Genomic DNA, 144179 nt, shown 5'->3' with positions numbered 1-144179 from the left:
AATTTAACAAATCCAACACAAACAAAATTAATAATAAAAAAAAAAAAAAAAAAAAAAAATTTATTTGACCCCAAACGTGTGAATGGTAGTGTATATTGTTAAAAAAGATTTATGTTTTGAATAAATGCTGTTTATTCATCAAAGAATCCTAAAAAAGTATCACAGGCTACAATTTTTTTTAAAGCAGCACAAAACTATTTCTAACATTGATAACAGAGAATAATTTCTGAAGGATCACATGACACTGAAGACTGGAGTAACGGTGCTGAAAATTCAGCTTTGATCACAGGAATAATTTAAATTTTACCATATATTAACATAGAAAACAGCTATTTTAAGTTGTAATAATATGAAACAATATTACTGTTTTTACTGTTTTGATTTTTGATCAAATAAATACAATCTTGGTAGAAGAAACTCCTTTAAAAAACATAAAAAAATCTTCCTGATCCCAAACTTTTCAACGGCAGTGTACATTTTGTGACATATATTTTAATTATACATGAATATATAAATAAATAATCATTTTGTTTTATATTTTGTATATATGTTTCAAATGTCTGAATATAATATCAAAATTTATAGTTTTGTATTTTGTAAATATAAATGCACAACCTGGGATATTATTGCTAGACATTTTATTTTTATTTATTTATAATTTCTGTATTGAATTATATATTAATTTAAATATAGCACATGCTTTATGCAGTAAATTTAGTTCAACACGTTTGTATAAAAAGAGGGTCAGCAGTCCAAATCAAAGAGAGTCTCACTCCTCTGCTTTACAGACACGGGGCAGGCCAGCGAGTGAAACCATTAGCAATGTATCAGCAAGTGATGATTTCAATGAAACATAACAAATTACAATATAACAAGTGCCCACCAAATGACAATAGAAGTAGTATTTCTAATCCTCACACATCAATAGGTTGATGACTTCACCTGTTTTCTCTGCTATTCTGGATTTCATTTCACAACGCTACACACCACAAGCATTAAACATTAAGCACAACCTTTGCCCTTTGGCTTCCATATTTAGCACATGTCTTTTTGCTGTGATGACAGCGGTGCTTGTGCTGACATAGACACAACCTGATGATCATATCACAGCATGATCTGAGAATGTTATAAGAGCATCTTATATTTTTCAGTGGAAGAGAAGAACCTTCTATCTAATCTATTAATCTATCCATCAATAAATTCTCTAATAAATGTATTTTAATATAGTGCACCGTTCATTTAGTCATGACTTTTGGTCTCATTCTCCAAGCCATTTCTTCCCAAGATCATGCACCTTCTCTTTCTTTTTTACTTTCTAGGAATGATGCTAATAAAACCATTGATTTGTTGCTGGCAATCTGAAGTATATTGTGGAAAGCAAAGGTACCGTTAAACTTAGTAATTCATGTTTTGGTCTTTATGATGTTCTTTATTGTTATCTTTTGTAAAAACAAATCATAAATTTTATGCTTTCTAATGACTTGACCAAATTGTAAAATGTTATACTGTTATTTATTTATTTTTGGACTGTATATAATAACAAATAATATTGCTATTACTGCCGGAAATACTTTATTATAACTAGTCAGACTGATTGTCTTTAGCAGTGTTCTCGCCTGATGAAACTACGATCAACACTCATCACAGCCTCTACAGTAACATCTGGAGTTTAATGCTGTTTTTTGTGTGTCCTTTTGTCTTTTTGCAATAACAACTACCTTCTTAGACAAAAAAGGTTCCACTTATATTTTTCCTATAATATTTCAAATGTACTTCATATTAGTTTAGCAAATGTTTCTGATTTATTCATCATTTTCTTCTGCTTGTAGGCTTGTTGTAAATATCTTTAATATTATTATACGTTTATATGGACGATTTCTTCCTAATATATGAGATGAAGTATATAAAATATATTAATTACTAAAAAAATACTTTAAAGGAGGTTCTAATTAAAAGAGAATCTGAAGTTTGTGAATTAAAAAGAAAAGCTTAAATATTTAAAATAGGCCTAGTTAATTTTATACCTCATAAATTATTTTGTGAATTTACACAATGCTATTGTTTCGCAATAACTGCTATAATCTATCCTTTTTTGTATATTTTTGTGCATGTTTCAGCATGAGGCAACACTATGTTGTCATATTGATGATTGTATATAGATTTATACACTGAGGAGAAGAATCAACAATTCATATATGTCCATACAATTCTGGGAAAAAAAGTATGAACTGAACATAATTTTGTCAACATTTAGTGCATGAACTCTGAAGGTCACTTGTGTAAAACGTAAATGTAAGTAGATTTTACTGAAGCTGAGCTCAGGCTGGCTGAGGTGTCTGCTGTTAATTTACTCACATGCTTTGGATTGTCACATGACCCAAATTCATTTGTGTCCTATTCTACAGATGTCCAATTCAAAAGAGTCATTATAACTGTGAAATAATCATTATAAATAATTATGTAACCTATTCTAGTCACTTAAACTTTTTTTTTTCTTTCTAAAGTCATCTGAAATCTCTTATCATCATGTTGCAACAGAATGACATTATTTTGAGCAGGTGATCAAAATGATATCAAAACTTGACCTGAACTGTTTGCAACATTTTATCAAAGGCTTTTTAACAAGAAAGTTCACATATTTTTCCTTTTCTATCAATGACCTTGATTGTTCAAACCCTTTATTGTAAAAAGATTTGGTTATACAGTTTTAGAATTTTTAAGAATTGTGTTTAAAAACTAAAAATGTAAGACTTCTATTTATTATGTTTATGACTGAGCTGATAATCAGATGACATGTGATATCTTACAGACCATTAACATCTCTAAATCAGCAGAAGATTAGCTGAGATTATTAAAGTCTAGCAACAAATGGAATTCTTCTTCTTATTTCTATTCTGTTGTGACAGTGGTACCAAAACCTGTTGTATTTAAATTTGTGAAATTTCTAAAATGATTGTATATTTTGAACAATAATATAGATCAACCATGAGGTTTAATGTACTGAATTGTCAATTAAATGAATTCCACTGTATCCCTACATTTGATAAAGACAAATTGAGTTCCAACTTTCCAAAACATTTGTGGAGGTTTCTTTAAATATGGGCACTTTTTGCCCTGTGGACACACACACACACACACACACACACACACACACACACACACACACACACACACACACACACACACACACACACACACACACAGCCTATATTCTATGCGGTGTAAATAAATTCCTGGGATAGTTTTTTTTGTCATTTTTGTTCTGTGAGTGTGTGCTGATATATGCAGACCTTGCAGCACTTTTTGTACTCTTCCACCTGCACTCCAACTTAAGTCTATTGCCTAGTCTATTGCACAACGGTGCAGGGCTTTTCTCCTCAACTTTCTTTAAATAGCTTTCTTTAAATAGTGAATTAGCTATCATACCCTGAAATAAAAATGACAGTGGTTGAAGAAAAACCTTTATATTGCAATAAGCCTGCAATGTCTCATGGACTCTAAATTGTTTACTAAAAATCTCATTGCTTCATATTCTATATATATAGAAGAATTTCTAAAAACACTTCATTTGGGTATTGTACTTTAAAAGTATATGTGTGCCATACTAAAAAAAATATAAAATGTAACTTTTTATTCATAATGTTATTATATATTTATTATTTATTAATATACATTTATTGGGATATTCTGCTAAATAACACCAGAATTGTTAGAAAATGAGGTATGACATTCATTAATGAAATATGAGTTAGACTTCCTGGATGACACCGCACTCTTCACTACACTGATCTATTAGATTTCAGAGTCGTAAACTGTCATACTGAATTAAAGCCAAGCATTAGTGGTGCCAGGTATGTTGACTCAGGCTCTTCTTTTACACTTCTGCTAGGATCAAGTGGAACATTAAGTCAGGCAGAAGAAGGCTAAACCACCCTAAATCCCTTCAGACCAAAAAAAACCTAAAAAAGTTCATACCACCAAACAGCAATTAAAATCTACTAATACAACAAAGAAAACAAAAAACAAACAAAAAACAAAGAGTCATTTAAGGACAACTACTAATAACTAATAACACACACACAGTTGTTCTTTTCAGAATGCTACTGAAGTCATTAAGTGAACGCTGACAAGGCAGGCTGAACATAATAAGTGAACCTCTCCAAAAAGCTTTTTGAAGTCAATTAAGGACAAATCTTCTTTCTCCTCATGACGGATTGGCTACTGTGACCCATGCCTTGAGGCTAAAAGTTTAAATACACTTTATAATAAAATGCTCAAAGCTGGAAAAGGCAATGATAAAATTGCCAAAGACCTGGGTATTAATCAGTCCTAGACCCTGTCTACAACAACATTCAGTATCGTTAATTCTCTCTCCCGCAAAGATCACTCTAAGAAAACAACAATAGCAAAAGACCTCCAGAAAACGCTACACACTGCAGAATTGTTTGTTCATGTGTCCACTGTCATAAAACACACACACACACACTGACCAAAAATGGTGTTTGTGAAAGGGTTGCTTCCAAAAATAAATATTGATGTCTCATATGTTTGGTAAAGACCACCTGGATGTTCCACAAAGCTACTGGGAAAATGTTCTCTGGACAGTTGAGAAAAAAGAGCCCTGCATTCCAGCAACAGAAGCTCATCCCCACCGTGAAGCATGGTGGAAGGAGCATCGTGGTTTAATGTTGCTTTGCTGCTTAATGTTGCTTTGCTGATCTGGACACTTCAGAATCATTGTATCAAGAGATTTTACAGGAGAATGTGAAGACAGAAGTTCAACAGATTTGTGAGAGTGAGGGTGCAAAAGTGTAATCAGCTACAGGAAATGTTTGGTGGAGCTTTTACTGCTAAAAGAGGACAGAATATTAAATTTAAGGGTTTACTTTGTCCAGCCTGTCTTGTCAGCGATCACTCAGTGTTGTCAATGAAATCAATCAAACAACAAATCCATAATTTGTTCTTGCTGGTCTTCTATCTATTTAGGTTAATTTGCAATCAGTCAGTAAAGCCATAATTGTGCTGAGCCACCTTCAAAAACAAAACCTGGGTCAAGTTTAATCTATTAATCAGGTATCATTGCTGCAAAAGAGGCATGTCTGACTCTGACATGTTTATTTTGCCATTATTATGTAATAAAAAGCAAGAAAATAACTATTGCTTGGTCTTCAATGATAACTGAAAGTCACTTTTAATGACCAGGACATCTCCAAAATTATGGAAGGCAATATTATAAAACACAAACACAAGATCTTGTAGAAAATCGTTTGGTAATGGCTTGACCCAAGCTTAATATTTTAATAGTGAGCTGATATTTAAAATAATAGATATGCACATGTTTTATTGTCTCTTATAAGATATTGTCCATGTAGTCTGGGGTATAAAAAAAGATATTTAATCGCCCACATGAAACGCAGGTTAATCATTTGATGTGTCAGAAAGTCATATACATTCATCTAAAACTGCCAAGCTGAGTCACTTTGTCTGGTCATTGCTCAGCAAAGAGGGGACAGCCCCAAATAAACACTGATGAACACACTCTTTGCCAAACACTATTGCAACTCAAGACATTTATAATCAGAGAACATTCTAGAACATGTCAAAATGAAGCAACGAATATTGACAAGCTCAAAATCTGCTACATGTACGATTTCTAATAAAAATTGATTTCCTTAAAATCCTTGTTGTCACTCATTTTCTCCCAAAAAACAGAGCACTATCACCTGCTCACATTTTACCAAACCACAGAGAAGCGCAAGAGCACATGCCAAGCAGTGACTGGATTAAAACTGGAAAGCGTTTTCTGTCATGACGTGACACATGAAACCAGTCACAGTTTGAACTCTTATGATTTTGCTGGAGCAGAATGATCCCAAGGTGTTTTTAAAAGCACTTAAGTATTTATTAATGGGTACTGATTCTGAACAAGATTTCTGACTGATACTGAGATTTCTGAATTTCACATTTCACAGGTTCATGACCTGTTGTAAGCAGGGCTGGCAATGTCTATATTTCTGAGTTGAATAAAGTAAAAGAAACATGTTTTAAATTTAATCATAATAGTATATAATATCACATATAATAATCCAGTTTGATTTAAAAGTGTGTCATCCACACTGCACAGGCGATGTCAATAAAGTGCTGCGAAATGAGTAAGCACACAATTATTCCAGTGAATCATATTTGTACTACTCAGTATGTATTTAGAAGGAGCTGATTGCAATTACACATATGGTCCTTCATATACTAATCATTTATAATAACATGAAACAGCTTATGTGACATGGAAGCTATAATGTAAAGTGTTGCCCCGGTGTCACACTCTATTTTTGCCGCGACTTTGTCATACAGAGTCGGTGACCGCACAGTTTACAAATGAGAGGACATGCCCACTGACCCCGACAGTCCAGAAATAAGTGCGTGTCCATCGGCCAATCACAGGCTGCCTCAGTCATTCCACCAATCAGATCGATCACAGTTATCCTTCAGAATTAGTAAACCGCTCGTCATACTCCATTATACAGTATGACATCAGTGTGATGTAACCCCCGGGGTCCTGGGTGCATTTAAACCCCCTTCATTCACTCTCTCCTCATTTCAAACAGTCACTCCTGCGAGCTGTGGAGCAGCAAATCTTCATTCTTCAAACAGTGATATTCTTCAAACTCAAAGTGTCCATTAAGAAGTCGCGACTACATTCGGCAGGCAACTGAGAATTAAAACCGGGGACCGGCCGCCTTGTAAACCGTAAATCGGATAATCCATCATCGTCCCGAGAGAAGATCACTTTTCACAAGCATCTGTGAAAGCCTGTCCATTTTTTTTTTTTTCCGAACGCTAAGTTTTGATCTCTTTTACAGTGAACGCGCCTCTGACACTCTCCCGAGAAAGTGACGAGCTGTGAATTTCCAGCATTAGACGTATAAAAGCAAGAGTCCATCATGAGCAATTACACACATTTAGAGGATCTTCCGCCACAATACTACCAGGGCACAGACTTCGGGGAAGAGGAAGAGGAGGAGATGCCAGCGACAGAGAAGGAGCTGGCCGAGGACGCGCCGTGGAAGAAGATCCAGCAGAACACCTTCACCAGATGGTGCAACGAACATCTCAAATGCGTCAATAAGAGCCTCACTGACCTCCAGAGAGACCTGGGCGATGGGCTCAAGCTCATCTCGCTCCTGGAAGTCCTCAGTCAGAAGAAAATGTACAAAAAGCATCATGTCAGACCAAACTTCAGACAAATGAAGCTGGAGAACGTGTCGGTGGCGCTGGAGTTTCTGGAAAGGGAGCGAATCAAACTCGTGTCAATAGGTAAGATCTGCTTTAACTGGTTAAAAGCAGGAATAATATGGACACTAACACTTACATCTAAACAGGTATCTATAATATTGTATAGACCCTATAACATTTTCTTAACATTTTAAAGAGTGAGATGCAAAGAGCATAATAACAGATCTAACAATTAAGAGATCATCAATGTACATTAAAAATATAACAAGAATAAGAATCATCATCATCAAACCTGGACTGTAAAAAAACAGCCTTTATGTTAACTTTTTTTTTTTTTTTTAATTCACAAACATTATAAATATGGCTGAATAAAGGAGCATTGGCCTATACCAGTGAAAGTCGTTTTAAAGGGCTAGGTCAGTTCAGGGTTTTAAGTATAAAAAAATTTCTTAATATAACAACTTAATATTGACCCTTTTCACATTTGAAAGTATATCAACAACCAGTCTATTTAACATTAAAATTAGACGTCTTATGAGTTACACCTGATTTAATAACTATATTGTTAATTAATATTTGACAAATAGAAGTGGAGTTATCACACTCTAATCTGTTTTGTATTTTCAATGGTGTACCTCAGTAAGGGGTGACTGCCAAACCTCTCTCTCTCTCTCTCTCTCTCTCTCTCTCTCACAAACACACAAGCCTGCTCATAAACCTTATGGGCAGTCAAATGCTCACTACTTTACCTCACTTTCTTAAAGCTGAGCTGTCAGAGTCTGGGAGTAGTATTTCAGCACCATGTGCAAGTAGTTCACATTAGACTTCCATGTGTCAGTGAAATGGAAAATAGTTCTGAAGGGCTACAGCTTGTTTGTTGAGTCAAGTCTAGAATAGCTCGTTGGCGTATTAATGAATACTGAGTAAACAGACTGTTGTCATGCAGTGATTTTCACTGATTCATGTTTAGAGCTGCTTATACAGAACAGCACCATGTGTAAACAAGTGATATGAAGGAGTTTAGTGGAGATTTGACTCCTTGACAGCATGGGTCTGGATGTCAGCATTAATACTGAGACGCTAACGTGAACTAAGGCAGAACTAATACAAATATGGAAGAAACAGCAGAAAGTTAGTGGCCCTTTAGTTATAATGCCGTTTTCAAGAATGTCCAATTTTCTTTAGTCTGACAAATAAATAATGCCTTACACTGTGTTTCACAAAACTAAATCTAAATATATATATATTATATATTTTTATATATATTTCATATAAATATATATATATATTTACACAATGCCATGGTAATAGATATTTTAATATAATACTTTGTTGACTGAATATGGTAGTCATTCAATATAATAGTATTGTAAAAGTACCATCACTGTACCATGGAACTGCCACAGTACTCAATTTATATACTGACATCCCATATTTTATATACCGAGTCTTTGGAATCTTCCTTTGTGATGGGAAAGGTAACCCAAACAAGTGATTCGAAGAGTTAATTAAACCCAATGTCAAATTGTTAAGTAACATAAGTTAAAGTCCGTTTGCTAACTCAGTTTCTTTGGATTGTCTTTGACCTGTGCAGATAGCAAAGCCATTGTGGATGGGAACCTGAAGTTGATTCTGGGACTCATCTGGACACTCATTCTCCATTACTCCATCTCCATGCCCATGTGGGATGATGAGGACGATGAAGACGTTAAGAAACTCACTCCCAAACAAAGGCTGCTGGGCTGGATTCAGAACAAGGTACCAGAGCTGCCTATTAACAACTTTAACAAGGACTGGAGGGATGGCAAGGCCCTCGGTGCCCTCGTGGATAACTGTGCCCCTGGTAAGTTCACTTTCTGACATAATCATGGTTTGACTTTGGGCAGTTGTGGATGGGTGAGGAAATGTAACAGTTTTTCAAGATTGTACCGAGATTTTGGTTCTCACTACTTAGTTACCTAGGTAGTTTATATTTGGTATTTGAACATTTAATTGTTTACTTGTTTTGATTTCCTGACATAAGAGCAAAAACAAACAAACAAACAAACAAACAAACAAACAAGATAATTAATTTTAATAAATAGAATTTATAGTGTCAGTGCCAATCTAAAATGAGTAAAGTCTATACATTTTGCAATAAATAGTAAATTAGTATATACAGTCTTAATAAAAGTCTGAATAGTGTATATTCTCCTTTTTTCACTTTCCTTTTAGAGAGCTTAAACCATTGTTTGTAATTATCAAGAGAACTCATAATATGGCTATAATAAAAATATATAAAAAAGAAAAACCTTTATTTAAAATATGGATAAATTGTACAATACAACCGAGAATGAGAGCTTCATATATTCACTGCATCTTAATCATGACATTTTTCCTGAGCAGCACTTGACACACACGTAGGCTTACTGAGGAGAGGGGTAATGAACTGAAGTGTTTACTTCGGTGTAGCTGAAATGAAACAGTCCCTGTGAGACAGTCATGACCATACAGGGTGCTGCTGGCTTTTGATAAATCACAGCATAACCGTTATCATTATATAATTGGTTTACATTTATAAGTCCCTTTAGACCCTTTGTATAAACAGTAACATATCGGGTTTATGAGAGGCCTGATGTCATAATTTTACTTTTTTATTTATATTTTCTGTCCTAAAGTATAAAGAAGGACTTAAATGACCCACTCATATAATTTTAACTCTTTGCACAGGTCTGTGCCCTGACTGGCAAACATGGGACCCCAACAAGCCCGTTGCAAACGCTCGTGAGGCCATGCAGCAGGCCGATGACTGGCTCGGTGTGCCTCAGGTGAACATCCACTCAACATAAACGCCACATGTTCAGTTGTATACTCTACTTCATTCACAAGGAAGGTAGTGTCTAGGCATGGGTTTGTGTAAAATGTTAGTGGTCCAAGCAGTTTGACACACAGTGATGTCTGCTCCATTATCCTCATGGCATAAGTGTGAGATGCCACACATGGTGGAAGGTATGTGCCATAAATTCTTGGGGCCAAATGCCCTGCTGACTGTTGAGGGGATGTGGGAGGGGTCTGGCTCCTGGTAAATCCTGTCCTTGACTTGTTGAAGGCTGCTCTCAAACCTCAGCACTGTGTGGATAAATATAGTATCTGAAGAGATTCCCACTAATTTTAGTATGTAATGTAATTTTAGAACAAACGTGACGGTGAAAAGAAAATGCTGCAACGGTGGCACTTTTTTGTGCAATGTTTATCTCATCATAAACAGGCCTAACAACTACTTCACTAGTTACTTTTCCGATGAAGATGTAGTCTAGTGTTTTTCTGAGCACATACACAACTTGAAAGCAATGATTACTGAATAAGGACCGCTATACATGCAACATCTAATGAATTGTTGATCTATAGGTGATAGCTCCAGAGGAAATCGTGGATCCAGATGTGGATGAGCATTCAGTGATGACGTACCTCTCCCAGTTTCCCAAAGCTAAACTAAAGCCTGGAGCCCCTCTCAAGCCAAAGCAGCTGTACCCCAAAAAGGCCAAGGCCTATGGACCAGGTGAGCAAACTACAGGCTCATAAACCAAGTGCAGTTGTCTTTACAAAACTTTTTTGAGCTGCATATACAAATTAAATCGATTGTATTTTAAAATAAGATCTATTTACGCTTTATTTAGGTACTTTGTTTGCACACAGTCAAGCATAGAATATGTACATCCTGAGTATTGCTTATGTATCACAGTTTTATTTGTATTTTTTCATGAAAACAGGCATTGAGCCTCAGGGGAACATGGTTTTGAAGCCAGCTGTTTTTACTGTGGAAACGTTGGAGGCAGGGCTTGGAGAAGTGATCGTGTATGTTGAGGACCCAGAGGGTCACACTGAGGAGGTGAGAGATGACAGATGTTTTTCTGTAACGTTCTGTAATTATTGCATGTGAAACAAGCTATTAATGACATTTTTAACTACAATCCATATTTTCATTTTGTTAGGCTAAAGTTGTCCCCAACAATGACAAGAAAAGAACATTCTCTGTCACCTATGTGCCCAAAGTTGAGGGACCCCATAAGGTATGCATTAGTACTGTAATGGTTGGCTATACATTGTCCATTTGAGAATAAACCGGTTTGCTTCCAGTGGCATGGTTGTTTATTTATTCTTATATATCACAGGTGAAAGTACTCTTCGCTGGTCAGGACATTGATAAGAGCCCCTTCATGGTGAACGTGGCAAAGGCTCTGGGTGATCCCAAAAAAGTTCAGGCTCGAGGTCCAGGTCTGGAGCCAGTGGGCAATGTGGCCCATAAACCTACTTATTTTGACATCTACACCGCAGGTGAGCAGAACACACAGACTTGTTTTGGAAGAGGCTTTTCTGTATGAAGGTGCACTCAAGATCCTGTCTCACCATTTTCAGGTGCTGGGGCTGGAGATGTTAGTGTGGTCATCGTTGACCCTCAGAATAAAAACAACACTGTGGAAGTTCTTCTGGAAAACAAGGGTAATAACATCTTCCGTTGCACCTACAACCCCGTACAAGAAGGGCCACACACCATCCATGTGAGCTTTGCTGGACAGCCAATACCCAACAGCCCCTTTAAAGTGCACATCTCCGAGGGTAAGCATCTGATATATTTCCTTTCTTACATGTCTTGCATATCTTTCTTCAGATGTCTTTAAATGTGTTGGTCATATTGGAACAGTACATGGGAAGCAAACAAAGAACAATCAAAGAATCTCCACACACCACCAAAAACAATTGTTTATTTTGTAGCACACCCTAAACCTTATGCTGGGGCTCCGATGCAGATCCCTCATAAAAAGAAAGGTGCGCTGCCGCTCGACTTTGGTCCACGTCTCCTTGTTTATACCACTGTGGGCAACAGTATCTAAGCTTTGCTTCTTGCTTGTTCGCAGCAACTTGATTCCTGCCATGCATCATTTTGAAGCATGGTAGGAAAGTGGCAAAAGTTAGTGAGTGTGTTTGTATTGAAGGATGGCAGAGCAGCAAAGACTGACTACATGAACTTACACAACACTACACCAAACTCTGAAGTCGCTGTTATAGCTGTGCTAAGAGGCACAGGATATTTGCATGAGTGTCGTGTAAAAAAAAAGCCGCTTTTTAAAATATTTTTATGCATTTTGTTGTAATAGAGCAAAGTATTTTGGGCTTGGGTGTAACATTGTCAGTATGGGTGTTTATAAAATGACCGTTACAGTAATCAATGACCAATAATCTAGCATTATAATGCTGGTATTGTATTTTATGGATGTCCTGTGTACTGCATATTTCCATTTATCATAAATGACCTGCCCTGTATGGGGATCTATGACAACAAAACAAAGTAGCATTGCAGTTTTTCAGTTCATCATCAAAGCAACTCATCAGAAGCGCAGCACCTCGCTTACTAACAGTGCTTCAGTCTGCGCATTTGAAAATGTTTTGGACATTTCATGATCTGTTTACTTTATTTCTTTTTCCCCATCAGCCAGCAACGCAAATGCCTGCCGTGCCTCTGGCCGGGGACTGCAGCCTAAGGGCGTTCGGGTGAAGGAGGTGGCAGATTTCACTGTTTTTACCAAAGGAGCAGGAACCGGAGAGCTGAAGGTCTCTGTGAAAGGGCCAGGTGAGTCATTTTTAAATTTGCTGTCTTTCAAGGGTGTAATTCTTAGTCTGTTTGCTCATTATTTAACATGCCTGTGTTTAGGAAATGCTGAATGTGTATGTTTTCAGGAGGAGTAGAGGTGCCTGTGAAAGTACGTGATGTCGGTGATGGCGTTTTCAAGTGTGATTATTGTCCTATTAAGCCTGGAAAATACACTGTGAACATCACATGGGGAGGTCAACCTATTCCACGCAGGTGGGAGCTAATAGTACCTAGATAACCATTGCGATACAAATATACATACCTTTCTTTATGTCAAAGTTTGTCCAGTCTCAGCACTGTTTAAAATAGTTTTATTTTAGCCCATTTGAAGTGGAGGTCAGCAAGGAAGCTGGACCACAGAAGGTGCGGGCTTGGGGTCCTGGCTTGAAGACTGGAATGGTTGGCAAGTCAGCTGACTTTGTTGTTGAGGCTATTGGTACAGAAGTAGGATCTCTAGGTAGGTAATTCTAGATGAGGAAGTAATAATTAAGTTTTTTTTATGCATACAACAAATTTCTTATGTGCTATCTCTGTTTTTAAAGGGTTTTCTATTGAGGGCCCCTCTCAAGCAAAGATAGAGTGTGATGATAAAGGTGATGGTTCCTGTGATGTGCGTTACTGGCCCACTGAACCTGGAGATTATGCAGTTCATGTCATCTGTGATGATGAAGATATCAAGGACAGCCCCTTCATGGCCCATATACTTCCAGCAGCTAATGATGTCTTCCCTGAGAAGGTGATTAACATATTGAAATAATAATCTCTTATTTTCTTAACTTTTGCTGTCAGTGTTATTGATTTGAAGGATCTCATGTGCAGGTCAAAGCATTCGGGCCAGGCCTGGAGCCCACTGGAGTTATTGTCAACAAATCAACACAATTCACTGTTGACGCTCGACAAGCTGGCAAAGGCAGTCTGAAGATCTATGCTCAGGTGTGTCCATGTGTAATATTCTCAATGTTTTCAGTGTTTTCCTTTGGTAATGATCGCAGACTAAAGTTAAACATCAATACTGTAAGTAGAATCAGAGGGTAACATAGGACAAAGACTCTAAACGTGTGTACTATTCAAACCAACATATGTGCCAATATGAATTATTTTGTTTCTGCAAACTGGCTAAATGGTCACCTGCTGGGCTTTTCTTCTAGGATGCTGAAGGCTTTGTGATTGACATTCAGATCACTGATAAGGGAGATGGCACTTTTGTTTGTATGTATGTTCCTACCAAGCCAGTGAAGCACACCATCATAATTACCTGGGGGGAGGTCAATGTACCCAAGAGTCCCTTTAGAGTGAGTATTCCTGTGATGGAACAACATCATTAGATAAGTCATTGTTTCAGATTTAACCTTGTTTGCACATAATTGCTGATTGTTGACATCACTTAAAGGTTCTTGTTGGTGAAGGCTGTCACCCGGACAAAGTGAAGGTCTTTGGGCCTGGAGTTGAGAAAACTGGTCTAAAGGCGAATGAGCCCACCTACTTCACTGTTGACTGCAGCGAAGCTGGCCAAGGTTTGCAAAACATTTTATTTTTTCTCTTTGTATGACGCAGTATAAGAGTATTAGTGTTGCTAACCATTATGACTATATTGTAGGTGATATCAGCATTGGGATCAAATGTGCTCCAGGTGTGGTGGGTCCAGCAGAGGCAGATATCGATTTTGACATCATTAAAAATGATAATGACACCTTCACTGTCAAGTACATGCCCCCTGGCCCTGGCCGTTACACCATCATGGTGCTCTTTGCAGATCAGGTAAAGCAGCCTTCTTGCTTCTTGCCAAAACCCAGTTGTACGCTAAAGCTAAGTGAACCTCTCAAACTCTTCTCTACTTAACGCAGGAAATCCCCAATAGCCCATTCAAAGTCAAGGTGGATCCTTCTCACGATGCTGGTAAAGTCAGAGCTGAAGGTCCTGGACTGAACAAGACAGGTTGGTGTATGCCACAACATTAACACCTTTAGCACCTTAACAGTCCCAGAGAAATTAGTTTTAATTGACACAGCTCTGTTTTACAGGCGTTCAAGTCGATATTCCAACCCATTTCACCATTTTCACGAAAGGAGCAGGAAAGGCTAAACCAGAGGTGCAGTTCAAAACTGCTGCCAAAGGAAACGCTGTTAAAGATTTTGAGATCATTGATAATCATGACTACTCCTACACAGTAAAGTACACTGCCCTTCATCAGGTCAGGAGTCATTAACATCTATTCCGTTTTGCTTTTACTTTGAACGTGAATGTTATTAAGATGGTAAATGTTATGTCTCACCAAATGCCTAATCTTCTGCTAATTAGGGTGAGATGGCTATCATGGTCACACACGGTGGAGATCCCATTCCTAAAAGCCCTTTCAAAATCACAGTCGCCCCTCCACTCGATCTTGGCAAAGTCAAAGTTCAAGGTCTCAATGAAAGTAAGCATTTAACTTAACGGTTAAACCACTTTACAACCTGGTCTATCAACTATAAATGCATACTGCTCTAATGCTTACTAAACTTCTGTATGTGTTGCAGAAGTGGAAGTTGGAAAGGACCAGGAGTTTATTGTTAGCACGAAAGGGGCAGGTGGAGAGGGTAAGGTAAATGTGAGCATAACCTCACCTTCTGGTAGACCAATACCTTGTAAATTGGAATCAGACAAGACCAGAGAGGCCACCAATGTGAAATACATCCCACCCGAGGAAGGCAATTACAAGGTGGACATCAGCTATGATGGGAACCCCGTTCCAGGAAGTCCCTTTGCTGTAGAGGGACTCATGCCTGCCGATCCCTCCAAGGTAAGATGACTTTTTGGGAATAATCAGTTTCTTGACACTATTGTGTAAGTTTTATTAATTTCATATTACTTCATTCCCACTAGGTTCATGCCTATGGACCGGGACTTAAGGGTGGTATTGTGGGTCAGCCTGCACGGTTTACTATAGACACAAAGGGGGCAGGCGCTGGTGGTCTGGGTCTAACACTGGAAGGCCCCTGTGAGGCTAAGATTGAGTGCCAAGACAACGGTGATGGAACCTGCTCTGTTGTCTACCTGCCAACAGAGGCTGGAACCTACAACATCAACATCCTATTTGGGGAAGCTCATATCCCTGGTTCTCCTTTTAAAGCGGTTGTCAAGCCAGCTCTGGATGCTGGCAAAGTTATAGTGAGTGGACCTGGACTGGAGGGGGCTAAAGCTGGTGAGGTGGCTACTTTCACAGTGGACTGCAGTAGAGCCGGGGAGGCTGAACTCACCATTGAGATTGTGTCAGATTCAGGGGCTCAAGCTGAAGTTTGCATTCAAAATAACAATGATGGAACATTCTCTGTTACCTACACCCCTCTCTTTCATGGCATACACACCATCACCATTAAATATGGAGGTCAGCAGGTGCCCAAGAGCCCCATACGTGTTCAGGTGGAGCCATCTGTGGACACAAGTGGGATTAAAGTGTACGGACCAGGAGTGGAGCCCAGAGGTAGTATTTGAAAACTTTAACCACAACTTTCTGTGATTACCTTTCCAACCGCAATTTAGTTATACCTTATTTTCTGTTTTTCTATCACTCAAGGGGTCCTTAAGGAGGTGACAACACACTTCATTGTGGATGCCCGATCCCAAACTAAGACCAAAGGAGGAAATCGTGTTAAGATTCGCATCATCAATCCATCAGGAGCAAACACAGACACATATATCACTGATAAGGGTGACGGCACATACAGAGTGGAATACACTGCTTTTGAGGATGGTAGGTCACGTAAACACTGAACAAATGAGTTGAAAGGAACAAAATATGTTGAAAGTGAGGATTTTTTGAAGGTTTGAATTATTTTTTATATAATTAAAAGTGAATTCAAGTTTTACGTTTTCATCTTAGATATGTAGTGGAGGGTGGAGGAAAGAGATAATATATCTTGGATTGGGTATATAAATATAGCCCATGGTATGTTTTCAGAAGCTTTCAGAGCTTAGAAGGGGAACTGAATTAGAACATATGACAGATGCAGGGAGAGTTTATAAATAGGGAATGCACTGTAAAAAGAGATCATTAAATAGTTGTGTGCCTGACTAGCGCCCTCTGCACAGAAAAACAGCTTGTATTAACACCAGCGACAGCTGCAGTTGACAGTTAACACAGAGCAGATAGCAAAAACTATATGCTATCAAACTCTGAATGTTCTTATTTCACAGATGCAATTCTAAACTAAATATTAACTTTATAAAAACATGTGTTAGATAGCTATAGCCTATGAAGTAGGATTGGCATGAACCATAATGCCCCAAATTAAAGCAATTTTTGCTTTGTGTAGGTTTGCACCTGATCGAGGTCTTTTATGAGGATGTTGCTGTTCCCAAGAGCCCCTTTAAGGTGTCAGTTGTGGAAGGTTGTGACCCAACACGTGTTCGAGCTTATGGTCCAGGCCTGGAAGGTGGGCTAGTTAACAAACCCAACTGCTTCACAGTGGAGACAAGGTATGAATCTGTACTGTACGAATATACAATCATTGGTGCCTGAAGGGAAATTCGTATTTGTTTTAAAGCTGGATTCGATTTGGAGTTATTTATATCTCATTGTACATCCATGCTTTTGATTTTAAGGGGCGCTGGGACGGGTGGTTTGGGCTTGACCATTGAAGGAGCATCAGAAGCCAAAATGTTCTGTAAGGACAACAAAGATGGTAGTTGTAGTGTTGAATACATGCCTTTCACTGCTGGAGACTATGATATTAATATCACTTATGGAGGCCATCCTATACCAGGTAAAATATTAACTACCAAAATACTTATAAATATAGTAACTACCTATACAATATTACTCTATTATCTATACATTATCTTTTTTATCTATACATAATCTGTATAGTTCTATAGCTGCTCTAACACTTAGAACTGTGTTCTTCTTCTGCTGTTCTCAGGCAGTCCATTCCGGGTGCAGGTTAAGGATGTGGTGGATGTCAGTAAGGTGAAGTGCTCAGGTCCTGGACTCGCTAACAGAGTTACCGCACATGTTCCACAAACCTTCACTGTGGACAGCAGCAAAGCAGGAGTGGCTCCTCTAGAGGTGCAGTTGTACGGACCAAAAGGTACCTAACATAAACCCCTCCAGTATGCTATGAATATTCTCTGAGCCTAACAAACTAAATAACTTGTTACATCTCACTGGAAATTAATTTTAGAAAGCTCCACACTTGCCACCAGTGATCTTTTCCTTCGAAATCTTGAACATGTTCGTCTTACAGGAACTCTGGAGCCTGTAGTTGTTAAAAACAACCGGGATGGAACGCATACTGTCAACTACACCCCTGCAAAGGAGGGGCCACACACTGTGTCCGTCAAATACGCCAACCAAGAAGTACCTAACAGGTAAGATCATCTGTATTTAACTGTCACTTCATGACAGTAACGAAAACAATCATTTCATATCTCTTTCATTTTGTGTTTGTAAACAGTCCATTCAAAGTCAATTCAGCCCCCGCACATGATGCCAGTAAGGTGCGTGCTAGCGGACCCGGTCTGGACACTAAAGGAGTGGCTGCCAGTCTTCCAGTGGAGTTTACCATTGATGCTCGTGATGCAGGAAAAGGCCTTCTGACTGTTCAAATCCTTGTAAGGCTCTCTTCTTATATTGAAAACCTCAAAACAAGACACATATTACCAAAGCGCATTTAAACATTGTGTTGCATTTAGGATCCAGAGGGAAAGCCGAAAAAAGCCAGCATTCAAGACAACAGAGATGGAACCTACACTGTATCTTATGTGCCTGACATGACTGGCCGCTACACCATAACCATTAAGTACGGTGGAGATAACATCCCATACTCACCTTACAATGTCCAAGCCTTTCCCACTGGTGATGCCAGCAAGTGCCTGCTCACAGGTATTGTTTCCAGTTTGGTGCTTTCAAAGATTTGTGATTTATTTTCCCAACTCTGGTTTTGCTAAATTTTGTTTGCGTTCTTTTTTATTTTCAGTGTCTATTGGAGGACATTGTGTTGGTAAGGAATCAGGCAATTCATTTAATGATTTTATGAATTATTGTATAATGGTGGGATATTCTATAATTTAATTTTCTACCATTATAAATATTCTACCATTACACCAAGTAATAAGTTTCAAGGGTTGAATTCTTTGGTTTGAGCAATGTTGTCATTTGAACAGAAAGCCTTGGGCCCAATATTAAGATGTCAGAAGAGACGGTCATCACTGTGGATGCCAAAGCTGCTGGAAAAGGGAAGGTGACATGTACGGTTCTGACCCCTAATGGCATGGAGCTGGATATGGATGTTACAGAAAATCCAGATGGCACCTTCGACATATATTACACTGCACCCGAGCCGGGGAAATATGTCATCACAATCCGCTTTGGAGGGCAACACATTCCTAAAAGCCCTTTTCAAGTCATGGTGAGTGATATTACAGAACAGGTGTGTTGGACTGTGTATCACTGCCATGATAACGCCATGATAGATAGAGCTACTGATACTGATACCAGGGACATTACAACAGAGTGGGATTTGAATGAGATGCTTAAAATATTAAATGTTGAAGTGGCAGAAAGATAACAGCACACTGTCTGAAACATTGTCTTTCTTATGTTATTTCAGGCTACAGATCAGCCTGTTGTACCGAGAGACGACACAAAGCCCATGTTTCAACCCCTGAACTTAGTTATCCCCTTCACTGTCCAACAAGGAGAACTCAGCGGTAGTATCTTAAATCATATTCATTTAGAGCAGAAATGTTGTTAGTCGTATATACTGTTTTCTGAAGTATACCACGTTTGCTTTGTTTGCAGGGGAGGTGCGTATGCCCTCTGGTAAGAAGGCTCGTCCTTTCATCAGGGACAACAAAGATGGAACAGTCACAGTGCAGTTTCAGCCTACAGAGAGAGGCCTGCATGAAATGGATATAAAGTATGATGGCAACCACATCCCAGGTTGGACTCCATTTTGGCATTATGTGTGAAGTGGCCCAAAAGCATTTGGACACTCAAGCTATGGTTACTATGTGTAACTTTTATTTGATAATGTTTTACTAATTGGCATTCACTTTTCTGCTGTTTTTTTTTTTTATTCATTCAGATAATCTAATGACATGAAATTCACACTTTTTATGTGTCTTAAGATTTCAAATATGCATTGAGACCACTGTAATTGTCATTTAAGATCCATGTAATGATCCACTGCATCAAGCTTGTTACAGAATCATGACTGGAATGTAATTATGTTCACAGGAAGTCCTTTGCAGTTCTATGTAGATGTAATGAACAGTGGGATTGTCACAGCCTATGGACCTGGTCTGTGCCATGGGACAGTCAATAAACCAGCCACTTTTACTGTTGTTACCAAGAATGCTGGACAAGGTACATAAATGTGTTGTTTTGCAGCAAAGTCTATTTTTTAGAAAAAGTGTGCTAAATAACAGTCAATTTTGTTTGCTCTTCACAGGTGGTTTGTCCCTTGCTGTAGAGGGTCCATCTAAAGCAGAAATCAGTTGCAAGGACAATAAAGATGGCACCTGCACTGTGTCCTACTTGCCCACAGCACCTGGCGATTACAAAATCATTGTCAAGTTTGATAACAGCCATATTCCTGGCAGCCCCTTCACAGCAAAGATCACTGGTATGACAAGCAAAAAGAAATGTGTGTTTTTACAAATTTAACCTGGCAAAAGTAGCTTAACTCTTGCCCATCCTCACTGTTAATATGTCTTGTCCATGTAGGCGACGATTCGCTCCGAAGATCTCAGATGAACGTTGGCACAGCTGCAGATGTCTCACTGAAGATCACAGAAACAGACCTGAGCTATCTGACAGCTAGCATTAAAGCTCCATCAGGAAAGGACGAACCGTGCCTGCTGAAGAGACTGCCCAACCGGCACATCGGTAAGCACGCAAAAGGCCATACAGTGCTTTCTGCAGATGCTAGATCGGCAATGAATAATCTCCGCTCTCCTTGCCTCACCAGGTCTCTCGTTCACCCCGAAGGAAGTGGGGGAGCATGAGGTCAGTGTGAGGAAGAGTGGGAAGCATGTGAACAACAGCCCTTTTAAGATTATGGTAGGGCCATCTGAAATCGGGGAGGCCAGCAGGGTCAAGGCTTTTGGTAAAGGTCTCGTTGAAGCACATACCTTTGAAGTGGCCGAGTTCTTTGTGGACACTAGACATGCTGGTATGTTCTTGTAGTTCTTTTACTCTATGGATGTTTTCAAATTAAAATCTGATGTAATACCCCTAATTAAAATAATTTTGGTTTCAAAGGATATGGAGGACTTGGATTGTCAATTGAGGGCCAAAGTAAAGTAGATATTAATTGTGAGGATATGGAAGATGGAACATTTAAAGTGACATATTGCCCCACTGAACCAGGCAACTACATCATCAACATCAAGTTTACAGACAAACACATACCAGGTTACTTTTCAGTGTTTCTTTACAATGATATACTCATATAGACTGGCTGACAACAATGGTAGAGATTTATAACATTTTGTTTTCACATCCCACTCCATAGGAAGCCCTTTTACAGTGAAGGTAACAGGAGAAGGAAGGATGAAGGAGAGTATAATGAGAAAACGGCAAGCTGCCTCTGTTGCCTCAGTCGGCAGTGTGTGTGACCTAAACCTCAAAATCCCAGGTAAAAAACAAATATTAGTATATATGATTCTTAAATGGAATACAATAGTTTTAAACAACGAAAGTTTCTTAAAAATGGTAAATTCCTTTCTACACAGGAAACTGGTTTCAGATGTTGTCAGCACAGGAGCGCTTAACTCGTACCTTCACACGCAGCAGCCACACTTACACACGTACAGAACGCACAGAGATCAGCAAGACCCACGGAGGCGAGACTAAGCGGGAGGTACACGTAGAAGAGAGTACACAGCTTGGCGGTGACCCTTTCAGAGATGTTTTTGATTCCTTCCTGGGAAGAGAACGACTGGGTAGCTTTGGCGCAGTAAGGCAAGAGGGTAAGGATAAACTATTATTAAGCTCCCCTGCTCCCCAAAACACCCCCAGCTTTTGTTTTATTGGTTACCTTCATTGGTTTTCCCATTTCCAGGTGACTCAGGGATTCAGGGAATGACAGCCCAGGTGACCAGCCCTGGTGGAAATGTAGCCGATGCAGAGATTGTTGATAGCGGGAACAGTACCTACAGAGTCCGCTTCGTACCAGCTGAAATGGGTTCTCACACGGTCAACGTCAAATACAGGGGTGAGCATGTCCCTGGAAGCCCCTTCCAGTTCACGGTTGGGCCCCTTGGGGAAGGAGGCTCTCACAAGGTCCGGGCTGGAGGCACAGGCCTAGAAAGAGCTGTTGCAAAAGTTCCTGGTATGTTTCAAACTAACCTTGTTTTCTTCTCGTTTTTGGAATGATTAATATTGTCATGGATTGTTCTCTCATTTTCTGCATCCCTCTTTTCATTACTCTCTAATAGCTGAATTCAGCATTTGGACAAGAGAGGCTGGAGCTGGCGGTCTGTCCATTGCTATAGAGGGTCCAAGTAAAGCTGAAATCTCATTTGAAGACAGAAAAGATGGGTCCTGTGGTGTTATTTACATTGTGCAGGAGCCAGGTGAGGTTTACAGCAGAACTTGCTATGATCTGAGTTACACTTATATAGCAAAACCAGTTGAAATCATTGCACTCTCGTTCTCCATTTCTTCTCTCAGGTGACTATGAAGTTTCCATCAAGTTCAATAATGAGCATATCCCAGACAGCCCCTTCATTGTTCATGTTGCCACAGTGTCTGATGATGCACGTCGACTTACTGTTGAAAGTCTTCAAGTAAGCTCCCAGCTAGTCAACAGCTAGGCACAACCGCTCTATGCCTTACAGAACAAACAGTAATGATTAGATCATATAACATGCGATGGTAGTAACTACAGCAACAGAAAAATACAAGCTTGCCAGAACAACTCTTTTTTGAGTCATGGCTGAGTTATCTTTGTCCATGAGCTGTAATTGGACTCCAGGGCCATGCTTTTATTTTGTTGAGCAGTGTTCTATTTATCTGCCTATCTGTCAATCTCTCTGTCTGTCGGCATGAATGCATTTGTGTCGGAAATCAAACTTTCATTCCTCTTTTCACGTGCAGGAGAAGGATTTGAAGATTAACCAGGAAGCCTCGTTTGCGGTTCAGAGGAATGGGGTGAGAGGTGCCATCGATGCAAAAGTTCATGCCCCCTCTGGTGTAGTAGAGGAGTGTTATTTGACTGAACTGGATAGTGGTAAGTTGTAGACTTCTTGATTTCTGTCATGCATATGACAGATGGTTTTACCAGAAATGTAACTTTCATTGAATAGGCAACTCTTAGTTGTTCTAACGTTATGATTTCCTCCTTTTCATAGACAAGAATGTAATTTGCTTCATTCCACGTGAGAATGGTGTTCATTCCATTGATGTGAAATTCAATGGTAGCCATATACCAGGTAGTCCATTCAAAGTACGTGTCGGAGAAGCAGAAAGTGTTGGGGATCCAGGAATGGTGACTGCCTTTGGTCCAGGACTTGAGGGTGGACACACAGGTACTGGTCCACTGTAATGCAGGATTTAGTATAAAGTTGCTGCAGATTTTCTTATTAGTTATACATCCCTAGCAGATCCAACTGTAATCTTGTGTTCTTATTGTTCTGTAGGGGTCCCCTCTGAGTTTGTCGTAAACACATGCAAGGCTGGTTCAGGTGCCTTATCTGTTACTATTGATGGTCCTTCAAAGGTCAAAATGGACTGCACTGAGTGCTCAGAAGGTTATAAAGTCTCTTATACACCGATGGCGCCAGGAAACTACCTTATATGCATCAAATATGGTGGGCCACAGCATATCGTTGGCAGTCCCTTCAAAGCAAAGATTACAGGTAGGATAAACACTTCCTTCTTTGATGTAAATGAATGTTTCCTGAATTTTGCGTTTTTGTTGCTAATCAATGTTATGCCTCAAATGCTGTAAAATGAGTTTAGGCTGTATTGAACCAGGAAGAATTTTGCCCTAACTAAATCGTGAGACTTCCAGTGTAGATTGTTTTTTTTTCAGGTATAATATTTGTGCAATGGCTTAGAGAGATGTGACTGCGGATGTTAACATGTCTGTCTCTTGCTGCAGGTATGCGTCTGTCTGGAGGCCACAGTCTACATGAAACTTCATCAGTCATTGTGGAGACGGTTACCAAAACCTCAAAGATGGCAGGAGCTTTCAGCTCTCTGTCCAGCTCCAAGTCAACTTCAGATGCCAGTAAGGTTGTATGTCACGGTGCCGGCCTCTCCAAAGCCTTTGTGGGTCAGAAGAACACTTTTTCCGTTGACTGTGGTACAGCAGGTAAAATAAAACTAAAATAAAGTTAATGATGGTTTAGTACTAATAAAGTACAGAATTATACAGGATATTTATTTTGCTTTTTTCTTCAGGTATAAACATGCTAATGGTTGGTGTCCATGGTCCCAGAACCCCATGTGAAGATGTGGCTGTTAAACACATGGGAAACAAGCTTTACAATGTAACCTACACCGTGATGGAGAAAGGAAACTATGTTGTTATTGTTAAATGGGGGGATGAATCTGTACCAGGAAGTCCCTTCCAAGTGAGTGTTCCCTAAACAGCTTATACCTAATATATATAAAAAGTATATATATTAACTTTCTCGCTGAGGAAAACTTTAAGACAGAGGCTGATCTTAGAAGGTGCTGCCTTTTATGTGATGTTAACCTGTTTGACGCAAATGCATTTTAATACTGTTTTGGATGCCACAATGTACCATTTATTGTTAAAAGAGAGAAGAGTTTTAATTCATAATAAAAGGAACAAAGGAATTTTTCAATTAAATAAGTATGTCTACGAATGCCTCTTTTGTATAATCACCAAAAGAGAAACTGTGAGTATTTTAGAGGGAGGTTTATTGTTCTCGAAGGCACTTTTGTTGGTCAGGGGACGTCACAGCAATATGATTTTGTGTTCTGACATTTTCAACAGTGTATAGACATGCTTTTATATGCTTTATAGAATGTAATTTTGTTATCTTAACCAATTATTTAATATGCATTTGAAAACTTAAATAAAGAATAAAACTGTGTGGATTTTTCGATTCACAAAAAAGCTAATATTTGATGTATTCGTGTCATTTAATGTCTTCACTGTTTTGAGTGAGTTTACTATCATGACATCTTTGCACGCTGCTCTGCATTCTGATATTAAATGTGCATTTCTCTCATCATGTATTATTTTTATTGAATGTGATATTGTGTGTGCCCAGTTTATTAAATACAAACATAGATAAAGCATGTCCTTTATCCTCCTGAGACCCAGCTATGGTGTTTTTGTCTCTGTAATGGACATTATATTTTAGTGAATTTCTCTGAGACCTCACATGTTACAGTTTTAAGTCTGGATGTCCTGTACAGAGCACCTTCAGGGCTTTCCAGAGATACCAAATGATTGGATATTTCACCATGACCACTCCCTCTCCTTGGTTTTTAAAAATGACTGACATTAATTTAGTGATAAAATTGTACTAAATTAATACAATTTAATATTATAAATACAATATTTTGTAAAAAATAATTAAAATCTGATTAATTATCTAATAGTTTGTCATAAATCAAAGTCTCAGGAAAATGTTATGAGGTTTCAAATCAAAATATGACTTCCTGTTATGAAACAGGACATCATTTCATACATGTCCACTGTAGAGGACACCAGGACTGAAAGAATGTTTATCATACATTTTGGGAGACAAAAGGATTGAATAGGAAAACAAATTATATATCAATATTCTTATGACATATTGGATATTATTATGAAAATCTGGCCAGTTACTACTCCCATTATTACACTTCTTTTTTCAACATGCAAGATACAGTGTATAGATAACATTGTGCTTAATGGGAAAACCAGTTTATGGATTTTTTACACACATATTGCATAAAGCAAAATGTTATATCAAATCATTTTGTTACATATTTTATAACATAGTTGAGAACCATCCTTAAAGTTTGGTATTAAAAATTCTGAAAACAAAAAATTGATTGGGGATTAAAAAAATCCCATTGTTTTTGTCTTTTCGTGTCTATTCTTGTCATTTTATTTTTACAAAAACTGAGTCGTGGTGTCCTCTACAGAGAACATAGCATAACATGAATAAAATATCATTTTTCAAAAATGTTATTTTACCTTTTTTTTTTCTCTTATGCTCTAAATAAATAATGTAATAACATGAAAAACACTAAATACACAAAGCTTTTTATTTCTGGTTCTGAGTAGAATATGGCTCCCAACCTTTTAAATAGCCTTCTTGGCAACTTTTGGGACTCAGACGTGGTCTAAATCTAGAGATCATGTGCTCCAGACCCACTGATTGACGTTTCATTTTAGCACGATCCGAAAATGATTCAGTCATACCAAAATGTTTCTAGTTTAGTAATGGGTCGTTCGCGAATGAGCCGACTCTAAGAGCCAGCTCTTGTAGGTGAACGACGGGAGCTGGCTCGCATATCTGAAGAGCCGACTCTATTTAAAAAAATATAGCCTATAGAAATTAAATCATTATGTAATAATGAAATAATGGATGCATTTTATTTTATTTAAAATAACTGACTAATTTAAAGAAATATATATATATATATATATATATATATATATATTATATAGGCCTAAAGGCGCACATATTCGTTTCGACTGTCTGATCAGCCTCACACTCTGTTCCTGTCAATCATACACGAGGTGTCAACCAATTATATGGCATGAGGGAGGGGCCGAGCCATCACACACACACAACACACACACAGTGTCAAACTCGGAGAAGAAACCGCATCAGCCCCTCGAATGTAAGGCAGCTTACATTTCTGAATGCAAATCTCTCATAAAATAAAAATATGATCAGCATTGTGTGTGTGTGTGTGTTCATGCTAGTTATACAAAACATAACTAGTGAGATAGTTCATGCTGGTTATATAACATGCCAAAAAGGAGGGACCAGTTTAATCCTTTCAGTTATTTATTTTTCTTTAATATGGGTTCTATTATGTTGTTCAGATTCAGATTGTATTTGTTTTGTAATTTTGTTGTTTCTATACATTAAAAAGTTGTAATTTAAATGCAAATGTTTAATAGTATTCTTTTTTTTTTTCATAACAAATCAATGCATTTTTAAAGAAATTGTGAGACATTGTGAGTATGATTTCATTTAATATTTTAATTAAAATTGTTTTCACACCTATCATAGTCAAAAACATTGTTTTTTTAAAGAGCCGTTTGTGAGCCAAAAGAGCCGCTCTTTTCAGTGAGCTGAGTCAAACGAGCCGGCTCACGAAAACCCGACTAACAGTTACATCTGAATCTAGTTCATGAAGCTTTGACCCCATTGTGGTTTTAACATTTGCTGCAAAATAAAAAAATAAACCTGGTTGTTTTTAAATATTTATGGTATTAATATTTCCCGACTAACAGTTACATCTGAACCTGGTGGCTTCGCAGTTCCTGTAACATTAAAACAATAAAGTATCCATGAAGTCTGCCGTTTTTTTTTTTTTTTTACCCAAAAAACCCCAAATTATCTTAGCTTGGCAAACTTAGTTATAATGAACTAGACACATTTTCAACACTATAGAGACTCTTTGTGTGATAAAATGGGTGGCTCTTAAAAGAGCTTTTGTGGTAGCTGAAAGCTTCATGTTTTGAGCTCTACTTGGAGCTGGTGTACTTGGTGACGGCCTTGGTGCCCTCAGACACGGCGTGTTTGGCCAGCTCTCCGGGCAGCAGCAGACGCACGGCGGTCTGGATCTCTCTCGAGGTGATGGTGGAGCGCTTGTTGTAGTGAGCGAGACGAGACGACTCACCGGCGATGCGCTCGAAGATATCGTTGACGAAAGAGTTCATGATCCCCATCGCCTTTGAGGAGATCCCGGTGGTCAGGATGAACCTGCTTCAGCACTTTGTACACGTAGATAGCGTAGCTCTCCTTCCTGGACTTTCTGCGCTTCTTTCCTCCTTTAGCGGCAGTCTTAGTGACCGCCTTCTTGGAGCCCTTCTTGGGAGCGGATTTCGCTGGTTCAGGCATGGTGCTCTGCGTCGTCTAACACAAAACTGGTTATTCTGTGAGACGGGTACTGGACATTTATATGACTCTCATGCTAATTTAAAAGGGCTGGATAAGCGCGCTCTTATTTGTTCGTTCGTGAACTGAACGTAATAAACGTATTTCATTGGTCATGATAACGACCCGGCTTGCGGCAACATCAGCCAATCGTCTGCCTCGACAGTTTAGTCCCTCCTCTCGCCCCGCCCCCGAGTAACTGCCCCCAGAACTTGCAGTTTCTTTGTCTAACTTTCCCGCGCAAAAATTACATTCTCGGTTAACTTTTGCATTAAAGCGTCATTTTACACACATTAAAGAAATTTATGAAAGAGCTAGACTCGTTAATTGTATGAAGACTAGGTTTACCATCAAATTGAGGCCCTAAAACACATTTCAATTGCTTAACAAAGACCCCCTAAAACCACTTATAATTTTAACGTGTATGAAAGAGTTTGGGACAAAACCGAGTCAATACGCAAATTTAAACGATTCACTCTTTTAAAACGCAACCCCTTGTATCTTGCAGTAACAGAATATATCAAAATCAGAGCATACTGAAAAACACTCTTTCTTGTGAAAAGGTGGGGGGCTCTTAGAAGAGCCGTTGTTTTTATATCGAAGCTGAAATCGTTTAGCCTCCGAAGCCGTACAGAGTGCGTCCCTGTCGTTTCAGCGCGTACACGACGTCCATGGCGGTCACGGTCTTTCTCTTGGCGTGCTCGGTGTAGGTCACAGCATCGCGGATCACGTTCTCCAGGAACACCTTCAGCACACCGCGGGTCTCCTCGTAAATCAGACCGGAAATACGCTTGACTCCGCCGCGGCGAGCGAGACGGCGGATGGCGGGTTTGGTGATGCCCTGGATGTTATCCCGCAGAACCTTACGGTGACGCTTAGCGCCTCCTTTCCCGAGTCCCTTACCGCCTTTACCTCTTCCAGACATTGTTACAAAAGGTGAAGCTTAGTCTCACAAAAAGTTGAAACTGAACCTTCAGCCGCGGGAAGAGCAGCTTTATAGTTGCTCACAGGACCGAGTTGGAACATGTAAGGCGGTGCCATGCAACGTCACAGTGATGGACGTCATCCCGGCCGCCTGGAGTGGAGGCCCGCTGCACCACAGTTCTGCTGAACCTGGACACATTTATTGAGGTTGTTATTAAATGGTAACACATTATTTCTCTTAGCACCACAGTTCACAACTCTATAATAATAGAAGAATAACGGCCCTAGTACTGACCCTTGAGGAACTCCATACTGCACTTGTGATCGATATGACCTCTTCATTCACTGCTACGAATTGATGGCGGTCATATAAGTATGATTTAAACCATGCTAATGCACTTCCATTAATACCAACACAGTTTTCTATGCAAAAGAATGTTGTGATCAATAGTGTCGAATGCAGCACTAAGATCCAATAGCATTAATAGAGAGACAGGTCATTTGTAACTCTAAGGAGAACAGTCTCAGACTATCCCTGCTGAAAAAAACAATAGAAACCGATACGATCTAAATCCTGACTGGAAATCCTCACAGATACCATTTTTCTCTAAGGAATATAATTGTGAGGATACTACCTTTTCTAGTATCTTGGACAGAAACGGGAGATTCCAGATAGGTCTGTAACTAAGTAGTTCTTTGGGGTCAAGTTGTGTTTTGTTTTTTTTTTTTTTTTTTATGAGAGGCTTAATAACAGCCAATTTGAAGGTTTTGGGGACATATCCTAATGACAATGACGAATTAATAATAGTCAGAAGAGGATCTATGACTTCTGGAAGCACCTCTTTTAGTATTTTAGATGGAATAGGGTCCAACATACATGTTGTTGGTTTAGATGATTTAACAAGTTTGTACAGTTCTTCCTCTCCTATAGTAGAGAATGAGTGGAACTGTTCCTCAGGGGATCTATAGTGCACTGTCTGATGTGATACTATAGCTGACGGCTGCATGGTTACAATTTTATCACTAATAGTATCGATTTTAGAAGTAAAGTAGGTCATTACTGCTGTGCTGTTGGGAAATGTCAACACTTGTTGATGTTTTATTTTTCGTTTATTTAGCCACTGTATTGAATAAATACCTGGGGTTATGTTTGTTTTCTTCTAAAAGAGACAAAAAGTAATTAGATCTAGCAGTTTTTAATGCTTTTCTGTAGGATAGGTTACTTTCCCACCAAGCAATACAAAAAACCTCTAGTTTTGTTTTCCTCCAGCTGCGCTCCATTTTCCAGGCTGCTCTCTTTAGGGTGTGTGTGCTCATTATACCACGGTGTCAGACTGTATCCCTTAACCTTCCTTAAGCGTAAAGGAGCAACTGTATTTAAAATGCTAGAAAATAGAGAGTCCATAGTTTCTGTTGCATCATCAAGTTGTTCTGAGGTTTTGGATATGCTAAGGAATTGGGATACATCAGGAAGATTACTTACAAAGCAAGTCTTTTGTGGTAGAAGTGATGGTTCTACATACTTGTAACAAGGAGTAGAATTTACAGTTTTAGCTATATGAAGTTTGCACAAAACTAAATTATGATCTGAGATATCATCGCTTGGCTGCATAATTTCAACACCATCAACATCAATTCCATGTGACAGTATTAAATCTAGAGTATGATTTCGACAATGAGTAGGTCCTGAGACGTGTTGTCTAACCCCAATAGAGTTCAGAAATTTCTTTAACTCTGATTTATTTACATCTATACTTAATTTCTTCCCAAAGAGATCCATCTTTCCTTCTCAAATCTTTAAAAGTAGCAGTACAACACATCGAATCAACAAAATATTAATAATCTCTTAGACAATAGTCTGTCTGCTTTGATTAGCCATTTTCAAATTAAAAGAAAATGTAACATTTTTATTGGAAATTAATTTTAAAGTATTTTTATCTCTGTTTATGTTGTTGTTATATATATATATATATATATATATATATATATATATATATATATATATATATATATATATATATATATATATATATATATATGTTCACATAAACAATGAATTAGAAAGAGGGAGAAAGAGGAGGAGTTTAAAATTTGGAGGGCCGTGCAGTGATTGGTTCTCAACTGTGATCGACTCTAACCAATAGTCGAGGAGCACGCGCTCTTAAAAGCTGATTGTGAAGCTACAGCGACTATTATTTTTGCATTATCCTGTATAAGCATTTACGAAATATTCAATATGAGCGGAAGAGGTAAAACCGGCGGTAAGGCCAGAGCCAAGGCTAAGACTCGCTCCTCCAGAGCAGGGCTTCAGTTCCCCGTCGGTCGTGTTCACAGACTCCTCCGCAAAGGCAACTATGCCGAGCGCGTCGGTGCCGGTGCTCCGGTGTATCTGGCCGCTGTGCTCGAGTACCTGACCGCTGAGATCCTGGAGTTGGCCGGAAACGCCGCTCGGGACAACAAGAAGACCCGTATCATCCCCCGTCACCTGCAGCTGGCGGTGCGCAACGACGAGGAGTGCTCTTAAACACCTGGGCGGAGTGCCCATCGCTCAGGGCGGCGTGCTGCCCAACATCCAGGCCGTGCTGCTGCCCAAGAAGACCGAGAAGCCCGCCAAAACTAAATAAATTAAAACCGTTTTATTATTGAGAACTCCCAAAGGCTCTTTTCAGAGCCACCCACTTTCTCTTGAAAAAGCATGAAATTTCCTGTTTAATTTTTCTGACTGTGCTGCTCTGCATACAGTCTGATGAAATTGGCAAACATTTGAGGTCTTCATTGGGGACAATACAAATTGATTTAAATCATGCAGTAAGTGTTAAAATAAGTATGACGAGCTGTCAGTTGCTATATATATATATATATATATATATATATATATATATAATAATTTTTTTTTTTTTTTTTTCTTTATTTTTAACTTCATGGACCGATTATAGTTACATTAACACTCACACCCATTGTTGCTTTGTCTCCAGCCAATAGCATACTATTACAACATCTACTGCTAAGTAGGCATATTCTTACAACCTCCACAGCTTACTAGTGTGTTTTGTGACGTGTTACTAAGACTACCTCGTTTTTTCTACTATCACGAGATCAGCAAATTCATGTAAGAAAGCCCATCCATTTATTCATCCAGCCTCCAAACCATTGTACTCGAAAGGTTCGCTGTTATATTTACTGTAATATTTGATTAACGCAATGTATCTTTGAATAACTTTGTATCATGTTTGGTCAATGGTTTCCTGAAGTTTAATTGAAAGGTTCATGTGTTTTCACTGCAGTACGACAGATCGAATGCAGCAACATAATCATCTGTGAAGCTAGAAAACGAGCCACGTAACAATTTTCCTAAGAAATGTCCCAACCCAGACATGAAAACAACTGAAAAGCTCCAACTCGGTCCACTGAGATGACGTCCATCACTGTGACGTTGCATGGCACCGCCTTACATGTTCCAACTCGGTCCTGTGAGCAACTGTAAAGCTGCTCTTCCCGCGGCTGAAGGTCCAGTTTCAACTTTTTCGTGAGACTAAGCTTCACCTTTTGTAACAATGTCTGGAAGAGGTAAAGGCGGTAAGGGACTCGGGAAAGGAGGCGCTAAGCGTCACCGTAAGGTTCTGCGGGATAACATCCAGGGCATCACCAAACCCGCCATCCGCCGTCTCGCTCGCCGCGGCGGAGTCAAGCGTATCTCCGGTCTGATTTACGAGGAGACCCGCGGTGTGCTGAAGGTGTTCCTGGAGAACGTGATCCGCGATGCTGTGACCTACACCGAGCACGCCAAGAGAAAGACCGTGACCGCCATGGACGTCGTGTACGCGCTGAAACGACAGGGACGCACTCTGTACGGCTTCGGAGGCTAAACGATTTCAGCTTCGATATAAAAAACAACGGCTCTTCTAAGAGCCCCCCACCTTTTCACAAGAAAGAGTGTTTTTCAGTATGCTCTGATTTTGATATATTCTGTTACTGCAAGATAACAAGGGGTTGCGTTTTAAAAGCGTGAACCGTTTAAATTTGCGTATTGACTCGGTTTTGTCCCAAACTCTTTCATACACGTTAAAATTATAAGTGGTTTTAGGGGATCTTTGTTAAGCAATTGAAATGTGTTTTAGGGCCTCAATTTGATGGTAAACCTAGTCTTCATACAATTAACGAGTCTAGCTCTTTCATAAATTTCTTTAATGTGTGTAAAATGACGCTTTAATGCAAAAGTTAACCGAGAATGTAATTTTTGCGCGGGAAAGTTAGACAAAGAAGCTGCAAGTCTGGGGGCAGTTACTCGGGGGCGGGGCGGGGCGAGAGGAGGGACTAAACTATCGAGGCAGACGATTGGCTGATGTTGCCGCAAGCCGGTCGTTATCATGACCAATGAAATACGTTTATTACGTTCAGTTCACGAACGAACAAATAAGAGCGCGGATATCCATCCCTTTAAAATTAGCATGAGAGTCGTATAAATGTCCAGTACCCGTCTCACAGAATAACCAGTTTCGTGTTAGACGACGCAGAGCACCATGCCTGAACCAGCGAAATCCGCTCCCAAGAAGGGCTCCAAGAAAGCGGTCACTAAGACCGCCGCTAAAGGAGGAAAGAAGCGCAGAAAGTCCAGGAAGGAGAGCTACGCTATCTACGTGTACAAAGTGCTGAAGCAGGTTCATCCTGACACTGGGATCTCCTCAAAGGCGATGGGCATCATGAACTCTTTCGTCAACGATATCTTCGAGCGCATCGCCGGTGAGTCCTCTCGTCTCGCTCACTACAACAAGCGCTCCACCATCACCTCGAGAGAGATCCAGACCGCCGTGCGTCTGCTGCTGCCCGGAGAGCTGGCCAAACACGCCGTGTCTGAGGGCACCAAGGCCGTCACCAAGTACACCAGCTCCAAGTAGAGCTCAAAACATGAAGCTTTCAGCTACCACAAAGGCTCTTTTAAGAGCCACCCATTTCATCACACAAAGAGTCTAATTTCCAAAATAATTAAGTTTATTGTAACTCGCTTTCTTTTTCGAATTTATATTCGTAGGTTCTGTGTCAGAGGAAAGAGAAATTTGGTTGTAATTCTTCATCGTTGTACTTTTTATCTTGTTATAGTGTAATGTAATCATGCTCTTAATACTCCAGTTTTGTCATCCCTACAATAGTATTAAACGCTCAGTAAATCATTACTTTTGTACTCCTTCGAGAACAATGCATAAATTGGTAAATATGAAACGGATTAAGTGATTAGTGGCTGTGCAAACCGTTCATAAATTCTCTTTGAAGCATGGACTCTTTAGTGAAGTCACATGGAGTAAAGCCTATACTCTTTAGCCTTTTTATTAAGATCACTACAATTAACTACTGTACTCGTGTCCAATTGCTAACTATTTCATGCACCTATATGTAACATTTATTACATTACAAACCTTTTAAAGCAGTTGTGAGAGGTGCGTTATAATACTTCCAGTTGCTCCAGTGAGCAACAATACAGTGAAAACACACTTCACACATCCTCAATATCAGCAGCTTTTTCACATCACTGCACATTTTACTTGAAGCTGAATGCACTTTTAACTGTCATGTCTCAACTACCTACAGTAAAGGAGTGTTTAAAGGAGAATTTTCCAAAACTGCCAGAAACAGATTAAAAGCAGATAATTGGGACTTCCACACATGGGGCTGGATGGGTTTGCCCTTAAGGCAAAATCATGTTCAATCTGCACAAGAAATGTATGCACTTTTTATTTCTCATATTTCTGAACAGGAACATTTCAGAGACTAGCGTTTTTGAATAGTTAGGCATAGCATAATATTGGTTGCATTTTATTTAACAGTACATGTACTTACAGTGTACTTAGTGTATTTATCTAAGAAAGTTCTGGTAATACAAGGTAACTACATGGGGTAGGGTTAGTACCTAGTTATTACATAGTTATTGTAACTACTATAATAAGTACATAGTATGGACATGAAAAAAAGTACTACAAAAAAAATTACAACCATAACACCCAAAAATACAACACCCTCAACATACACCCATATATATATATATAACAAATGTCTCCCCATATATATAAATTAAAAAAAAAAAAATCTCCCCAAAAAAGCAGTTACACACTTTTTTTTTTTTAAGATTTGCTTTAATTTGTTTAAAAAAATTACTATTAATAAATTGTACACAAAGAGCTAACATTTAGAACAGAAAGGGATAAAAAAAAATAAAATCAATTTGAAGACACTGTGACAATCAAACACATAAAAATCAACAGACAAGTCCAAAAATTACATCTAAAAAGTGATTGAATCTAATCTCATTTAGTTTTTTAGCTCCAGCATGTTCAGGGTCAGCATATTACTGGCTCGTGTTAGGACTTTCTTCCATATGAAGACACTGCCTGAGTTTGCCATTTTCCTGAAAACACAGAAACAGAGTCATTAGTTTGCCAAATCTTCCCCATCTTGGGAGCATGAACATCTTAAAGGGGTCCTATTATGCTCTTTAACAGTCTTGGTTTTGTTTTGGGCGTGTACTAGAACAGGCTCTCACTAGGTTGTTCGAAAAACATTTTTCACATATTTTACATTATTACATTTTGTCCTGATGCAGCAAAACATCCTCAAACCATCACACTACCACTTATGAAATGAAAGTTTGGGTTTTGACCACGTCTACCAAAAAGTTCTGGGTTTCAGAATTCGAGGATCATTCAGGTGCAAATGTGAGACAAGCCGTTTTGTTTTTCAACAGTTTCTGCCTTGCTACTCTGAAACGAGATCGGCGGGAGTTCAAGCTGGTGCTAGAGTCATGTAGACGGAAACTATTCCAAACTCTGATATGGCTCTGATGCTTGTTCGTCAGAGCCCAAACCTTGGTGCACATCAATGAATGATTAAATATACTGCCTCAGGATCCCTTAATCATAAAAAACAAGCCTTATGTGATCACCATATTTAGAGTTACTATGCCTTTTATGAAAAAGATATTTGGCCTTTTCATCTCTATAGTGAAAACACATCCCAAAATAAAAGTTATATTTTTTCCCACACCAAAAAAGTACGATCTTCTCTGCATGTTCGTTCTGACCTCTTGTAGTCTGGTGATCTCCTTCTTCAGTTTGACCAGGTACTCAATCTTCTGCTTGGGGTTCTGATGGCCCAACAGTTTCCCATTCTCCTCGGTCAGATGGTCCACCTGCTTTCTCAGAACCTCGATTTCCTGCAAGACACCACTAGGGTTCAAATAAAGTTCATTTAAAGTTTACATTGACATGCGCTTAAAAGGCACTGTTCCCTTCAAGTTCCCTCACTGTTGGGAATTGAGCGCTACAGAAGAAGATTTTGATATTCTGATATTCTCGGATCGGTTTCAGGCCTTGTTCATATGTGGAAATAAATCTGTGATTAATCAGATCCATGCATTTGCTCCTGCAGTGTAAGCGGACAGATCGGATGTTCCCCTGTCAATGCGAGCTGGATGTCAAATGCTTTTGACTCTATTCGTTCAGGTGAAATCACTAAATAATATGTACATAAACATGTCTCTGCTCTTACCATCACTGATGAACAGATACTCTATTCGTTCAGGTGAAATCACTAAATAATATGCACATAAACATGTCTCTGCTCTTACCATCACTGATGAACACATTTAGTTTTAATGAGGAAAAACCATCCGAGGGCTGATTAGAACCCAGAACCACTAACATGCTTTGCACACGTTCTACCGCTATACCATTAGTACCCACGGATCTTTACAGCAGATCTGTGTATATAACCACTGTCATGAAGAATCGGTACTAATTAATGATTTTGATCTAAACTATTGCATGAATGTTTCTGTGTGTGCAGAGTTTGGTCTTTTAATATCACTGTGTAATGCACATTAAGCGTTTTTCAAGTTAAGCCTGTGTAGTGTAAATGCAGTCTTTCTCTCGGACCTGCTGCAGTTTCTCCTGCTGATGGTCTTTCTGCCGCAGCTCCCGCAGCTCCAGACAGCGGTTCCTAAGTTCAGTGGTCAGTTCCTGCACACATGTCTGAGACTGGACAAGAGTGACTTCATTACTCTGCAGCCTGTAACACACACACGGGGTGTAAGAAGATTAGTGTGTAACAGACGTTTCATGGCAATTCATACATTTAATGCACAATATGGAATGGAAAAACTGTTGGAATAATGGAATAAAAATTGTTTTGTTTTTGGACGGCGGAAAATAGTGGTTGGAGACACCTTGCAGTATTACAAAACAGGCTGCTCTACAACAGAAAGTGATTTGCCATTTCAAGTGCTTCCAATGCAAACTGTGTAGACCTGCAGCAGGGTCAAGGACGGCCAAAAACAGTTTTTCCAAGAAACAAGCAGGAGAAAACAGAGCAGGTTCGACAGTAAGAACGAACATATTTACACTAGTCACTCCATCAGACAGCTTTTCCATTAGTTAAAACTGTTACATTTACACTTGGCCACATAAATGTATCTCTGTGAAGCAAATATAAATTTGATCTTAAACTGTTGCACTATTTGCAAATTCAGCAGATTCATGTCACTGAAAGCCACTGATATGTGCTGCAATCAAAGATCGAGAGCGTCATCGGCGCTGCTGAAAGAATTGAGCGTTAACACTTTTAATGCAGATGACTGTGTTAAACGTGAAGAGGCGAGACCAACGAGAGATGCTCGCACATGCTTGCTGAAGAGAAATGCTCGTCTCTGATTGGTCATATCTGTGCACATGCGTGTTGCAGTAATGCTGTGATATCTGCTATCCAGTAGTTATAACCTTTTTTTTCTTTTGTGTTGTTCTGGTAGGAGTAACATTTACATGTGGCTTCAACAACCAGACACTTTTACCTTGTCCAGTTGCGTCTGGAATGCGTCTCAAACCTCCTTCAAGTGCAATCAGTCTTGAATACGTTTCAGAGACCATTTACACCTGGTCTTTTTGGAATCGGATCAAAGAAAATGCATCAAGTGGCCAAGTGTAAATAGGCCCAAAAGGAATATTGGGTTTCAACCACAAATAAAACTCCTAAAAATGATTTCATTCAACTTCAGATAATCTAAACGAAACGATTTCAACAAATATCAGCTCACTTACGCTGTCTGTGCTTCAGACAACTGCATCATCAGGGAGTTCTGTGAAAACAAACAAAAACAGATTCACATTAGGGCGTCACATATAAATGTTTGGTTCGAAAGAGCAAATACCATTATTTTTATGCATTTTTTTTTTTTACTTCAGAGAGGTGATGCAAACTAATTTGTAGAGATTTTTTAGGTCTTGCATTGACATACTTTTATTTTCTTCTCTTCTTCCAGTTCTCTCAAAACAGAAATGTGTGTGGCCTCCCTCACATCTCTATAAAGACAAATAAACGGTTTAACTGCAGGGACAGAAAACACACGCATGAACAAGTGTGTGAGTGAACGGTTCTTACTCTTGCGCACAACCGCTCTGATTGCGCTGATTCTGGACGGCGTAAAACTTGTCCAACAGCGTTTGAATCTCCATCCGCACGATCTCTTTTTCATTCAGCTGGGCCTACAGATGCACAGGCAAACGTGTATGCGTGAACCTCACGATAACTTTTACTAAAAACAAAACTCAAAAGTATAATATTTTGGGTGCACTGCAATGAAAATAGAATTTACACAATAAGAGTACAAAAGTATATAATAACAAATGAGTGGATTTATAACATGTATTGACTTGATTATTTAATAAGCTGTAAGATTCCGGCTGTATGTTTGCTGCAGTGGGAACTGCGTGTGCATGAGCATGACCTTCAATCTGTCGATCTCTTGGTTCTTGGCTGTGCGTTCTGCATTGAGCTCTTTCAGCAGAACCTCCATAGTGATCATGGAGGAGCGTCGACTCTCCAGCTCTCTCTCCTGACACTCCAGCACCTGAGACAGACTCGAGCCAAAGCCACAGGGGGTGTGCGGCGTCTGAAAGCACAGGCAGTGAGCACCTTTACATGCACACCGATAAACTGACAACTCACAAATATCAGATTATTAAAACAACCAGTTTTTCCCCCGTTTAAATGCACATCAGTAACATGACAAATGCAAGTAATCCATGTAAACTCACTCTCTTAGATGCGCTTAAATCTGCACTAACGATGCATTCCTGTCACGCATCACATGCACACTTCAATAAGCCCACAGAAAGCCGGTTAATGCATTTAAACGCCGTGCAAAATCAGGGAAAGAGGCAAAAAAACTACCTTGGGTGACCAGTTTATGCTTAAGCAGTTCATGAGTGTACTCTGATGAAAGTAAACGGGTTACCACGTTAACCTAACAATAAACCACAGCCTAAGAGATAACTTTCTGTATATTTACAATTTAAAAACAACAACAACAACAACAACAAACCTTGTTTACTTTACTTCTACAAATGATGACATCCCCAAGAGGAGGTTTTGTGAGATTTTCTCAGGTTCAGCTCACATCTAGATATAAGTTTGTCACACACACACACACACACACACACACACACACCTGTATTTTTCCTTTGGGACATCCAGAATCTGAATGACAAATTACATATCCCCCAGAAGGTTAATCTGATCATTCAGCTGTTCCACTCCAACACAAAAAACAAAAAACTATGATACAATAATAATACACTAAAAAAAAACTACACAAAAGTCAATGCAAAATGCTGAAAGACAAAGCCATTCATAAGACAACTCACACCACACACAAAAACAAACCACACAAAAAAAAAAAAATAACGTTGGCTTTAGAATTATATGAGATTTTTTAGCTTCAGACTATGAATCCAGAAAAAAAACAAACACCAACCAACACAGACAAACGTAACGGACCAAAAAAAACCACAACCAACACCTACAGACTAAAAATACAAGGTAACACAATCAATCTGGACTGCTTGATCAATCAGAATCAAGCAGTCCATGAATTGAGGCAGGACGAGCAGTACCTGTTCTATCAACATTACCTCATATCTGATTCAAAAGCTGTAGCATGAATTGAGGCAGGATGAGAGGTACCTGTTCTTTCAGGGAGTTTATACTGTTCTCCTTCTCTGTGTTCAGGCTCCGGGAACTCTCCAGTAAAGCTGCCTGCTCCTCCACCACTTTACCGAGTCTCTCCACCTCATCTGTAGCGTAGGCCAGATCTTCCTGAAGCAGCTCCTTAGTTTAGGCTTCCAAAAAAAAACAAAAACACAAACACACACACACACACACACACACACACACACACACACACACACACACACTTTAATTTAGGCTTCTGACAAAAACTCAAAACTCAAACCCAGTAGCACACATACCTCTACACGGTCTGAAGCAAGCCGTCTCTCTGAAGCTTCTCGCAGCTCCTGTAGTTCATTCTGCATGTGTGTCATGCTCTCCTTCATCTGCTCTTTCTCAGTGCACACAGTGCTGTACTTCCCCTGTGGGTACAACACACACGATATCAATGCAAACTTCCTAAAGCACTGAGAGCGCTCAGTCAAGTCATCTTCTATGGCACTTTATACAATATAGACTGTGAAAGCAGCTTCACTGTGATGAACAGGAAAATAACAATCAATTATGTAACCGTTCAGATTCTGCCGTAAGGCTGATCTAAAAGACAATATTGTCATTATTTACCTCAAGTCAGTTCATTGTTGGTAAACCATATTTTAATTGTGATTTCTACTAATCGTCTGCGATATCTGCCTGCTGGTTATTTATTAAAATGTTTAATTTAACCTGACAACATTGTGCTTTCTCTACATTACGGAAAGAGCTGAGCTGTAAACCTTGTTAAACATGCAAGTCAGAGTTCAGCAATCCCTTCAGAGATATCTTGTTCAAATATAAGTTATATCACAATCACATGTAGTCTACGGCTAGAGATACTCACAGTGATGTCAGAGATCTCTCCTCGCAGCAAACACACAGTCTGATCTCTTTCAGCCACCTCGCTTCGAAGATCTCTGGTCTCCTGCACCAAATAAATAACAACAACCTACACAAAAACAAACAAAAACAAACAAACAAACACAAACAAACAAAAACACACACACACAGTAAAATGCCAGCCATGACACAGCAGGAAAAATTTACATTTAAATAAGAAATATATATATATAATGTAAAGGCAGTATTCTTAGATGGATGTCAACATAAACCTCAATTTCATCAGAAACCCTAATAAGATCATACTGAGAAATCAGATGATTACATGAATCATATATATGAACCAATAACACTTTGAAAAGGCCTGCAGTGGTTGTCTTATTTCAGACAATGTGTTGACATTAAAATGATATACTGGAACGAATGAATGATGTGTTTCTGTAAATTTGAATCATTATTAATACTACAGCATAATGTATTAGAAGCATAAACCTCACTAAAACTAATTATTTGGACACACTTAACTATGATAAACATGAACTATAATAGCAATAAGTGATCTATTACATTGATGTTAATTTAAACATATACTGATATATTTTTTTACATGTTGTTAAAGTTAACATTAATTCATAATTATAGCGTTTATTAGTTAAAGATAGTGGTAGTGATATGTTAAAGATTCCTGCTGCGTGATCAGTGCACTGTGTTCTCACTTTGTCCTGTTCGATCTTCTGCTCGAGGCTGTTGATTGTCGTGTTGGTTGAACACACACTCTGCTGTAGAGCACTGATCTCATCGCTCTGCACACACACACACAGCAGATACATCAGAAACAAAAAGACTTCTAGAAGTCATGCAACACAGCATTTTCATGCAAATAACAAATCAGGAAAGAACTTTGACCAGACACACATACCTGTTGCTGATTTTTGTTTGTCAGCTCAGTAATGTGTTTCTTCAGTGAGGCATTCTCTTCTACAGACTGCACAAGCTCTCTGAAATACACACTCACCATCAACACGTCTATAGGTGCATATGCTTTTCCTAATGCAAATGACAAGTGTATACAGGTACAGCTGCTACAAAAAGTGTTTGAACACCGAGCTATGGACAAACTCCACTATTATCTGTTCTGGTCAAACAAAAACTGCTTATGAATTTATATTATTACCAAATACTGGATTCAATCTTTTTATCAACTTGTTTTCTGTCAATCAGCACTGATTTTGTATGCACCTCGGTTTTTGAGTGAACACTGCAGGGATTATCCACAAAGAATGCTTTTTTTCACTCAAAAACTGAGGCGCTTAAGCACAGATCAGTGAGGCCTACGATCAATCAGTTTCAAAAAGAAATACAAAACCTGTGCTAACTTACAGAGAACAAGATGATGGACAGATTAAATCCAATACATGGTGATAATATAAAAGGAGATTTACAAGCAATTTTTAAAAAAGGTCATTTGACAACACTTTCACTTGATATCTCACATTATATCTATTGTTCTATTGTCTATTCTATTAAAATATATATATAAATAATATAAATAGATAAAAACTAACTCTTTAAAATAAGCCTAACTCGCTTAAACCTAAACATTTTAGTTAAGCATGACTGAAGCATCTAATTACTTTTAGAACCACTGTAAACAACAACAACACTGTTTAGAGTTAAATCAAGTCCCTTATCCACACACATTTTCTCTGTATTTGATGTAGACACTATCAAGTGTTTGCGCGTCTCTCTCACTCACTTGGACACACTCTCTCTGTGCGCGGTCAGCTGGGATCTCACACTGCTATTCTGCTCTTTCTCTTCCTGAAGAGTGTGCAGCAACTCCTACAAACAAAAGATTTTGCACAGTATGTGAAAACCAAAGCTGCTCAAGAACGAGTGAGAGTGTGAGTGAATACTGACATTAATCTTGGTTTGCATTTCTGAGCACTCTCGGCTCTTGAGCTGCATCTGCTGTGTGTGTTGATCCAACTCGAACTGAAACTCGGCCTGCAGTGTGTCATACATGTCCTGAAGATCCCGCTGCTTCTCCAGCACCTGCTTCCATTCCAGCCTGAGAACGACACACAGCTCATACTAAGCATCGTTCAAAGAAAAATAAATATAAATGTATTCCGTATTGTATCCTAAGACAGACAGTTACAAAATCGTAATAACAATCGTTGTGTATGAATTTTGAGATCGAAGATAAGTCCCATAAAAATATTTAATCCAGAGGTGAGCCCATGGATAAGACACAGACAATCGCAAACTTTGCACAAGAGTTGCTCAAAACTTATTACTACAAAAAGTGAAAGCACAAAAAAAAAAAAAAAAAAAAAAAAAAAAAAAAAAAAAAAAACACACGACCAAGCTTTTGGCATCTCTGCATTAATGGCGCATTAATTGTCTCGCAGAAGAGAGATGAACCTCAACACATGCTGATAACGGCAGGCTATATCAATCATAATTTAATGACTCAATATCTCTCTTGTGGCCCATACATTAATGACAGAGAAAAAAAACAACAACAAAAAAAAAAATTCATCAGTGACCTATTATGATGCAGTGCTTGAACCTATTAAAGACTGTTATTGCAATCTATACTTTTAGTATTATTAGTGTCAATAAAATGTTTTGCTAATATGGTACAGGAACAAAACGCTAATGAACTACGATGCCCTTTAGCCTTGGCTCAAACAGCAACTGTATAAGAACCATTTGTATCTTTTATAACACACTCAGTTGTGAACAGATCACTCAGTTCAGTTTTGATGTGGGTCTAGTTTTGTAGCTCATTCTTATTGAGGCATCCACAATCCTCATACCTGTGTGTCAGTGTCACAAGAGTCGGTTACTAAACGAACACCGGCTGCTTTGAGGAAGCTCACATATACATGATGCTCCTGATTTGCTTACCGTTTTGGTTAATTTTAGGGGTTGCACGACTACTCATTTCTGCTAGTCGATTTCTTATTTAAAAAATACTTGAGTTACTCGACTACTCGTGGTTCATGCTACTGTAAATGAAAAGACATGAAATAGTTATTATCAATAAACGCTTATTAATTCATAGCCTAATGCAACAATTACATATGCAAATTGTCAAAACTTTATAATTATGACATTATATATTAAAATTTTCATGTAACAGCCAGTATTTGTATCTGTATATGTATCTGTAACCATCACAAAATTATTTGTATCTGCATCCGGATAAAAATGGGTGGAACGACGTACAGTTCTTAGATAAGACCATTATGACTATCTTTTTTTTCATAGTTATCACTGAACAAGTATGCCGTGTTAAACTAAAATAATTATTAATTTCTAAAAATATATTTATCAGGCAACGAGAAAGATTTCATGACAAACGTTTAGTGATCATTTGAACTCGACCGAATTAATTCAATGCGCACATTTTCTATTTAAGCGAGTCTTTTTTTGAACTTCACTAAACAAATGTGCACGGGCCTCGCAAACCAGCAAAAGATAAAGATGCAAACATGTAGGCCAAGCAGAAAATGCATGCGTATCTACGCTGATTATTAGCCTACTCTTGAGAGAGAACTGGTTTGGTTTTTAAGAGACTGAGAAGCGCAACGCGGCGGTTTGATTGGTGAGCGCGCTGTGCTTATTACATTTATTCTTTTCATATCGTAGCCTAAGGTTTAAATCATTGCCTTTTAAATATATACAAATAACAGAACGTGTATGATGTATTATTTTATAGGTGATATTACTCTCGCCAAGCTCTGATTTCTGAGAGATGCACGGAGAGGCAACAGCAATGCAGTGTTTGATTTGCACTCTTTTCATTCATAAAGTTTTCAAAACATTCATTCACTTCACACTCTATTGCGTGACTTTAGAGTTCTGTGTATAATATTGCACTGATCCCCTGACTCAACTGTTATCTAGCAAACACCAGACTGTGCCAGCTTCAGCCGAATATTCAGGCAGAATTATTCCTTGTCCCTTATTCGTTTTTCAAGCCATTATCCGTGCCTTTCCAAATAAGGTATTCGGCTTCAGACACACCCCTAATTATTACATTACTTATTTTAATTTTACATGCAACATAAAGTCATAGGAAGTAACAGCTACACAAAATATTGTAATCCTAAAATTCACGTCGCACTTGCAAACTCTGTGCATGCATTATGGTTAATGCATGCTCGAGAAGTCGATTGTGTCCGATAGCGCCGACTTCCATAATTCAAGTATATGTACTATCATTAGAGCATCAGTGGTGTCAGTGCTCCTAGGGGTGTAACGATTCATCGATATGGATCGATACATCGATACGATGTATCGATGCCACACATAAATATCGATATCTGTAGTATAAATAGGCACCTTATTTGGCACCGTCCACATTTTCACAATGTCCGTCTATGCATTACCGCCAACACGTGCATTCTCGCTCAAACTCGCGTATCAGGACTGCCCTTGCCCAAAGGCACAAGGTGAAGCATAAAAGATGCTCGGGATTGTTTGTGGAACAGTCGAGCGCTGTGTGAGGAGTTTTCAGCGCACACATCTGAAGCCCGCACACGCACACAGACAGCCGCGTCTAGACCTCGTGAATACTAAATCGAGCTCTCTTCCGCTTTCTTGTGCATGGATGAATAAATACAGACAAAATTAAATCAAAATGCGCATTTTGACGCATATCCTAGTAAACACAGTCGTTAGGCATATGTCTTAACGTAAACAGTTGAGAAAGAAAAGGCGTGTGTATCAGTATATTAAATCCGTGCTTCGTTCTTAAAGTGAAAGCAAACTAATAATAAATAATGCTGTCAATACAGGTGCTCACTGCTCCTGACTTAATAACCGTTATAACATCAGAAATGATTCATCTATATTTAATTTATACAGTGAAGACTGTGCAGTTATTTTACATTTGATTAGCCTATTACATTTCTGTAGCGTACCTGAAAAACTGAGAGCTGAAAAATCTGAAAATCACGGTTTATTGAACTTGTGTCTTTGTTGTATTGTAGTTATTTTCTGCTATTGCTTGTAATTTGGTTATCTGTAGAAAAGATTATCACTGAGCCCATAGTAGCAGCCAGAATTATTTTTCCAATTGTTTATTTTCTTTATTATTTAAAAAAATGTGTAGGCCTATTTTTTTTTGTTGTGAATGTCTCAACTGAGGTACAGAATGTAAAATTTTCAGGTAAATGTTCTTGTTATATATTTTGGTTGCATTTGTGAGTTAATAAAAATGTAGATGGTTGTTTAAAATAGATATAAAATATCAAAATATCGATATATCGATCGATGTACTCCTGTATCGAATCGAATAATTTTTTGAGGTATCGGAAAATATCGTATCGCTGGGTAAGAGAATCGATATCTAATCGTATCGTGATGAACCATCCGATTTACACCCCTATTAATTTACTCCATAATTCCTCTACTTCAAGTATATGTACTATCATTAGAGCATCAGTGGTGTCAGTGTGTGTGATGTACTTGACAGTGTCCAGCTGCAGCTGTGTGCTGATCAGGCTCTTGGACAGATCTGTGGTCTCGCTCTCGTGCTCTGCTTTCTGCTGCTGCAGCTCTGTCCGTGCGGCCTCCAGCTCCTTATCAGAGGACTGCAAGACGACACGCAGATCTCGCACCTCCACCCGCAGCACTGCAGAGAGGTCACAGCAAACAGCCTTCAACTGCTACTCAATCAACATATTACTCACTTACTGGACTGCACATCAATGCATACTTCTTTCATCAGGGTAGGTACCAGAACGGAATAGTTTAGGTAACATCAGCTCAAGACTCACTGTCCATCTCTCTGTGTTCATCTTCCAGCTGCTGTTCCAGCGTCTTGACTCTCTCCTGCAGACGCAGCTGTTCTTCCAGCAGCGAGTGTCGCTCGGCACCGAACATCTACAGTTAAGAGAGCAACATCACACTCATGCACACAGGAACTAGAACACCAGAAAGATGAAACACTACTGCAAACACACCTCCTCTGTGCGACTGGACCTCTCGGCTGCTACTGTAACCTGTTCTTCCAGCTTGCTGATTTGTTGAAGCAGCTTCCTGTTTTTGGCTTCCTCCTCATCTAACTTGCCCTGAACACGGAGAGCCTGTTCCTAAAACCAAACCAAAAAGTTCCAGTTGAGACAGATTCCCCACAACAACATCTAAAGTAATTCGCAACATGAAATTACTCTACAGAAGAACTACACTACCGTTCAGAAGTTTGGGATCAGTAAGATTTTTAATGTTTTTAATGGAGTCTCTTGTGCTCATCAAGGCTGTATTTATTTGATCAAAAATACAGAAAAAAGAAACAGTAATATTGAGAAAAATATTTGCAGTTTCTAAAATTGGTTTCCAATTTTAATATACTTCAAAATATAATTTATTTCTGTGATGCAGTGCTGAATTTTCAGCATCATTTCTCCAGTCTTCAGTGTCACATGATCATATTCTAATATGCTGATTTATTATCAGTGTTGAAACTGTTGTGTTTTTTGGAACCTGTGATACTTTTTTCTTTGATTCTTCAATGAATAAAAATTTAAAAAGAACAGCATTTATTTAAAACAGAAATCTTTTCTAACAATACAAGTCTTTACTATGACTTATAATCCATTTAACACATCCTAGCTGAATAAAAGTATTAATTTCTTAGAAAAAAAAGGAAACAAAAATTACCGACCCCAAACCTTTTAAATACTAGTGTATGCTGTAACACAAAATTTATATTTTGAATAAACACTGTTCTTTTTAACTTTTTATTCATCAATGAATTCTGGAAAAAGCATCACAGGTCCCCCCCAAAATATTAAGCACAATTGTTTCCAACATTGATAATAAATCAGCACATTAGAATGATTTCTGAAGATCATGTGACACTGAGGACTGGAGTAATGATGCTGAAAATACAGCTTAACATCACAGAAATAAATTACATTTTAAAGTATATTAAAATAGAAACTGTTATTTTAAATATTTCACAAAATAAGTTTTTTTTTTTTTTTTTTTTTTTTCTGTATTTGTCAAATGAATACAGCCTTGATGAGCACAAGAAACTTCAGTAAAAATGTTTAAAAATATTTTACTGCTCCCAAACTTTCGACCAGCAGTGTACATCAGAAAATACTAATTTCGGTAATTAATTTAAACTATAAAAATTGTACGCAATACTATGAAACCATTTTGCGGACCTGCATTTGTTTGAGTTCTTCAGTGAGCGCTTCACAGGCCAGCTCGTTCATCTCAGGAGGCGGCTGCTCGCTCTGGATGTCATCAACCTCGATGTTCTCGTGCTGTCCATTCAGATGCTCCGGGCTAGACAGCGGCACCAGCCGATTACGCAGGTTATACGCTTTAGTGGGTGTAGTCAAAATCTGAGGAGCAGCAGTAGTCATTATAGGTGGTTTCATTTCGAAATCCTTTAAAACAGACCAGCGTAAAGTCTGAGCTCTTTACCTTTATAGTCTCAGCATGAATCTTGTTGAGTTGAGACACTTCCTGTTTGCTGTGGGCTTTAGTGGCCTCTAGGATCTTCTCCAGATGTTTGTTGGACTTCTCGAGGTAGCGCTTCTCAGACTCCAGTTCAGCTAGCTGTTTTCTGAGGAGTATCATTTTCACATTCTGGTCAGAATGATGATATTAATAACAGCCACCAAAGAAACTCAATCTGACAAGCATTAGTTGTGTTACATGGATGCGACATGAACATACTTGTTGACCTCCTTGTGTTCCTCGAAGGCTTGAATTGTCGCTGTGAGCTCTGACTGTTTCTGCAGCAGCTGAACCTTCATCCTCTCCACAGAAACTGATGACAACGTCTCCATAGTGACAGGGGTGGAGTAGATGGGCGGAGCTAAGAATCAAGACAGTAAGAGTAACTTAAGTGATCTGTGCTTCACATTTTAAGATAAAGACAAACATAGCATTGCAGCTTTTGTGCTGACTTTATTGTAGACCTATTTAATGGATACAAATATGTCATTAAAAAAAAAATCAAGAGCTTTTTTCCAGTCAACACATCCAGGTTTTTTTAAAGAAGGAAAACTAAATGGGCCTTTGTGTAATTTGTCAATTTTTGCAGTTGACGCTCATCGCATCAATTCATGCAACAGTGGTCTCCGCCAGTTTGCAAACAGAAACAAATAGTTATAAATGTCACCTCCTCCTTCACCTCCTGTGCCCTCCTCTGGTCTCTGAGCCTCCAGCAGCTGCAGGAAGCTTTTCTCCAGCGCGGTTAATGACTGAGCCTTGGTCTCGACCGCAGATCTGACCGAATCCAGAGCACGCAGGGCTTGAATCTCCTCCCGCAGGGCACAGTTCTCCGCCGCGTACTGCATCATCCGCGGGTGGTGCTCCACCTATTAAAATAACACACACACACACACACACACACACACACACACACACACAGAGAGTGTTAACTAAAACTGTTCAATTTCCCAGAGACTGTAAGAATTTACCATTTATTTTTGAAAAATTGCATCTATAGCAGTGCAGAAGAAATTGTTCTATTACATTAGAAAGTCTATGACTAAAGAAGACACTTAAAAGTTCCTAAAGACACAGCTGGACTTTCCTGCAGGGCAACAACCCCAAAATATTCAAACAAATCTGAAGCTTGGATCAGAAATCGGTCGTAAAATACAGCTTTTTCATATCAGGAATGGGCCAGGATTCCAGTAGAGAGGCGACAGAAGCTGGTAAGCACTTAGAGGCAATGTTTATTGGAGGTCATAAAGAATATGATTCTCTACATTTTGCAAATTTTGGGGAAGAATAATTTTGGGTTAAATAATTGTGTGTTTAGAGCCAAGTGGATTTTTTTTTTCATCAACTTCATGTCCTTATGATCACTCAAATGTGTATTAATAAACTTTCTATAATAGTGTACTGATGCCTTGGTTGGAATGGCAGCAGAATGACTTGCAGGCCAAGGGGGTTAAACGCGTAAGTGTGTGTATATTATACATATATATATATACACACACACACACACACACACACACACACACACACACACACACACGCGCGTTTAAGCTAACTGAGACTTGTTATACCACTTTTTTGTTGATTTTGATTGCTTCCATTGTCCTCATTTGTAAGTCGCTTTGGATAAAAGCGTCTGCTAAATGACTAAATGTAAATTTAAACACCACAGCCTACATGAGTATTGTTGCTGACCATGTCCATCCCTTTATGACCACCATGTACCCATCTTCTGACAAAGCTCAAATCATCTCAGACTGGTTTCTTGAACATGACAATGAGTTCACTTTACTCAAATGGCCTTCACAGTCACCAGATCTCAATCCAACAGAGCATCTTTGGGATGTGGTGGGACGGGAGATTCGCATTATGGATGTGCAGCCGACAAATCTGCAGCAACTGTGTGATGCTATCATGTCAATATGGACAAAAATCTCTGAGGAATGTTTCCAACACCTTGTTAAATCTATGACACGAAGAATTAAGGCAGTTCTGAAGGTACAACCCGGTACTAAAAAGGTGTGCCTAATAAAGTGACCATATATATTTATTTATATATTTATATTAGTGATCGACAGATATTGATTTTTTTTTTTATAACGATACCAATTATTTGCATGTTTATGTGCCCGATAACCGATATGCAGAACCGATATTTATTTACTTTTATGAAGTATATAAATGACTGAGTAATGTAAGAACATACTTCATTGTTTTTTCCTCTTTTCAGTCATCTTTCTTTTTAAAAAAAAAGTGTTGAAAATTTGCAGTCTTTCATGTAAAATTTAATCTTCGTATTACAACAATAAAACGCATTTTATTTATAAAAAGCATCAACAGCAACTACACTATTAACAATAAGCAAAATAAATGTAGAATGTCAAATTTTTCAAATGGAGAAAATAAATGAAAGAAGTCATATCAACTTCATTTTAAACTACAGTTTTAGTAGGTTTATAAGCCATTTAATAGCTACAGAGTCAAGAATAATTCACTGGGATAATGTTAATTCACTTAATATTCTCTGGAATGTTGGAATATAACAAACAAAAAGTATTTTATTGCATTTATCAACTGGAATGTTATATCAAAATTATTAATAATGTTTGTGTCCTTCTAGATTATGAACAAACTGCTATATATAACAGAGGTAAGTGCATTTACACAGAACTATCCTCAAACTGCTATCGCTCACAGAGATAATAAATAGGCTAATTAATTTCCATACAGTTGTATTTATTTAGATGTTTATTAGTGAAATAATGTGAAATATTAGTGGGGGAAGTCGTGGCCTAGTGGTTAGAGAGTTTGACTCCTAACCCTAAGGTTGTGGGTTCGAGTCTCGGGGCGCCAATACCACAACTGAGGTGCCCTTGAGCAAGGCACTGAACCCCCAATTTAGCGCTTTTATTTAGCACTTTCTTTTGGCATAAGCACGCTGAAAGAAAACCCCAGTGTTGAGTGATAATTTAACGATATACAAGTAAAATAAATGAATACAAACCATTCCTCTCTTCGTCACTGTACAGATATTTGTGCCAAGTGTGAATATCTGAATAGGAATCCATTGTTTCTATTCACCATTTCTCCACATTTGTGCCAGACAATTTCATATACTTTAAAAATTCCTTTTTTACTTTGCAACAATACCAAAAATCACTACCACAAACAGAACACAAGCTAAAAATGCAACAATATCAACATTGACTGCCACAAATAGATTCTCCTTTAAATCTTTATTTTACGGTTTAAAACAGGTAAAATCATACTTCTCTGTAGAGCGGCACACTGGCTCAGCACCTCTCTCACATAACAGCAAACAAATTAAAACATGGTGGTGTTTCTCAATATTCATTCCTCTACTAAAAAAGTAAAAAAAATAAAACCGAGTTTGTCTACCTGCTCTCGAAGCAGACGTATCTCTTCCTGCAGCTGCTGGTTCTGCTGATCAGGGTCTGATCTCTGGCCTGTCTGAAGCTCTTTCTTCAGCTGAGCGATATGATCATCTCTGAACTTCAGGATCATGCGGTTGGACTGGATGAATTTCTCCTTCTGAGCCCAGGCAGCTTCCAGCTGAGACACCTTCCCCTGAAGAGCCTGCGAGCAAGACAAGCAACTGTGCTTAAGACTGAGCAGAATAGGGAGACTCTGCAAATATCAAATTATTTACTTATATTTGAATACTTTTTTGCTACATAATGGGCTTAAGATTTGGGGGTTAGATCACTGACTCATGCTTGTATGATGGTCCAGAGATATGATCACACATGAGGTGTTGAAAGCCTCATAACAGTGTACTAGGGTCAATTTAAATTTTATTGATTTAATTCAACAACAAAAAGCAACTGCACATAAAAGGCACCTTCTTGTCTTCCTGTGCTTTCTTCCAGATGCTCATGGCCTGAATGAACTGTGTCTTATAGGAAAGCTCAGCGTCAGAGTGTCCTTCAACACAAACACCAGTTCAAACAGTGAGAAATGAACGAATGTAATGTCCAGACGGATGTATTGTCTGTGTGAGCTCTGTGACGTGAGTGTGTGTACCTGCTTGCTGGTCTGATGGTGTCATCTCAATGACGCGTGCTTGTGAAAGAGCATGTGCGAGCTGCTCCTTTAGTTTTCTCACTTCCGCTTGCAGTTGACTGACATTACCCTGAGTGTCCTCATTTACCATAGCCTACAGACAGACACGCACACGGATTAGCCTTCTCGCTGCACCAATTCTTCAAGAATATCGAGATGACGAATGAACGTATGGATGAATAATTCTGTTGCTCAACCTTGTTTTTGATGAGTTTGGCTCTCTGAGCGAACTGCAGAGTGGAGAGCGTCTCTCCGAAGCACTTGGAGCCAGGATGAACGTTAGCGATGATGTACGTCTTGGCGTTTCCTCCCAGAGAGTCCTGATCACACGAACAGCAGTTAGACACGATTTACTCGTCTGCATATTTAGAGACACGTTCGTTAAGAGTCCTCACCCTGAGCAGGAAGGTCAGTTTCGAATCTCTGTAACAGATGTGACGGTTCTTCCCATTCGACACATCCATCAGGGCCATGATCACCTGACCAAGACACATCAGGGACCGGTTTATGCTGCTCGCCTCCTAAAGCATAAAAGTCAAAAGGTTACAGTTTAATTTAAAGTAATAACATCCAATCACCAACAAAAGAAACATCCCTAAATTTTAAAATCACAAATAAAACAACAAAGAATAAAAATTTAAATGTTGAATTAGGGTATAAATCAGCATAGTTTATAATCTTGAAACAACCCCACTTTTAAGATTCTTACATTACCACACTAAGAATAACTACGAACGCTGTTACTCTTATACTGAAATATTGAAGCTCAATGCGAAGAAGATCTTGATTAGGTTAAAATTCACACAGAACGCATTTTCAGCACATTTTTAGATGGACAAATATGACTGCTGCACTCGTGTCTCACACAAGAGATGTAGCCATGCAAAGTTAAAACAGTTGAAACTTTTAGAAAACACATCACGAATTTGTGGAAGTTCATTCCTTTTCACTGTGTCTCATATTTTAAATGCAGTCTGTGTGAATGGCGCTTTGGCTGTTTGTATTAAGCAATGCATAAGTACATGATGCAGACTTTATCAAAATTTATTAATCAACATATAAATCAATGTTTGATTTTTATGAGTTAATTTAGACTTAATTAATTGCACGTTTTTATAGAGTTACTTCCTTACAAATGCGCTGCATTATTTTGCTCATTGCAGCCTCGGGAGACAAGACAAAAGTTTCCATTTAATCTGCATATAAAATATTAAAAATTAGATATTTGTTTAATTTTTAATTTGTGTTTGATTGTTTAAACAAAAACAAAAAAAAAAATAGTTGTTTGTCTCAAATTGGGTTAGTCTTAAAAATACAGTGGTTAAATTACAAAAATTAAAAAATTAAAAAAATTATTGACCAGCCCTATTCACTGTTATGATTTACTGAATCATTCAAATTAATTTAGTGTTGGAAATTTTCTGTCAATATAAACCTTAGCGGTCATAGAGTTGTCTTTAAAAAAACAAATCAAGTTAATATCATAATAGAACATGCACTGTAATAATGATAAAACTAGTAATAAGTGTTTTTGTTAAAAGTTTGATTGCATAATTGCTGTTAATAGTGTTAATCGTCTGTTTGTTTACGTCTTTTATTGATTTTTCCGAACATCTCTGCCGTATACACACAAACTGACAGTCATCACTGATAAGCTACTACTAAATATTGTAGAAACTTAATTTTCTGTAAAGTTGCTTTGCAATGATTTGTATTGTAAAAAGCGCTATACAAATAAACTTGAATTGAATTAAACCTGAACCTAAACCTCTATTTTGTTTGAAAACTGAATGGTTTGACACAGGATTTTGAGAGGTCAGTTTCCAGCGTAAGCACCTTGAGCCGTGAACCCTCGGCATGCGTGTCCCTCTGTCTCTCTGAGCCGGCGAGGTCCACCAGGTTCAGCTGAGAGGTTCTGATGTTGACCACTTCCTGTGCAGTCTCCTTTGACTCCAGTGTCATGGTGAACACTGCGTGTGAACGAGATGACTCGCGGTTCATTGAGGTGGATGCCACTCGCCTGTTCCTCCATCCCATCGACAACACCTGCACACACAAACACGCAGAAATAAATCACAAAGCTCACAACAGAAATGCCAAAATCATATGCAGAAACTTATTTCAATAGCTAGGAGTAGATATTATTATTATTAGTCTTAGCATTTAGAAACACATGTAAGACCTGATAGGCCTCTGCAGCAGATGCTGCATATTTCTCCACAGCTCCTTCCACAAAGACGCCCCTCTTGATGTCCTCTCGCAGGAACAGGCTGGTGGACACACTGTCCAAGAGGTCATAGATCTGCTCATTGTAGATCTCTATGAATGAACACTTGCAGAGGAAGCTCTTCAGCCCACCAGACTGCGCACACACACACACACACAAATAAAAGGCTGAGAGGATCCATTCAATTTAATGTTTAAGAAGTAAATTACTTTGTTTTCTTCCATAAAAAAGCAATTAAGTAATGAAATTAGTTACTTCATCGAGTAACACAAGATTGTAATTAAAAGTAGCTTTCATAACACGGATCATAACAATGTATCAAATGTTGAACTTTGTATCGATTCTCATACAAAAGCTGAGAGAAAGCAAAACATGCACTTGTCACTAAAGTTGTTCCAAACCTGTGTGAGTTGCAGAAAATACTTAGAAATGTTATATTTAATGAGACCCGTCTTACCCGTTCCACCTCTCTGTTGATGAGGAAGAAGAGGTATTCAAAACTTCGAGGAATCACACCACGCAGCTCATCAGAAAAATTATCCAGCTCTGAGGGACCTGCACACACAAAACACAATCACCGTTACTTGTGTGTATTTGGACTCATTTTTATACAGCTCTTACCAGATATGAATACAGTGGTCCCAGAAAGTCATTCGGATTTAATTGACAGTGCAATAGATGACATAAAATGTCATCTAAACAAACAAATCATGTTCTCACAACTTTACCATCCTGAGCCATTTCTGAATGACTGATGCCAGCTGTTGTGATGAACGTATGAAATGAATGCTTCACCCAAAAAATTAACGTTATGGATAGAGGACATATTTTAGACAGAAAACAGACTGAAGTTAAAAATGTCTTGATGGATTTGTTTCTAACAAATATGTAGCTTTTCTAAAGTCATTAACTGATGAACTGGAGTGGTGTGGATTATTGTGATGTTTTTAATCAGATGTTTGGACTCTCATTCTGACGGCACCCATTCACTGCAGAGCAAGTGATGCAATGCTACATTTCTCCAAAACTGATGAAGAAACAAACACGTCTACATCTTTGAGTAAATTAGCAAATTTTCATTTATGGGTGAACTATTCCTTAAAGTTAGTACTCCTCGAGTCTAAGTGTACTAGCGGAGTAACCACATACTTCATAACGCAGTTACTCATATTAACTAAAGAGGAACATGTTCCACTAACATCTGACAACTACAGCACGCAAAATATTTTGCAGGTTTTAGCTAATTTTCTAAACAAATGTCTCTTGATTTTTATCTCAGGGCTCAAGAATTAGCTTTATATTTAATTTACTGTAATAATTATTTAAAAATATATTTACATCTAATTATCTACAAATATTATTTACAAATAATTTTAAAATTCATATTAAATAATAAATGTAATAAATGAAAAAAAAAAATAGTCTAAATAATACAAATGTGAATATAAAATTATTGTGTATGTGTGTTTATACATATATGTGTGTGTGTGTGTGTGTGTGTGTGTTTGTTCTTGCAGTAGATAAAATATTTTAATTTTATCTCAATATTATCAATTACTTTTTGGGAGCTGCTGTATAGTGTGTGTGTGTGTGTGTGTGTGTGTGTGTGTATATACAGACAAAAGATCTGACTAGTAGGCCTTCTGACAAGAGTCTTCATCACTTACCCAGCATGGTGAAGGTCTTCCCTGAGCCCGTCTGTCCACTGAAACACAAACACACCACATCATGAATATGCCACAGCTCTAGAACATTTTAATACAAGCCACGCAGGAACTCACTAGGCAAAAATGGTCCCGTTGTATCCGTTCATGCACGACTCCACAATGTTTTTAGCCACACTGGAGAAAACCTCCTCCTGAGAGACATGAAGAACAGTGATGAGAGGGTTACTCCACTCATCTTCACCCAGAGAAGAGGAATCTAGACCCCCGGCTCACCTGGCTGGTGTTCATGTCGGCGACGTGGTCGTATGTGAAGGTCCGAGGCTCTGGTTTGCAGTGCAGTCTGACGGTGTGCGGTGAGGTCACTGTCAGACATAGACTGCGATCGCCGTCTGTTGTTAACCCAGAGCCTTGAGTCAGCGGCCGAACCCGCACAAACACCTTGATGGCATCTCCATCACTGCAGGAGAAGTTTTAAAGGGATAGTTCACACACAAAGAAATACAGTAATAATAATAATAATAATAATTCTGTCATCATTTACAAACCCTCCTGTTTCTTTAACTGAACACATTCTTCCAAATATCTTCTTTTGTGTTGAACAAAAGAAACTCAAACAGGTTTGGAGTAAATGATGACAATTTACTTTTTTTGCGGTCTCAATAGAGCACAAATATAAAATATTTCTACATCATGACTTCCAGTCATTTAGCCAAATTAATGTGATTAATGAGCAGCGAAGATATGAGGAACAAAGTGCTACTGATTTGTTTCTGTCAGATAAATATCAACAGACTAGCATCGAGTAAATACTTAACTGACCTGTAATAAACACTGAAAAAAATCGCATAAAAACTACAAACTCTGTGTACGTTATATAGCGCTATAGACCATTATCTGTAAGATAATCTCGTTTATTCTTCAACACACAATCATTCTCTGTTTCTGTGCGTTATTGAGCAGTGTGTATATGTATTTATTTATTTATTTACCTGTTGGAGTTTGATTCCGCGGTTGCTGCGGAGGAAACATAAACAACACAATTCACTGAAAAGCAAACCGCTAATACACACGACAACAAAGGCTAATGTGTGCATTAGTAACTTAACTATCTTTGGTTTTCGGATATTTCATTTAGTATCATGCGAAGGCTGCAAACAATACATTACATTATCTCACAGCACGAGTAAATAATGCTCACCTTTGACTTTAAGATTCATGATTCATTTCTCTATTTCTCTCCCTCCGTTCACGAAGGAACGATACAAAATTTGGCGCCTCGTTCTTCTTCTTCTTCTTTAGGTTTAAACGGCAGCCTGTATCCCGGATGCTGCACTACTGCCATCTGCTGGAGCTAGTCAACACCTACATTTAACACAGTGTCATAATTTCCCCTTTCTTAAGTTTCCTTAAGAAATTTTAGTATCGCTTACCTTGTCACTATATATATTAGTAGTAGTATTCTTAAATTACCCAATACTTAATACTTACTTACTTAATGCTTAATTTTTTTGTTGGAAAATAATTGCATATATTATGTATTCCTACACTGTGTAACAAAAGTATTGTATATAAGTATTACAATATTCCCTGCATAAACAATAGCGTGTTTGTCCACAGTTGCAAAACCTAAACTAAAGAAAAAACCTAAAGATGATGATACATGGGGCAGCTTTTTTGAGCAATGTTGTTTGGGCGCTTTCCCATTGAGAATGGTCAACTGGATACTTTAGATTAGTCGTGGGCCCTGTGTCTCACCTGGTTGCCTGTTGATGGCAACATCACCCAGTAACACTGCTCAAAAAGTTGCCCCGTGTAGATCTAGGCAGACTCTGCTCAGACAGTACAGAGGTCAAGTGTGTCCTGTATCTCACATGTAGAATAATATAAGCCACACAAACACTGTTTTATTCCACAATGACATCCTGCACCAGGGGTCACCAAACTCAGTCCTGGAGGGCCGGTGTCCTGCAGAGTTCAGCTCCAACCCTAATCAAACACATCTGAACCAGCTAATCAAGCTCAGGTATACCTGAATCTTCCAGACAGGTGTGTTGAGGCAAGCTGGAGCTAAACTGTGCAGGACACCAGCCCTCCAGGACTGTGTTTGGTGACCCCCGTCCTATACTATAAAGCTTGAAATGTCCAAGGCCTCTACTCCACAATCCTGAGGACTCTATAAACAGAGTTTCTATAGAAACTTCAACAAATAGGACACCATTATTGTTGGTGGAGCAAATCAGACACAGACAGTCACCGCCATTCAGAATACAAAAAATACAAGCATAGGAGGTAAAACGCATGACAATTAAATCCATGTTACAGATGTTGAGTATATTGCTTTTCAAACTGCCTTATTCAGATAACATGAATTTGTGAAAAAATATACTTTTAATATATATATATATTTTTGTCAATTAAAATCTTTTCCTTATTTTTGCGATTTGCTGCAAATGCTTTTTGTATTTCAAAATGGGAAACTCAACCCCATAATAGTTCAGAAGATAACATTTGTGAAATCAGTGAATGTGAAGTCCACCACAGTCACAAAAATCTCTACCAGATGCACAAGCAAAACAGTAATTGGAGAGAAGGGTCTGTGGTCTGCCGCTATTGAAAAGAATTGTTTTTTAAACCAGTTTTGAAGTGAAAACTAGTGTTGGCTGACCATCATGTGAGTGTTGCAGGCCTGATCGTCTGTGACCAGGTCTGATGGGGAAACACTCAGAGGCCTCTACAGCTCGGGAGTCCTTCTGTTTCACTAAATCTAAAAAGCACAATAAAAACAAAAGCTTCATTGCTACATCTCTTTTGTCTTACATTGCACTAATGACTGGATAAATGTATGCTATATATTATGACTTTGGGTTGAGCCATAACAATTTACACCTCTTTTGTCTTACATTTCACCCATGACTGCATAAATATGCTAAACATGATGACCAAAATAAATGTATTCACAATCCATATTTTCCTTTAGTGTTGCATGCCACCTGGTAGCAGAGTAGATTGTAACAACACTCTCTTTATACATAAAGTGAATCAAGTATTGTGAGAAGCTCTCTAAACAAACTACTGGTACTTATCTACTATAAGTACTGTATCTATCGCTAGATAACTAGAAAAACGCCTATAACAGATGCATTCTTTCATTTCACATCCGGTCACTGTAATCAGTTTTTTTAATTTCAGTGAAAAAAAAAAGGAGTTAAAAACTTATAATAGTTAATAAAGTAAGAAAATCCAGTAAAGATAAACAAGAGAAAAGTAACGTTATATTTAGAAAATCCAGTAGAGATAAACATGAGAAAAGTAACGTTATATTTTAACGTTTACCCTGTTTTCCGACAACATATCGCTTAAGAAGTTGTAGAAAGATCTGAAGCTCTTCATGTGAAAACGTGAGTGGCTCTGAAAAGAGCCTTTGGGTTTAAAAGGTGGAGTCGTGGGTTTAAGCGCGCTCTCCGCGGATGCGGCGCGCCAGCTGGATGTCTTTGGGCATGATGGTGACTCTCTTGGCGTGGATGGCGCACAGGTTGGTGTCCTCGAACAGACCGACCAGACCAGATAAGCCTCAGGGTCCATGCTGGCCTCCTGCAAGGGAGCATCTCTCGACAGCGGAAGCTCTGGGAAGCAGCAGGTCTGATAGCGACGGATCTCTGAAGTCCTGAGCGATGAGGCTTCTTTCACGCCGCACCAGACGCTGGAACGGGCGCAGCTTGCGGATCAGCCGCTCGGTGGACTTCTGGTTTCTGAAAGTCGTCCGTCGACGGAATCTTTTCTCGCAGAGCCTACGGTGCCGGGCTTGTTTGAGCTACTGTTTTTATCGAGGCCTTCTGGCCAATGGCTACGCCGCCGAGTGGCTGGATTTTCCCGCGCTCAGTTACTTTTCTGTTGTAGGCATACAATTACAAAAGCTTTGTGTAGCGAGCTTGCTCATCGTTACATATTTTTCTTTTTGTGTGTAGAGTTTGAACAGAAATCAACCCCCCGCGGGCTTTATAACACTGACAGCTGTTTTTACTAAAAAGACCCCCCTTTATTCGCCGGGGGGAATTATGGGTTTCTATCGTTCGTGAAGCGAGGCCTCAGGCCTTGCTTCAGCGGGGATTTTCTTTTAAAGGAGTTTCAAGTACAATCAGTGATGCTCTTGGTTTCAAAAGCGAAAAATAAATACGTTGTGTACTACAGCTACACACACAACAGAAAGCGTTGAAGTGTTTCAGAAAGTCTACATAGGCATAACACACAAACAAGACTCAAAATAGATCGCAAGACATTGTTTTTTTTTTTCCTCAACAGTCTGTAAATTCGCTTTTTCAGAGAAAGTGGGTGGCTCTGAAAAGAGCCTAGTTTTCAGTAATCAAACGGGGTTAACATTTATTTAGTCTTGGCGGGCTTCTCGGGTCCTTCTTGGGCAGCAGCACGGCCTGGATGTTGGGCAGCACGCCTTGCGATGGTCACTCCGCCCAGGAGTTGAGCTCCTCGTCGTTGCGCACCGCCAGCTGCAGGTGACGGGGGATGATACGGGTCTTCTTGTTGTCCCGAGCGGCGTTTCCGGCCAACTCCAGGATCTCAGCGGTCAGTACTCGAGCACAGCGGCCAGATACACCGTGCGGCTCGGCATAGTTTGCCTTTGCGGAGGAGTCCAACACGACCGACGGGGAACTGAAGCCCTGCCCTGGAGGAGCGAGTCTTAGCCTTGTCTCTGGCCTTACTGCCGGTTTTACCTCTTCCGCTCATTTTGAAGATTTCGTAGCTACTTCTACAGAATAACGCAGAAATAATAGTCGCTGTAGCCTGACAATCAGCTTTTAACAGCGCGTGCTCCTCGACTATTGGTTAGAGTCGATCACAGTTGAGAACCAATCACTGCACGACCCTCCAAACTCCAAACCCTCCTCTTTCTGCCAGTTTCTTCTTCATTCACTGTTGAGCGATAATTGTTCTATAATAGATGTCGGTCTAAAACTGAAAACTAAAGGAAGTGAAACTTTTGTTATGATTATTATTATTATTTTTTAATTGGCATACAAGATCATGAACGATATTCCTTAGTTTTTGTCTGATGTATTTGGAGAAATGTCTTGGCACAGGTTGAATGTTGAAGTTCATCATAATACAATACCATTGTTTCTACAGATCAAATTAGTTTGATAATTGTGGCCCGTAAGACCCAGGGTGTCAAGGCCTTGTAATTAATGAACCGTTATCTGAGAAACTCAACAAATCCTGCGTTTCATTCCACATATCGTTTTCCTTGTCAGAGCTCCACTGTCAGATGAACAGATAGACATTTATTTCACATAAATCACATAGATATATTTCATCCACAAAGCAGAACTAGTACAACATACTTCTGATGTGTACGAGTGAGTTTATCCTTGTATTCATAGTTGCAAAATGAGGAACAAAACACTTGTGAATGAGATTTTTAAAAGGGGAGCAACTCAGAAAAAGAGGAAGTTAAACTAAATAAATCACAACAAAATGTATTTGAGGTTGACGTCAAAATTTGATATTTCTCTTAATTTTTAAACTGCTCTGCACTTGTTTGCTTACAAAAGTGAAGGAAGAACGATTAATCACAGATAAATAATGAAAGCCTTCGGCTGCCACAGGCTCTTTTAAGAGAAACCATAAGCTCTTTCTGTCTTTAAACAACGCCTGCACGAAGAGGGTATTAACCTGTGATTAATCGTTCCTCTTCTAAGCAAAAAATAAACAAAAATTCCAATGAACATCTGCAAAGCAGTTTAAAAATTAAGAGAAATATCAAATTACGTTAACTCACTAATTCTCGTTTTGGAGTTTGGTCTGCTTTATTCTGTAGAAGCATCTCAACTGTGATCGACTCTAACCAATAGTCGAGGAGCACGCGCTCTTAAAAGCTGATTGTCAGGCTACAGCGACTATTATATCTGCTTTATTCTGTAGAAGCAACAACGAGATCTTCAAAATGAGCGGAAGAGGCAAAACCGGCGGTAAGGCGAGAGCCAAGGCTAAGACTCGCTCCTCCAGGGCAGGGCTTCAGTTCCCCGTCGGTCGTGTTCACAGACTCCTTCGCAAAGGCAACTACGCCGAGCGCGTCGGTGCCGGTGCTCCGGTGTATCTGGCCGCTGTGCTCGAGTACCTGACCGCTGAGATCCTGGAGTTGGCCGGAAACGCCGCTCGGGACAACAAGAAGACCCGTATCATCCCCCGTCACCTGCAGCTGGCGGTGCGCAACGACGAGGAGCTGAACAAACTCCTGGGCGGAGTGACCATCGCTCAGGGCGGCGTGCTGCCCAACATCCAGGCCGTGCTGCTGCCCAAGAAGACCGAGAAGCCCGCCAAGACTAAATAAATTAACCCCGTTTGATTACTGAAAACTCCCAAAGGCTCTTTTCAGAGCCACCCACTTTCTCTTGAAAAAGCGAATTTACAGACTGTTGAGGAAAAAAAAAAAGCAATATCTTGCGATCTCATTTTGAGTCTTGTTTGGTGTTATGCCTATGTAGACTTTCTGAAACACTTCAACGCTTTCTGTTGTGTGTGTAGCTGTAGTACACAACGTATTTATTTTTCGCTTTTGAAACCAAGAGCCGATCACTGATTGTACTTGAACTCCTTTAAAGAAATCCCCGCTGAAGCATTTTCTCAGGCCTGAGGCTCTCGCTTCACGAACGATAAAAACAATAATTCCCCCACGTTGTCGAATAAAGGGGGTCTTTTTAGTAACGTGTTTTAAACAGCTGTCAGTGTTATAAAGCCCGCGGGGTTGATTTCTGTTCAAACTCTACACACAAAGAAAAATATGTAACGATGAACCAGTCTGATAATCAAATAAAAGTGCACGGGATTAAACAAAAAGTTGATGTTAAGGGTCGCTTTTATAATTGTATGCCTGCCTACAACTGAAAAGTAACTGACCTTTTTTAACCTAAATGTAGAATCTTTGAGCGGGAAAATCAGGTCACTTTTACTCGTTTAAAAACAGGAAACTCCTAGCTATTGGCCAGAAAGGACACGTCACGCTGCGACGTAAAAACAGTAGCCAATCAAATGCCTCTGCAAGCACAAGGCGCGCACTGCAGGAGTAGTTTAAATAGCAGCTGCTGCGGAAGAGAAAACGTTATCCTGCTTTAGGCGACGACGACTTCGAGAGAATGGCAAGAACCAAACAAACCGCCCGTAAATCCACCGGCGGCAAAGCCCCGAGGAAGCAGCTCGCTACCAAAGCCGCCCGTAAGAGCGCTCCAGCCACCGGCGGCGTGAAGAAGCCTCATCGCTATAGGCCCGGCACCGTGGCTCTGCGAGAGATCCGTCGCTAGCAGAAGTCCACCGAGCTGCTGATCCGCAAGCTGCCCTTCCAGCGTCTGGTGCGAGAGATCGCTCAGGACTTCAAGACGGACCTGCGCTTCCAGAGCTCCGCTGTCATGGCCCTGCAGGAGGCCAGCGAGGCTTATCTGGTCGGTCTGTTCGAGGACACCAACCTGTGCGCCATCCACGCCAAGAGAGTCACCATCATGCCCAAAGACATCCAGCTGGCGCGCCGCATCCGCGGAGAGCGCGCTTAAACCCACGACTCCAACTTTTAAACCCAAAGGCTCTTTTCAGAGCCACTCACATTTTCATATGAAGAGCTTCAGATCTTTCTACAACTTCTTAAACGATATGTTGTCGGAAAACAGTGTAAACGTTAAAGTAACAGTTAAACATTTTTACTTTTTCTCTGCTGTAACTTATAATAAAATTATGGCCTTTTCTTTTATGCTATACAGATATTTCTGTTACTGCTTTCTTTTTTTTTTTTAAACAGTATTTCAGTGAAACCGCTATTTTAGAAAATATTGTCATGATCAACGTTTTAAATGCTCAAAAATCGTTCAAACATGTCTTGCTCTTACTGTAATAAGAGTTTCAGAGGTTCTGACTTCAAAGGTCTTTGAGTGTGTGAGAGAATCGCTTCACTAATTGTTAATAGAACTACAAATGAATAAAACTTTATAAAATGCTTGAATCAGATTATTCTGATAATGAAACCGCTCTGAATGATCAACTGCTGCCATCTGGAGGCCAGAAAAGCCTAATTAAAACATGTTTATTTAATTTTGGTTAAACTGGTGGTTACTTTACACAGTACACCATGCTACACGGTTACTTTATTTAATTTATCTTTATTTTCACTTCAATTATCCAAAAGTACTATTTTAGTTTTGATGTTTAAGTGGAGACCGTTATAGCACGGTTTAATTTCCTAAAAACTTTAATCAAGCTGTGAAATAATATTCCCTAAAGGAAAATAAAAATAAAGTAGTTTGTTTAGAAATCTACTTCTCCCTAAACCGATTCATGTCAAATAAAGACAGTAGCTTAGGATTCAAACTGTCCTGTATGGAAATGCAACCTTCAGGTGCACAAAATCTGTCTGTGTTGAATGCAAAAGGTGAAGGCGGCGATGGATTGTTTATTTGTTTTAAGTAATGATGGAGAAATCACAAAAATCTCAAGTTATGAATACTGGGAGGTATGAAATATAACTGAGAAACTATGAACATTATAAAGATTCTACAAATCTAGCATAAGAGGGACAACCTGCATTGACAAAATGCATTAACTAATTCTGCTGTCTCTGTACTAAGCCAGTGGCTGAACAACCCTGGCCACTTTTATAAATATAACTGTTTTATACCATTTATTCTTATGTTTCAAATACAGTATTGCACTGCTGATAAAACAAGATGTCAATGGCATATTGCTATAAAACTGTCATTGCTTCCTTTGATTTCTGATCTATTTATGTGAAAAAAGGTGGTGAAATCTATTCTGAGAGGTCAAGACGTCGACTTCATTCATTTTATTCAATTACATTTTGGACAACAGAAACCACAACACTTTCATTACATTCATATTTTTTTTTTTTTAACAAAATAATAGATTTTTTTTATTTTATTATTCAGGCCATTTAGCATGAATATAATACATATTTCTTTTATACTGTATAAACATCTTATAAAAACAACAACAACAAAAACAAACAAACAGGTTTACTTGCTAAAAAAAAATACAAAATTATATACAAAGTGTGCAACTAACAAAGTTAACCAAAATAATTACATTTACATATTTACACTACCTAAAGTTTTGGGTCAATAAGATTGATTGATTTGAAATAAATGAATACTTTATTCAGCAAGGATGCACTAAATTGATCAAAAGTGACAGTAAAGACTTTTATATTGACACTGAAGACTGGAGTAAGGCTGCTGGAGTTCAGCTTGCCATCACAGGAATAAAGTACATTTTAAAATGTATTAAAATAGAAGAAAGTTAATTTAAGTTGTAATAATATTTCACAATTTTACTCTATTTTAGTGGCAATTTTACATCACTTGGTGATGTTTTTACTGTATTTTGATCAAATAATTGCAGCCTTTGTAAGATATTTCTTAAAAAAAAAAAAAAAAAAAAAACCTTACAGACTCGTACCAAAACTTTGGACTGCAGTGTATACATCTTTATATATGTTAGACAAAACTGATTCATCAAGAAGTCATTAATCCACAAACTGTGAGATGCAATAAACAATTAAAAATGTAACCACCCTTTAAAATGTAAAACCTTTTTTTTTTTTTTTATAAAGGTGACTAGCAACAGTCGAAATGCAGAGGCTTCTAGAACGAAGACCTAAGAATTTTACAAGGAGGCATCTCATTTTAGCTTGTTTGTCTCACATACTATTTAGCTTATTTGCTTTTTTCTGGTTAGATGTTCTTTTTTCTATTCCATTCCCATTTAGTTTCTCGTTTAAAGGGTCCTGTTGTGCTCTTTGAACTCTGGAAAAACAAAAACCCAAAACAACATGAATATGCAAACATTAAAAGAACTTGTCAAAATCCATTAAATATTTACTCTGCTTACATTCTAATGCAAATTTGTGGTTCTAAAGCGTGTAAGCTCTTGTTACTGACCTCAATTCTTCCTTAAGTCTCCTGAGTTTATCATACAGTCTTTCATTTGTCACATCCAGGGGTGAGGTAGGGACAAACCAGCTCGCTACACACTTAAAGATCACCACTACATGCTGGCCAGAGAGAGAGAGAGAGAGCAGTAGCATACATTATTAATCTTAGGATAATTACTCTGTATCTTAAATGCTTTTCTTATAGAAGTATGAGATGTATGGTATGCACTGTATGTACCTCAAACAGAATGATGAAGACTAATCGCGCCGCCAGAATGACCCAATACTGATTAGTTAAACTAAAGTCTTCATTACTTCTGTAGTCCCTGTAGCTGAAATGAAAACGGTACAAAGTCAAAGCCTTGATTATGACCAAAATATTTTGCTTAATTAAATAGCATCTAAAATGCTATTATTATTTTTTAAATAACATAATATGATATTTGTTTTTTCAAAATCCACTGATGATAGATAGACAGATAGATAGATAAATAGACAGATAGATAGATAAATAGATAGATAGATAGATAGATAGATAGATAGATAGATAGATAGATAGATAGATAGATAGATAGATAGATAGATAGATAGATTATAAGAAGGGTTAATAACATTACCTGCAGTGTGTCACATTGATACCACTGTAAGTCACCATTTGACTACTTGTGAAATCTTCCCTGACTCTCTCATCACTTACATTAGCAATGGACAGAGTGTTGTTTATGTATCCAACCATACAGCTGAGAAATAAACAAGGACGATTAGAAGACACATTTGTGCTGCTGCAAATATATCCATTACGCAGTTGTGAAAAATCAAGCCCATGCAACTCACTCAATGCCAGTAGCACTGCCGCTGGCACAAGGCCCATAGAAGTACTGGTAAACCAGTCGTGGAATGAAATCAGAGGATATACCAATGACCAGACCATTAGCAATGACTGCAAGCACACCAATCGCCTCAAGCACATCCGTCCAAACACCTGAAATCATAAAAAAAGAGTCATATATGCATACATTTTTTTTCCATTACCATTTTACATCCTCTCTTGATGTTAATAATCTGCACTGTAACATGCCGTTCAAACTGATCAAATTAATAGGTGGTGCTGTTACCAAATTGATGTGGTGTGGTCAGTGTGAAGTGACACAAATAAAGTTTGGTGTCAGTATGTTAAAGCTTTGCAGAAATACAGCCTCAGATGCACTTTGGCCTCATGCCATCAAATCTGTTGAAGCTGTAAATGAAAACTGTTTCATCTATCAACCTGAATTTTATTTATTTATTTTTTTTGCAGCATGGTCTGAAGATGATCTGAGCAAATTTTGGTGAAAAATGGATCAACAATCTAGGAGGAGTTTGAAAAAGTAGGTTTTCAACATTAATCAAAATAGCAGATGGGAATTTCAGCCGATTATGGCAAAATTGGTATTGATGTTGGTATGACCCAATGAGTCAATCAAGACAAGTCTCATGACAATATTCAAAACTAATGAAAAGTTATTAGCATTTTTTGAAATTTCATTAGAATTTTTGAGAACTTTAAACATTTTGAGTACCTTAAAGGCACTCAAGGACACATACCAAGTTAAGTAATGCTACGCCAATGCATTCATAAAATATAGCATTTTTGGTCAAAATTCAAATTAGCGGACACCCAAAATGGGAGACATGGGAAAACTGGGTATTATTTGACTAAGCATGCTGCTCCAAATGTAAAGAAACCAGACTTGTAATTTTGAAGTTAAAAGATAATTTTCATATCTCAAATTTTATGAAAATTAGATAAACAGTCTAGGCGGAGTTGTCATGTAAAATGACAGAAAAATTGTTATGATGGAAAATGTTGTGATGTATTTGAATCATCTTGAGGAATCAGAAGTCATTTTGGTTCTAGCCCTTACTGTTCAGAAGTTATAAGCACAAAGTGAGTGCAACTTTGGACAAGTGGTGGCGCTAGATGTTTTGAGTTAGAGACTCCAAATTTGATGAGGTGATTGTTCAGACTGTCCTCTATCTTTGTGCCAAATTTCATAACCTTTTACATTACAGGTCTATGGGATGCCATAGACTTCCAGAGCAGCAGAAGAAAATGAAGACGAAGAAGAACACTAACGAATACGAAAGGTGCCTACACACCTTTGGTGCTTGGCCCCTAGCTGCTACAGAAGGACATTCATAGTGAATAACGAGAATCTTTTCACAACATATTCTCTCACCAATATCATTGGCCTTCATTGGCACTAGTCTGCGCTCAAGGCTCACCATCTTAATGGCATCCAATCGGATCTCAATGATGTTGTTTAGAAGAGCTAACAAAGGAGCCAAAGGAAATGCTGCTACAAAGATAGTAGTAAAACTGAACTGGATCACTGGGGAGGGGAAAAAGGACAATGCAAAATTCAGAAATCTGTTTCAAAGAAATAAACGATTTCATGCAAATCTTGTGGATGTTAGCATGTAGCTATATGTTAGCTGGAGGTTTGGTTATTACTGGCCCACATCAAAAGAGCCCACCTCCAGGTCCAAAAAAAAAAAAAAACAATTGAATCTTTACGTATATTTTCAAGATCTGTACCCATTTCCAAGAACTCATTAAAGAGGCTGAAGCGATCCGTTTTAATCAGGCTGTAGTTTCTGTGGAGGTCTTCGAGTTTGCAGTTCTCACAGAGTTCGGATCCTTCCTTGGTATTCATAGCCTCCTTCTTAAAGCATTTGACACACCGTCTCCTAAACTTCTGGGCCTTTTTCCTCTTCAACCACCGACTAAACCAGCTGCAGAAAGAGGGTACAAAAAGGTGTTCATTACCTGTCATACATTTATTGTGCATTATTTAAAGTTCATTAAGCAGTGTAATATAGGGACGGAAATTTGTATGATTGTGATTCAGATTCAGGTTCCTTAACTTCAGATGATTTGGTCTGTATAATAATATATTACCAAAACACTACTTTCAGTAACATTTTAATGTTTATTATTTTTGTTGTTGTTAGTATTGTTACAATAAAACTTTTATAAAAAAAAAAAAAAAATATAAACTATAATAAAAACAAACAACATACCCACTTTTCCAATTCACCCATCATCTTGGATTTATTTACTGGACTTTATTTTATATATATATATAAATCCAAGATGGTGAACAAAGTGAAAAAAGGGTCTGTTCTTAACATAAATTACAGTATGTATTTATTTTACAGTTTTAATTAAAATTGATTATTTTACCCAATTTGTTATGAAATTGTGTGTTGTATTTTTATGGGCATTAGAGTATTGTGTTGTTAGGTTTTGTATCGTCAATATACACCTCCCTTTTGTTGTTGTTAGTATTGTTACAATAAAACTATTTGCCACATGTTTCTCTTTAACTAGACATTATCATATGAACAACTAGTCAGTAATTAAACTGATTTACGCCTCACAAGCCTTAAGCATGCATAAAACAGTAACAGGTTAATTTTATGCTGTTGAGCTCCAAACGCTTCACTAAACTTGCGAGTTTATGTTTTTTGACCAATTGATTGATAAGACTACATTGGTTGAACTGCTGCTTTTTGTTGCATATAATGCCAGCATAGTCAACACAAAATAATAAACGTTTAAAGTGACATAAAAATCAAGTTGTCCGTGTTCAACAAAAAATTGTTTCAGTTTTGAAGTTATTGTTTCCCAATGCCAGTGTTAAATTATGAAAAGCTCATCCCACACAAAGCAAATAAAAAAAGTTACACTTACGGACCAGAATATTCAAAGATATTGTTGAAGGTCTGTTTAAGTACCATGATAATAGACAGCTGAATGAACAAATCTGTGAGACAGCCACTTGGGTGACACTGAATTGAAAGGGATGTAATATTGCATAAAAAAAATTAGCATGAAAAAGTGAAAAACAGAACATAGTGCATTTGTTAATAGCACACTGTAGAGAAAATGAAGGGCCACACCTCCTCCAGTCTCCATTTGCCAGATATCCTCACATATCCTCCAGGGTGACCATTGATCCTAAAACACAAATTACTGCTCAGTGCTCACTATTACTTTGCTCTTTGCTTTTAGTGCATTTTTATTACAGTAAACTTGTAATAAATGCAAAGCAAATATGCTATTAAAAATATGGATAAAATCATTTAACATGGTTACACAAAACTAATATTAGCAAAATCATGTCTAATAATGGAAAATTATAATATCGTCTTTGTATTGTATCTGGTAAAGGCAGATAATATAATATAATATAATATAATATAATATAATATAATATAATATAATATAATATAATAATTGTCCAGGCTACCTTCCCAGAAAGAAAGCTGTGTATATGAGAGAGGAAAACATGGTAAAGAACTGGAATATGAACATCTTGACTGTGAAACTCCTTTCAACGGCAGCATGGGAGTGCTTATTCTCTGTAAGCAGAAAAAAAAACCCAGTATGTTTTATATTATGAAAAAATATGGTTTACAATCAAAATGGTTGATAATTAAAGCCACAAACCCTGTTCCACTGACCTATTTCACTCAGCTTCCTGGCTACTGTAAAATTGACCTGCATAAAATAATTGTACATGAACTGTTGTTATGAAAAGTGAAAGGAGAAAGAGAATGTGATGTTCTAAAACCAGCATTTTAATGTATCAAAATGTATCAGCAACAAACTCTAAAACTAAAAAAAAAAAAAAAAATATATATATATATATATATATATATATATATATATATATATATATATATATATATATATATATATATATATATATATACTGTAATTTATGTTAAGAACAGACCCTTTTTTCACTTTGCTCATCATCTTGGATTTATTTACTGGACTTTATTTTATATATATATATATAAATCCAAGATGGTGAACAAAGTGAAAAAAAGGGTCTGTCCTTAACATAAACTACAGTATGTATTTATTTTACAGTTTTAATTAAAATGGATTATTTTACCCAATTTGTTATGAAATTGTGTGTTGTATTCTTATGGGCATTAGAGTATTGTGTTGTTAGGTTTTGTATCGTCAATATACACCTCCCAAATGATCTCTAATATTATAGAAACAAACATCTGATTAGTCTTTGAGATTGAATGGTGTTAGATATTATATGTCAGTATGTCAGATAGTATATGGCTTCCAGCATAGTTTGATGTTAGCAAGTAATAAAACTCTAATACTCATAAAAAGTACAGCACATAATTTTATTTAACAATTTGGGTAAAGTAATCATTTTTAATGATCCTGAACTATTTCAGAGTAATTAAAACTGTAAAATAAATTGTACTTTAAGTAAAGAACAGACCATTTTAGCATATACTGTACATATTAGAAAAATTAGTTTTTCTTACAAAAGAAGTGATATAAACTATCTTGCACTCATGGGCATTTACAGTTTTTGTCTAATACAATGCACTCTAGAATGAGAATATCCAATTAATGACCTGACTCTGATTGTAAACAGCAAGCAGAAAACATAAGGCTTTATTAAAACAAAATTAAGACAACCATCAGTTCTCTGACAGACAGTGGGAGGTTTGTGAGTTTTTACCCGAGTCATGACGGTGATGGTGATGTAGTGAAGCACTGCTCCGAGCATCACAGCAACTGTTTGTGAGTTCTCAGTAATGACCTGCCAAGTACTGTTTTCAGCCAGCAGCACAGTAGCGATCACTCGGGACACAACCAGGACATGAGTCAAACCAATGATGACCAGCAACTGATGACACAGCACCACAGACATCAAAGCCAGTTAGCCATGCATATATGAATTATATATCTTTTAATGAGAGTAACGTCACCTTCACACACATTCAGTTTCTTACCATGAGTGTGACTAAAACTAGTACTATAGTGGAGCGTAGATAAGAGTGCCTGTGCATCTTGGGTTCACAGTGTGCATTATTTACAATCTCCAGAATCAACTCCTCCTGAATGATACAAGCACATGCACAGTCACATGCTAGAAAACCACCCTAAACGTTTTATATTTGCAGTTCTCTGAGAAGGGAACGAGATGCTGCATGATCAAATTGATGCAACAGTGGAGTTCCCTCAAAGGGGAACTTCATTACTTTCAGTTACACTTAATTATTTGCATGCATTTGAAATTCATTTTATATATATTTATAATATCAGAGCTATTTCTAAGCAACTAACCAACCTCTATCCTAAACCTAACCATTTCTAAATAATATAGAATATGCAACAGGCAAAATTACAAAGAATTTATGTAGCATTCCAAGTCTTTTTAAGCCATACAATAGCAACAATATCTTTGAAAGGTTTTAATGGCTGAAAATGATCCTGCTCCATTAACACAGCCAATGATGTTCTAATCTAATAGTTGCTATTGCCCCCTTAAAAAGCATCAATGTTGTTAATGTTGGTTCTTATAGAGTCTGTTACTCGGTCGTACCTCTTCTTCACACCAGTCAAAGACCTTCCATGCAGACACGTAAGATGATCTGTGGCACTTCCAGAACTCCAGAAACACAGTGGCTGTGGAGAAGACATTAGCATTTGACATGACACTGACTCAGTCCAACTCGAATGCGGTTAGAGCTGTTGAACTTACCCCACACTGCCATGAACATGGCGAATGCTACTGTTCCCTCATTATCAAACAGAAGGCTCACCTGCACATGTGACCCAAAACACACAGTGTCAGCACATATTACAATATTTAACCTTTATTTTAAAAAGGGTCCATGCAGCTAACAAGGAACTTTCTTGCAAGATTCTCTCAATGTAACCCTCCACCTCCCCAGCTCCACCTGTATAGATCTACTATGGGTTGATTTCAAGTTTGTTATACATGGGGGTTATTTCAAATATGTTAAATGCGCAGCAGCAGGATTGCCTACATGCTCACAGCAGAATATCTGTGGATGTATTGGCTGTAGCAAATCTCTGTACTTGATCTGCTGCGGCATCGTAGCAAATCTATGCATCCAAGACCATACACATTTACATTGCCGTGAATATTACCATGCTAAACTCTTTTGTCATGACAGAAATGTTGCAGTACTACCACAAAATAATAGTCCTAACCTTTATCTCTATAGCAAAATCTCATTTGGCCAGACAGTGAATAATCTTTTCTGAATAGTTAAATTATTGGACACTGTGAGCCCAGAGACTGTAGTGTACACAGTGAACGTGAAGAGCTGCTATAAATGAATGCTCATAAATGGCTGCTGAGATATTCTCACTTGAAACAGAGAAGAGGCTTGGACCTGGAAACAGTGTTGCATCTCAACACATGATACATGATGCTTGCATTATTAAGCAATGTGTTAAAGCCCTGATGTGAGACATGTGAAAGGGCCTTGAGTGGGTGATTGATTCATTGAATATGTGTGTCAGTGCACAGTAAAATGAATAAAAGTACAGTACCTTTGCATACATGCAGGTGTCAGAAAGCTCCCATACTCTGCATGTATTATCACACAGAGGGCACATAATTACGTTTGACTGGCACACCTCCTTTCTGCATACACACACATACACACACACACACACCAGCTGGTTTTACTTCAGGACCCATATTTTACATTAGATATCAAATGGCATTCCAATGCCTTTTTTTCTTTGTCTATTGAACAAAAGACAACAAAGATATCCTTAACATCAAACACTGATGTTTATTAATATTAGGTTACTCACATGAGAGGACTTGTGCTGTAAAAGGCCAGGCCATACAGGAACACCACGAGACCAATTACAGAAGCAGGAATCAAGAGAAATGTGTACCAACCCAGCCATAGGAAATACAGAGCCACATTCTCACCAAGGTAGTTTCTGACAACAAACACAAAACATTTATTTCAATTTGTACCAGAATAGGAGTAAGTCTATATCAAATAGAGAGATAAGTAAAATCAGAAAATAAAAGGAAAGAGCACCTGACATTAGTGATGGGTTGCCCTCTGAAACAAGCAGACCATCGAGCCCAGCTCTGCTTCAGTTCTTTCTGCTCCCTTTTCTAGGATTTAAACAAAAGGATACAAAATTAATAATGAAACGGAGTATTGAATATTCAGAGTATTCAGAATGTAAGGACTGGTTGGTTTCTGCACAAGTGTAACTCTTCTTCTTGTATGTTTGCAATCAGATACTCTTTGTGACCAGATACTTTTCCTGTAGTGCTCTGAGTACAACATGTTGACACATGTATAATTATCACCCTGGGTGTAGTTCAATGCATTTGCATAAAATGAATCTGACTCTGTGTGACAGGTGTAGAAAATGCTGTGAGCGAGATATAAAATAAAATCAAACCTCATGTAAACAAAAGTGAGTCTCAAAAACATTTTTTTTCATGAGATCTGGCAGATATTCTGAAACACCTAAGAAAGAGGTAAAGCAAGAGAAAGCATTACAGAATTGACACTTCTGGATGAAGCATACAAAGGCTAACACAATAGTGTTAGTGATGTATCATGTAATATGCAATGAATGTGCAATCTAGCAAGCAAACTGTCACTCACCCTCCTCTGAATCAATGTGTGTGTGATGCAGAATGAAATCCACAATACGAATCCTGAAACAGAGCCACAGTACAGATCAAAGATCTACTGTTGCAAAGCCTCTTCTTTATTTGTGTTCACAATGCACCTTCTTCACTGCATCACATAAACGATGAGTTTCACACTAAAATTTAAGGGTTTGTTTGCTTGCTGTTTAACTGCTGTTTAACTGGACTTGGATAGAGAATCTCTTTTATAGGTGATATTAAACACTTTCTATTGCCACATGTATGCTTTGTTTAGTGTTATTGCTTCCTAGTTCCTGTGTTTGATTTAAACTATTTTTTTTATTTCTATTTTCCCACCACTAGTTTGTTTTCTAGGTTACTCATTGGTTAATCGATTATGTTCAGCTGCCCTAGCTTGTTTGTTTCTTCCCGTAGCCCTCAGTTTAAGTTGTCCTTTGTTCTCCTCCGTGTTTAGTTGGTTGCGTTTCTTCTGTGCTCTTGCATGTTTGTTAATTTGGCTGATTGTTAATAAAAGTGGCTGCTGTTTATAGATTGCACTTATTAAAAACTTTAACTTTGGCCTTCAAACTCAGTCAGAGAGCTGTTCATGTGATGTCCTGGATGTGTTTTGAGAGTGTCTTGTTGTAAATGTATTACCTGGTTGACTGAGGTATAGTACCCTGCTGCTCACAGCTCCAGTTACAGGCGTCAGACACTTTCAAGAGATACCGGTATGTCTCAAAAATCTTTTCTGGTGCTCTGATGCAATAAAACACCTTGTTATCATCATCATCTCTAAATTTCTAAAAAAAGAAAAAAAAAAAAGAAAAAGAAAATACCAAATACAAAAAGTAGAGCATACATAATTCACAATAGTTAAAGTACCATTTCCCAGTATTACAAAACAGTGCCATTATATAGTTTTGGACTTTGTCATAATAATATAAATAATTCAAGTGGTATATCTGTGGTAGGTGCAGCCAAGTCTTGATAACTGAACTTCAAAGTGTATCAATAACTTTCAAGACCAACAGAACAGCAGTCAGCAATTATGCTACTTTTTTTCTTTCTTTGGAAACAACAATTACTTACACTTTCATTTGATAAAAAGTGGAAAATTCCCTTCATATGTCAAGATATTACATACTTGTGACCCTGGACCACAAAACCAGTCATAAGGGTCAATTTTTCGAAATTGAGATTTATACAGCATCTGAAAGTGTGAGTGTGTGAGTGTGAAAGCTGAATAAATAAGCTTTCCTTTGAGATACAATTATTTGAAAATCTGAAATCTGAGGGTGCAAAAAAAATCGAAATATTGAGAAAATCACCTTTAAAGGTGTCCAAATTAGGTTTTAATATATTTACAGTAGGAAATTTACAACATATCTTTCTGGAACATGATCTTTACTTAATATCCTAATGATTTTTGGCATGAAAGAAAAATAGATCATTTTGACCCAAACAATGTTTTTTTGGTTATTGCTAAAAAATATACCCCAGCGACTTCAAGACTGGTTTTATGGTCCAGGGTCACATTTAGAAAATATCTAAAACAAGAACTCAAAAATGGAAAAACTCACTTACATGTATGTTTAATTTCTTCTTTAAAGTTTCAATGAAAGCTTTCTGTTTTCTGACCAAGTGGCTGTTCTCATCATCTGAGATTTTTGCCACAAGAACATAATCGAACGTCAGAGGAGTTTGCTGATGTTGAAAAGAAGATGAAAAAAAAGCAGTGTTAATAAATATACATGTTCATATCATTGTAGTGACTTTCCTTTTGTGTGAATACACTATAAACAATTTAAACATGTACAGTGTCATCAAAAAGTGAGACCACGTTGAAAATCTTTTTGTTTGTTTGTTTATTAACTTTTAGAGGGATATGGAATTTTGCAAATGATGGAATTCATTCCAAATACTATCTGTAGGCCAGATTTCCCTTTCTTTGTAATGAACCATAAAATATAGTCTTTGAAACATTCTCAAATCACACTGGACAGATTTTGTCGTTCCACTCAAGCTTTTACACTGATATTATAATTTATAAAAATAGCAGCATTTTCACTAGTGGTCTCACACTGAAGCCAACATGAGCTGCGGTGTGCTATAGGCCTTACCACTGGTGGCATAGATGGGCTTTCAAAGCCATTCTCATTTACAACTCTGATGGTTTCTAAAAGTTCAATACTCCCCTACAACAACACAATATATACAGTTCAGAACAAAACCTTATTTACATCAACAGAAAAAGGTGGACATGTAACATCACTATTATGTTCTTAACACAGTAACTGTGAGAAAATAAAAAGTATAATGTAAGATAAGAGATCACAGACAAGAGAGTTTGGCTATTTTTGGCACAGAAATGCCCTTTAGATCAGCATCGAACATGTTCATTTGCTTTTCAATCAGTTCTGACCTTGCGTTCTTACTCTAATGAAATAAAGCAAAACAATGGCACAGATGCAGCTCCACGCACATTACTGTAAACTGATATCAAATTAAAGCATTTTGGGAAGTTCTGGAAAGCTCTGACAAACAACCAAGTTCTAGTTTCATTCTCCTGACTAATCAATCTTAAAGTTCATTGTGAAACCAGAACTGGCGAAGTAACCTTTCATGTGTTCTGAGAGTGTGCCTGTGAATACCAGAAATACCTTCATGCTAACTCAAGCTGTCTAGTCATGGGGGTTTACATAGTTTCTGCTTTTTCACAGCTGTTGTAGTTCACATACCTAGATACGATCACATTCTAGATAGTCACCGTGTGTAGCCATCAAAGCTAGTTTTCTCCAAGCATCCCTTAAAATAGTCAGAAGAGCTCAGAGCTGCGTAAACGTCCCACAGCAACTCAAGCAGAGGTACTGCAACAACAGCTTACGTTTTGATTGGTAATGGAAGACAACTGAATGTTTTGTGTTACTTGGCATGACCTAAACACAGGCCGTTTCACAGATACTGTGTCTATAGATACTGCTTCTCCAACTTACCTTGAATTAAGTCACAGTTTCATGCTGTCAATCAAACCATTATCTTTGTGAGTTAGTGGAAGTCTCTCTGGGTTTGGTTTTGTATTTCAGAGTTACTTCCCTTACATTCACAGCACACCTCAGTCAGGGTGAAATGTGCTTTATCTTTATTTATAATAAAACTTTATCCGCTGGTGTTCCTCTAAATCACCCTATTGAAGAGCTCAAGTTTAATACTGCCTTGCTCGCATTGATTTATGTGCAAAAGATTGCTGTAATCATTTCAGCCTTGTCACAAAGCAAAACAGAACACTTTAGGTCATTCTTTAGTCTAGCGAATCAATGCTATCAAGGAACAACTCTGTGGTTATAACTATATATAAAAGTCAATTGGCAGGCACATTAAATATGTATATTAATCAGACATAATTCATGCAGGCACAAATCTGGCTGTAAACTGTAAAGTCTGTTGGCTCTCAGTTATCAGTATGCATGCTTTTAGTGAAGCACTAAGAAACAGTTAACCCTAAGAGGCAAAAACGAATCAGTGACATTGACAGTGATGTTATGCAAGGCGCTGAAGTCCATCTCACCTGCCACCGGTGCCCAATTTTTCGCGTCATCCTCTTCAGATCTCCAGGTGTGTGACAGCTGCGCTGGTTTCACGCGAGATCGCAGACACTTGTCGGCTTAGATCAATCTTTCATCATTCGCCATTACAAGCCAAAGAATCATCTGAAACTCAAATGAGCTTCCGTGCTGCGACAAGGAACTGAACAGCTATTGTGGGCTTCACTTGACACTGACGCTGTGGAATGTCGCCGGATTACTCGTGATGTCATAAAAGGCGCGCTTACGTCTGATGACAAAACTCGTCATAAGAGCGCAAGAAGCCAAACACCTGCGTCATGAGAGCACAGTAACCCAAACAGACAGGCTGCGTCTAATATGCCCCCCTTTTATCTTTTATAATAAAACAACAATGACAACAATTAAGCAGGTCACTAAAGAAAAAAAAATCTGAAATATAATAGCAATATAATATATAATCGCAACATATGTTTTCCTTTTAAAATATTTTACGCTCACTTTGTATTTAGAATATTCAGTTAATTTACTACAAGAGTTAAAGGAAACGTGTTCATCTTGTGAAAGATCATAAATAACAGATTTATCACTTTACTGTAAATCAGAACCATACGTGTGAGTAACCCACGCTCCGTTTTAGAGCTGCGTGAAGTTTCGCCAATAGGTGGAAGCACGAGCTGCAGCCAGCCACTGCAGGAGCTGGGCAGGAAACTTGAGCCTCGAGGTTATGCAAAAAAAATCACTTTATGTGTGTGTGTGTTTATTCATTCATTCATTCATATTTGTTTGTTTGCTCGCTTGTTTTATTTATTTATTTATTTATTTATTGTGTTTGTTTGTTTGTTTGTCACCTATTGAAACATTTTTGAAATGCATTTTACATCACTTTAACAGAAACCACCTTGGAGAGTAAATTTAGGGATTAAGTGTTTTTTTTTGTTTTTGTTTTGTTTTTTCTTTGGTAAAGGAAAAATAAAAACACATGTTAGTGTTTAATGTTCAGTTTTGCTGGACATTTAGAGGAGTTTCGGTAATGAGAACATTTAAAGGAGTTTCTTTAGAGAGAGTGTATGAGCCCAGGCACTTAAAGGGTTACTCCATCCCAAAATGAAAGTTTTGTCATTATTCACTTACCCCCATGTCATTCCAAAGCCGTAAAAGCTCAGTTCGTCTTTGGAACACAATTTAAGATATTTTGGATGAAAACAGGGAGGCTTGAGACTGTCCCAAAGACTGCCAAATAAATAACAGTGTCAAGGTCCAGAAAAGTATGAAAATAATCGTCAGAATACTCCATCTGCCATCAGTGATTCAACCGTAACGTTATGAAGCGACAAGAATACTTTTTGTACACGAAGAAAACAAAAATAACAACTTTATTTAACAATTCCTCTCCTCTGTGTCTCTCCACATCAGCGTAGCGCCATTTTGACAAATCTGACTAGTACGCAGATGGCGTACGCTCTTCTGTGTCAGCCGCGCTGCGTCGATGCGCTGTTTTCTTTCAAACCAAAGCGTAAATACACGTAAAAAACGTATCCTTGTGTCCCTTTTCTTAAAAAAATCAATAAATAAAGTTTTAAAGGATCAATTGTGAGGCTTATCATTTTATAATTTATTTTGTTTTCGTGAAAACTATCATCTCAACTGTAAAACAATTGCTATTTCGTGGTCTACAACATGAAAGAAAGCCATTATAGCATGTATAGTACATGAAAAATGTAGAAACATTGGACACAACTATGTGGGCCCCATTGTGCAGCAGCAAGCATCACAACAACAACAACAACAACAACAACAGCAAAAGGAACCTCTAGGTGGATGTAGGTAAATGTGCACGAATGTAAAAGCCCCCAATCCTATATTTTGCCTGGGGCCCCCAATTCACTAAATGTCTTATAATGTACAAGTTACTGGTTTGACGTTTTACTAGCTATTGAGCTCAAATTACATATCTTAATCTCCTCTGTGATCTTATGATTAAACATTAACCACTCTTGTCCTTTGACTTTGGTCCCACCCCTAAAGACCACAGGCCTCAGAAAGGAAGCCCCCACCCCATGCATCTGCCACTTTCACATACGGCCTTGGAACAATGAAAAACAGATTGTAGAAGTTAAGGTTTGGGAAAAGGCAACTATGTTTCTGTCCTACAGCCACACCCGGACAGAAGTGCATGTGTAATTGCTAGAATAACCACTTGAAGGGTGGCCCAGGCCAGAAGAGTCTATATTGGGCTACACTGGCACTTTTAGTTACACTCCTCGTGGGGCTGGAACAAGATGTGGAGAATTCTTGAAGATGTTTATATATATATATATATATATATATATATATATATATATATATATATATATATATATATATATATTTTTTTTTTTTTTTTTTTTTTCTGTCTGTCTGATTTGTATGGAGAAACTTCTTGTTTGTGAGTTACAATGTAACTCTTATAGTCTTCAGATGATTAACTGATATGTTAGCCAGTCATTTTGACAACTGGCATCATCCAACAACAACGCACACTCAGCTGTTAAACAAAACTCATATAGTATGTGTCCAAAACCTACCGACAACTTTATTGTTGAACACTACATTTTCTGTTGTCGTATTTGTTAGAAATGGCCATTGAAAAACCCATACTGGTCAACCACTATAATGTAAACATTCAGTGCTGAGCAGTTGTTAGAGAATGTTAGCTCCTAATGGCAAACTGTGGTTTTGTTGTTTATCAGCGTTCTGTCAGAGACTATCAACCCATTCCATTTTTCCATCCTTGAAAGGGCAGGAAGGCAAAGCTTATCGTTGGCTCATCTCAAACATCTTAATTCCTTCAAGAGCCTCCCACACTGTTGACAGTGAAGTGAACATGCACTAACTTTGTATTAAAAGACAATCTTATCAGCTATAATCATAAATTTTACTGCTACATTATCAAGGCAAAATAACATTCAGATAAAATTCAAAGTGAACCTTTGAGACAATATCCTTCTCCCTTCTCATTTTTGTCCTTCGAACACACACACACACACACACACACACACACACGCACGCAAGTTGGGTTTCCGTGTTATAATGGTTTTTATACTGTACAAACTCTATATTCCGCCCTACCCCAACCCTACCTAAACCTACCCCTCAGGAAGCTTTCTCTATTTTTAGATTTTCAAAAAAATTCATTTTGTATGATTTATAAGTTTGTTTCCTCATGGGGACCAAAATATGTCCCCACAAGGACAATGATTTTGGATATTGCTATGTTTGTGGGGACATTTTGTATACCTGGTATACCTGAATCACTCACACACACACAGACATGCACATCCGTGTTATTTATATATAAATACACACACACACACACACACACACACACTAATGTGTGTAAAGCTGCTTTGACACAATCTGTATTATACATAAATAAAGGTGACTTGACTTGACTTATGGACCATTGGTCAATGTAAAAAGCAAATTTAATTTAATGCCAGTTAAATCATAGATTTACAGTACAGATAAGTGATATTATTATCCGAGGTCCATTACAGCGTAAATAAAAAAGTAAGTATATGGACCTTAGTTATGATTAACCTTAAACCAGATCATAAACCTAAAGTAAATAGCCATCATGTTCAAAATAAATAAATAAATTCTTAGATACATAACACGATATTGTATTGCTACTTTTTAGTCCGCTTTTAAGCTTTTAAGACTGAAGACGTGCTAATATTCTACTAATAAAAAAAAAAAAGTTTCTTTTTTTACGTTGTTCTTCAAGCTCGGTGAAATTAAGACAGTTAAGAAATAAGAATTATGTGCATCCCTTTGTAGTGTGACGACAAAATTGCGGTCATTTTATATCCCTCCCCTTTAAAGCAAGGGAGCGCAGAAGAGAGAGTGGATTTACCACGTGAAGGTTTGCTCATGAATTTCAAATAGACCCGGTGACGTTTGCTTTGCAGCCTTCCTATGCAAAAGACCAGCGGTTCTTTAATATTGATTAGCATATGCTGACGTTTTTATTTCAATGTCCAATAGTGAAGCCCTTGGTCATACATATTCATAGAGGAGAGATTCTCATAGCCATAGTAGGGATCGCCAACGGAGACCCGGGACGAACCGGAGTGGGCAAATCTGACCCGCTGAGCGTGGAGTGAACGGGCAGAGAGACAGAGCCCTGGCAGAAAGAGCTTTGATTCTACAACTATAACAAATAGGCTACACATTTAATATATATGTCTATCAGGACACTTGATTAAAATGAGTCGAGGAAAGTCGAGTGATGAGACCCTTATAGAAATGGACCGAACTGGCGGTAAGTGTCTTCAACACACCTTTACTCGCTATGTTTAAAAATATACCCACTTATGGTCAGTTTTGTTTCTTTCAAAAGTTAGCTACCACTTCTGTTTGTCATTTATCTTATACAAATGGTCTTTTATGAGTTAATGTCCAAACTGTGCTTTTTGACGTTAGTGAATTTAATAAAAATGAAGTTGTAACAAACTTTACACCATTTTATTGTATTTGTATGTGTTTACTAAATAATGTGTGCTCATTAAGAGAAGTTTACTTTTCATAACATTCAGTGAAGTTCAGTATGTGGACAAAGAACTTTCAATAATTTTTTTTTCTAGCACTGTTCTTCTTGTAAACTGCAAAACATATAGAGATTGGTATACTAGTTAAATTATTATATTATATTAGTTATATTACTATTATCATTCATTAAGAGTTCTGATTTAAGTGTTTATCTTGAAATATTACTAACAGTATATAAGTTATTCTTATGTTACTTTATGGAAATCAGTTTCAGGGTAAGGGCAGAATCATAGCTTTGACAATCGTAACAGTGTTTTATCAAACCAGTGATTTCTACACACTTTCAGATGAACAATCTCTGCTGTTATATAAAGATAACTGTTTATAACTGTGTGTAGCTGTAGTCTAGGAATGTCTTTCAAACAAGCCATTTAAAATGAAGTTAACGATTATTATTCTTACTTTTATTTTTTGCATAGCAATAAAGGTTAGTTAATTTTGATTGACATTCAGAATTATATTACATCTACAATGACTTACATTGCATTGGAGGTTTAGTATTTTATGTTCTGTGTGAACTGAACCTGTGACCTTTCTTGCTTGCACCATGCTCTATTGTTTGAGCTACAGAAATCATACATACGTATTTTAGGACAGAGTTCCTCAATCCCGTTTTGAACCAGCTAATAAAAAGCTTTTTTTTTCTTGACCGCTGCCACAAAACAAGTCATCTAAAGGCTATTTTAGGTACAGGGTGTGAAACTGTAAGTGAGAACGCTTGCAGACACAGGAAACTATGAAAACCAAGCATGCAACATTTTGTGGTTAGACATTATATCAAACGCAAACAAAGAAAAAGAAAAAACTTTCATTTCAAAATGGTATTAACATTAGTTACAAAGTTCGTTATGGGTCAAATGGCAGTGAAGCATAAATGTAGAAGAGATAATAGAGGCCTTTATCAGCTTGTCAGAGAACTCCTTTAATGCTGTGCACATCATGCTGGGACTAACTGAAGACAAACTGAGATCAGCAACATTCAGACAAGTCTGACAAAGTCCGTGATATTCCCTGATTCATATCTGTAGTCGCCTTAAGTCATATTTGGATTCACTATCCATCTTACAATGATGTTTTCACACACACTAGAACTGTTCAAAGCCATTTTCAAGCTAATGTTTCAAATCTGCTTTACACCAGTGTTTTGAAACACAGTTTACTCTGTACCACAGAGTAGATCTGGGCTGTTAGTGCTGTAGTCAGAATCTCCCCTAACCCTGCAATGAGTTAAAAAGAAAATGCTTTGGCTGTTGGCATGTAGAGAGATTATGACAGAGAGAAGGGAAAAGCTACAAGACCATTTAAGGTGAAACTTATGCATATGTATATTACACACCTCATATTTAATGTCAGCAGCATGTTTACTTTATTTACTTTTATTTGTACATCTCTCAGTCGTCATCGAATTGCATTGCACTGTATGATTTGAAACAGAGCTTGGCTCATCAAAGTAAGTTTTTAGATATCTTACTAAGACATATTGTGAGATATAGAATGACAACTTATGTTTATATGCAATTTATACTCTTATAAATTCTATACTCTTATAAAGATCTCATTGCTTTTCATTACCAACTATCAAAATGTCAATAATTATTATAATTTTTTTTTTTGCCATAAACATATCAGCAAATGCACCAAATACAAGGTGCATGGTCATACTGACTGTATATATATAGATACATATATATAGATTTTAAAAAAAAGTAATATTTATTGCCATTTTTGCAGGTTGGAACTGAAGATTTTTCATAGAGTCTCCACAGAGAAAATATGCTGTGTACTCAGATGTCTCAGTATAGAAAGTCCAGCATGCTATTATCTTTGGAGCAGTTCTTCTCTGGTGTTCAAGACTGTAGGGAGTTCACCGTGGTTTACAGGAAACCCATCTTACATGCCTGCAGCAAATTTAGCCTGATCTGATGAGAAACCTTCTATTTCAACTGTATTTAGATGCAAGAGCTGTTTTTGGGCTATGTGACTACATACAGTCAGTGTTTAGGATTGACTGTATTAACTATTAGGTGTGACGTTTAAATTGTCTTGTTGACAATACAACAACAGACATTAGTACGCACTTTTTTCTTCATGGACACAAAACCAAAGCATCAAGATTTGCATTGGATTTTCAAGGTTTTCCTTTCGATATTCTAAACATTTCAGGACACCCCCACTGTGTTCGTCCTCTTACGTATATTGTCAGAAACTCGTATGATACAGTAAACAATATTATAATTTACAATCGTAATAATAATAATAATAATAATAATAATAATAATAGACCTGAACACAAATGAAGATGGGTGGAAACAGGAACAGTGTGAATGTAAAAATAACTTAATTCTGTTTCTCTTCAGTTGGACAAGTACACTTCATATTTACTTGTCTAAAAGTCGACTCTCTGAAATGTAATGTTTCTATCTATGTCTGTACCTTATTATGCTGCTGTGTGTTGTAACCAGTGTGTCTGTGTGTGCTTTTCTATTCAAGTATAGGGCTTTTCACATTGCACTTAACCCCAGGTTATCATCCCTCTAAACCTTGCTGTTCCCCCGGGTAGAGAAACATTTCACACTTGTTATTTAGAAGTGGGCTTAGCACTGCTTTTTAATGGACACATGTTTGCAACTGACCATATTGCATATGCATTTGTAGGAGTTTCCCTTTCAAGCACAACATTTATGGTAGGAGAGTATTTAAATGAATCATGCAAGGTGATTTATTAAGGTTTGCAGTTGGTATCTGCACCATTATTTAACATGTCTTAACCCATTTTGTGCCTGTGTTGTTAGTAGATTACCTTAATATAATAACCATAATCGAAAATCATCATCAACTGCTCCTTGCAGATCGTGTTGCTCATTATAGAAATGTTCTGGCTGCGTCTGGATTCTTTAACTTGATCACTGTCCACACAAATCTCCACACCCAACAGCGCACCCAAAATAACTTCCCACACTAATTAAACCTGTCTACTAAATCTTTCACCTTATGTTTTGATTTAATTTTTGGTTTAGTGTGAGGAGCAGCTAAACAAGGTTCTATTGTATGAGATGAGTCAGCGTGTCAGTTCGGACAATCGAGACCTTCACCTAATTTTTATCCCCAAAAGTGAGACAAAGTGATTGTTGTTGGAACTGTTCATATTGTCTCAGTTTTATCAGAAGGAATTTACACTGATTTCACAACGGCTCATTTTTTGAAGAAACAACTAGAAAAGGGAATGTTTGCTGAAGTCGAGTGAATATCTTTTAACACCCCTTATTTTGTAATGTTTGTGTTCCAGAAGAAAACAATGGCTTCCATGCCAGTTCGGATAAGGAGACTCTTCAGCCTGAAAATGCAGAGGTAAAAACTCTTACACATTTAAACACCAGTTCAAGTCCTCCTGTGCCTCAGTTTTTTGAGCTGAATAATTTGATAGTACTATCACAACCCTGCTGAAAAGACCAGTATAAATTTCCATGTCTTTCCAGGCTGATTTATGCTGGTTAGTAGTGGTTTTGTGCTGGTTTAACTTGTGGTTGCTATTTACCTCTAAATAATCTAGTCAACCAGCATGGTCTTAACTTGAATCAGCAAGGAATTTTTGCTGGTTAAGAAGCCTGCTGGGAACACCTGCATCCAGAACACAAGATGACCATCAATGCTGGTGTTTTTAGCGGGGAAATACTTCCGTGCTCTATGGCGCAACCATCTTATTAAGAGGTGAACACATCCCATAGACTTACATTAAAGATATAGAACATCCTTATAACTCCGTATCAGCAATCTCAGAAAACTTCAGCAACGGCAAAACAATGCCCTGGGCAACTACCCACAACACACTAGCATCGTTTATAATCAAATCATTTTTGCATTTATTGTACTTCCCGATCAACTGAAATCAGCAACAGGTGTCATACAGCAGGTTATGAGTTTTTTTACACAAGTTAGTTGTGCATTATTTAAAAAAAATCCAGCATTGTTGAGATGAATAGATAAATAGACATGCTGTGACTCAATAGAGTGGTTTTCAAAGAAAAACATTTATATATGTCCTGTGAACAAAGTGTGCATTATCGAAGGACAATGCGTTAATAAAGAGCTGTTTATTATATGCACAAGACACAAGGAGACAAACAGTGCATGGAAACTCATAAATATCCACATATACTTTATTAGCTCATATTGATGCTCAATGGTCAGGTTGTGTTTGTCAAGACAGGTGCTCTACCATCATGATGCATTCATTCAAATCCGCTCACCTTTCCCCATACATGCCCATTAGTTTGCATATGAAAAATAAGGTGTACCTGTTCCCAGAGAGCTTCCATTGTCTCTGCAGAAAATAGTTTGAATTTTGCTGATGTCATCAAGAAAGACTGAAGTTCACTTCACATTCCCTGTTATCTGTCCACCACCCTTCTCAACCCCTTTCTTGTCCTTTTTATGTTTTTATGGTTTTAACGTTCTTAGACTCCCATCAGTTTTAATTACATCAAAACACACTGAATCTTGATAAGCGCACTCCGGTGCTCATCTGTGACTGTCGTCTTTATCTTCTCTCTGTCTCTGTTCTCTGTCTCTTCCTGTTGGTGTAGTCCATGCTGAGTGTTGTGTCTGAATGCACAAGCGCTGTCTGTTTGCTCAAGTCATTCTTCAGTGAGTGTGTGAACAGTGTGAGAGAGAACACACTGAACCACAACAGCACCTCACCAGCTGTATAGGGGTAAGAAGGGAGTGTGTTTGTGTTGTGTGTCAGTTTGAAGTGTGTCTTAAAGGGGCCACATCATGAAAACTACATGTTTATCATATATATATATATATATATATATATATATATATATATATATATTATATATATATATATATATATATACACCAACATACAATATGGCCCCTTTTAAAAAGGACTTAAAAGATAACAAAATTGTACAATATGCCCCCTTTTAAAAATTTTCATCAAAATTGTACATATAGGGTAGTACCCCTTTTAAAAACACACATTTGTAACATGGATAGGCACTTAAGCCTCTTGAGTATTTTGCAATGATTATCATTAGAGATGCACTGATGTATCTTCCAATAATCGGTATCGGCCGATAAAAGCTATTTATTTAATTGTCTGCCAAATTGTGCAAAATCAGCTGATGATTATATATATATATATATATATATATATAAAAGACTCGTTGAATGTTTCAGACTACAACTCATAATGTGTGTGAAGAAAATCTCTCGTTGAATTCAGGGCTATCAGAATTATCATGACAATAACGCATAAACAGATTCAAACAGCGACATTAAAGCAGGCTCTATCTGACCCTATGAATCACCCTAAGTTCAAGCCAGGGTTGCCAGATCTGCAAACATTACACCAAACATTAATTGTAGTGTGCTTCCCATCCAAAGATGGCTCGCAAAGAGCTTTGTGCTTTCTTACTTCTGTTAAGAAACAGTCTCAGCTTTCAAATCCTGTACATTTTATCATGAAATTCAAACAATGAATGCCATTTTGACGCTTTTAAATAAATAAAGAGTCTCTTCAACTTTTAATAAGTTTTAGCGCAAAATAAACATGAATGAACATCAGAAGGTGTGTTGAAAGATACAGTAGCTTACCAAAATGTATCATGTCTAATGTAATCACTCAATTATTGTTTCAGCCACAGTAAGATGCCAATAAAACAGATTGTGAACAGTATATCCCTTAATGTTGCATTTACCTCTGCAAAGTTATCCACTGTTCACAGTTCATTAGTTAGCTATAAAACAACACTAAAGAGGAGCATTTTTACTTGTAAATATGTTTGAATAAACTTGGCATAAAGACAGGTATTTATGACATTTCAGTTTTGATCTGAGTATAAATAGCAGTTGAGTATAATATCTCTGTTGTTAATTTTACCCTTTAATATTATAGTAATGTGACAAATAATAGAGTTCTCTGTATAGTTTACAACATCCGATAAGTGTTTTTTTTTTTCTTAAGAAAATCAAACTATGGCTAACGGCAGAGAAATTCAGTATCGGTGCATCTCTATTTAAAGGGTTACTCCATCCCAAAATGAAAATTTTGTCATTAATCACTTACCCCCATGACAAAATTTTCATTTTGGGATGGAGTATCCCTTTAACATAGTGTTTTTCTTCACCCACACGACCAGAGTGTTTGTATGTCCTGTTATTTTAGACGCTCATAGTGATAGGCGTTCACTCACTGCTGCTTTTGTTGATGACTTGTGAAACCAAAGGTTTCATGCAAATAGGACCATTTGTGTCCTTGAAACTTAATGTTCAAAAATGAATATCACTATATTGCTGTTGATAACACGCTTATCAGATTTAATTTTATTTTATATAGAGTCCATCTGGCTTCATTATTACAATAACGCATTCTGAAATAAATGAGTAACAGATGAATATCAAGTGGACTTTCGCCCGGATGGTTTATTGTGTAGTGTGAGCAGATGTCATTGACAGTTGTGTGTTTTGTGTGTATACCAGTGTCTTTATCCTCACTACACGCTCGATTCATCCACAGATCTGGAGAAAGAGAGCTTTATTTCTGAAGTACCGCTCCAGGGTACGCCACGGTAAAGAGGGCTGAACTGTGTCCATGTGTGTGCTTGCTTTGAGTGAGCATCTTGCATATAATCATATTAGATTGTATTATGCTATTGTGTTGTATTGGGCAACACGAAATGCATGGCAACATGACTGGCTCCTGTAATGTGACTCACGAGTGTGTAAAACTGAATATTATGTGGGAAATTAATGAAATAAAGGTGACTGGGGTGGGACCTAATTTTATCTATCTGTATGTATTGGGTCGGTCGTGTTTGCTAAGTGGTGTTTACTATTGCTATTGCTAATACTTTATTTTAGGATTAGAGGCTTGTTTAAATAAATAACCATATGTATTAAACTTCAGGATGTATCTCATCCTGCACCATTCGTGCTACAGGGATAAATGAAAGAAGTCATGTGGCTTTTTGAGCAGAAGTGTGCTATAATTTTAGTAAAATTAAAGCTTTTTAAGAAAATGTTTAGAAAATCTCAATAAATACACGTTTTAAATCCACTATTTTATCCCAAAGTTTGGTCAGGCTAGCCTAATAAAATTTGCGGAACAAAAAGTTTCACGTTGAAGAAAGCGCATTATTCACTCTCAGAAAAAAAGGTACAAAAGCTGTCATTGGGGCGGTACCTTTTCAAAAGCCACACCTTTGTACCTAAAGAGTACATATTGGTACCTTAAATGTACAAATTAATACCTAAAGTGTACATATTAGTACCTAAAAAGGTACAAAAGTGTAGCTTTTGAAAAGGTACCACCCCAGTGACAGCTTTTGTACTTTTTTTTTTTTTTTTTTTGAGAGTGTTGATATTGGGCAACATGAAATGCATGGCAACATGATTTTTTGACAACTTTTACATGACACAATTAGAGACTCATGACTCTATATAAAAAAAATAAAATAAAAAAAATCACAGCTAATGAACATGATGATGCTTTTTTGTCCAGAGACATTTTATCATACAGGGAAGGAAATGTAGTCTTTATTTTAGAGACTGTTTCTCATGTGGCTACTAATAATTACCTTGATTTTTAAAACTTCTTTAACATTAAAGATTAGTAGCCACATGAGAAACAGTCTCTAAATACCTATATGAAAAAATGTCTGTGGTTCATTAGCTTTTTTTTTTTTTTTTTTTTGTAGAATCTGACTCTCTAATTGTGTCATGTTACATAATTATATATTTGTGTTGGAGATGCATTTTTCTGTGGCTGAAGGCTGTGCAGCTCATTCAGTCCCAGCCCGATTTACTTAACCGCACATATTACTCTATATGTCAGTGCAGGAGTGTACGGCTATTATTGCCTGCTTTTTTAAACGTGTTCATATGCATCATCTCCAACTTGTAATTACAGGAAATGAAATCGAGAGACCTGTAGTGGAAGAACAGCAGCTGCTCTGCCAGGTCAAACACACTCCTGCTCACAGTAGAGAGATGTTAATTTAGGATGTTAATTTAGAAGATGTTTGCACAGAAGAGTATTTATGTGTGTGCCAGTGAAATCTGTTTACAAAGGGATCAGGACACATCACTTTTAAAGGGACAGTTCACCCAAACAATACATTTCGGCTATCATTAATTTACACCAGGGCAGGAAGAAATTATAGTACATCTAGTGAACAACATGATGTGAGTGAGTAAATGATGCCAGAAGTTGGATAAAAAGATACTGGAAACGTATGAGACAGATGGGAGAAAGACCGAATGAATCAGATTCAGACCTTATTATTTACATGCTGCTGGGACTCTTTGATGCTGAGGTTTAGTGCTTTTAAAAATGTCACGATCTGCAAATGATTTTTTCGCTTGACATGCAAATGACAGTAGAGATAGCATCGATGTGGAAAATTTTATTGCTCAGCTCGTGTTCATAGCTCAGTTTAATAGGTTTGTTTACCTAAATTTGACTGTTCTGTCCATTTTACTGACTTAATCTAGCATAGTCAGTTGGATTTACGTTTAGTATATCATAGCCTTGAAGGTGGGCTCTTTAGCACCATAGTAACCACAAAACAATGCATTATATTGCTCAAAACACCTTAGAAACCGCATAGCAATCACCCTTGCAATAACATAACAAAGTGCTAACAAACACCCATAACTCCTTTGTAACCACACAAAAACTCCATGACAATCACCTTTCAGTGCTCTAACAGGAACATACTGTAGCTAAAAACATGCTAAAAAACAAACAAAAAGACCTTAGCAGCCACCTGACAACACAGTTTCACTATTCAGTCCCCAAACACATAGCAACGCCCTGGCAACTACCTGCAGTCCCCTACCAATGTCAGAGAGCATCCCAGCAACCACATAACAACACCCTAGTATCATAGTAAACACAAAACAATGTATTAAAACACTCAAAGGACCTTAGCAACCACATATCAACACCCTAACAACAACACTTGCATCCACACAGAAGACAGAGCATGTGTATTCATAAAGCACATTTCCTACACATCAGTGTCCAACACCAACCCCCCCCCCCCCCCTTTAAAGAAGACAATCAGTGAATTATTGCTGAAGTGACAGCATTTAAAAAAAATAAGGTGTAAAAGTACTAGAAGTTTAAGTTTTACTGTAAAGAAAATGTACTGTACAAAAAATATTTATATAACTAGTTAAATGTTGCTATAAAACATGCTATAAAAGCAAACTACGTTATGTTCCAAATTTAAAGTTGATATCACAAAAACTGAGGTTCCTGTGAGATTTTTTTATATTTTTTTTTATACATTTTCCTGTCACAAATGTATAAATTTATAACAGTACTGCTTCACTCACAAACTAGTTACAAAATATGGAACCCTGAGACTCGGACCTTTCCAGCAGTGTTCTATCAAGATTAGAAAAAGTGTTTTGATTATAAAAAATGTGTAGTAAATTTTCTAATATGAGACTTGACACCACCCACTAGGGGAGGAGCTCGGCAAAGTGATTTGAAGTACCATTTCCATGGTTATGCAGTGTCTGATTTCAGAATAGTTTTCACAGGTTGAATTTTGAGTGTCTAAGCATTTGAATGATATCTAATTTAGGATGTTTACTAAAATATGTGATGGGTAAAAAAAGAGCTAGCGAGACACTTACAGTTAACAGGTTAAAGAAAAAGATGAGAACATAAAAGTCAAGATTAAAATCATTTAAGAACATAAAAATGAATAAGAAAGAAAACAAAATGAAGTTTATATAAATCTGTATTGAAATGAAAAATAAGGCTGGAAAGGGCAGAATTTTAAATAAAATAATACATTGCAATCAGCAAAGCACAATACAGTCACCAAACAATACCCTAGCAACTCCATAGCAACAGTCTAAAAAAAAAAAAAAAAAAACTCCAGCACCGCTCCTGTTTTCTTCAGAACATGGTCATATCTAGTGACATTGTGATTAGATGCGGTGTCCGCTAGGGAGTTCTTTACCTGCCCCAACCCGACCGCGTTACCCGGTTATGAGACGACCTGCGCATCACTACAGGCCTTCGTAGTGTAACCTTATCAAAGAACCTAATAAAATAAGAAAATAGATATTCCAAATATTTAATATAGGCTATAGGGAATTGCATGCAACATACATGGATTTTTTTACATTTTGTTTTTAATGACTGCCCCAACCTGCTCCGCAAATAAAGTGACAATTTCTTTACCCGCCCCAACCCGACCCGAGGGTTAACTGTGGGGTCTGCGGTTTATGAGACCGCCCTGCTGATGATGCTGATGTCATCTCTGTGAGCCCCCTGCTCTCTATCTCTCTTTCTCTCTTGCTCCACTCTGTTAAGGACTGGGAGTGTGTGTATCTTAAAGGAGGGCTGCTCTAAAGAGCGAGAGTGTGTGTGTGTGTGTGTGTGTGTGTGTGTGTGTGTGTGTGTGTGTCTGATTAGTTGGGCTGTGGTAGGAAGGGAGGTGGTCTCCAAAATCTTGAATGATGCAGCACTTGATAGACAGATTGGAGGTAAAGTCTTTCTTTTTTTCTCAATTTCTCTCTTTTCCTTACATCTCCAGTCTGCTGTTTGTGGAATAACGGAGGATGATCTCTGGTTAATTTAATATTCAGGGGTCCTGACATTATTATGGAGGCTAAGGGTAATAGTGTTTACTAATGGATGTTGGTGTGTATTACGTAGTTGTGCTCTTTATTAGGGAAGCGTCAGCAGTAGGCTTCTGGTAATCATCTGGAGGTTTTGTTTGTAGGAACGGCCTAAGAAAATCAGTGGTGTTTGCCGGTTAAACCTCACTAATAAAAACTTCCTTGGCTTGAAAAAATCTCATTAAATAGCCATAATAGAATACATATTTTAAACTAAAAAATAGCTTCCCTTACGAAAAAGAAGTTTATTCAAGTGTGCTATTAGTATACTTATTTTAAACTAAAAAATAGGAAAGTATACTTTAAGTTTACTTTTTATGTACTACTCAGAAATGGGCTTTATGTACTTCTAAGATATATACTTATAATGACAATTAAGTATACTTGACTTATACTTACAAAAACTCAAAATATACTTGAACTTTACTTAAGTATACTTAATAAAATAAACTTGAAGTATACTACTTTTTGGTAAGGGTTGCTCTGTGTTCACCGGCTGCATTTGTTTGTGTTATGCATTGTATGTAAGTTATTTTTAGTTGCTGGAGAACAGCTGCAGACTGCTGAGGAGTTTTCCTGGCTCTGAGTGAAGCCTGCAGTTGTTTAGCTTTGGCCAGTGTCACTGGGGTGAATATGCCTCTCTCAGGGCTGGTCTGAGCTCAGTGCTGTCATGCACCTATAGACTGTAAACTGTGATTAAAATAGGGGTTAAGAAAGATGTTCAATACATTTGCCTGGCGTTGAAGACATGTGTATCTCTGCAGAGGCTTTTGTATTTGTTTGGATTGAGAGACAGTCAGACTGTCCTGAACAGCAAGTGGCAGCAAACACACTACTGTATAATTCAATAATCTGAACATGCTAATTCTACCTAATTATTCAGTATTACATTTAAGATTATATTTGCCATTGCCACTAGTATAATGGAGAATAAACAGGAAGCAACGTGAGAGAGAGAGAGAGAGAGAGAGAGAGAGAGAGAGAGATGGGAATGGAAGGAACCAACAGCTGGGATTCGAACTCGGGTTGCGCACAACTGAGCTGAGTGTCAAGGTTTAGTGAAAGTGTGTACAGTTTGACTGTAGTTTATGGACAAAAGTGTTCCTAGAAATATACAAAAACATGGTAAAAACTTTTATAACTTTTTATAATGTTTGGGTTATAGTTAAAGGTTTGGGTTTTTGGGTTCACCCAAAAAAGAAAATTGTGTCATTATTTACTCATCCTCAAGATGTTCTTTCTGGAAAGGGTCCAAATATGGACTCATTGACAACAATAAAAAAAGAAAAAAAAGAAAAGAAAAATAAAATACAATAAAATAAACAATAATATCATAAAATAATATCATCCAGGTAACAACAAGAATCAAGCATATGTAAACTTTTGAACGGTGTCATTTTTATAAATTCAACTATATTTTCTCTTGTGGACTAAATGTAAACGTCTTTTATGTGAAATATCTTGTTTAGGTCACTACTAAATAAAAATGAACATGCATTTTGTATGATCCGTCTTATTTTGGTAAAATAATGAACATTTTGCAGATACTGTAAAGTGTACGTAAAATTTTGACCACAACTGTGTATTTCAACATTTGCATTTAGCCTAAATCTGGCCTACTCTGAGACTTTTTGACATTTTTAAATATATTTTGGTATATGAGGGTTGCAACTAAATATATTTTCTATTAAAAAAAAAATTGATTTCATTGAGCTTCACAGATTACAACATATATTTGGCGTATATTTAAAATATATTTTGGTCACATGTATGTATTATCCATGGATGTAGACACTAATACAGTTATTTTTATATATATAATCAAATATTATCATTCTTGGTTTGAACAGGCTTTTAGTCTGTAGTGAATGCATGACCTCTGTTGAACATTAAAATTTCTTCAGACACAAATTCATCATCATTTGAGTAAAAGTGCGGTCACATCAGTGAGATTTGACAGGTATATGTCCATGCATGAAGCACAGCACATACAGAAGTCAAGCGAAATTACATGACCAACTTAAACCTGGTGCAAAATCTGCAAATCTTTCCACTCAAGATTCCCAGTTTGATAAGAATTCAATTGAAATGACTGGATTTGGCCCACAAAAATTGGCTGAACATCGGTAAATGTGACTGGATCGAATCTGACTTATAGCATGCAGCTTGTGCTGACGTATTTGATCAGGTTTGTACACGCATGAAGCCTGTGTGTGTGTGTGTGTGTGTGTGTGTGTGTGTGTGTGTGTGTGTGTGTGTGTGGCAGGATGCTCGTATTGTTTTTGTGGGAGTTAGACAACAGACTGTTATGAACTGGTAAGACTCATGTTTAATAATGAATTAGCCTTCATTACATGTTTCATTAAGATGATGATATTTTATACGGTACCTTTATATCATGCATGGATTAGCTTTATTACTATTTCAAGGGTTTCAAGAGTTAGAAAACATTATGAAGCTTCAGTACTTCACATAAAAGCTTGACTTTCAAATAAATGTTTGTGTGCAGGCGGATAAGCAGCAGCAGAGCAAGGACTCTGTGTACTTCAGAGATGGCGTACGGAGGATAGATTTCATTCTGTCTTACATCGACGACAAGGATGGAGAAAAAAAACAGGTGTGTCATCCACCCAGTTATGTTTTATAGTTGATAACAATTTCTGTTTTACAGTTTTATATTCATATGAAAACTTTTGGCATCCTTCTGTGAGTTATGAGATAATAAGGAAAAAATATTATGATTTGCCTAAACAAATTACTAACTCATAAACTAATACCCATACTACATAACATTTTTTTCCTAAGCCTTAGAAATGGTAATTAGCATTGAGTCATAGTTCTTATGTAAGAACTTGTAAGCAAATGTAACTTCTCATGACTCAAATGAATTGCTGTTTGGTTTAATCTCTCTAGATCTGTTAAAGGTTTATCTGATTGTGCATCCCTTCACACTGCTGATAACACTAGCTGTCATAAAACTGAATTTTCCACAAAGTTAAAAGTTGTTGCATGAGTTAGTTTCACCTCTTTACGTGACAGTGTTGAGTTCTGTACATCTTTGCTTTGATCAGTTTACATAATTTACATCAGATTAAAAAGAGGAAAAGTTCAGTGTTTGTCATGCAGTTTATTTAAAGCATACATTACGGCCAAATGGCAGTTTGTTCGCCAAAGCCAAATTTGACTTGTGTTAGTTTTGGACTAACGCTTACAAGTTTGGCATTTATGGTCAACTAAAATATATTTAAATGTCAAGTCTATTAAAACCTGAATGCCATCTATTTAAATCTATTTGTAATTTCACATTGTAATGATGATGTTGCAATTAAGTACATTTAAAATATCTAAACTTTGAATGTAATATTCAATAGGACTGCAGATAAAATTACAGTCAAGTTTTTTTATGCACTTCAGTATGTTAGCTATCACATCAAAACAAGTGCATCTTTTAAAAGTGATTCTTTAAATCATGACAAAAGATTTACATATACTTTAAAACTTTTTAATTTGTCATTATTACATAGTGCACTTTTTAAAGGGATAGTTCACCTAAAAATTAAAATTAGCCTCAGCCAGATCAACACATGCAGCGGCTAGAAAGCGAGAATAAAGCGAAGCACGTGAATAGGGAATGAATCGCAGAGAGCAGCGTGCTCTTCCCCCAAACACTCCAAACAATACTCATGCGAGTCCTCTTCAGAGATGGGTCGTGAGCAAGGAGGCACGCATCAGTTGCTTCACAACTGGTCGAACAAAGAATGTTCTCACAAGTGTTAATGAAATGCAGCATCGAGTGTAGCTTTTGATAGGAACTAGAGATTATGGTTTTGAAAGTTTTAAATATGGATATTTTTCTTACACAAACACTTTGCTTTGCTTCACTTCAGATTGCATTTAATGAGTGAGTGAAGTGAAGTGAACTGTGGCCAAGGTTGGTGATCTATACTCTGCATTAAACCCATCCATGTGTACACACACAGTAGTGAACACACATCCGGAGCATTAAAGGGATACTCCACCCCAAAATGAAAATTTTGTCATTAATCTCTTACCCCCGTGTCGTTCCAAACCCGTAAAAGCTTTGTTCATCTTTGGAACAGAATTTAAGATATTTTGGATGAAAACCGGGAGGCTTGTGACTGTCCCATAAACTGCCAAATAAATAACAGTGTCAAGGTCCAGGAAAGTATGAAAAGCATCGTCAGAATACTCCATCTGCCATCAGTGATTCAACAGTAACATTATGAAGCAACGAGAATACTTTTTGTACACAAACAAAAATAAAGACTTTATTCAACAATTTGTCTCCTCTGTGTCTCTCCGCATGAGTGTAGTGCCATTTTGGAGAATATAAGCTGAACGCAGGCAGCGTACGCTCTTCTGTGTCAGCTGTGCGGCACAGATGCACTGTTTTCGTTCAAATCAAAGCGTAAATACACGCAGAAAATGTATCCTTTTGGCGCTGCTGACACAGAAGAGCATACGCTGTCTGTGTTCAGCTCATATTCTCCAAAATGTCGCTACGCTGATGTGGAGAGACACAGTGGAGACAAATTGTTGAATAAAGTCATTATTTTTGCTTTCTTCATGTACAAAAAGTATTCTCGTTGCTTCATAATGTTACGGTTGAATCACTGATGGCAGATGGAGTATTCTGAAGATGCTTTTCATACTTTCCTGGACCTTGACACTGTTATTTATTTGGCAGTCTATGGGACAGTCACAAGCCTCCCGGTTTTCATCCAAAATATCTTAAACTGTGTTCGGAATACGAACTAAGCTTTTATGGGTTTGGAATGACATGGGGGTAAGTGATTAATGACAAAATTTTCATTTAGGGCTGGAGTATCCCTTTAACCCCCCGGAGCTGTGTAGAGCACTTTTTATGATGAATGGAGGCACTTTATTTTGCTTCAAAATCTCGACCCCCATTCACTGCCATTATAAAGCTTGAAAGAGCCATGACATTTTTTTAATATAACTCTGAATGTATTTGTAGAAAGTCATGCACCTAGGATGGCTTGAGGTTGAGTAAATCATGGGGTAATTTTCATGTTTGGGTAAATTATCCCACTTCTACACATAATGTTTAATGCACAAGCAGGATTTAATGCAAACGGGAATCACAGTTGCTGAAAAAAATATTTATCACACGATTAAAATTATTTTGTGATTTTTGTTCACAGTCAACTGGAAAACAAACAAACAAAACAGCAAAACAACAGCAAAGTTTAAGACAAAGGGTGAAAATAAAAAAAGGCTTAGTACAGCCTGAGAAAACCTTTGACTCTGGACACTAGACGGGCACTGTACCCCCGGCAGCCCCCAGACTCTGCCTCTGCTGACAACCCTTGTGTACTGACTGTGTGTGTGTGTGTGTGTGTGTGTGTGTGTGTGTGTGTGTGTGTGTGTGTGTGTGTGTGTGTGTGTGTGTGTGTGTCAGAGATGAGAGTCTGTGTGTGCTTCCACATTCGTGTTACTCATAAAGTATGTGCTTTACCAGGCCTGGGCAGGAACTCACACAAACTTCACAGTTCACACACATGCAGCTTTACAGTCTGTCATTTCATAAATATTTACCGGAAACCCTTCTTGTCCTACGTACTGCACCAGAAGTACAAATCGGTGATTGTCAGATGTGTTGAACTTTCATGCAGGATCGTAGGAAGGAGTTTGAGGCTAACTTACAGAAAATTGGACTTGAGCTGGAGACTGAGGACAAATCTGTGAGTAATACATCTGAAATCATGTTTGACACCAAAACCCCTATCAGGACATCGATATGTGTTATCATTCATACTTAGATATAACGTTACACATTTTCACCTGTTATTGTTCATTTATAATAAACTGTATTATTAGACACATCATTAGTCAAAAAGTCACACACCAGTTCCTGCTCTCCTTAAATGTCACATGTTTGTCTTTCCAGGAGTCTGAAGATGGGAGGACATACTTCCTGAAGATCCACGTCCCATGGGAAGTGCTGGCAACATATGCAGATGTTCTGAAAATCAAAGTGCCTTTTAAAGCCAATGATATTCCAGATAAAAAAGAAGTGCCCTTGAGCTGGCTCTGTACGCCCTACCGTCTGCCCGAACATGTGATGCAGCCTGAGCCCGACTACTTCACCGCCACCTTTGACAAGAGCAAGATTGACTTCTTCCTCATCGAGGATAAAGAAACCTTTTTTCCTCCATCCACACGGAGCAGGATTGTAAGAAAACCAGTAGAAATGCCAAGAATACATAAACGTATTACAAGATATTACATTATAGTAACCTCCACTGCAGCATGGCCTTATTAAAGGGATACCACCCCAAAATGAAAATTACAACCATGTTGTTCCAAACCCGTAAAAGCTCTGTTCGTCTTCGGAACACAATTTAAGATATTTTGGATGAAAACCGGGAGGCCTGTGACTGTCCCATAGACTGCCAAATAAATAACAGTGTCAAGGTCCATAAAAGGGATGAAAGTCGTCGTCAGAATACTCCATCTGCCACCAGACGTGCAATCTGGGTTATATGAAGCGACGGGAACACTTTTTGTAAGCGAAGAAACAAAAATAATGACTTTATTCAATAATTCCTTTGTCAACGGTCTCCTATATCTGTCATTATCACTGTATGCTGTGTATGCTCTTCTGTGTCATCCACACCACAAGGATGCGCTGTTTTATTTCAAATCAAAGCTAAATATACATAGAAACAGCGCATCCTTGTGGCGCGGATGATACAGAAGGGCATAAACAGCATATGGTGATAATAAGAGACAGAGAGGAGACCATTGACAAAGGAATTATTGAATAAAGTCAATATTTATGTTTTCTTCGCTTACAAGAAGTGTTCCCGTCTCTTCATATAACCCAGATTGCACGTCTGATGGCAGATGGAGTATTCTGATGATGACTTTCATACCTTTTATGGACCTTGACACTGTTATTTATTTGGCAGTCTATGGCACAGTCTCCCGGTTTTCATCCAAAATATCTTAAATTGTGTTCTGAAGATGAACAAAGCTTTTACGGGTTTGGAACGACACGGGGGTAAGTGATTAATGACAACATTTTCATTTTGGGGTGGAGTATCCCTTTAAACTTTTACTGAGGAACTGCCCTGTAACCAAAGGCTTGGTTTATTTTCTTCTCCATGTAGGTATATTACATCCTTTCCCGATGTTCATACAGTAAAGAAGACAAGGATAAGAAGGGCATAAAGAGGCTGCTGAACAACGGGACCTACGTAGCTGCCTTCCCTTTGCATGATGTAAGTCTTGAACAGCGGAAGATGTGCATTCAGTGGCATAAACCTAGATTTTCCTCTATTCAGAAGGTTTTGTGCCATAAAAAAACAATAAGGTTAATGTGTGTTTTTTTGTAGTGTAGGTACTGGACCAAGTCTATTGATGCTAACTGTGAGAGCGAACGCTATGCCTTGTATAAATACTGGGCTCGTTTCAGCAGCTTTTACAAGGAGCAGCCGCTCAACCTCGTACGGTGAGACCAGCAAACCCCTTGGTTTATATTTTCCTTCCTTTTTTCAAGAACACACACAAAAAAATTACCTTGACATTAGGGCTATGGGATATGGCCAAAAAAAAAAAAAAACCCTTTATGGTCAGAACATGACAAACACTTCACATTTTTGAATTCTTTACACTTTTCCAGTCATTTTTCCTTAACTAAGTAAATATCTCAATAGAAAAATTGATTTCTTAGTTTCTGCATGTTGATATTGTTTCAAATCATGATTGACATTTTCAGTCTTTATCTTGATAATTATTTATTTGCTCTAAAATGTGTTAATGTATATATATACACAGTCAAGAAGAACCATCATTTTAAACAGCCATTATACGCAATTAGATTCCACATTTTTTTTATTGCTTTAGTTTATTAACACTATTAAGTCTTTCTTAACAGTCTCATACTCACGAGCCAAAGAAGAATCACATCTTGTCTATTGATGTATAGTGAACTTAATAGCATATTGAAAGCACCGCAATATTTTTATTATAATTTTTGTTACTCAAATAGGCTGATGCATATTTTGCACTGCTTTTGTTGAAGAAATTAACTCAACGTTCCTTGTTAAATAAATGATCACTAAATAGATGAAATCTAGAGAACGTGAGGTGTTGCTGACACTGTGAGCAAGTGGATGGAGGTTTCATTGATTAATGTGTTTCCTGTACCACAGGAAGTACTATGGAGAGAAGATCGGCATCTACTTCGCTTGGCTGGGTTTCTACACAGAGATGCTCTCCTATGCCGCAGTTGTTGGTCTGCTCTGTTTCATCTATGGTTTGGCCACCTTTGATGAAAACGTCTGGAGGTGAGGATAAGACTAGAAAACTAAAAACAGAAAACAGAAGACGGTTCATTTTAATGCCCGCTATAGTGCCCCTTGTGGCAGCGCTGAGAATGCAACGCTTGTAATATATTATGAATTGCTCTCTGACGTTTCATAAACACAACAGCATGTGTCTGGGTTCACAGAAAGGATTTGTGTTGTCTTCTGCAGTAAAGAGATCTGTAATGAGACCATTGGTGGGCAGATTATCATGTGTCCTCTCTGTGATAAGAAATGTGGCTACTGGAAGCTCAGCACGACCTGTAGCTCCTCATGGGTGAGTGAAAAAATTACTGTCATTACATGGTGTAACAATTTTTACATCTTTTATGTATTTACGTGTATTTATGATTTGTGTATTTATTAATGTAAAGTTATACCTTCGTCTGATTGCCTTGTAGCAATCGTATCTGTTTGACAACACAGCGACGCTGTTCTTTGCGATATTCATGGGAATATGGGGTGAGTATGGTTCTAGAATTGCTCTTGTTGCTGAGTTTATATTCGTTACATCAAACTACTGCCCACACCTTCTTCACTTATCATACCTTGTGTAATTTGATTTCCGTTGATCAGCCAATGAAAATACGGATGAGCCATAAATTAAGAGAATGTGTTAATGTTTGGATGTAGCTTTAATTGTTATGATCATGGTGAAAATGGTGCATACGCTGCCTAAATTTGGTAAATATTTAGTATTCTTTTTTACTCTGACTCCCCCTGATGATAAAAGATGATGCTTGTTCTTAAACATTTAATAAAATACTCATGTTGTCAGTCAGACATTTACAACAAACGTTGTATTTAGTTTGTCATGACACCTGGTTGCAATAAAAACTATTTTCTTTTAAATTATGCATATTTAGTATGCTTTATAAACAATAGTAATATGCAAATAATGCAAAAAAGGGGTGTTTCAACAGAGAGCTGCAATAATGACGTCTTTTTGTAGGCCAACCCAGAAGTTAGCATCACTTCCCTTGACAAAAACCATTAGCCTTCGAAACACTGCAGAAAATAAGCTCTGTGACCAACAGAAGTTTATGATTCTTACATGTTTTGTTCAACATAATTATCTTCACAAATGAGCACAACTTTTATTTTGAAGCCTAAATACAAGGCTATGAACAAACTGCAGTCACAAAGCATTGACTTCAAAAACCCATTCAAAAAGCATTGACTTCAGCACGATGGAACCAGAATTGCTAAAATACTGACTCTGGGTTCTGGATTTCGGCCTGCAAAAATACACCATCCTGCAGCACTCCAGGAAACAAACTCAGTACAGAGGGTTTTAAGTGGTAGTTTTCTCTGGTGTCAGTGACTCTGTTCCTGGAGTTCTGGAAGCGGCGTCAGGCCCGACTGGAGTACGAGTGGGATCTGGTGGACATGGAGGAAGAGCAGCAACAGATGCAGCTCAGACCCGAATACGAGATCAAGTGCACCCACCGTCGACTTAACCAAGTCACGCAAGTACGCATACATATCTAATGACCTTCTGACCCAGAGAGTTTTCAGTGTGTAGTTTAATTACAGTAGGGAATTACAACATTAAAGCACATAATAGTAAGTTTTGATCATATAGCGCTAGCTAGGTTCTTCATTACTGGTCTTAGAAGGTCTTTTCTGCATAGTTTAGTTCCAGATGTGCTAAAGTATTTTTAGACTCTGTTTAGTTGATTCAAGTCTGTTTAATTAGTGTTGGAACTAATGCTGCCTTCACATGCTATTGGAAATTTCCTACACCACCCTAAACAAAATAAAAAAATAACTAAGAGCAATCAAATTCTTTATCGTCTCAAAGAAGATATTGGGCCCTATTTTAACGATCTGAAACGCAAGTGTCAAAGCGCGAAGCGCAAGTAACTTTGTGGGCGGGTCTCGGCGCTGTTGCCCTGGTGGGGGGCTGTGGACTAACCTAATAATGTACTTAAAAACAATAAAGTGGTCAAAATCATGTCTTACCCACTCCATGTCTCATAGGCTATTGCGCATGATGTATCATATCTTTCTCATGCTGCATGCTCACTTTCATAATAAACATTGATTAAATAAATAACAAAAATTACATTAGCCTATAATATTTAAAACAAATATGAAACCAAATATGTTTTCTTTAATGGCTACAACACATAGCCTAAACAGTACAGAGATTTTTTTTTATTTTTTATTTTTTATTTTTTTTATTAAACATCAAAGTACAAGTACATCAAGTACAATTTTTGTGTATAAAACAGTAACAATCACGCCAGGGGAGAAGACTAGTAGAGAAATTTCATGTCGTCAGTCACAACATAATGACGTCACATATTTTCCAACATATTTTTTACATTTTTTTACAGTCTATGTTTCCAACCCAGCCCTCAGCCCCCCCCCCCCATGAAACAGCTTCCAGCGCGCCTGGTTGCATCTGTGTAGATTACATGAGCAAAGTGGATGCACGTTGTGCACGCTATACATTATGGTCAAGCATGCGCCCTTAAAATAGCATAATGAACAACGCGCAACGCGCCACTGACTGAAAAGTGGCGCAATTGTTTAATGGAACAGCAAAATAGCACCAGGGATTGTTTGCGCCGGAACACGCCTCCTTTTTTGCGCTGAACCGCCCAGGGAGCGCAAGTTCATTCACTAGTTTGGCGACGTGCTTCTGTGGAGGGAAAAGCGCGCTTTGCGCGGGTGCAAAATAGGAATGACACATGCGTCGGTGTACAAAGTCAATTGCGCTGGGTGCAAGATAGGGCCCATAGAGTCAATATCAAACAGGGTTTGAATAAAATGTAGCGTGCTAACCATAGACACATTCAGCAATGACCTTGATATCTTGATATTCAGCTTGCTGACAATTCTCAAATTTCAGTCAAATAAACACTATTTCCGTTTTGTTATTTATATATGTATATATACATGACTGTAACAACAAGAGAAAGTAATGTAGATGGTGTGGGGAAAATGAATAAATCTTTACAGGACTACAGCTAAGTTTATGGCCTGCCCAAGCAGAAACTCCCATATCAAAATGACCCTGAGTTTCCCAGTTGTATATACGGCTTGAGAGGTCATTCATATTCGATTTCTGAATAGGAAACTCGTTTTTATGATACTTCTGATAGCACGTGAAGGCAGCATACACTGTGAAGGAAAATGGCTCTCTGGATCACGAATGAGGAAAAGGATATAAAGGATGAGTAATTGTAGATCCTTTTTATTCTGATGCTATTGACTTTTTTTATTCTACAGATAATTGTCAATTTATTGTTTACTTATAAATGTTGTTATTGCAAAATTTTCTTGAATGTCACCCTTTGTTCTGAATTGAATTGTTTGTTAAACTTGCAGCAGTTCATCATTGATTTTTATCTGTTCCTTCAGCAGATTTTATATTAGCTTTAAAATGCTAGACAGTATTTCAAGTGAGGCAAGTTAAAAAGATTACAATGCTAGTTGGAAAAGGTTTATCTAGATTTGGAGAGATGTGACTCATATTAGACCCATAAGTCAGTTTAGATGGCATATTTAATTTGACAAAATGAAAATGAGGCTGTGATGGATGGACATATATGGGACATAACAAGGTCTTGGCACACAGCTCTGGTTTTATAAACCGGGGTGCATATAAAGTGGTGCGCAGGTGCACATGCGTTACCAAAATAAAAAATGTGCTATTGAAATAAGTTCGGACCACTCACTGGCGTACTGACATGACTGACAGCTGTCACTGTTTTAGATCAACTAATACTGTATAAGATTTCATTGAAAATTATGAAAATTCATATAAAGACATCAAACCGTAACACAATAAATAAATAAAAGAAAATATAAGCATTGTATATTTAGGTGTACTATAAAAGTTTTTATTAAATATTCACTTTTATTTTAAAATATAAAAGTATTATCACACTTTATTTTGTTTATTATTTAATTAAAAAAAAAAAAACCTAATAAAGTGCAACAATATTCTTATTACTATGTTTATTTATTTATAGTTATATTTAATAGGTTACACTATATGTGCAGTGTGAGAATCAAACCAAATCTCCAGAACTGAAAAACTTATGTGCACCTCTGTTAATAAAGTTTTTCATCCTCAAGAAAGTGTCTGGAAAGACGTCATTTCAGTGTGTATTAGCTGAACGTAGTGAATGCCACGTACAGTAGTTCATTAGATGTGGAAAGAGTCAGGGGCCGTTCACACAGAATTAGGGCTGCACGATTATGACAGAAATCATAATTGTCGATTATTCCCTTGAAATTGTAATTGCGATTATTAATAACAATTATCACAATTGACATTGAATGATGTTTGTAGCATTGTTTGATGCAACTGCATGCCGTATTTTTATATGAAAATAAACAAGCTGAAAACACATTAAGTAATCGAGTGGGTTTCTTCTTTAAATTATAAAAAAGTAAAAATATGAATGGTATTATAATGTTATACTAAAACTAAAACAATGGAAAAACCCTTATGATAACATGTAGAAAGAAAAAACATATCCTAAGCGTGCAGAATAACAATAAGTGGACTTTGAACGATTACATAATTGTGGCATCCATAATTGTGATCGCGATTCGAAATTAGATTAATTGTGCAGCCCTACACAGAATGCATTTTTCCATTCCAACGCGTTACTTTTTAATTGTTTTTCTACGTAAACACACATTGGATGACCATTGTGCTCGTGTAGCGATAGTTCACCCAAAAATGAAAATGTGATGTTTATCTGTTTACCCCCAGGGCATCCAAGATGTAAGTGACTTTGTTTCTTCAGTAGAACACGATCTCAAACCGTTGCAGTCTATCAGTCTTATAATGTAAGTGGATGGGAATCACGGCTTTGGGAGTCCAAAAACATACACAAACAAAACCAAATTAAACCCTGCGGCTCGTGACGATACATTGATGTGTAAAGACACAACACCATCGGACTGTGCAAGACACTGAACAGTATTTATATCGCTTTTTAACTGATTTTCACAGCAATGTCTGAACTGTCTGTCCTGAGCACATCCCGAGCGCGTTCTTCTCAACAGCAGGCGCGTGAGGCATCTTCTTCTTCTTGCTTTATGGCAGATCGCAGACTTATAAGTGCATTGCCGACAGCTATCTCTCAAGTGTACCATTGACACTCTATCTACAGTCTCAATTAGGAGTGTCAATGGTCCATTTGAAAGAAATCTTCATTTGTGTTCTACTGAAGAAACAAAGTCACCTACATCTTGGATGCCCTGGGGGGTAAGTAGATAAACACTTTTGAGCAGTGTTACTGGGCGATGTTGCCATCAATCGACAACCAGGTGAGACACAGGGCCCACGACTGATCTAAAGTATCCAGTTGCCCATGTTCAATGGGAAAGTGCCCAAGCAACATTGATCAAAAAAGTTGCCCTGTGTCTCATCACCTTAAGTGACAAATCTGAAGAACCTAGTGTTAATTTTCAAAAGTCATATTCAATCAGATTTCAGTCCATGATATGAGTATATTAGGTTTGTAAAACTCCTAATAATATATTAATTTGACCGAAGGTGAGTCAGTAGTGAAGGTTCGTTTATCCACCAGCCAACTGAGAAACTAGATAATCTGCGTGTTTGTTTGGCTCTGTTCGTATTGTGTAGGAACTGGAGTGGGTTCTAAACCAGAGCCCAGCTGAAAAAGCAGGCAGGTTTCTCCTGTGCTGGGCCACTGTTGTGTTGTGGGTAAGGCAGGCACAGGACGACGATACTGTAGATGGGATTTCTGTGTGTGAGAGTGTGTGTAGCATTAGCTGCCTGCTTGCAGTGTGATCGCAGCTTTGAGATACTGTAGTCGTAGAATTAATCTTTACTGTAGAGATGGTAGATGACTCATTAGAAACGAGAAGAGTCCTAGTAGACAGCCGTGTGGACACTGACAGCACTAGTACAGTGCTAGTTTAGGCCTGTCCCAGGTGTGTGCTGGTGCTTGCTCATGACCCCTGCTTTGCTTGCTTGCTGTGTAGGAGATGGAGCCTTATTTACCTCTAACAAGCAAGTGTGCTCGTTCAGTACTGTCCGGGGCCACCGTCCTCTTCTGGGTGAGCACCAAACCGTCTGCTACTTTTAGCAAACTAATAATTACAAATTATATCAAATTGTTAAAAGTACCTTTTTACGTTGGCACATAATGTCAGTGGTGTACAAAAATACAGTGGGGTCCAAAAGTCCTAAACAACATTCAGAAATTGAATTAAATGATTAAGTTTTTAAACATAAGACATGTTATCACATTGTGAACAAGACATAATAAGAATCTGCATCTTTCTTCAATCATCAAATAAGCTCATTTGTTTAATGCTCTTTGGAACTTTGAAGCATTTTCGAGTCAAGATAACCTGAGGTTATGTTTAACTTGAGTCATACACCAAATACTAGAAATCCACACTTTCTTTTTTTTAAATAAAACCCATTTTCACTAGTGGTCTCTGATTTTTGAACCCCACTGAATATATTAGCTCTGTTCCAACAGCTAGTGAGCTGCCTACATGTGACAGTTTAAGACATCATGCACATGTTATTTAATACCGAAATATATCTAGAAAATGATGTAGCTGTATACAGTTTACTTAATATGTGCACTTGCTATGTACTTTCATGTCTATTAGTACATTTGAAATCAGATGTGAATCAAATCTCCTGTAAACTTTGTGTGAGGAGCACTTTCTGTATCATGTTAGGTATTAAATTATATATTGTATTGTATTTATTGTTTATTTTGTCACCCCTCCATTATGTAAGTAAAGTTGCAACAGTTGAGTGCATGAAGTGTCCAAGTGTACACACTTTTCTTTTTGAGAATTTAATGTAAACACACTATTCACACTAAATAAATGACACAGAATAGTGCATAAGTACGTGAACTGGGGTGCACCTATAGTTTTGGAACAGAGCTAATGTACACTGTGTATTAATATAATGTATAGCAGATAGGTTATTCCATAATCTGTCTAAGACTTTATATTGAATGTTAATAAGTCTCTGGACTGTATGGACACAGGACCACACATCAGTAAGTAAGTTAAATCAGTAAATCTGATGTTTGCTGTAGAATATTTTGCTTAAATATGCATGTTTTTATCAGCATCATGTAGCATTTTGCTGTTTTGATGTGTCCTTGTAAGCACTGCATGTTCATAGTTTTGTTTTTCTTTTTTAATAAAATTTTTGCATGGATAATTGAGTAGTATTGAGTAGTAATACTAATTGTAGTGAGTAAGTTAGAGTGTGTGTGTGTGTGTGTGTGTGTATGACGTGTACCTCTCTCACTCCAAACCCAGATCTCTCTGATTTTTGCCTGTATAATCGCTGTGATCGTGTACCGTCTGGCGGTGTTTGCTGCGTTTGCCGGCATCATGAAGGACAGCCCCACCAATAATATGGATTTGATTGGAAACCTTATCACGCCGCAGTTCGCCACATCCGTCACGGCTTCCTGCCTCAACTTCATCATCATCATGGTTCTGAACTTCCTGTATGAGCATGTAGCCATAAAGATCACTGACATGGGTGAGTCTGTAGCAAGTACATCGGACTCCCAGCCTCGTTTTCCAGCCTAAAACCTTTAAAAACATTACAAATTTAAAGTGATGTAACTTTTCAATAAATACATTAACTATAAAACTACACAAGATTATTATTATTGTTGTTGTTGTTTTATTTTAAGGCTGTTCTTTTATTCAATCTATTGCATTTATTGACCTTGGAACTTTCAAATCAATTGACTTTCAAGTCAATTCATTTTGTGTTTTATATCTTGTAATAAACAAATAGAGAAACAATTGTATATTGGTCGATTAATAAAGTTTTTTCTTAATGTAAAGATTTATTCACTTACCCTTCTGTCTACAGAGGTTCCCAGAACCCATGTGGAGTACGAGAACAAGCTAACGGTGAAGATGTTCCTCTTCCAGTTTGTCAACTACTATTCCTCTTGCTTCTACGTCGCCTTCTTCAAGGGCAAATTTGTGGGTTACCCTGGAGACTATTCCTACATGTTCGGCAAGTGGAGAAATGAAGAGGTAGACCTGAGATCCCATGAGCCTGATTAAAGTTTTACAGTTTTTCCCATGCCATCATTTTACTGTTTAAATACATTGAAGAAAATGTATATCATCGTTTAATATTATACTCATTAGTAGATCAGTTTGAAGTGCTTGTTTATTTCTGAACATCATAATTGTGTTTGCAGTGCGAGCCAGGCGGCTGTTTGATCGAGTTAACCACTCAGTTAGTGATCGTGATGGTGGGTAAACAGGTGTGGGGGAACATACAGGAAGCTCTCGTCCCGTAAGTCCATGTGACATGACCTAATCACAAAAGATGACATTCATAACTCTCATTATCTGTTGCACAGGGTTCGTACAAGGCGCTTAAAGTGCTTGAAGTACTTGAATTTGACTTTTTGACATTTAAGTACCGGAAAGCCCTTGAAAACAGCCATATTTTTGAGAAGGTACTTGAAAAGTCCTTGAATTTTTAAAGGGCAGTATGTATGCAATTCGTGTTTTTTTTTTTCTCTCTGTAAAATATTCTTTTTATGCAAAAGTTGTTACACTAAAAGTTCAAACCCTCGCTCCTAGTTTGCATGTGACCAAATATTAAAATGACATGGATTTAAAGCATCGCCAGGCCGTAGGTGCCCTCTACAGGTATTTGTTATAATGCATAATATACTTCAATTGGTTGTTAACATTTTGTGTAGGCATATTACATTATGTAGGCATAGTTTATTAGTGTTCAATAAAACCATGTAGTTACTTGGTTTTGATACTTTATTTGAACTTTTATTATTTAACAATTATTATTTCCTCATCATTAGTTTATATATAAATAGTCATACTAAAGCTTGTTTTTCACTGAGGTCTGTTTGTGTTACTAAAAATACCAGATTACTAAATCGTCAAAATAATCAGTAGATTACTTCATTTCCAAAATAATCATTAGTTACAGCCATAGATTAGTTAAAATATTTCAGAATACAACTGAATGGTTTTGATTTATATAATTAAAAGAAAAATATTTTGTCATTACAAAAAAAATAAAAATAAATAAAAAGCTTAAAAATAGTATTAAAATATTGTCTAAATATTCTAGTGGACCAAGTATCTGTATTTTGTCTCATCTCGTGACACCTAGTGTTGATAAGCAGTGATATAGCTCATAATTTGTGTTACAGTTTTCATTCTTCAGATCAATCAAATTCATGAAAAAAAAAATAATAATAATCAGTTTGAATAAGGAAAGCAATAACTTTGCCATAATATCCTTCTGAATGTTAAAGTTGCCGCAGTCATTGCATGCTTTTGTGCTGCACCTTATCTGTGCCATTTTGTTTTATTAGTTTATTACAATTTGAAACATAATAACAATATTGTTTGATAAGTGAGATATCTGATTTTAGTCCTTGAAAACCCAAAAAGTAGTGCTTGAAAAGTCCTGAAAATTAATTTTTGCAGCTTCTGAACGAACCCTGGTTGCATGACCAGGGTATATTCTTAATGTAGTGCCTATTTTGATGATGACAAACCGAGAATATTAATGATTCAGATCCACTTATGTATTTTATGTGAATTATGTGTTCCTGTGCATTTGAATGTGTTTGTGTGTTTATTTAGTGTTAGTGGGTGGTGTTTGATCTGTTGCTGTCTCTGTGTCTGTGTGTGCAGCTGGCTGCGTAACTGGTGGGTGAGCAGAAGTGCCCGGAGTCATCCGGAGAGTCTGTACAGCCGCTGGGAGCAGGACCATGACCTGCAGAGCTTCAGCCAGCTCGGCCTCTTCTACGAGTACCTGGAGATGGGTGAGCATTCGACAGCTACAGTACATCCGTGCTGGAAAATATTTAACTACATTACCATAGAATATATAACAGGTAGTATATATAAAAATGAAAAACAATATATTGTTTTAAATTATTACACGGCTTTCTGGAATACGTTGTACTTGATCTTTTTGTGGTTTCTACAGGAAAGCTAATAATTTCAGATCAAATCAGTATTTCATGCCGATCTCATATGTTGTTGTGTAATGAGACGGCTTTGTGCTGGGGTCCTGATCACCCTATCACTGCTTATTATTTTGCAATAAAAAATGTCTGACTGAATAAACCCTTTACAATGCTTAATTTAAGGACTTTTCCCAGTAAATATTATGCTCTTTTTTTATCAGTTGAAAGCTTTGGTTAAAATTTTAATTTGTCACCCTAATTGAGATCCATGTTATGTTTGTGCCCAATTAATACTGCTCAGATTTTGAAGTAATGATTGCGGTAGACTTAGGTCCGGGTCGATGCCATAAAAGTAAAGGCTGTGAGGGATGAACTTGCTGTCTTTGAGGTGGCATGCACTGGTCTTAGTTTTCAAAGTTTTATGGACTTTTTGTCTATTGAATGTTTTTTGGAAAGGTGTCAGCTGATCATTTGGCATTTTGTTTGATCTTAGTTGTTAGTCTTGTTAAACTTTTAGTGTTGATAATTACATCATAAAAAGTATGTAGCTTAACTACTTTAAATCATAATTAACTTGTAATTACTACAGTTTCAAAGGAGCTTCACTTACACTGATTTACTTTAACTCACCAATACGGAGCCCCAGACATGACATGCAGGAAAAAATTAAAAATAAATAAATAATATACACACACACACACACACATATATATATATATATATATATATATATATATATATATATATATATATATATAATGGCCGAATAAACAGAATGGTATGTATTTTAAAGATTCTATGCTGCGAACTTTAAATATTTCACATACTTTTGAAAATCCAGCATTTAGCTGATCCTGATAAGCGCTTGTCGGCACAGTTGTAAACAGCCAATCAGATGACGACTTTGAAAGTGTTTCCAGTATTGTGTGCCGTATACATCAGACGTTCAGCCTACAGTTCATGGGCGTGATGTCTGAGGCTGAGACTAGAAAAACATATGCACAAATTCATTGAAATGAGGTAACGAATTAGTAAAACGTGTGCATGATTTACTTAAAACAAGGGAATGAATTAGTAAATCGTGCTGGTGTTTAAGTCATGGGAACAAATTGTTAATTTGTGGCCATGATATATATATATATATATATATATATATATATATATATATATATATATATATATATATATATATATATATATATATATACAGTTATCCAGTTATCTTTTTCACTTGTCATGTCTGGGGCTTCATACACCAGCAACTTGGGGTCACCATACTTGGCTGTATGTCACGTCACTTCACTTTCAGCTTCTATATGAAGAAACTTTCAGCATGCAATAACTCAGTTCTACAGACAGATGGCACTGTAGCTCATCTTATTGTGGAGAAGCATTTCATCTCATCTTTGTTTTGCAGTTATCCAGTTTGGCTTCATCACCCTGTTTGTGGCGTCTTTCCCGCTGGCTCCTCTGCTGGCTCTGATGAATAATATCTTGGAAGTGCGAGTGGACGCCTGGAAATTCACCACTCAGTTCCGCCGGCCCGTAGCAGCCAAAGCACACAGCATCGGCGTGTGGGACGAGATCCTCAACATGATTGCTGTTTTCTCAGTGGTCACCAATGTGAGTCTGTATGAGATTCAACTCAAAAGTCATAACGAGTCAGGATCCACTTTGAATACATCAGAGTTGGTTGAACGATTCAAACTGATAGATCAGTGAGTCATTTTGACTGATTCTTTATCAAGAGCCATCTAAAAAGAATCATTGCTACACCTACATCTTGATTATATTATTTTCATATAGCCTGTTGTCAACTTTCATTTGCTTATAAACTGGTAATGAAGCATACTGTGAACAGAAATATCAAAGTAGGTCATGTAACAGCATTAAATGTAGTTTATTTGTCCTTCAGGCTTTCATTGTCGCATTCACGTCTGACATGATCCCTCGGTTGGTGTATAAGTACGCTTATCACCTGGATACGGAGAGCACGATGGAAGGATACATCAACAACAGCCTTTCAGTCTTCAACATCTCCGAGATCCCAGAGAAAAACCGTCCGGAGGATGGCGAGAACCCGGACTGGTTCTACAGCTCCAACATCACCACCTGCAGGTACTGCTGTGTGTGCTTGTGCTGTACCTTTTTATTAATAGATTTGTGCTAACGCTGAGAAGCCTGTGATAAACATGAATGCTGTGTGGATGCTGTAGGTACCGTGACTACCGCTACCCTCCAGGACACGAGAAACAGTACACTTATACCATGCAGTTCTGGCACATTTTCGCTGCCAAATTTGCATTTATCATCATCATGGAGGTATGAGCTCTTAAACTGTCTTCATTCCTGTGTCACAAATAACTACACTTTTTACTTTCAACTACTTTTAAAAAGAGTACTTTTTATGGAAATAAAAACTTAAAATTAAAATACTTAATTGCAAACTGAATGTAATGTTTCCAGACACTTATTTGCATGTTAATTGCAATTAAATGAAAATGTATTATAGTTTAAATTTAAAATAAATGCATTTAGCTAAACTTGACCCTCTTAAGTATCTTTATATGTAATATAAGCAGACATCTTTATATGTGACCCTGGACCACAAAACCAAGTCCTAAGTGTCAATTTATACGTCATCTGAAAGCTGAACTAATATGCTTTCTATTGATGTATGGTTTGTTAGGAGGACAATATTTTGCCGAGATGCACCTATCTGAGAATCTGAAATCTGAAGGTGGAAAAAAATCTATATACTGAGAAAATCACCTTTAAAGGTGTCCAAATTAAGTTCTTAGCAATGCATATTACTAATCAAAAATTCTGTTTTAATATGTTTACAGTAGGAAATTTACAAAATATTTTCATGGAACATGATCCTTACTTAATGTCCTAATGATTTTTGGCATAAAAATAAATCAATCATTTTGACCCATACAATGTATTGTTGGCTATTGCTACAAATATACCCCAGTGACTTAAGACTGCTTTTGTGCTCCAGAGTCACAAATGTATTTTCACTTCTAATGTCTTTGAAATATGGTTGAATATACTGACAAGCCTATATGGTGAACCAAAACATATTTTAATGTCATTCTATGTCATATATTTAAATATATTTGTAATTACACATTAATAATACTAGTTGTAATTTAGTATATTTTTAATATGGTAACTTTAAATGTAATAATAACAATAAATGTAATAATCAAGTTCACATGTGCTTTATCAGCATGACAAAATAAGTGTCAAACAAATATCATCAATAAAGCATTGATAAAAGATCAAAACAATGATTTAAAAGTAAAACATTTATTTTGACTTTTACAAAGTGAATGTTTTAAAATTTAACTTAAGTGTGTTAAGAAACAGTCATAGTTAAGTACACTTACGTGCTCTTTAATTGTATTAATATTATATTATCTGCAACTAATTGTTTTAAAAATGTACTTTGAAGATTTGAAGTGCACTACAAGTGCACATATTCAGTACATGATGTGCAGTTCTTTTCCACAAGGGTGATTGTTTGATGCAGCTCTGGAGTTTTTAAATATGCTAACTGTAACACTGTTAAGTGTAATGATAAAATCAGTTAACATCAAATTTTCTCACTCATTATGAAAGGATCCACTGAGATTGGTTTGTAATTTTGTCACAGCAAAAATGCTTGGTCTCAATAAGCACCTACCTTCAAACAAATTAAAATAAATTCAAATTAAAAATTAAAAAAAAAAAAAAGATAAAATATTAATAAAATATAAAATTAAATATTACTCCCTGACGCATTGCTTCATTCATTCTATAAATTTGTCAGCTTATAGTAATTTGATTGTTGAATGACATGGCTAATACATTTATGCCTTCAGTATCGAAATAAGCACTAAACTTGTCCTAATACTCTTCTTCTCTCCAGCATGTGGTGTTTGTGGTGAAGTTCTTTGTGGCGTGGTTGATCCCCGACGTGCCGTCAGACGTGGAAGCTCGTACAAAGCGCGAGCGTTACCTCATCCAGGAGTACCTGCACAACTACGAGCTGGAAAAACTCAAAATCCAGCTCAGCCAGAACCAGAACGGTCCGAGCATCGAGCCGTGCACGTGTCCTGACGCAGACGCCATGTCAGTGAAGCTGGAGGTGTCTTCAGACTGTCTGACCTAACACAGGCCTGACCTGGAAGCCAGTAAGAGGGGCTTTCAAACCAGTCCTCTCTGTCTCATCACACCCCACTGCTTCCTAATATTTCACTGATGATGTTGGATAATCTTTTCACACCACGTCCATTGTTTGGGAAATTCCTCGACATATCACTCCCATGTTATGTCTCCCAGAGCCCTCATATTCAGTCATGTGTCCTCTAAGAGATGCCTGCATAAGGGGAGAGTTGGTCTAATAGATTAAAAGAGATATGAAGTATAATAACTTCTACGTGTATTTAGATATACCTAAAGCCACATGAGCTGTAACTCCGTTTCTATCTATGCAGAATGACACTTTCACTCTTCAGGAACAATTACTGTAGGTTTTCTCATGCTTTCCACATCACTGTTCTCTGTTGATGTCTCTATAAGACACTACAAACACACAGGACAGACTGTTTATGATCTGTGTGGCACACTGTGTGAAAGTCTGGCAGTTAGGTTAGATTTCAGCCCAAAACCAAACTGGGTCAAATATAAACTGGGCATTTCAGGATTTGTGTGATTCACTCTGAATGAAAGCATAGATTAGTGTGTCCTTCACACAGCATCAGCATACAAGAACTCAGCGACAAACTTCATCGCTTAGACTGCCTTTAAGCTACCAAAGATTAAAATGCCTTAACATCATAGAAATATTTTACATTATTTAAAATCAAACATAAATATTAAACACGTCTTTTTACTGTATGTTCAGAATTCCTGTACAATTTTTTAAATTATTATTATATACTGGCATTTTTGTAAATTTAGTGTATTTTCTTATATGATCAAAATTGTACAATATTTAAGACAAACTGCCACTCTCATTATTTTGCAGTATTATGTCAAAGCTTGATGCAGCACCTTTTTAAAAGCATCCTATAATACTAGATTTATTTAATTTGCTGGAAATTGTATGCAAAAAAAGAGGTTTTATGGTAAAACTGAGTCGATACATGTATAAATATGCACACTACACTCTTGCTGTGAACAGTAGCTCTGCTGTTTGGGTGACGGAGGCCTTGAATCTTCACACACACTTTTTATAAAGCAGTTATCACTCTGTTCATAGTTGAAGGTAATCTGCATTTTAAAGCTTTACATTGATGGACAGGCCACAAACTCTTCTCAAAGCCAAAGTTGCTCTGGTGATTTTAAAGGCAAAGCTAATGTCTTTTTAATGTGCCTTTATCTAAATGCAAAATCCATGCTGAGTGTTTATTTGTATTTCCAATTCATTTACGGTGTTGTTCTGGTTTGTCCCTAGTTTGTTTTGCACAAAGCACTTAATGAGGAGTAATTTATCTCAGTGTTATTGAAGCAAGATGTGTGACAAACAACCCTTGTATTTATAATATGACAATCTGATCATTCATTTGGCATGGGACTAAAAGCTTAAGAAACTTCAAATCAAATAATTATAATTAAGGACCATGAACAGCTGGCAGTTTGACATGTCTATTTACTAATTATGATGACAAATCTTAGCATGTGCGTTTTGCTGTTATTTGTGACTTGAATATTTAAATTTTGTAATTCTGGAAATGTTTTGTTTTCAGTCTCTGGTTCAAATATTTAGAAATTATTCGCTGTTTTGTGAGTTGTAGAACTGTTATTCATAAAGATGTATGATGTTTGAATAATTGACTGTTGATTTATGTAGCTGACAGTCTGCAAGCTGTGCTATGAGGTGAAAAGCCATGTATCAGTAAAACATTGCCTGACCTTTTTGACATTTCAGCTAGATGTTGAAGTTATAGAGCTGCTCTGGGTGATCGAATGATCAGCGATTATGCCTTAACCTTTATCTGTGTTTCTTTACAATCACTGTTTGAAGTTGATTTATGCCTGTTTTATGCAGGGTTATTTTGGATGTGGATATGAATCTGAGGGTGATTTTTCTGTTCTGCTAATTTTCTGTTCAGAAATGTTCTCAGTTTTTCATTCTTAGGCAGACTATTGTCACCCAAATAAACGATTGAATCCAGCAGAGACACTGTGGTCTTTGATTGTTGTGGATGTTGCCTTGAAATTACAGATTAAATTAAACAATGGTTTAAAAATTGTGAAAATTCTATACTTCCATTTAAAGCTAATTTAGCTTTTGTTTATGGTGACATTAAGTTGTAAAAAGCCAAAAATATATTTTATATTAACCTACATTAAAGAATAAATATTCATCCATATAAACAAACAAATAAATATTTCTTCAATCAAATAAATACTTACTTTGAATTAATTTTTCTGCAAAAAAAAATAAATATATATATACAAAAAAAAAAAAATATAAACATATAATATATATATATATATATATATATATATATAAACAAGGTTTGAACCAAACTAATAAATTTGGCTGTAGCAAATTAATATCTAAAAGTTTTTTTTTTTCATTGTACACTGTTTATACATTAAACATATAATACCATATAGCTACAGACATCGATATTGTGCCACAATTTAATCAACATTATTTTACATAAGAAGCTGAAATAGAAAAGCATGCGAATTTCACACAATGACATATTTGCACGAATTGCAATGTTTATATATTTATGAATAATTGAACAAATCCGGGCAAACAAACGACATCACTGACTCCTGCATGTGTCGATCTGTCTTTGAGCGCCCGCTAGTGGTCATTATTCGTATTACAAAACACAAGAGTCATTTTTCATGCCCTACCCTTTTAAGATACCAAAAGAATTTGATATGATCTACCACGAATTTTTCAGAATAAATGAAATTAAAATAAATAAATAAATCCTCTTCTATTGTCTCGTCCCATGAACCCACAATGCCAGTGAAAGCTGATTACCTGAAGGTGTTTAAAAAGCCTACCTGATAAAACCACTCAGGGGTGCGTTCCCCAAAAGCTTCCTTAGCTAACTATGAAAGAAAAAAAAAAGTTAGCTAACTATGGTAGTTAGTGCCACTGAAATCTATTGGTAGCGACGGAACTTGCGACCAAAGTTACTTTTGGGAAACGCACCCCAGTGCATCTGAGACTAATATAACATGACTCATCCATTTGTTTGCCAGTGGCTCTTTGTTAATAGCTAGATGTTAGTACATGCTTTTTTAGCAGTTCATGAGTGAAAGAGGGGAGCGCGCGGCGGGTTCACGGAACAGCTGGACGCACGCGCGCGATCTCTGTCCACGGTACTGAGCGAGCTCCCGCGCCACATTTCTTTTCTTGCTCTTTCTTTGTCATTTTATCTTATTTTTTCTCTGCTTCAGGATTTTCCGAAAGTGAATTCTGATGGAATATTCTCGTTTATAGTTAATAAGTATGTCGGCACAATGGAAAACCGAAGAATTACAGAAGTCGAAGGAAAGGGAGTTTCAAAGAACATTTCAGTGACTGTGAATCAAGCTTTTAATTGATTGATTGATCGTGGTGTTTTATAAGTCGTCTACGAGGAATAATAACGCATTTGTAACTGGGTCAAAAATCCTGCTCAGGTTTCCACACTCAAGGAATATGCTGAAACATCTTATAGCCAATCCAAATTAAAATTTCTTGTTAATATCGAACGGAATATTGTCTTTGGAGATGGATACGATGAAGGAACGAGTTTTGGCCCCCGGTAAGGAAAGATTGAGGAATCTGGCCGGGAAAACCCTGGGACACATGCACAGGTATCAGCCCTTCCATTGAGAGAGAGAGAGAGAGAGAGAGAGAGAGAGAGAGAATTTTTTTTTTTTTTTACAAAAATATTAATCGTTTATTGTCTCGAATAAAATACAATTGAGGCAGCATGTCTACAGGAATTCAAATGTTTTTTCTTCCTTCGATAACCATTAATCTGATTCATTAATTTGCAATTTAGCGCGTTCTTTTCGACATTTTTCGTTAGGAGAAAATACGCCAGAAATGACTAAACGCGTCAAAGATCGTGGTGTGATCGTGTACAGATCTAGAGATGAACGCATTCCTCCGAGGATCGTTCCTCTGCCCACAGCGCTCCTCAATCAATTCATAATTCACGAACAGAAAGTCGTGACATGATGAGCTAAGAATAAATCATTTTCAATTAATTCTTATAATTATTATTGCTATATCTGTATCTCTATTTTTAAACGATAAAATAAAAACAAACTGTAATGATCTTAATCTCAGCCTTTTCCGTTTTACCTTGTCAAAATCTTCCAAATTCTTTATATTTTATGCAAACAGTGAATTTTGTTTTGAGCCGTTTTGTGTGTGTGTGTGTGTGTGTGTGTGTGTGTGTGTGTGTGTGTGTGTGTGTTTTGTATATTACATTTAGGCCAGAGATTATGAAACGCTTAGAGTCAGAACGGATCAGTATATGGTTTACATCACAGAAAAGAAAAGAAACATTCCCGCTATGATCAGACAACGATCATTCTAATATACCACAGCATTATATAACATATACAATTATCTTTTATCATAGAATTCGTTTTGTGTAGTGGATTATTTAGATATTTTAATGTTTGTTTCGTATATTTAACCGTTGAAGCAGCCACAAAAATGTCATCAACGAAATAAAATAAAATAAAATAAAATAAAATAAAATAACCTGTACGATATAGTAGGGTCTGCATTAATAAGCTATTTCGATAAAAATGCTGCAATGCGGTTCAAATAACTCAGTTTGCCAAGTCGTGACAAAAGATAAGAACTGAGATATAGCTACAATAGAATTCTATCTTCTTCATTTGCTGAATGGCTGATGCTTTGAATCATAAATTAAAATAAAACATTTTTTTTTAAAATCTTCCTCTAAGCATAGCTACTGCAGTTTTTAATTAACAATTCATTTACTTAATCAGTTAATTAACCATAATAATAATAATAGTCGTCTCTCAGCAAACATAGAACGTTGCCCTAACGTTCTTTTTTTTTTCTATTTTTTTTTTCTTTTATAAATTCATAACATTCTACGAACGTTTTCGTGAACGTAACAGGAATGTTTCTGTGTGATGATCGAACAGTCAAACGTTCTTATGATTATTTCCCTTGCTTTACTTTAAGACTCCCAGAACGCTCCAGAAACACACACACAATGGAAAGAAAAAAAAAATCGCTGCCCTTGAGACATTTGTTTCAGAAATCGAGCAGTGCTGTATCTTCGCAGGGTGATGGAGAAGAAGCAGAAAGCGGGTGAAGTGATCGAGCTGACGGAGGATGGGCGGCCCGCGCAGCTCCGGGAGAAGAAAGCTCCTCTGTGCGACTGCACGTGCTTCGGGCTCCCGCGCCGCTACATCATCGCCATCATGAGCGGCCTCGGCTTCTGCATCTCGTTCGGGATCCGCTGTAACCTCGGAGTCGCGATCGTCGGCATGGTCAATAACAGCACCGTTCACCGGGGCGGCAAGATCATCGTCACAGAGGTGAGAGCGAGGGCCAGAGAACCTCCTGTGGGGGCCAAAGCTCCTCCCTCGTCTCTCCTGTCAGTCAGAGCATCTCACCATCTGAGTCCTTTATATGAAGAAGAGGAAAACATTCACTGTTTCGCAAAAAAAAAAAAAAGAAAAAAAAATAAGAAAAAAGGAAGAAAGAAAGAAAATAAAAAAATCTACATTTTATGAGGAAAATGAATGCAAAATGTTTCTTTCAAAGCATTTAACGTGAAAGATTTTATACATGTTTTTATTATTATTATTATTATTAATTATCTCCCCCAAAGAAAGCAAAGTTTAACTGGGATCCGGAGACGGTGGGAATGATCCACGGCTCGTTTTTCTGGGGTTATATAGTGACACAGATCCCAGGAGGATATATATCCTCACGACTGGCTGCCAACAGGTACTTCACAATGCGCATTTATCTCCATATTAAAATTGTTTCACAGGCTACATTTGTTTTCTTACTAAATATAACAAATATTTATTTATGTAATTATTTATTTATTTATGTTTTATTTTACATTTTTTTATGGTTTATATCAGGCAGGCAGGTTTATTTGGCTTTTTTTAAAGGCCAAATCATGTCGTTTTTTTCTGTGCTTTATTTGGTTGCCATGAAGCCTGAATGCAGAAGAGCAGGCACGCTTTCCTCTGGAGAGCTCATTAACCAGCAGACAGCCTCACGTGGCTCTGTGTGCTTCTCACATTTTCTCTGTTCACTGTGAAACACGTCCTGATTCAACAAAATTTCCTTTGACTGAAATAGACTCATATTTTTAGATACCTGGTATGTAGTAGATACCTAGTATATATATGTAATGATATACGTACTTTAAATATGCACACCATAAATATGCATATGCACCATATATTCATATTTGATCAATTAATGTTTCATAAATCAAATTATGTAAATTGTATTCTAAAATGTTATAAATGATGTATTATTGCACAAAATTGCCAAGAGATGTGGCCTGTTAAATGTGACCCTAGAACACAAAACCAGTCTTAAGTCACTGGGGTATATTTGTACCAATAGCCAAAAATACATTGTAAGGGTCAAAATGATTGATTTTTCTTTTATGCCAAAAATCATTAGGATATTAAGTAAAGATCATGTTCCATAAATTTATAAAAACTTATTTTTGTTTAATAATATGCATTGCTAAGAACTTCATTTGGACAACTTTAAAGGTGATTTTCTCAATATTTAGATTTTTTTTTTTTTTTTTGCACCCTCAGATTCCAGATTTTTCAAATATTGTCCTATCATAACAAACCACACATCAATGGAAAGCTTATTTATTCAGCTTTCAGATTATGTATAAATCTAAATTTTAAAAAAATGACCCTTATGACTGGTTTTGTGCTCCAGGGTCATCACGTTATACAATACAGCTGCTTGAAAGCAGCTTCACAGTAATAATCAGGAAAATAACAGAATCAGCGATGCAGACTTCTTCAAATATGAGATAAATTCAGATTCTGCTGTAAAGCAGCTCTATAGAAGACATTAGTGAATATAATTTTACAATACAGTAAAATACAAATGCAAAAATAAAAATACTAAATAGTAAAGACAGTAGCTTGTATATAAAGGAGCAAGTCAGTCTGAGCGCCTGTTAAATGCGTTTTTTACATTTTGTTCTTACATCTTGGCTTTGAGAAGGTTGAGATCTTCATTCATTACATGAATTTGATGGAAACAGATGGCTGCAGCCTATGTAAATTAGATCTCACACAATAAATAAAATATGTGTTTTCCTGCCTTTGAGCATTCTTAGTATGATTTCTGTACTAGACACTGATGCCTTCGGCTACTATTGTCTACACAGTAAATGTTATTTACTATCGGTCTTGGCATTTATTTCTTGCTCAGTTTTTTCTTTTGTTTTTTGCATCTGCTCTACAGATGTGCCTTGAGTCGGTGTATGGTTGCTGCCGACTGGATATAGTTTAAGTGCCCAATCTATGATTTCTAACCATTAGAAACCATATCTGCACACTTTGATCTGCAGGGTGTTTGGTGCTGCTATCCTGCTCACGTCGACTCTCAATATGTTCATCCCCTCTGCTGCGCGTGTGCACTACGGCTGTGTCATCTTCGTGAGGATACTGCAGGGCCTCGTCGAAGTAAGACTCTGTTCTCTCTTCATTTCATTGATTTGATGATTAGTAATTTAACAGATGATTTACACTAAACAAATCTCAGGTTCAGTTCCACCAAAGCAACCAGATGCTGGAATATTATTACAGGGTCAAATTTAGTTTGAGAGCATTTGTAGCATAATGTCAGTTAGCAGTAACTGGGCAGTAATTTCGACTCATCTCTCAGTTCAAAACAAACAAAACTTATCTTTACGATAAGTAACTTACAAGGAATGAATGTTAAAAATACACAGTTTAAGCAAAACGTATATAGCACTTGTAACAACATCCCTGTGTGACAACTAGCCCTGCTCTGCCTCATTACAACCAAGTGTGTGACTTCTTGATCTGTCTCCTTTAATAAGATTAATAATAATAAAATAGGGTTAACAGGACATCACATCATGTTCAGGTGCATTATCCCACCGACTGTACATCAGTACAGCAGAGACACACTGAAAACACAGGAGTGATGGATTAAAAGAGAGCAAACAAATTTTGAAAAATGAAACGCTTGAAAGGAGAGAACATGCTTGTGATGTCATCTCTTATTCAGACAAAAGTCACTGAAGAATGAAGACTGAAAGAGTTTTAGCAGCTGCTTGCTGCCTTTGTCTGTGTGCTGCTCGTCTGCTTTTCTATACTATTGTTCACAATGAGTGTCAACTGTACATGAATTAAAAGCCATTTGAGGTTTTATTGCACAGTAGCTTGTGTTGTGTGTATTGACATTAGCTCTGTGGATGTGCTCTCCTCTGCTGGCCGCAGCAATTTGTGTCTATCAGTGACTGATTGTGTGACAATTAGCTGCTAATGAAGATTTAATGGGGGGCATTAGTGTGTTTGTGGTGAATCAGATCTGATCAGACTGCGTTTGTGCAAGTCTGCATGGATCGTTAATCCTTATTTGAACTGCCATTGTATGTGTTCATTTGTTAAAGGTTCGATTTCTCTGTTTTTTATGACCCATGTCAAAAAACATTCCATGAATGATTTTAAATAATTTATTACATAATGAATGTAAATTTACAGCATATATGCAAATATATTATCTCATTAATATAACACAGTCCTGCTGATGTGAAAAAAGGCCTAATATTACCTAATCAGGTGCTGCTAATTTAACAATATCAGTGAAATCTTTACATCACGTTCAGTTTTTTAACAAAATAAGAATGAAGATTTTTCAAAAATATATAATCACACACACACACATACACTTATCAAAAAAAGAAGTAATCTGGAAATGAGTGTAAAAAGCAGGATTTAGCATAAAATAATGTCTTCAGAATTATTCATACATGTGTAAATCATAGGAATCATGTCTTTGTGGCAAAAAAAATAAATAAAAAAAAAATAGTAAAAAAGTGTAATTCAAAAATATAACAATAAAGGCAATTATTTTGCACTTTTTTGATCGATTGCGGTGATGGTTTGACATGTTTCTGTGTGTCCAGGGTGTGACCTACCCAGCATGCCATGGGATTTGGAGCAAGTGGGCTCCGCCCCTTGAGAGAAGTCGCTTAGCAACCACCTCTTTTTGTGGTAAATACGATTTCCCTGTTTGAACGCCTTCATAACACAGAGTTCCCAAAATAAAAGCTGTAAAACCACCCTGTTTCAGGTTCATACGCGGGCGCTGTGGTGGCCATGCCGATGGCGGGAATATTAGTGCAGTACTCAGGCTGGTCTTCTGTCTTCTATATATATGGTAGGCTTATAATCTTCACTGTGAACTTCTGAAATGATAGCAGACGTTTCTTTTTTGGGTGATTGATTCCTTGACTCTTCTTGCTGTCTCTCCATTGGGTTACAGGGAGTTTTGGGATTGTCTGGTACATGTTTTGGATTCTGGTTTCATATGAGAGCCCAGCAGATCATCCCACCATTACAGATGAAGAGAGGACTTACATTGAGGAGAGTATTGGAGAAAGTGCCAGTCTAATGGGGGCGTCTGAGGTATGTTCCCCAAATCTGAAGATCCCATGAAATCACATTTGGGGTTTTCTGGGTGTTAGTCCATGTCTATTAGCATAAAGGCCATTTTGAAAGAAATTAATATGCTCAGGATGCATTAAATTTATCAAAAGTTATAGTAATGAAATTTCTAATTGATTTGAGCTTTTTATTTATCAAATAGACATGGAAAAATTGAACATGGTTTCCACAAAAATATGAAGCAGCACATCTGATGATAATCAGAAATGTTTCTTCAGCAAATCAGCATATTATAGGATGATTTCTCCAGGATCATGTGACACTGAAGACTGCAGTAATGATGCTGAAAATTCAGCACTGCATCACAGGAATAAATTATATTTAATAATATATACACATAGAAAACAGTTATATTAAATTGTAATTATATTTCACACTATTACAGTTTTACTGTATTTTTGATCAAATAAATGCAGCCTTGGTGAACATAAAAAATAATAAAGAAATTAATAAATAAATAAGACCCCTAACTAGTATGAAATTAACAGAAAGATAATATCAATAGCAACTTGCAAAAAACTTTTACTACTCCAATTCACCTAACTCTAAACACTAAATATATAACAACAATCTACATACAATTAAGTAAGTAAGTAAATAGCTAGCGTAAGTAAGTAATTTGTTAGATAGATAGATAGATAGATAGATAGATAGATAGATAGATAGATAGATAGATAGATAGATAGATAGATAGATAGATAGAGGAACTGGTAACATCTTTATTTTTTACTATCTATTTGTTTGTTCCAAAACATTTTTAGTCCTATAGAGTTTCCCATCTCAGTTTATAATTTTTTATTTTATTTTTCTCCAGAAATTCAAGACGCCCTGGAGGAAGTTCTTCACCTCCATGCCGGTCTATGCAATCATTGTGGCCAACTTCTGCAGGAGCTGGACTTTCTATCTGTTGCTGATCAGTCAGCCAGCGTACTTTGAAGAAGTGTTTGGCTTTGAAATCAGCAAGGTGAGAGAAGCAGCTAAACTGATTTAATCAGATCTCAGGCATGTCATTTTGTGTTTACATTTGCTGTATGAATTGGTCTCATGTGCAATTCTTTCTCAGGCCTCATTTGAATCGTCACTGTCTGTTGTGTTTGACCCTCATTCACTGCTGTCATGCACTGAGTCGTCCGTGTTGGATTGTATTTGAGATGTTGGGCATTCAGAAATGTGTGCTCACAGTGGCGTACATAAATAAAGCCTGACATTGTTATTGATCTTCGACTCCTGAGCTGATAGAGTGACATAAATCCTGCAGGTCTGACAGGTGGAATTGAACCACTGTTTGATTCTGCTGGTCAGAACTGCCTCATAGTGCGGCATGGGAGATTGGACTTTTTTGTGGTTTTATCAATCAGGGCTTGTTAAGGATTTCAGTGTAGTGATTCAGTATTAGTATATGGTATCTTTTTTTATTATATAGTATATTTGAGCTAGTTTTGATCCACACATTTTGTATCAAGTGTGCTAATTAAATAGCATTATAGAGGTTTGCATTGTTTTATTTGATAAGAGAAAATGACAGGTTTTTACACCAAACCTGTAGGAGTTTTGAGAAAATTAGAATAATATCTGAGCTGCTGTTATCTGTGCAATGAAAATGGAAAATTATTTTTACTGTCAAAAGACACAAGAAAGGCATGCATCATACTGTAAGTATTGTACAAGTACTCCATATGACTACATTTTACTCCTTATGAAGCTATATGATAAATTTGTGTGAGGAATATATGCAAATAAGCTCTAAAATTCTGCATGCTACAACTTGTCTTGAGACATGCATTTTTAATCTGTGCAGCTCTTGTAAAAAAAGGACTAGAAGAAGTACAGTACAATATAGCATACTTAAACAGTTTTAATTTATACTAAATAAATGAACTTACAAGTGATTTACCCACTTTATAAGGAATAAACACATCTTTATATGTAATTTCAAATATGTAATTTTTTTAAATATACTTGTAAGATTCGAAGTACACTACAGGTAGTACACTCAATAAAATTAAGCACACTGCTTTCCTTAAAAGTCCTAAAAATCCTAAAAATCACCAGTAAATTTAATTGTATTAAAAAGTGTGGCTTGGCGATTCGTAATTTTTTTTTAACTAAATATCATAACTCGTATGGGTTTTTGTCTAAATTCCATAGATTGTATAAAAACATGGACGTAGTGTCCGTGACGTCAAACGTAGTTTTCTGAAGAGCGTTTTTGAAGCTCATGAGGACAGAGCCGACCGTCGCCATCTTGGCAGCGCCTTACCGCGTATTACTCTCAAAAAAATCGAATATGAGTAAAAAGGCGGGAGCTGGTTGCTGAAACACGCCCGCCTAGCTTGACGGGAGTGTCAGCAGCGGCAATCTATTTGTCACTCAAGTGGCCACTCCCTTAATTATGCAGAACATTAAGGCTTAATATAATTTAAACGGATGAGTTATAAAAAAATCACCCCCTCACAGTTTAACTATATTGACCAAAATCATTTTTCGTACCAGGCTGTAAACATTTTTTTTTTTCTGCTGTAAAGTTAGGCATTTTAACATAGGGGGTCTTTGGGACTGACTCCCTTTTGCAGCCAGCCTCTAGCGGCCAGTCGATGAAATGCAGTTTTAGTCACTTCCTTGTTGGCTTCATAAGAGAGAGCGGGAGGTTGCTGCTTGCTAAATTCTTAATCTCACTATCCCACTGATGTTGTCTGTGGTGTTGTCAGGTCGGTATGCTCTCTGCTCTACCCCACCTGGTCATGACCATCATAGTGCCAATCGGCGGCCAACTGGCTGACTTCCTGCGCAGCAAAAACATCTTATCCACCACCACCGTCAGGAAAATCATGAATTGCGGCGGTAAGAGTCACCACATTTCATTCAATCAATTGTATCTTGTGCTTGGAATTAATAGAAAACATGATGGTATGGCGTGACCTTTGACCCATACATCAATTCATTGTAGGGTTTGGAATGGAGGCCACTCTGCTGTTAGTGGTTGGTTTCTCTCACAGTAAAGGTGTGGCCATCTCATTTCTGGTGCTAGCTGTTGGTTTTAGCGGCTTTGCTATATCAGGTGAGACATTCACACACTGACGTGACACAGGCTTCAAGTTTTGAAATCCCATTTTTGATTTACTTGCATTCAGCAATATCTAAAATAAATGATATTTCTGATTTCTTCCTTTATCCCATCCCTCTACAGGTTTTAATGTCAACCACTTGGACATCGCGCCGAGGTATGCCAGCATACTGATGGGTATTTCTAATGGAGTGGGCACGCTTTCTGGTATGGTCTGCCCTCTCATTGTAGGTGCTATGACCAAAAACAAGGTGAGAAATCCTGAAATTAGCCCTACTTTCATTATCACATGTTTATTGCTACCTTTACTTACATCTGACATTTGAAACAATAGTTAAATATATAAAAAAAAAAAAAATATATATATATATATATATATATATATATATACATATATTATATATAGATATAATACATATAACATATATATATATCATATATATATATATATATATATATATATATATATATATATTAATGGAACAGTTTATTAGAGAACATATCAACATATCAAACTATATATATATATAACATTTACATATGTGTTTTTAGTCAAGTCAAGTCACCTTTATAGATATAGCGCTTTTAACAATACAGATTGTGTCAAAGCAACTTTACAGTATTAAATAGGAAAAAAGTGTCAATAATGCAGAAGGACACTAATAAAAACTCAATTTTAAGTTAAAGGCAGCTCATCATTGAATTCAGTGATGTCATCATCCACCTCAGTTCAGTTTAAATAGTATCTGTGCAATCAATTTGATGATATACCGCTGGAAATTAAGTGTCCCCAACTAAGCAAGCCAGAGGTGACAGCGGCAAGGAACCAAAACTCCATCAGTGACAGAATGGAGAAAAAACCTTGGGAGAAACCAGGCTCAGTCGGGGGGCCAGTTCTCCTCTGACCAGACGAAACCAGCAGTTCAATTCCAAGCTGCAGAAAAGTCAGATTGTGCAGAGGACTCATCTGGTTCCTGTGGTCTTAGTAGTATTTTAGTAGTATTTAATAAATGACATTCTGATTTGTACTGTAAATCAATGAGATCTTTATAGTAGACCACATCATCAAATGATATAAATATCAGTTGTCACTTTATATCTTATAATATAATAATAATAATATGTCTTAATAAGATCATATTTAAAATCTTTTTTTAAATAGTTTAAAAAAATGTTTTATGATCAAAGCCCTGTAGTTTTAATTGTGGGAATGAAAACATATAATTCTTCATTCGCTTCAGTCCAGTAAGTGTTCACCTTGAAATATTGCAAAAAATATAGCAAAAACTCACTTGCTAAAAAACTACAATCAGTCAACAGAAGACATTTACTGTAGTAGATTGCATAAAATATGTTTTTGCTCATACTGATAATTTAGAAGCCTTAGAAATTTGTGTATCAATATGTACAGGATACGACAGAACACACTACAGAGAATACGGCATCCCACACTTTTCCAGTTTGACCAACAATAGCTATATGAGCCATGTTTTTTTTATCATCTCTTTATTACACAGGTTTTACAAAAACTGGAACAAAAAAAGCAAAACAACATTTCCAAGAACTAAACATACAACGTAATGAGGTCATGTGACAACAATGCAGCATAGAAAATCTAAAATGTTTATTGTTGCATAACGCATATTGTTCATGTTCTGTTTTTCAAATATTGTAGAAAGTATACAGTCAAAAATCATTCAATAAAAACAGAAAGACATCATAAGCAGAATTAAAATCATCCTTTTTGCATCCGAATAAAAATTGAAAGACCGCATTCCTGAGTTTGTCTTTTCTTGTCCGTCAGACTCGTGAGGAATGGCAGAACGTGTTCCTGATCGCCGCGCTGGTGCATTACGGCGGTGTGATCTTCTATGGGATTTTTGCATCCGGCGAGAAGCAGCCATGGGCCGATCCGGAGGAGACCAGTGAGGAGAAGTGTGGCTTCATCGATGAAGACGAGTTAGCGGAGGAGACCGGTGACATCACGCTGAGCCATGCTCCTTTCGGAGGCCAGGCCGCTCTTGGGGGCCCCGCCAAAACATATGGGGCCACGACGCAGCTGAACGGGGGATGGGCGAAAGGCTGGGAGAAAACTGAGGAATACATCCAGGAGGACGCCAAGCAGACCTATACAAGAGACGGGTACTCCTAGATAGAAAGAGATAGAAGAAATAAAGACAGATAGACTGTGTTTAAGCATAGCTATCGGAGTCATTTTTGAAAAGAGTCTTTAACCAATCAAAAGTGAATAGAGAAGATATTTAAGAGGGCATAATAATAATATTCAGAGATATTAATGAGAATATACTGATAATTAAATGAAAAAGTCATATTTAGGATTATACAAAGAATATATATGGCTATTTAAATGTTTCCTTTAAAAATACAGAAATGTTTAATTATTACTGTGGTTTATGACATTTAATCAGCTGACAATACTTAATAGCACAGACATCTGTAATCAAAGCACAGGTCTTGGCTGTTTTTTTGCAGGTTTAAACCAGTTTTGTTTTAGTTTTGTGTCTTCTGCTATATCTTTAGCAGATGAGTAGTTTAGTTTCGTTGGTCAGGACCAATTAGTGTAGAGTTGTGATGGGTATAGTTTAGATGAATGTAGTTTTGTTCAAAAGAAACAAGTGTTTCACTCTGGTTTACAGAGCTCTTGTCATTGACCTTACAGAAAATATGCAAAATTTGGGTTATTTAGCTATATTATATAACTTAAACCTACAAAGAATGATGTTTATCACTATGTACGTGTACTATATTACACATTATACACTAGTCCCTTTATTTGGGACATAAACCTAGAAGGTAGAGCAAAATAGACATTTACTATTACTATCTGATGCAGAAAGAATCTAAAATAGCACAAATCTGAAAGATGATGTGTATTAAAATAAGTGTGAAATATATTGAGAAACCTTTAAATATTGAAATGTCCTAAAGTACACTTGAGAACTTTTAAAAGTGCAATCTTGTATAAGTTTTGTTCAGCTATAGTAACATCAACAATACATTCATGTGTGTGCTTGGCAATACAGTCCTGTATTTTAAGTGGTATTAAGCTGGTCTTCATTTAAAATGTTCCGTTTTAACCAACAATGACATTTTCTAAGATACTTGAATGCACTGACATGTTGTTATTTGGGAAAACAAGTAATTTCTATCTTAAGTATGTGTTTTGACATGGGTTTACTGTTTCTGTGAGAATGTTGTGAATCTGGGTCAGTGATATCTGTGCTTATTGGGCCATATTTATCATAGAAACTGTCATAAGAGTGAGGTTGTCCGTTCGGGATGTATTGTGATGCCACTGAGATCATTCCATATGTATGGTCAAATTCTGATCTTCTGATGTATTCAAGTGTTGCCATGCAAAGCTGATGTAATATGTTGAGTGAATTTCACAAAACCTGTTAGGATGTGCAGGTTCTGTTTAATCTAAAAATCTAAAGAAAAGAAATATTGAATTTTATATTGCGTTAAGAAAATTAAATCTGCTTTTAGGACCATTTAAGTTTTTTTTTTTTTTTTTTTTTTTTTTTTTTAATGCATGTATTACAATCAAGCACATTTAGCCCCAAATTCTCATTACCGTAATGCAAAAGAAAAAAAATAAGTAATTTGCATTACGGCAATGCAAAAAAAAATAATATCAATACTACAATGCTGTCAAAGTTATAAATAAATAAAAACAACAATAATAATCATAATAATAATGGCCCTACAGCTTAATTTTCTTTGAAACTTGCACGTTTTTGTGAGATTCACTCTGATCCTCCATTCATGACACAAACCAGTGTGTTGTGTTTAGTCAGCCAGCAGTAATATAAGATGATGTGTCAAAGTCTTAAAAAAAAAAAAAAAAAAAAACCTATTAAGAAAACGTACTGCAATAATTTACTGATAACATCAGCAATCTTGTTATATACAACATCTAATTCATTCATCAAATCTGAATTGTGTCTAGTTTATGGAGTCATTCAAATGGTTGGAGAGTCTTATTGAAGCATCAGAATCAGCTTATGTTTGTTCTGGTCAGAAAGTTCAAGGCCATTTTCAGAGGTTGGGATCTGAGCCATGCTTTACGTTGATCTGAAACTCAGCTAGATGTTTTGTAGATTTGTGTATTTTGTGATGAATTTATCACAAACCTAAAGCTCTTTTTATGGCCTCTTGCCTGAGACTGAAGTGCACAAGTGATTGTTAAATTCTATTGTTGTGTCAAACAAGCGATTTGTTGATGTCAAAAAGTGTTAAACTGTATGAATTGCTCTCTAAGTGTGATTTTATATTCAGTTATTCCAATCAGGACATTATTATGTCTTTCCTTTCATTTTTGCGACTGGTGGACCAAAATTTAAAGGCAATTTTCTGGTTTTGAAAAGATAAGAGTTGATGTTCTTTATAAAGTGTGATGATTATTTTTGCATGATATAGTCATTAAAATCATCCTGGGCATTGATTTGAAATTGTTCCGTCTCTCTTTGTGAGGATCTAATGTCCCTTTGTTTGTTTCTCTTACAAACATCGAAGTTCAACAAAAGTTTGCATTAAATATGTATGTAAACTACAATACAGTTTTCAATGGCAATAACCATTCAATTAAATATTCAAGCAATTACATTCGGTTTGCACTTAAATTTATTATTTTAAAGCATTATTTCCATAAAATGTACACTTTTTTAAAACTTTACACAAGACAATAACATATACAAGGGTTTGTGAAAGTGACGCTCCATCATGCTTCCTGTAATGTACATCCTTAAATCTTATTTAATATCCATCAAAGACTCCGTCAGGATTTCTCTAGTGTGTAAACCTTATATGTAGTCAGAGTCAATAGATCTGGCTCATTACACCAGTGGATCTGATTAAGGTGAATGACCAACAAAGGACAAATTACCGCCAGCAAATTAGATGGGAACGAATCACAAATCAATACCATTTAAACCCCTACAGCAGACTGCTGAGCGTGCTGGCCATTCATTTGTTATTTGCCATGAGAGTATAGAATAGAATTAAAGACCATACCCTCCAAGACCCAAACCAATACTAAACCATCCCAAAATCAGTCTACTGCCAGGCTCTCTAAGACCCAGACCAATGCCAGACACCCAAGACTAAAACCTAGGCTAGTACTGGACCCCAAAAGACTAAAGCCTAGACCAATAGCAGAACCCCAAAGACTAAAATCTAGACTAGTACCGGACCCCAAAGGCTAAAGTCTAGATCAATACCAGACCTCAAAAAAACCCAGATCAATAACAGACCTTCTAAAGCCTAGACGAAAGCTGGACCCCAAAAGACTAAAGCCTAGACCAATACCAGACCCCCAAAGACTAAAATCTAGACCAGTACTGGACCCCAAAGTCTAAAGCCTAGACCAATACCAGACCTAAAAAACAACAACAACAAAAAAAAAAAAAACGGATCAGTAACAGTCCTTCTAAATCCTAGACCAAAACTGGACCAGTAAAAACTAAAGCTTAGAACAACAATAGACCCCCAAAAATCTAGACCACCAAAAGCTGGTCAAGAACTGTACCAGATCCCATAAGACTAAAGCGTAGACCAATACCAGACCCCCAAAGACTAAAATATAGACCAGAACTCCACAAATCCCAGAAAAATAAAAGATCCTCTAAATTTTAATATCTCAATCAGTAAAAAAAAAAAAAAAAATACATAAAAAAAATAAATAAAAAATAAATAAATCCCTATATTTTTACTGGAAACCAATGAATTATAATGATAAAGAAAATTATTTTTTATTTTTTTGATTATTTATTTATTTTGCAGTAGTCAGTTAAACAGCCAGCATACAGGTAAAAATATCTTCAAAATCATCCCTTTACCTTTTATCCCAGCTCTCTTGACTGGACAACAGTAAGCAGACGTGCTGTGTTAAAAATAAAGGATGGGCCGTCTCACTTTAATGAGAGTATAGAATAGAATTAAAGACCATACCCTCCAAGACCCAAACCAATACTAAACCATCCCAAAATCAGTCTACTGCCAGGCTCTCTAAGACCCAGACCAATGCCAGACACCCAAGACTAAAACCTAGGCTAGTACTGGACCCCAAAAGACTAAAGCCTAGACCAATACTAGAACCCCAAAGACTAAAATCTAGACTAGTACCGGACCCCAAAGGCTAAAGTCTAGATCAATACCAGACCTCAAAAAAACCCAGATCAATAACAGACCTTCTAAAGCCTAGACCAAAGCTGGACCCCAAAAGACTAAAGCCTAGACCAATACCAGACCCCCAAAGACTAAAATCTAGACCAGTACCAGACCCCAAAGTCTAAAGCCTAGACCAATACCAGACCTAAAAAACAACAACAACAACAACAACAACAACAACAACAAAAAACGGATCAGTACCAGTCCTTCTAAATCCTAGACCAAAACTGGACCAGTAAAAACTAAAGCTTAGAACAATACCAGACCACCAAATATTAAAGCCTAGACCAACAGCAGACTTAAAAAAAAAAAAAAAAAACGCTCAATAACAGACCTTCTAAAGCCTAGACCAAAACTGGACCACCAAATACTAAAGCCTAGACCAACAGTAGACCCCCAAAAATCTAGACCACCAAAAGCTGGTCAAGAACAGTACCAGATCCCATAAGACTAAAGCGTAGACCAATACCAGACCCCCAAAGACTAAAATCTAGACCAGAACTCCACAAATCCCAGAAAAATAAAAGATCCTCTAAATCTTAATATCTCAATCAGTTAAAAAAAAAAATACGTAAAAATAAAAAATAAATAAATCCCTATATTTTTACTGGAAACCAATGAATTATAATGATAAAGAAAATTATTTTTTTGATTATTTATTTATTTTGCAGTAGTCAGTTAAACAGCCAGCATACAGGTAAAAAATATCTTCAAAATCATCCCTTTACCTTTTATCCCAGCTCTCTTGACTGGACAACAGTAAGCAGACGTGCTGTGTTAAAAATAAAGGATGGGCCGTCTCACTTTAATGACCTGGGCTGGCTTCCTCTGTGGTGTGTGCTAATGTGACAGGACACACATTGCTGTCACCAGCCGACCGGAACGTGTTTTCCCACAGCCCACCGATGACACGTGTCATGCCAATTGCCTCCGTGACAAATCCACCCACATGATTCCCATCAGCTTAAAACCACCAAAACGCAGCACACTCAGTATAAATCTACAGTATTTGTGATGGTGTTTACTGATAGAAATAGGTTCAGCTTAGGATATTGCCCATTTTGGAATTGCTATTCTATTTTTGACCAAACAAAGACTAATGGATCCAATGAATGTGTGTGTGTGTGTGTGTGTGTGTGTGTGTGTGTGTGTGTGTGTGTGTGTGTGTGTGTGTGTGTGTGTGTGTGTGTGTGTAATAAATGAGTTTGATCCAGTGCTGTGCTCGGGGCAGCAGGTGTTGAAGGGTATCCCAGCATCTCTAGGGGCCGTGGGGCTCTAATCAGCATCCAGAATGTGTATGTAATGACCAAACCTCTGCAGGGCTCAAGGGACACCAGGATCCAAACAATTATTTCCGTGAACCCCTCCCAACACGACTTAACTCTCCCTAAACAGTTATTGCAAGGGAGGGTGGCAGGGGTTGGGTTCATCAGATGTACGCTGTCATGCAGGGAGGCAGAAGTAAGGTTTGCTCAAGCAGTCTGTGCACTAATATGATGTTCTCAGCTAAACCTGCAGTCACGAATGGGTAAACCGGAATGAGTCAACGGTGACTGAGTCACACTGGGCTCTTATATTCTATCCTTTTGTTTCATATAATTGTTTTTCTCACTTTTTAGTGCTGTTTGCTAAAACAAACATCATTATTAGGATTAATACTTTGAGTTAGTTATTTGAAATAAAACCTAACCCTAAATATTAAACAACTCCCAGCTAATTATTTATGGTGCAGGTCACTCATCTCAATGAATTTGAGACAAAGAGACAATGGTAGAATCAGAAAGAAAGACAAAGACAGGGTGGAAAGATTTGATGGTCAAGATTTGATGAGTAAATAGTAGTGATGGCCAAGTTGCATCTTTTTTGTTAGACAGGGAATCACTTTGGCAGTGCTAACACCACTGTGATATCAGTATTTAAAGTACACAGAAAAAAAACTACCTTTACACAAAGAAAATATATTTCCTTATATATTAACAATCAATTTATTTAATTACTTTATACAATAATACATTGTAACTGATGTATATATGTTGTGCTAAATTACAAAGAAGGTTCCATGGGAATATGAGACCGGTTTCTCATCTTATGAAAGTGCTGGCCAGTTGCTCCTCTCTGTCATGTTTATGAACTATTGATGCCTAATTTCCATTTATTTATGTAATTAGGTTTTAAATTACTCCACCCCACACACAGGCTGATGAACTTCAGTTTCTCTGCTGCACAAATTTCACAAACACTGGCTGACATCTCTGTGTTTGGAATCTGACAGGTTAGCAGGTGAAATGAGTCCAAAAAAACCCTGGGGTCTGGTAGTATGGCACAACTACACACATATAGGCATGAAACTAAACTAATATTTCATCAGTTCTCAACACTTTTCCAGTGTTTGAGAATCATCCCCTCCCCCTTCCACCACCCTGCTCTTCACACCATCTTAAAATAATTTGATCCTGCTGATGCCGTGGGATCTGACAATATTTTTTTTTCTCCCTGAAAAAAAAGCATCTCTGCATTGGCACTGGTTGCCAGATCTGCTCTGTGGAGACCAGCAGTGGATTATTTAGCATTTGTCCTCCTTCCTGGAGAGATATAAGATGGAGGGGCCTACTAGAAAATGCGCAGTTAAGGTAACTGACTGAGTCTGTGCTACTGTGAAATGAAAAGAACCCCTGTTTAATTCCTTAATATACATATAAATATATACACAAAAATGCTTCCTAATTGAGATGCTCACTAGATTTTGAGGCAGAGCCTGCAAAAGCTCAGTTCTAGATCTCTGTTGAAACATAACACATGGGAGACTGGTGTCTTTTGTCCTCAGGAGAATTTTCTGGGAAGCAAAAAACATCAGAAAAAAGTCTCTTGCTCTTCATTCAATCTTATTCCTTATCCAAGGAGAAACAACTGAGATTTCCTTTGTGATATTCGTCCTGTGGGTTGGGACTCAGGTGTGACTCAAAGCCTCTCACCTCTCACTTTGACAATGATTAAGAGGAGAGGGAGACTTTCAGAGAAAGACAGCCAAATCTGCTTAAGGACACACTGAGAAGGGCCAACACGTCCCTAGGGGCCAACGCTCCTATTCAGAGCTGACCCTCAGCAGATGGGATCTGTGCATGTATGTGTATGACAGGCTTAGATTTTAATGAATGCTACAGCTCTCTCTCTCTCTCTCTCTCTCTCTCACACACACACACACACACACACACACACAGCCTTTGATTAAAATGTTATTTAGATGAGACCAGAGAGAAAAAAAAAATAAAGGGATGAAAAGGCTGGGGACTGAATCTAAATGAAAAGTCACTAGAGAAATAATGATGGTGTAATTCTGCATTGCTTGCATTAATCTTGCATTGCATTTAGGATGGATGTTTTACTTTACATTTTTAATTTGTCTCAGTTACGGTCACTCAGTTACCAGTTTTGTTAAAACACTTGCCAAGATCTAGTGAGTTACATGGCATTTTAAGGCATCATGGGCCCGATTTAGACACAAAGGCTTTTATAAGCGCCAACAAGGACCACAAATGAAGTTCCAAACATAGGTTCAGGAGGAGCCTATTCATTCAGTCCTGTCAATCATCATTAGTGTATATAAGGAGCAGCCACTGAGCCGTCCCAGCGACAATTGTTCTGGCATTACTCCACCTCCTCATTTCCGCTACTATTCCATTCTTTGACTTTCTATATAATCCCGTTAAGGGAGTTAATTCTGAGCTCAACACGAGCCTCGAGATCAAGCCTCCTTTGAGGACAGCAAGCCAAGTTCATTTACCATTAAGACTGAATGGGCGAAGAACTTAGAAAACTTTATAAAACAAAAGTATAATTTCACGAGTTTGCACTTTCATGTAATTAGCTAAACTTTGCAGGACATTGTCCCTCCAGGAGCAGGAATGGTCACCCTTGTTCAAAATGGACACTGGAACAACTATGCCAATGCTGAAATGTACAGCAGTGATTGGGGAACTCTGCAGGACATTGGTCCTTGGGGCTGGATTTGAGGAACCCTAAACTACAGAGTTTATCCAGGCCTGACATTTAACCACTAAGCTAGCACTACACTACATGTATTGCAGAACCTGACCCACTTGAATTCATTCCCCCAGACTGTGTGGCAAATACTCCTGCCACTCCTCACACGTTCTCACTAATAGAAGCTTCTGTGAACACATACTCTGGTTCATGTGGAGATCTATTTATATAGTTATTTATCAGCAGAGCTGTCGAGAGTGTTGTATGGCATCAAGCCCGCTGATAAAACCAGGCAATATAACATCTAGGTAACGTATGTAACCCTCGTTCCCTGAAGGAGGGAACGGAGACGTTAGGTCAGAAAAGACTGATGAATGGGGTCTCGCCTGAGAGCCCAATCACCTTCGTAACAAAATGAGCCAATGGTACGTTGAGTACCTTGGTCTTTGGGATTTGCATCACAAGCTCCACCCCGCCGTGTGGGTATAAAAGGAGCAGCGCAAGCAACTCACATTCAAGTCTTTGCTGAGGAGCCGAGCCATGTGACCTGGCCGTTCAACGGAACAGTGATTGTGGCAAAGGGACGTAACGGTTCTGTTCCCTCCTTCAGGGAACGTCTAGGTTACGTATGTAACCCTCGTTCCCTGAAGGAGGAACAGCCCTGTGTTCCTCGGTCAGTCACATTCGACGTTACGTCAGAACAGACTGAAGAATGGGGTCCCTTACAAAACATCACAAAGGCTGTCTTCCAGTGACCCATGCAAGTGATAGCACCCTGTCGTAAGGCCAGCACGAGTGAGGGGCTATAATAACACAGAATGCACTGGGTAGAATATTCCCGCAGGAAGTATGCTAACAAGATGCAGGTCCTGTTTACTGGCCCGAAGGGGCAAGTACCCAGGAGGACACAGGCTCTACACAGACATTATAGAATCTCTCAAACGTGTTAGGTGTCGCCCAGCCCACAGCTCTACAGATGTCTGTTAGCGAGTTGCCATGTGCCAGCACCCAGGAGGAAGCCACACTCCTAGTTGAGTGAGCCCTCACCCTTAGGGGGCATGGCAGGTCTTGAGCCTGATAAGCTAAGACAATAGCATCCACTATCTAGTGGGATAACCTCTGTTTGGAGACAGCCTTTCCCCTCTGCTGGCCTCCGTAACAAACAAAGAGCTGGTCTGAGGTCCTGAAGCACTGAGTTCTGTCTATGTAAGTGACTTCGCACATACTGGACAGAGCAGCACCAAGGCTGGGTCTGCCTTCTCTGGGGGGAGCGCTTGCAAGTTCACCACCTGATCTCTAAAAGGAGTGGTGGGAACTTTGGGCACGTATCCAGGCCGGGGTCTCAAGATAACGTGAGAGTTAGCTGGCCCGAATTCCAGGCATGCTTCGTCAACTGAAAATGCCTGCAGGTCTCCAAACCTCTTAACCGAAGCCAAAGCTGTCAGAAGCGCAGTTTTCAATGATAAAAACTTTAGCTCCACTGAAAGCAAGGGTTTGAAGGGAGCTATCTGCAGTGCAGATAAAACCACTGCAAGGTCCCCAAAGGGAACTTGATGAGGGCAAGGCGGATTGAGCCTCCTGGCCCCTCTCAGAAACCTGATGACCAGATCATGCTTCCCAAGAGACTTACTGTCAACTGGGTCATGGTGAGCTGCAATGGCTGCCACATAGACCTTCAGGGAGGAAGGAGACAGCCTTCGTTCCAACCCTTCCTGGAGAAAAGAAAGCACTGACCCGATCGGGCATCTCCAGGGGTCTTCATGGCGTGAAGAACACCAAGTGACGAAGAGGTTCCACTTCAGAGCATAAGCTTGTCTGGTAGACAAGGCTCTAGCCGAAGCAATGGTAGCTACACCCTGAGGTGGCAAGGTACCTAAACCTTCCATGACCCATCCAGAACCCACACATGTAGGTTCCAAATTTTGGGACACGGGTGCCAGAGGGTGTCCCATCTCTGAGAAAGAAGGTCCTTGCTCAGAGGAATTGCCAGGGAGGGGCTGTTGCGAGGAGTACAAGTTCGCAGAACTGGCCCCCCGACTGAGTCTGGTTTCTCCCAAGGTTTTTTTCTCCATTCTGTCACCGATGGAGTTTTGGTTCCTTGCCGCTGTCGCCTCTGGCTTGCTTAGTTGGGGACACTTCATTTACAGCTATATCGTTGACTTGATTGCAAATTATTGCACAGATACTACTTAAACTGAACTGAGCTGCATGATGACATCACTGAATTCAATGATGAACTGTCTTTAACTGTCATTTTGCATTATTGTTTTCCTAATTAATGAGGTTCAGTTGCTTTGACGCAATCTTTTTTGTTTAAAGCGCTATATAAATAAAGGTGACTTGACTTGACTTGACTTGAACACCCAGAAACCAGGGGGGGGCGCTGGGCGAACTGAATCGCGTAGCTGAGCCTGATCATTTGGATGAGCCAGCGGGATGGGCTGGGGAGCTGAAGCCAGGCTCCCAGAAACCGATCCAGTGGGGTTAAAGGAACTACAGGCAATGCTTCTCGAGCCGGCTCTGCCTGGAAACTGGCATGGGGCCAGTGGCGGAACAAAAAGATAACGAGAACAAAGGATTCTCCCCCGGCCCTCCTCCAGGGAAAGGAGTGGTCCTGCTACCTTCTCCTGAAGAGCCGAATTCCCCAACCCCAACTCGATCTTAACACTGAGATCACGCCCTTCGTTTCATGTTCTCTTTCCTCTTCCGGTCATCTTCCCTTTCCATTTCCCCTTCCTTATTTGTTTCCCTTTCATTTCTCCTTTGTTTTCTGGTTCACATTTCATTTCTTCTTCCTTTCTGATTTCACTTAATTTCCTTTCTGGTTCCTGTTTTCTTTCCTCTTCCTCTCTGGTCCCCCTTCTACCTCTTACCATTTCACTTCTTTCCATTCCCATTCTTGTTCAGGTTTCTATTCTGTTTTCTCTTCACCTTCTCTTTTCCTTTCTTGTTCCCATTCCCTTTTCCATTTTGCTTTTCATTTCTTTCACATTCCTGTCCCTTTCTGGTTCCTCTTCCCTTTCCCCTTCCTTTATGGTTTCCTTTCCTCTTCCTCTCAGATACCCCTTCTCTTTCTCATTCCACTTCTTCTTCCCATTCCCATTCTTGTCTGCATTTTTATTCAGTTTTCTCTTGAGGCCATAGAAGTACCATTTTTGGTTCCCCAAAGAACATTTCAGTAAAGAGTTCTTGAAAGAACTGTGTTTTTTTCAGTGTGAAGGACACTTTAATCATCTAAAGAACCTTACACTATAAGGAACCTTTTGTGGAATGGAAAGTTTCCATAGATGTTAAAGTTTCTTCATGGAACCACTAATGCCAATAAAGAACCTTTATTTTTAAGAATGTACCCCAGTGATTTTAGGCTGGAATGAGTCTCAGCACAAGATAAATAGTGATCTCACTTTCATTTTTTTTTCACTTCCTCTCTGTGCTCTTGTGCAGAAGTGAGAACACATGAGTGATGGAGGTGCGAACAAGTGATCAGCAGATATTACAAACAGAGCAAGTGCTAATTAAACCAAAGGCAGTTTGTCTGGAACCTCTGAGAAATTCTGCTATTACTCACAAAACAAGTGCTATACAAGTTATAACTTCAATGACATCTACAAGTCAGATGAAGAAACATTTCTGATCCACAGTTTGTGGATTTGCCATATGAAAGATGATAGGGAGATGTTTTAGTATAATGTCTCATAGATTTTGTCTTTTATAATAATATAATAGTATTTGATTAATTTCTGTATCTGTCAGTTGTTTTAATAAGAAAAAAGACTGAATATACCTTTGTTTAAATATTAGTAAATGTAAAACACATTTTTAGCTCAAAGACATTATAGGTGTACAATGGGAACAAGTGACAAAGGAATATCAATGTTTGCCCTTCAGTATTCATCTGCTCCGCTTCTTTCTAAAAAGAAGTATCCTTCATCTGTCTGCAGTCTCTTCAAGCTGCTCTTTTCATCACATGTTTAACAAACCATGTCCTCATTGGTGCTGTCAACACCCCGCCCCCAACACACTCACACCAGCTCACCATGGATAATAAAGGTCTGTCTTTATATGTGGAAAACGTGTTTTTCTTTGATCTCTGTGTTTTATTCATTAAGTAATTTATTTGATAGTATTTTGGTTATTTAGAAGCCGTATATTTGAGTCTACAGATTGTGTTATAATGTGGTGCTAGAATCAATACTAATTTAACAAGTTTAGCAGTCAAAACTACTGTAAATCCAACAACAACAACAACAAACAGATCCACTGAAGTCCACTGAAACAATGTGAGAACTTTAAGGACCTCATAATATCAAAATTAAGGTTTTGTTTGGTTCTTGTAAGTCTGTTGAAGAAATCTATATGCTAGTGTACTCCTAAAAGGTAACTTTTGCAGATGTACACATTCCAAATTTACAGACTTTCTTACAAATAATAATGACATCATCTTGCACTACAGTACACTACAAATCATGGTTTGTGGCTGTTACATAATACCAAAAACTATTTTGCCATGTCGATACGCCCAGTCCAAAATGTCAGTTTTAATATAACATAGCACTCATCAAACATTTGGGGTCTTTAAATGTAATATTGAAAACAAATTATGTGTATGTTAAATGTAAAATATTAACACGTGCATGGAGGATGAGCACAATCATGGGAAGGTGAACAAAATAAGGAGTGCACGAGTAATTAATTTAAATCTCATACTTCAAAGACATTCCAGCATTTCTGCATAACGACTCTCCACAAATGGGAGACGGGAAAATATCTGTATTATGGCTCCCCCCCATTTCAAAAAGAAGTCCGTAATGAACTGCTGCGTTAGGAAGGAAATCTCGCCTGTGATTATTCACTGTGGAAACGGTTGTGTTTTCTCAGCATTGCCCTGCTGCTTTCTCAGTACATATTTGAGCTGAGAAAATGCATTTTCTTTGTTTCCAAGGAGACAGGGACGAGAAAAAAAATGAAGAACTATTTGTCTGCTGTCAGAGAAAGCACAGCTTCTCTAGAGCATCAGAGCAGAGAGAAACTACTTTGAAGTGTCTGCAGTTTCTGTTGATGAAGGAGAGAGCAGGGATAATAACAGCACTTTTTGGTTTAAAAATATTTAGCTTAACCTGCAAAATCTTTCCTTAAACACCATTTACATATTAGCTGCCACAACTTATGTATTTTTAGTGTGCATGTTAGTCAAAACATAACACATCCTGAAACAATATAGAGAAAACAAGATTTATATAAATACTAGAAGCATTTCAAGCCCCAAAACCACATAAAACTTGTAACTGATGAGATATGAATTCTTCATAAAGACTCTGCTTGTCACAGGATGTAAAATCCATTTAGAGATTAGCCCGACTGATTCTGTATTTATTAAGAGCACAGGACCTGTTGGAAAAGGAAATGGGGTCCTATTTTAAAGCATCAGATTTCAGGTGAAGTCAAAAGCAATGAGGCTTCAATGAGGGTTTCGACAACCTCAAGTGACCTCATAAATCACTGAACGTGGCGTGACCC

The 144179-nt window shown here is 37.5% G+C and overlaps 10 protein-coding genes and 4 pseudogenes across 17 annotated transcripts in view; 9 read left to right on the top strand and 5 right to left on the bottom strand.

Moving 5' to 3' along the window:
- ccdc136b (coiled-coil domain containing 136b) overlaps nt 1-3065 on the top strand; it is a 19463-nt gene extending 16398 nt beyond the window's left edge. For 2 of the 4 annotated variants that reach the window (XR_006153640.1, XR_006153641.1), the window contains exons 9-10: nt 1320-1383; nt 1605-3065. Coding sequence is in view for 1 of the 4 variants with exons in the window: in XM_042715797.1 (XP_042571731.1) it covers nt 1320-1325 (6 nt within the window). In the remaining 3 variants the exon portion in view is untranslated. Of the gene's footprint in view, nt 1-1319 lie in introns of all 4 variants that reach the window. The other 2 variants (XR_006153642.1, XM_042715797.1) reach the window with 2 other exon arrangements.
- Nucleotides 3066-6590: 3525 nt separating this feature from the next.
- LOC109050942 (filamin-C-like) lies at nt 6591-25139 on the top strand. 2 transcript variants are annotated; one of them, XM_042715750.1, is made up of 48 exons: nt 6591-7314; nt 8828-9076; nt 9943-10040; nt 10621-10771; nt 10983-11101; nt 11205-11282; nt 11385-11547; nt 11629-11829; nt 11986-12039; nt 12704-12841; nt 12949-13075; nt 13183-13319; nt 13405-13598; nt 13682-13795; nt 14011-14154; nt 14253-14376; nt 14460-14620; nt 14707-14797; nt 14884-15053; nt 15161-15278; nt 15379-15641; nt 15725-16322; nt 16416-16592; nt 17155-17317; nt 17444-17604; nt 17761-17928; nt 18085-18208; nt 18295-18451; nt 18533-18722; nt 18817-18840; nt 19004-19248; nt 19450-19549; nt 19641-19781; nt 20079-20207; nt 20293-20466; nt 20568-20729; nt 20812-21015; nt 21105-21257; nt 21358-21480; nt 21578-21814; nt 21907-22176; nt 22283-22420; nt 22518-22633; nt 22944-23076; nt 23198-23374; nt 23486-23704; nt 23950-24162; nt 24252-25139. In XM_042715750.1, exons 1-48 carry the CDS (start codon nt 6942-6944, stop codon nt 24437-24439), a joined length of 8151 nt encoding a protein of 2716 aa, XP_042571684.1. In that variant the 5' UTR covers nt 6591-6941; the 3' UTR covers nt 24440-25139. The 2 variants fall into 2 exon arrangements, with proteins under 2 accessions (XP_042571684.1, XP_042571685.1); XM_042715751.1 differs by lacking the exon at nt 11986-12039.
- Nucleotides 25140-27469: 2330 nt separating this feature from the next.
- On the bottom strand, nt 27470-27920 carry LOC109072887 (annotated as a pseudogene).
- Nucleotides 27921-28068: 148 nt separating this feature from the next.
- On the bottom strand, nt 28069-28872 carry LOC109072888 (histone H4). Its single transcript, XM_019089079.2, has one exon. The coding sequence runs from the start codon at nt 28854-28856 to the stop codon at nt 28545-28547; it is 312 nt and encodes a 103-aa protein (XP_018944624.1). The 5' UTR covers nt 28857-28872; the 3' UTR covers nt 28069-28544.
- Nucleotides 28873-31049: 2177 nt separating this feature from the next.
- On the top strand, nt 31050-31531 carry LOC122135643 (annotated as a pseudogene).
- Nucleotides 31532-32393: 862 nt separating this feature from the next.
- LOC109072893 (histone H4) lies at nt 32394-32758 on the top strand. The gene has a single exon (XM_019089080.2). It carries the CDS (start codon nt 32410-32412, stop codon nt 32719-32721), a length of 312 nt encoding a protein of 103 aa, XP_018944625.2. The 5' UTR covers nt 32394-32409; the 3' UTR covers nt 32722-32758.
- Nucleotides 32759-33327: 569 nt separating this feature from the next.
- LOC122135645 (histone H2B-like) lies at nt 33328-34023 on the top strand. The gene has a single exon (XM_042715789.1). It carries the CDS (start codon nt 33376-33378, stop codon nt 33748-33750), a length of 375 nt encoding a protein of 124 aa, XP_042571723.1. The 5' UTR covers nt 33328-33375; the 3' UTR covers nt 33751-34023.
- A 942-nt stretch (nt 34024-34965) lies between these two features.
- LOC109072892 (kinesin-like protein KIF15-A) lies at nt 34966-57515 on the bottom strand. The gene is given in 35 exon segments (XM_042715795.1): nt 34966-35252; nt 35925-36056; nt 36778-36910; nt 37936-37973; nt 38133-38196; nt 38276-38379; nt 38622-38786; nt 39345-39373; nt 39808-40004; nt 40142-40266; nt 40725-40829; nt 41437-41523; nt 41640-41718; nt 42477-42562; nt 42641-42791; nt 46205-46370; nt 46516-46621; nt 46702-46830; nt 47911-48093; nt 48176-48317; nt 48431-48572; nt 48891-49077; nt 51605-51802; nt 52068-52150; nt 52250-52382; nt 52486-52608; nt 52684-52809; nt 54125-54334; nt 54471-54650; nt 54973-55070; nt 56183-56220; nt 56297-56373; nt 56456-56639; nt 57172-57196; nt 57381-57515. Coding segments are annotated over 35 exon segments (4104 nt in total). The 5' UTR covers nt 57400-57515; the 3' UTR covers nt 34966-35192.
- A 2115-nt stretch (nt 57516-59630) lies between these two features.
- LOC122135701 lies at nt 59631-61044 on the bottom strand (annotated as a pseudogene).
- Nucleotides 61045-62084: 1040 nt separating this feature from the next.
- Nucleotides 62085-64198, top strand: LOC122135642 (histone H2A). Its single transcript, XM_042715786.1, has one exon. The coding sequence runs from the start codon at nt 62139-62141 to the stop codon at nt 62523-62525; it is 387 nt and encodes a 128-aa protein (XP_042571720.1). The 5' UTR covers nt 62085-62138; the 3' UTR covers nt 62526-64198.
- Nucleotides 63328-64198, top strand: LOC122135641 (annotated as a pseudogene).
- Nucleotides 64199-65003: 805 nt separating this feature from the next.
- On the bottom strand, nt 65004-78507 carry LOC109080871 (anoctamin-9-like). 4 transcript variants are annotated; one of them, XM_042715758.1, is made up of 24 exons: nt 78168-78505; nt 76723-76797; nt 76187-76306; nt 75257-75402; nt 74613-74665; nt 74404-74471; nt 74028-74107; nt 73789-73923; nt 73519-73612; nt 72698-72758; nt 72539-72621; nt 71946-72050; nt 71672-71839; nt 70635-70671; nt 70421-70532; nt 70071-70128; nt 69862-69959; nt 68704-68900; nt 68345-68497; nt 66960-67107; nt 66743-66865; nt 66364-66457; nt 66133-66245; nt 65004-65997 (listed from the first exon to the last, which is right to left on the bottom strand). In XM_042715758.1, the coding sequence occupies exons 1-24, from the start codon at nt 78195-78197 to the stop codon at nt 65892-65894; spliced, it is 2457 nt and encodes an 818-aa protein (XP_042571692.1). In that variant the 5' UTR covers nt 78198-78505; the 3' UTR covers nt 65004-65891. The 4 variants fall into 4 exon arrangements, 3 of the variants coding, with proteins under 3 accessions (XP_042571692.1, XP_042571693.1, XP_042571694.1); XM_042715759.1 differs by lacking the exon at nt 68345-68497; XM_042715760.1 differs by lacking the exon at nt 78168-78505 and having other exon boundaries at nt 75257-75358; nt 76723-76744.
- A 3726-nt stretch (nt 78508-82233) lies between these two features.
- Nucleotides 82234-117892, top strand: LOC109080869 (anoctamin-5-like). The gene is made up of 20 exons (XM_019095879.2): nt 82234-82468; nt 86042-86103; nt 95918-96025; nt 99066-99134; nt 99341-99625; nt 100566-100676; nt 100791-100906; nt 101610-101744; nt 101934-102039; nt 102164-102224; nt 103084-103235; nt 107742-107816; nt 109056-109284; nt 109627-109796; nt 109967-110064; nt 111444-111574; nt 113139-113344; nt 113637-113839; nt 113938-114043; nt 115638-117892. Exons 1-20 carry the CDS (start codon nt 82414-82416, stop codon nt 115878-115880), a joined length of 2721 nt encoding a protein of 906 aa, XP_018951424.1. The 5' UTR covers nt 82234-82413; the 3' UTR covers nt 115881-117892.
- A 1108-nt stretch (nt 117893-119000) lies between these two features.
- On the top strand, nt 119001-132957 carry LOC109080888 (vesicular glutamate transporter 2.2). Its single transcript, XM_042715766.1, has 12 exons — nt 119001-119545; nt 121009-121264; nt 121561-121679; nt 123298-123412; nt 124885-124972; nt 125052-125138; nt 125244-125386; nt 126240-126389; nt 128134-128266; nt 128373-128483; nt 128613-128740; nt 130294-132957. Exons 1-12 carry the CDS (start codon nt 119460-119462, stop codon nt 130639-130641), a joined length of 1764 nt encoding a protein of 587 aa, XP_042571700.1. The 5' UTR covers nt 119001-119459; the 3' UTR covers nt 130642-132957.
- The last annotated feature ends 11222 nt before the right edge of the window (nt 132958-144179 follow it).

This window comes from Cyprinus carpio, chromosome A25 (assembly GCF_018340385.1).
Source record: "Cyprinus carpio isolate SPL01 chromosome A25, ASM1834038v1, whole genome shotgun sequence".
Lineage (NCBI taxonomy): Eukaryota > Metazoa > Chordata > Actinopteri > Cypriniformes > Cyprinidae > Cyprinus > Cyprinus carpio.
The sequence above is the reverse complement of the archived record's forward strand: the minus strand, read 5'-3'. Positions and strand labels throughout refer to the sequence as shown.

Coding starts and splice junctions, on each gene's coding strand:
- LOC109050942 (XM_042715750.1), top strand. CDS start 6,942: ATGAGCAATTACACACATTTAGAGGATCTTCCGCCACAATACTACCAG. Junction 21,016..21,104: donor TGTGGACACTAGACATGCTG/GTATGTTCTTGT, acceptor TTGGTTTCAAAG/GATATGGAGGACTTGGATTG. Junction 22,634..22,943: donor TTACTGTTGAAAGTCTTCAA/GTAAGCTCCCAG, acceptor TTTCACGTGCAG/GAGAAGGATTTGAAGATTAA.
- LOC109072888 (XM_019089079.2), bottom strand. CDS start 28,856: ATGTCTGGAAGAGGTAAAGGCGGTAAGGGACTCGGGAAAGGAGGCGCT.
- LOC109072893 (XM_019089080.2), top strand. CDS start 32,410: ATGTCTGGAAGAGGTAAAGGCGGTAAGGGACTCGGGAAAGGAGGCGCT.
- LOC122135645 (XM_042715789.1), top strand. CDS start 33,376: ATGCCTGAACCAGCGAAATCCGCTCCCAAGAAGGGCTCCAAGAAAGCG.
- LOC122135642 (XM_042715786.1), top strand. CDS start 62,139: ATGAGCGGAAGAGGCAAAACCGGCGGTAAGGCGAGAGCCAAGGCTAAG.
- LOC109080871 (XM_042715758.1), bottom strand. CDS start 78,197: ATGACGCGAAAAATTGGGCACCGGTGGCAG. Junction 72,622..72,697: donor CATGTTCATGGCAGTGTGGG/GTAAGTTCAACA, acceptor TCTTCTCCACAG/CCACTGTGTTTCTGGAGTTC. Junction 66,246..66,363: donor TCTTCATCATTCTGTTTGAG/GTACATACAGTG, acceptor CTCTCTGGCCAG/CATGTAGTGGTGATCTTTAA.
- LOC109080869 (XM_019095879.2), top strand. CDS start 82,414: ATGAGTCGAGGAAAGTCGAGTGATGAGACCCTTATAGAAATGGACCGA. Junction 109,285..109,626: donor CATAAAGATCACTGACATGG/GTGAGTCTGTAG, acceptor TTCTGTCTACAG/AGGTTCCCAGAACCCATGTG. Junction 113,345..113,636: donor TTTTCTCAGTGGTCACCAAT/GTGAGTCTGTAT, acceptor TTTGTCCTTCAG/GCTTTCATTGTCGCATTCAC.
- LOC109080888 (XM_042715766.1), top strand. CDS start 119,460: ATGGATACGATGAAGGAACGAGTTTTGGCCCCCGGTAAGGAAAGATTG. Junction 119,546..121,008: donor ACCCTGGGACACATGCACAG/GTATCAGCCCTT, acceptor GTATCTTCGCAG/GGTGATGGAGAAGAAGCAGA. Junction 125,387..126,239: donor GTCTAATGGGGGCGTCTGAG/GTATGTTCCCCA, acceptor ATTTTTCTCCAG/AAATTCAAGACGCCCTGGAG.